Source organism: Setaria viridis, chromosome 8, assembly GCF_005286985.2.
Source record: "Setaria viridis chromosome 8, Setaria_viridis_v4.0, whole genome shotgun sequence".
In the NCBI taxonomy this organism is placed as follows: Eukaryota; Viridiplantae; Streptophyta; class Magnoliopsida; order Poales; family Poaceae; genus Setaria; species Setaria viridis.
Window position 1 is genome coordinate 13640501 of NC_048270.2, and position 144179 is coordinate 13784679.

General features: G+C 44.2%; 5 protein-coding genes and 6 pseudogenes across 8 annotated transcripts; 2 read left to right on the plus strand and 9 right to left on the minus strand.

Moving 5' to 3' along the window:
- Positions 1-2661: 2661 nt before the first annotated feature.
- On the minus strand, positions 2662-7231 carry LOC140220220 (uncharacterized; annotated as a pseudogene).
- A 4380-nt stretch (positions 7232-11611) lies between these two features.
- Positions 11612-15300, minus strand: LOC117866954 (uncharacterized). The gene is made up of 4 exons (XM_034751263.2): positions 14612-15300; positions 12648-12932; positions 12445-12536; positions 11612-12363 (listed from the first exon to the last, which is right to left on the minus strand). Exons 1-4 carry the CDS (start codon positions 15065-15067, stop codon positions 11790-11792), a joined length of 1407 nt encoding a protein of 468 aa, XP_034607154.1. The 5' UTR covers positions 15068-15300; the 3' UTR covers positions 11612-11789.
- Positions 15301-16301: 1001 nt separating this feature from the next.
- Positions 16302-31597, minus strand: LOC117834322 (uncharacterized; annotated as a pseudogene).
- A 30876-nt stretch (positions 31598-62473) lies between these two features.
- LOC140220221 (uncharacterized) lies at positions 62474-76757 on the minus strand. Its single transcript, XM_072290247.1, has 7 exons — positions 76619-76757; positions 75414-75473; positions 74470-74703; positions 74066-74189; positions 73792-74014; positions 69408-70182; positions 62474-62616 (listed from the first exon to the last, which is right to left on the minus strand). The coding sequence occupies exons 1-7, from the start codon at positions 76755-76757 to the stop codon at positions 62546-62548; spliced, it is 1626 nt and encodes a 541-aa protein (XP_072146348.1). The 3' UTR covers positions 62474-62545.
- An 885-nt stretch (positions 76758-77642) lies between these two features.
- LOC117834169 (uncharacterized) lies at positions 77643-82514 on the plus strand. Of its 2 annotated transcripts, none has more exons than XR_004635722.2 (12): positions 77643-77898; positions 78054-78109; positions 78239-78272; positions 78904-79002; positions 79102-79250; positions 79422-79460; positions 79536-79628; positions 79711-79809; positions 79920-80083; positions 80350-80433; positions 81461-81526; positions 82248-82320. XR_004635722.2 is itself a non-coding variant. In XM_034713791.2 (12 exons), the coding sequence occupies exons 1-12, from the start codon at positions 77820-77822 to the stop codon at positions 82332-82334; spliced, it is 987 nt and encodes a 328-aa protein (XP_034569682.1). In that variant the 5' UTR covers positions 77647-77819; the 3' UTR covers positions 82335-82514. The 2 variants fall into 2 exon arrangements, 1 of the variants encoding a protein (XP_034569682.1); XM_034713791.2 differs by having other exon boundaries at positions 77647-77898; positions 79920-80021; positions 82248-82514.
- A 4013-nt stretch (positions 82515-86527) lies between these two features.
- Positions 86528-87641, minus strand: LOC117866212 (L10-interacting MYB domain-containing protein-like). Its single transcript, XM_034750370.2, has 2 exons — positions 87422-87641; positions 86528-87252 (listed from the first exon to the last, which is right to left on the minus strand). Exons 1-2 carry the CDS (start codon positions 87639-87641, stop codon positions 86681-86683), a joined length of 792 nt encoding a protein of 263 aa, XP_034606261.1. The 3' UTR covers positions 86528-86680.
- A 4277-nt stretch (positions 87642-91918) lies between these two features.
- On the minus strand, positions 91919-92043 carry LOC117834884 (5S ribosomal RNA; annotated as a pseudogene).
- Positions 92044-92250: 207 nt separating this feature from the next.
- LOC117834880 (5S ribosomal RNA) lies at positions 92251-92370 on the minus strand (annotated as a pseudogene).
- A 2394-nt stretch (positions 92371-94764) lies between these two features.
- LOC117833091 (cleavage and polyadenylation specificity factor subunit 2-like) lies at positions 94765-99378 on the plus strand (annotated as a pseudogene).
- Positions 99379-101636: 2258 nt separating this feature from the next.
- LOC117833088 (uncharacterized) lies at positions 101637-106898 on the minus strand. 3 transcript variants are annotated; one of them, XM_034712471.2, is made up of 10 exons: positions 106397-106898; positions 105771-105831; positions 105560-105608; positions 104998-105052; positions 104779-104866; positions 104090-104208; positions 103447-103572; positions 103216-103309; positions 102976-103130; positions 101637-101946 (listed from the first exon to the last, which is right to left on the minus strand). In XM_034712471.2, exons 1-10 carry the CDS (start codon positions 106754-106756, stop codon positions 101887-101889), a joined length of 1167 nt encoding a protein of 388 aa, XP_034568362.1. In that variant the 5' UTR covers positions 106757-106898; the 3' UTR covers positions 101637-101886. The 3 variants fall into 3 exon arrangements, with proteins under 3 accessions (XP_034568362.1, XP_034568364.1, XP_034568363.1); XM_034712473.2 differs by lacking the exon at positions 101637-101946 and having other exon boundaries at positions 103026-103130; positions 103216-103253; XM_034712472.2 differs by lacking the exon at positions 101637-101946 and having other exon boundaries at positions 103026-103253; positions 106397-106895.
- Positions 106899-132052: 25154 nt separating this feature from the next.
- LOC140220222 (uncharacterized) lies at positions 132053-134899 on the minus strand (annotated as a pseudogene).
- Positions 134900-144179: the final 9280 nt, after the last annotated feature.

Below are 144179 nucleotides of genomic sequence, written 5' to 3' on the forward strand. Positions count from 1 at the left end.
TTTGCAAACTGAGCCGATTTACCTCTAATCCGAGAGATGATCATTGGCGTGCGCTTGAGCGAGTCATGCGCTATTTAGTTGGTACTATGGATTACAGAATTCACTACTCCGGGTATCCTACGGTACTGGAAGGCTATAATGATTCAAATTGGATATCTGATGCTAATGAATTGTATGCCACAAGTGGATACGTCTTCACTTTTGGTGCTGGTGCTATTTCATGGAGGTCATCCGAACAGACTATCTTAACGAGGTCTACCATGGAAGCAGAACACGCAGCATTAGATGCAGCCACAGTTGAGGCTGATTGGCTACGTGAACTCTTGATGGACTTGCCTATTGTCGAGAAACATATGCCGGCAATACTTATGAATTGTGACAATCAAGCGGTGATAGTCAAAGTGAACAATTCTAAGGACAATATGAAGTTATGAAGACACGTTAAGAGACGTCTAAAATCTGTCAGGAAAATGAGAAACTCTGGAGTAATATCAGTGGATTACATCTCAACTGATAAGAACTTGGCAGATCAGTTCACTAAGGGGCTCTCACATAATGTGATAGATAGTGCATTAAAGGAGATGGGTATGAGACCCATATGAGCTACACCATGGTGGTAACCCAACCTATGTGATCGGAGATCCCGTGAAGTAGGATCTGGGAAGAACAAGCCGTTGGATAGCATGAGAGTATCCTACTAACCCACTCGAGAAATGATGCAACACTCTCAAACCACTGCATGGCAGGCTGGCTATTGCCTTAATATATTTTGTTGGCTTTAATTAGCAAAGATGTTGCCCTGCCGAACATCATTGAAAAATATACCTATATGAGCCAGACTGTTGTAAGGTCGCAGTCTGTGAGACTTGGGTGATCTCTATTAAGCTCATGAAGACATCAGGGGGTACGACCTATATGCCCCACTCGCGGGGTAGGCTACAGGCAGCCAGGTACTAGTCCCAACTTTGAGTGAAACTTATCTGCACAAAACTTGCAATTCAAGGCTTAGTCCATTGTTCAAGTTGTGGATGAATGTAGCTTGAAGCTCTAGGTGAGAGTTCAACTTAACAGTCCTCGCTGAAACACTAGTATATAAATAGCAGTGAGAAACATGCAAAATCTCTGATGGGCATTTGAGATCTGGTGGGGGATTGTTGAAATAATGGGCCTAGCCCATAGTAATTTCAGAATTTCAAATAAATCTAAAAGGCCCATGTGGGCAAGAGGTGGAGTGGTGCAATTCTTTAGTCCCACATTGCTAGTGGAGGGGAGGGATGACCAGCTTAAATATGGAAGTTGTCTCCACTCCTCCAAGCTATATGTGTGGGGAGAGAAGGAGAGCTCCACACGCGCGCACTCGCTCGCCACGCCTCGCCTCGCCGGGCCGGCCGGGGGGAGGGGGGGCGGGGCGAAAGGCGCGAGCGCGCGGCACCTGCGTGAATGGTCCGCCGAAAACTGGCCCCTCACCTTGCGGGGGCGCGGCTTCCTAACCGAAAACTTGGTCTTTAAGTCAGCGAGATATATGGAATCCTAACCGGTTTAGATCACGATTGCAACGTGAGAATCGTGGGCTCTCCTATATATGCGACCTACCAGCCTCTACCAAAAACAGATGTATTCGAGCTAGGGTTTTTGCCTCCTGTTGCTGCTGCGCCGCCACCGTAGTCTACTCCATCCCGATTGTTGACGTGCGCTGGCAATTGGGAGAGCAGGTCTCCAGAACCGTCGTCTTCAGCGATCCTGCACCGGGAGAGGGCGAATAAGGTTTTTATGAAGCGCTCTGCGCGACTGCTCGATCGCTTCCTCTGCTTCGTCAAGTTCTTCGTCGACTCCTTCACCACGGTTTGTCTACCTCTTCATCACTCGGGCATCACTCACCGTCGCGAACAACGTCAGGCTGCTGATCGTCGTCGCCTGCTGTACCCAGTAGTCGTCCAGGAGATGGTCTTCATCAAGAAAGAAACGTACGATCTCTTATCTCAAATTATGTCTTCCATAGTAGCTATTATGATCTGTTGCAGCTATTATGATCTGTTGCAGTCTGATAGCACTGGATAGTATGGTAGAATGTGTGATTCTATTTGCAATGATAGACTTGTCTAGATCTTGCGTAGACATGTCTAGTTTAATCTGCTATCTGTTCATCGTATTCATGATTTATTTCTAGATTAAATTAAAACTAAAAGTGCTTATATATCCAACACCCACCACTACTACGACTACAACGCGCCGTACGACGCCAATGAGGATGGATGACACGGGCAGGTGGAGCTAATGTCCCAGCTATGCTACACCAACTCATGGACCGATGAGGCCATGGATGACGCCAACGCTACACCCACATCAACACCACATATGCATGGAGAATGTGAAGCGAAGACCGAAGATGACGACCACGGCAGCGGAATCGGAGGTGCTCTGGCAAGCAAGACTTGCGGAGGTGATTAACTAGGAGCCTTCTGAGGCCCTAGGAACCAGAAGATCATATCACCCAAGACAAGATCGCTGTCAGCAGGCTATGGAGCGTATAGGGACATGTATTTTATTTTTCTATAAAGATTAATAAAGTACTTGTTCCTGTTCTTTCTTTGTGTACTCAGTACACTGGCACGTTCGCACTATTCCCAACGGTAGAAAAATCTTCATGTGATTTTTCTCCTCTCAAACATATGCATTATCATTAATCCTTTCTAACACTTTAAACGAACCATCAGCTCTAGGCAGCAACTTAAACTTTCGCAAATCACATAACCTATCTTTTCTCAAATGGAGCCAAACTAGATCACCTTATTGAAAAATGACATGTTTCTTCCCTTTGCTGCCAGCAAGTTTGTACTTTGCATTCATACACTCTATTTTCTCTTTAGTGGTTTCATGCAATTTCAAGATCAGTTCAGCACGTTATTTGGCATCAAAGTTCACTCACTCCAAGGTTAGAAGAGGTAACAAATCAATAGGAGCACGTGGCACAAACCCATAAACAATCTCAAAAGGACTTTTCTTAGTGGTAGAATGTTGTGAACGATTATAAGAAAACTCAACACGAGGCAAGCATTCTTCCCACAATTGTATGTTCTTTTTCAAAACAGCCCTAAGCAAAGTGGATAAAGTTCTATTTACAACCTCCATTTCTCTGTCAGTTTGGGGATGACAAGTGGTGGAAAATAAAAGCTTCATCCCCAGCTTAGCCCACCAAGTTCTTCAAAAATGGCTAAGAAATTTTGCATCGTGATAAAAAATAATGGTGTTAGGCACACCGTGCAATCGAACAATCTCATGAAAGAACAAATCAACAACATGTGTAGCATCATCGCTCTTATGACATGGTATGAAATGTGCCATTTTAGAAAATTTGTCCACAACAACAAACACACTATCCCTCCCCTTCTTTGTTCTAGGCAGTCCTAAAAAAAAGTCCATTGAAATATCTTCCCACGATGCACTTGGAACAGGAAGAGGTGTGTATAAACCATGAGGATTAAGGCATGACTTAGCTTTTTGGCATGTTGTGCAGTGAGAAACGAACCTCTCCACGTCTCTCCTCATCTTGGGCCAAAAGAAATGGCCAGCAAGGATGTCCTCACTCTTTTTTACTCCAAATTATCCCATCAGCCCACCTGCATGTCCTTCCTGCAACAACAACAAACAAACGCATGGTGCTAGCTAGAATGCATAGCTTGTTAGCTCTAAAGACAAACCCATTAGCTAGGACAAATTTGTTCCAAGTTTTTCCCTTATTGCAATTCAGCAACACATCCTTGAAATCATCATCGCGAGCATATTGTGCTTTAATTGTTTCCAAGCCAAATATTTTGAAATCATGTTGGGACAGCATGGTGTAACGCCTAAAACAATGCATCAACAATGACATTTTCTTTACCCTTCTTATGTTTGATGACATAAGGGAAAGACTCAATGAATTCAACCCATTTAGCATGCCTACGATTTAGTTTTGCTTGACTTCGAATGTGTTTCAAAGACTCATGATTAGAATATATAACAAATTCTTTGGGCCATAAATAGTGCTGCCAAGTTTCCAATGTTCGAACTAAAGCAAGCAATTCCTTATCATAAGTAGAATAGTTCAAACTAGGTTCACTCATTTTTTTGCTGAAATATGCTACAAGTTTGCCTTCTTGTAGCAGGACACCACCCAAACCAATTCCGCTAGCATCACATTCAAGCTCAAAGGTTTTACTGAAATCAGGAAGTTGGAGCAAAGGTGCAGTTGTTAACTTATCTTTAAGCATGTTGAATGCATTTCTTTGGCAGCAGACCAAGTAAATGCCACTCTTTTCTTGGTGAGCTTGTGCAGCGGGCCTACATTGGTGCCAAAATCTTCTTTTACAAAACGGCGTTAGAATTCAACAAGGCCTAGAAAACTTCTGACTTGAGTGACCGTGGTGGGAACTGACCAATTGTGTATGGCCTCAACCTTGGCTTGATCAACTTCAATTCCCTGCGGTGTCACAACATAACCAAGAAAAGAAACTCGATCGGTGCAAAAGGTGCACTTCTCAAGGTTACCAAATAAGTGTGCATCACGTAGAGCATCAAAAACAGCACGCAAATAATCTAAATGTTCCTCTATTGATCTGCTATATATACGAGAATGTCATCAAAGTATACCGCCAAAAATCTGCCAATGAAAGCATGCAAAACTTCATTCATTAATCTCATGAAAATGCTAGGTGCATTAGTCAATCTAAAAGGCATGACTAACCATTCATACAAGTTAAACTTAGTTTTAAAAGTTGTTTTCCATTCATCTCCTAGCTTCATACGAATCTGGTAGTACCCACTACGCAAATCAATTTTAGAGAACACAATTGAGCCACTCAATTCATCGAGCATATCATCTAACCTAGGAATAGGATGATGATATCTGATTGTGATGTTGTTTATCGCTCTACAATCCACACACATGCGCGATGACCCATCTTAGGAACTAAAAGCACGGGAATAGCACAAGGGCTAAGGGACTCATGCATTGTCGAGTAATTCTTGTACTTGGCACTAAATCTCTTTTTTCTCTTTTGGGTTGGTCCTGTATGGCGCACGGTTAGGCAAGGAGGCTCCAGGAATGAGGTCAATTTGGTGCTCAATCCCTCGAATTGGTGGCATTCCTGGCACCACCTCCTTTGAAAAAACATCGGTGTACTCCTGCAAAAAGGTTAGTGACAGCAAGAGGCAAAGCAATAGATGTATCTTCAAGTGAGAATAAAGTTTCTTTGCAAAATAAAGCATAGCAAACAGTAGTACTAGCATCATCTAAATCAGATTTGGTAGCAATGAAACATGACCCTTTCAGTTTAATCTCATTTTTATTATCATGAACAGATTTGGTGCTTTTCTTTTTATGCTTCCCGAGTTCATTAGCCACAATCTGATTTTCACTCTTAGCATGCTCTTGGTCCTTAAGTTTGCTAGCTCTAGCAAGTTCATCTTTTAAAATAGCTTCAGGAGATATTGGATGCAAAACAAGTTTCTTACCATTATGCACAAAAGAATATTGATTAGTTCTACCATGGTGCAAACAATCAATGTCGTACTGCCATGGTCTACCTTACAACAACGAGCATGCTTGCATAGGCATAACATCACGGTTATTAGAATCATGATAGGAACCAATCGAAAAATTAACTCTCACCAACCGTGTTACCTTCACTTTACCGCTGCTATTGATCCAATGAATGTAGTAGGGCTGCAGTTGTGGCTTTGCGCACAATGCAAGCTGGTCCACCATTTTAGCACTTGCTAAGTTGTTGCAGCTTCCTCCATCCATGATCACGCGGCAAGAGCGTTCCTTGATCACACACTTGGTTTGAAACAAAATGTGGCGCTAATTTTGTTTAGCCCTCTCCATTTGTGCACTTATCACATGTTGCACCACGAGGCTCTCATAGTGTTCAGCAGCCTCGGCCCCAATGTGCTCTTCATCTTGGTGGGAGACTTCTCCTTCCCCTACATTGTTAGCAGCAAGCAAAGCATATGTTTCTTCATCTAAATAACTAGCTGAGGAGTACGCACCATCAGCTTGCACGACCATCACTCGTGTGCTTGGGAAGTCCTTGCGCACATGTCCATAGCTCCTGCAGCGTAGGCACTGAATATCCCTTGTTCTTCCCGTGGATGCCACTGAGGATGAGCTCTTGGAAGGTCCAACTGCTGCTCCTCTTGTTGGTTCACTCGGGCATGCTGCAGAATTCGTTATAGAGGGACGTGGTTTGCTGCCCGAGGAAAGCTGTGGGGTTGCTCGTGTCGGTGGTGCAGCAGCATTGGATGGTGTCCATAGGCTAGCACGACCTGCAGAAATGTTAGTTCTCATGCTAGCTCGTCATCCCTGCACTTCCCTTTCAGCTTTACAAGCAAGGTGAAATAAACGATTAACAGAATTGTATTCCTTGTAAGCTAAAATATTCTGAATTTACCAGTTCAGGCCCACCCATGAATCTAGCCATAGCACCATCCTTGCTTTCCTCTAAATCACAGTGAAGCATACCCATTTGAAGCTCTTGATAGTACTCTTCTTCAGATTTGGTACCTTACCTCAATTGTTGCAACTTATGTAAAAGATCATGCACATAATAAGAAGGAACAAATGTGCCCTGCATGATCCTTTTTAAAGCATCCCAAGTTGGTGTGTTATTTGGGTTCATACGATGGTATTCAGACCACCAAATAGAGGTAAAATCAGTAAACTCACTTGTGGCAGCCCTAACACGTTTGTCCTTGGAAAAATCATGGCAACTAAACTTTTGATCAACAGCTAGTTCCCATGTAAGGTACGCTTCAGGATTGTATTTTCCATCAAAAGAAGGCATGGTGAATTTAATCTTGCCTAGAGAATCATCAGCACGTACCTCTCCCCGCAGTGGGCGCGTACCTGTACCATGATGGTTGCGATGTGGATGGCTGCGTTGATGACCATTTACCTCACCGTCAAGCTCGGTGATAGCAGAACATTCTTCCTCATCTTGACCCACGACGCTGCCCACGGTGTTGTTGTGTTTCTGGGGGTCAGACTTGTCCATCTTCTCTAATCTATTCCAAACTGTTACAAGAGAAGTGTTCACATCCCCAATAGACCTCTCTAGTGTGGCCAACCTAGTGTTGGTGTCGACTTGGGCCATTTCTATTTGACCAATGCGCTCATTGGTGACTTGAACATCCTCATCTAGGTTGTATGCAGCCTCACTTTGCGCTCAAAGTTCTGCAACAAGGCCTTCGATCGTAGTGTTTAGGGAGGTCCTTTCATCTTCTCCTGCCATGGTTAGTATGCAGCAAGAAATTCACAAGAAAATATATGCGAGCAACAAGTGGAACTAGGTGACAGCAAACTCCATCCTCTCAACCTTGTGCAACCATGTTCTGACATTTCTTACTATGCAAAGCAGTCAGAGTTGGCACCCGGCAAGAAAAGCACAACGGTCACACAAGCACAACCCTATGATGTAGTAGACAATTTGTGAAGCTATGGTTGGCTGCAAGGAAAACAAATCAAGGTACAACTAGAACCACGTTAGTCAGTGCAATTTGAACAAGCGTTCATTGATGGTCCTATACTGGTCCTAAGGCTAAATCGTGCTAGAGATGTGAGCCACAGGCGTTGTCACAGACCAAAGTAGCAAAGGAGTGCAAGGAAAACAACAGCTTTACCCCCTTCTCTTTTTTTTCTCGTTTTCTTTCTTTCTTTCTTTCTTTTTTTATTTCTTTATTTCTTCCTTTCTCTTTTTTTAGGAGCCTAAACTCTTTTGTTCAGTATCACAACAACCAAAACAAAGGGATTACTGCACACAACCCCTTCAAAATCAGATTGACATCTCTAGTTTCACACAGCAGATCGCAAATCTCAAGCGCTACTGCGAATAACTCGAAATGAATTTGGGGGCAAGGCTGGATCCGTTGGAAAGACCACAAGATAAACTTTTCATATTGTATTTAAACTCTTGAATCGGACATCAAAAACAGAATATGTGACTATTTTCTTCTAGTGCTTAATTGGGGAGATGTAAATTGTTCGGGTGCATTTCGTGGTGACTAAAAATGTGACCATAACTCAAAACTCTAAACAATTAACCACTAAGAACTAGCAACTAGTCCAAACAATGCAACCAAAAACTCAAAATGCAAGAACTAAGCAGAACAGCAAGGCTCAAACTTATTTTTGGGATTTCAGGTCTATCCTATTTTGGGGATTTTTGGACTGTAGGTAAAATAAAGTATGGGTAGAATCTCTCACCGAAAAACCTTGCTCTGATTACCACATGATGGAACCCACTAGGGTTTGTTCCAGATCTTCGATGAGAGTTGGGGATAACTTTGATTTGGAGTGGATTCGACGTTGGCTGTCCGACTACAACACCACAAGGGCTGCACCTTAGCAATAGGTACACCGTCTTCGATTGGGATGTTCTTGCCGTGCCAAAAATACCTATGAACCTACTAGCAACCGAGAACAAGCAAAAACAAGATGAACAAGCAAATAACTCACGGATGGATGACACAAAGGTGAATCTAAATCTCAAGTTGGGGTCTTGAATCAAGCAAATGGGTTGTCTAATCAACACACGCACTCACAAGGAAGTAGTAAAAGCTAGACTTACAGTAAAAAAAAACCCAAGTTCTTCCTAGCGGCTGCTACTGCCTTTTATACATGGAAGATAGCAGGAGGTATGGGAAACCCTAGCCAAGACGCTCCCCTAATAGGCTCAACTGGATACAAGACCCAAAACACAGGATGGAAGTCCGAATGTCATTCTTTAGTTTCTACGTGGCTCCGAATGAATCTGACAGTGTTTCTAGGCCCATATGAAAATAGACATCAAGAGCTTTCCATCAAGTGCTCATGGGCCTCAAACAACATCCGGAGCTAAGAATTATGGCCAAATCAATTTGGTGTCGTCTGGTTTTCCGAACACTTTCCAAACGGACTGATTCGAGGCGTTTGTGCTGGCGGGGTGCTTGCGGACGTTCTTGGTTGCTTTGTTGCTCCTACTCCTATCTTGCTCATATCCCACGTTCCTAAGAATAAGACAATCATCACCATGATTTAGGGCGTGTTTGGATCCTCGGGCTAAAGTTTAGCCCTTGTCACATTGAATGTTCGGATGCTAATTAGAAGGACTAAACATGAGCTAATTATAAAACTAATTGCAGAAGCCCTAGGCTAATTCATGAGACAAGTCTTTTAAGCCTAATTAATCCATCATGAGCAAATAGTTACTGTAGCACCACATTGTCAAATCATGGACTAATTAGGATTAATAGATTCATCTCGTGAATTAGCCTGCAATTAGTTTTATAATTAGCTTAATTATATTTAATACTCTTAATTAGTATCCAAATATCCGATGTGACAGGGGCTAAAGTTTAGCCTCTAGTATCCAAATAGGGCCTTAGTAGCATCCAATTCTGAGATCTAGAAACGACTTTACCTGATAATTAATTTGTCGTGCTCGAGCTCTTGTCATCGGACCTTATTTGTGCAGCAGGTGTGGTTGTATCGATGGGAGAGATGTCCTCATCACTTGATCACCCCTTCTTCTTGCGTCAAAGATCTTACCGTTCATGTTCGAATGATATTTTTTTAAAAAATGGTTTTTACAAAGCTGAAATAATTTGAGTCCTAAGAACAAATACTTGAACAACATAAGTAAATGATTGTTATATGTGAAAAAAGAGTAATTATAGTGAAAAAATAATAGAAAAAAACATTGCGAATATTTGATTGTATAGAACCAATAGTATAAACTAAACATTCCCAACAAATGAGTCCATGCTCGCCAAATAATTGAATCTACAAAGTGAACGAATAATATAACATCGTGAATAAATTAGTTTACAAGTAAATAAAATGTCTTCATATCTGAACAAATTATTGGTACAGGTTAGCAATTTCGTGTGAAAAGTGAATAAAATAGCATATGCGTGAACCTGGTTGTATATAGTGAACAAAATATCAAACTCACAAACAAATAAGTTGCATTGAGAACGCATGGTTCCACACGCGAACAAATAATACTATATCACGAACAAATGTGTCCATATTATTAAAAAAATTATTGCTATAGACAAATAAAATATATATAGATGACAAACACATTAGTGTAAAAGATAAAAAAGGAAAAACATAAAAGGAAAATAATATAAAATAGGATGTAAATTATGGAAAGAAACCACAAATAAAACAAGAACCAAAAATAAAAAAATAAAGAATACAAATAGAAAAAATAAGAGGTGAAGGAAAATGGAAGAGAAAGTAAAAAAGTAAAATAATAAATAATAAAGAAAGGAATACAAATAGAAAATAAAATAGAAGGGAAGAAAAAGCAAATCAAAGCGAAAATTAAAAAGATAAAAATAGCAAACGGGTGAAAGGACCTCTAGCCTAGTGGTTAGAGCACCTGAGTAGCATCCAGTAGGTCCAGGTTCGACTCCCCATCAAAGCCAGTTAAACAAATCTGAAATAAAAAAATTATAAAAAATAGGTAGGGCTTTCCCAACTAACTTCGATAAAAAAAACAGCAAACTGTGCTAGTCCTTGTGCAGGATGCACATCATCTCCTCGCAGAGGCCAAAACTCTCCTTGGGTAGAATTCTCACCACCGCACGCATAGATGATAGCAAACCTAAATCACTAGTAGGCAAAAATCATCCTTGAGGCTTGTGAGCCGACTCCGCTCGATTGATTGGTTTTGCTATTGTTCAGCTCAACCTCTTAAAGAACCGGCCAAACCTTTATTTTAGCTAGTTTTTTTTAACGAGTTTTAACGAGCTGCTCCTGAGTTGTTAAATTGGGCCATTAGGCTCGATAAAGACCACAGCACCAAACTTTTATTTTATTAATATAATGATATTAATATTATTTGGTTAAAATAAACTTATCTTTAACTTGTAAGTGAAATATTGTACTATTAAGCCTATTTTGTATCTCCAAAGGTATATGTCATCCCGATTTATTAACTGGTGTTGGTATGAGTCGATGGCATTAGTCCAATTACTATTAGGTCCCGTTTGTTTTAAAGGAATTGGAATCTATTTAATGGAGTAGGCTAATTTATGTTGGAATGTGGTATTCCACAACTTTCCAAAGTTTAGATATAAGTCTATCTTAAATTCATGGGCTGGGAGATGGAAATTGATTCTATAGATTATGGTTATTAGAATGGAATTCAATTCTTATAGCACGCTCTTGGACTCGCTTCTCTATAGTAGAAGTGCAGCATATAAGTATCTCTCCCATATCACCAACTATAATATACAACTATATTCCACATACAATTATATTAGGCCCCGTTTGGATCATTGGAATTGAATTTCATCCTAATAATCATAATTTAGACATAAATTAATTAAGCTAATATAATTGTATGTGGAATATAGTTGTATATTATAGTTGGTGATATGGGAGAGATACTTATATGCTGTATTTCTACTATAGAGAAGCGAGTCTAAGAGCGTGCTATAAGAATTGAAGTCCATTCTAATAACCATAATCTATAGAATCAATTTCCATCTCCCACCCCATGAATTTAAGATAGGCTTATATCTAAACTTTGGAAAGTTGTGGAATGCCACATTCCAACATAAATTAGCCTACTCCATTAAATAGATTCCAATTCCTTCAAAATGAAGGGATCCAAACAGGGCCTTAGCTTAATTAATTTGTGTCTAAATTATGATTATTAGGATGGAATTCAATTCCAATGATCCAAACGGGACCTTAGATCAATCACAGGTGTGCTAGAATAGCATGAGCGCACCCATGGTACACTGGAATAGCAGAATTATTTTCTCCGGCCACCAGGTGCAACGCCGCCGTTCAACGCGACCACCGCCGACTCGACGTGGTCCAGCAGGTACCCGTAGATCTTCTTCCTCACCCGCTCGACGGCCTCCGACTCCGGCCCCGGCCCGACGGCGTCCAGCCAGTCGTTCACCCTCTTGAGCTGCCCCAGCGTCCCCGCCACGTCGCCGTCAAGCAGCCGCTCCACGTGGCCGAGGAACCACGCGCGCATCTCCTCCCCGAGCCGCCTCCTCGCCGCCTCCAGCCACGTGATCTCCTCCTCCGCGCTGGCTTCTCCGGCCGCATTCGGCCGCCTTGTTGACGGCGGTGACCGGGAGGCGGCCGGCGGCGATCCTACTGCCTGGCTGGAATTTCTCATCGGTGAATAGAGGGAGAAGGCGGCGAGGTCCGTGGAGACCGCGGCGCGCAGCCAATCCCCTGCGTGGAGGCTTTGCTTGTCGTCCCCGGGGACGGCGGCGTTGGAGCCTGTGAGCGCCGTGTGGAGCGCGAGGAACTCGTCGACGGTCTCCTGCGGCGAGTGCTTTGCCGCGGCGGACGCCAGCTCTGCAAAGGCACTGTAAAATGAAAATTCAATTGCAGTAAGTTTTTACGTCATACAGAATGGGGCTTAAGGGGTAAGATGAGGATGAGTCCACCTCAGACACCGCAGCAGAATCTCTGCAGCAGAAGCTTCCTTCAAAGCCTCAACAGCAGCTACCTCCGCATCACCCCTGTACTCCATGACTTCCTATGCACACGACAATGATCATCGGATAATGTACAACATGCTGAAACAAGTCAGCAAGCGCAGATATATGATCACATGTCAGGAATCTCAATGAACCGAATGAAGTATGACCTGCCCCAAGCTCTGGACGTCTGATGGAAGTGAATCCCAGGAAGCGCCGATCGTCGTCACCGATGTTCTTGGGGGTGGGGAAACCATGTCCATGTTCTTCAGTGACACACAGTTGGGAGCCTTCGTGTTCCTCCTTGCAATGTCAGGAGGGCTTCTGCTTCCCTCCATCTCTGTTTTCGGAGGTGTGGCTGGGTTTGTCTCCTTCCTAGAGGTGGTCATGATCTTACTGCCTCTCTTTGGCTGTGGTTTCTCTTTCTCCTCGGATGGTGGCAATCTTCTTGGAGCCTTAATGGATTGTTGAACACGGAGTGTTAAGGTTCCAGCAGTTGTTATGATCAGGAAAGCACTCAAAATGTTTGCTAATTTCAGGAAAAAAAAGAGAGATACAAATTTAGAACTAGCCTCCGTTTCAAAATAATGATCGACAAACTTTTGTCCTGGGCATCCAGAACGGTGTAGCTAAGTTAAAGGACACTGCAAAACCTCATCTTTGCTGAAAACATTTTGCCTCGGAGCCAAGGGCTGTGTAGGAGAGAGAAGTTTAATAAATGGATTATTTTGCCCCTGGTTCCTAACAGGGTGATCAAGACAAACCAGCTCCACGCATATCCTCTTTGCTTGTGCTAGTTTTGATCTTTAGAGTACTCAGCTATAAATAATATTTATTTAAGGCGGTGTCAAATGAGCAAATTGACACTGAGGCAGAGTTCCCTCCAGTAAAGACGAGTTTTTCTCGTGTCCTCCAGCAGCTGTGCACTGTTTTAGATGTCTAGGAGAAACTTTTTTCCCAAAATATTTGATAAATTTTAGTTTTACTGTTTCAAACTTTGATTAACAACGTTCGTGTAAAATTTTGTTATCAAAAGTGTTTGACAAACGGTCAAACATCGAACAGTAATGTTAAAATTGTTCAGTATTGTAAAACAGAGGATAGTAGCTCACGTTGCTAGTGCACCTGACGAGTATAACACAAAGCTCCTGAATCACATTTTCTTCCACAAGGTGTGAGGATGCAGTGCTACGTAATTTTGTTAGTGTTTACGAAGGGTAAGAACCTTCTAGTTTCATATGACTTTTTGACAGCGATATTAGGAGAGTAAAAGGTATCACTAGTGGCTGAATCCACAATCAGCAACAAAAGGTAAGGATTTGACAGAGAACCATGAAATCTAATTAGGTGCACCTAATGCCTTTTACGTTTCACTCAAAGGTAATGACCCAAACAAATAAAGGGGAATCACTCGACTACAAGAATAATTGAAAATTACTATTTCAACCTCTTTATTGCGCTGGTTGGAGAAATCGGTTCAAATGTCCTTCTCGATGAAAGCTACATGCGTCAGCTATCACCCAATGTGGTAATGCATGCTAATGAAGTCAAAAAAACAAAGCGGTTGACGTGATATTGGAAATCTTAGCGTAACAGCAGCGGTGCAAAGGCATGGATATTTTTCTTACAGAAATGATTAGTTCAATCTAAGAATCACTGAATATTAGAGACTGAAATCTTGTGATGTACACTATCAGAGAAAAATGCAAACTAAAGGATAAGAACTTGTCATGTAAGCTTTTTCTTGTGCAAACGGTACTGTTAGAGCCTAAATACAAATATCCCGTCATGCAAACGTACTGGTGTATGCATGATCTCAGCACTACTCATTTAAATGAACTACCATTCAGCAAAATGTGCAATCGATATAGGTTTGCAATAAACTCAAGTGCAGTGGACTGCATGTTCTATTCATGCCACGCTGTAACTGAAGTAAATTCTGGAGAGCAATCGTTAGTGAAACATTCCTCGTGTATATAAGCAGTCCTGCTCATATTGCAAACGAAAAACACTGGATATGTCTGATTTTAAGAATTACTCATCAACCAAACTAGACAAAGCTTCTCTATGGATGTTCAGAATTTCAGAAACACGCGCCAATACACACTGATGTTTGAAACTTTAAATGACTCACCGAGCTGCTCCTTGAGTGTGTCTTCGCCGCGACAGGATTACTGCTCCCCTTCTCCTTCGCATCCACGCCACCTGTCCACCCCCAGTTCCTCCTCATCGCCTTGGGCCCCGGCTCTCGCAACCTCCCCGCTGATGTCCTGCACCTCGGCCCTGCGGCAGAGCCCGGGCGTGCTCCACTTGCAGTCGCAGGCCTTGCCATTGCCTGCTGGGAGTGGGACACAGAACCCGAGTTTGCCTTTGCCGACATCGCCGCCGATGACGGCGGAGGAGGGGCAAACCTCACCGCGGTTGCCCTCCTGCTCGCTTGGACTGCCGCGCCGCCTTTTCTCGTCTCCTCGCCGACGCTCCTCAGAGAGGACGTCGACATGTTCAGCGAGGATGATGACTTGTTCAAGTCCAGTAGCTCGAATCGCCTCTGTGATGATAAGTTTGGTATTGGTTTCTTGGACCTATCCATGTCGATTCACAGTTGCAGGTTGTTGGTGAAAACTATGTGCTTGATGTTGTAAGGTTTTAGGAAGGTTAAGTAGGCTGTGATCCTTAGGAGTGATTGGGGATATGGATGGTGCTGGGCGTTCAGGGGTAGTGATCTGCCGTCAGAATTGAGACGTTACTGCTTTTAGCCAACCAGTGGTTACGTAGTAATAGCATTGTTTGTATCTTAGCACATCTGGCAGGTGCGTTAATCATTAATCAAATGCGACCGGTGGCTCGAGAAGCTTGCAGGATTAGTATAAGCACCTTATAATTAAGGTGATCTGGTGACTCTGTACTTAATATTCAGGTATAATAAGCTAATTAAAGTAACAAAGGTGGAAACAGTAAAGCCACAAATATTCCCTCAGTGTCTACCAACATTACCAGCAAGTTTTCGACGGTCATCTGGTGTTGTATCTTCGTCTGAACACGTGTAAGTATTTCTGTGGTAGTGACAGGCACAGAGGTGAAGAACTTGCTTGCGAGATGTTACCAATTATGAATAGTGTACACAAATATTCCTTGTTTTTCAGACAGCAAAAACGTGTTTATTCTAGATAGATTGTAATCGTAACAAGTTATCCACTACAGCACACAACCAGGCGTAGAAACAATATTTCAGTACAGAACAAGGATCGGATGTAATTTTATTCTTAGCTCCTGATTCCTGACTTCCTGAGTACAAGCCCATAGACCTCTAAAATTCTCAACTCTCATTCCACATCTCACTAAAATTCTCATCGCCACCAAACAAACAAGAGATTAGTATACTCTGATCTCAAAACTTCAGTTAATAAGGTCACAAGTATTCCCACAGTGCGTACGAATGTTGCTGGCAAGATTTCGACAATGTCTACTGGTATTATTGCTTTGTCTTGACAAAGCATATGAGACCAGAGTATCGAATTGTTTCTGTGGTACTAGAGATAATGAAGTGACGAAGCTCTTGCTTGAGAGGTGGTGCCAATGATGAATACTGTATTCAAATACTGTGAACATTTTAGAGAGCAATCAGTGTGCAGATACTCCAAATATGTTTATTCCAGATAGTAATCTTAACCAGTAATCCGGTACAGGCATACAGCATACAACCAAGCATGGGAACAAACGAAGAACTTTTATAGGAACTTAAGACTATAACAATACTTCAGTGCAGAACAAGGATCACAGGCAAGTAGAAACCCAATAGTACATACACATTGTTGTAGCTTGCTTTAAATTTCAGTCTCCTCGAGAGGTCTCCGGCTCAGGACAAAGAAGGCACTACGGGAAACCTTAAATTTGCCGAGTGTATTTTTTTTGCCGAGTGTTTTTTTGCGAGCACTCGGCAAACAAGCTCTTTGCCGAGTGCCAAGCCAAAAACACTCGGCAAAAAAAAAACACTCGGCAAATCGAGGCTTTGCCGAGTGTCAAATAAAAAACACTCGGCAAAGCCCCCTCTTTGCCGAGTGTCAAAAAAACACTCGGCAAAGAGGGTAGTTTGCCGAGTGTAAAAAAAAACACTCGGCAAATAGGGGGGTTTGCCTAGTGTTTTTTTTTTGACACTCGGCAAAAAAATAATTTTTTTTCCGCTTTTCGTCATGAAATTTTTTGTACTCCCCACATACAACATGTGGTACTCCATGTTAAAATTTGGTATATTTTTGTATTTATTTGCTATATTTGTTTAATTAATTTAATTTCAAGGAAATTTTTGGTATAAGTCAAATTTGAACCGCAAATGATTCAAATTATGGAACAAAATGAGTAGAAAAATGATATTCGTATTATTCGGCCCTATTTGAGACCTGACCCATGAAATGACAAGAAATTTCGAGCATCTTGTTCAGGAAACACGACCACGAACGTGTGGCAGTAGTATTTTTAAATTATAAAAAAAACAAGCAAAGTCTCAAAATCATGAGATTTGTCATGATGTGATGATATCATAGGTGGAGGCTGTGGAAAAAAATGAGAATATTTTGCACATTTCGTCACATACGATGTTTACAAACTGAAGCATCTCAGAAGAAGATTAATAACGTTGAGAAGGATTGCATAAGATTTGGAGTCAAAATGACGGTCGAGTTTTGATTTGACTACAAAAATTTTTGTATAGTCAATAGAGAATATATATTGGTTCGTGTGAAAATTTGGTATTTTTTTGAAATGGTTGGATATTTTTTAAATTTTTTTCAAAATAAGTTTGCCGAGTGTCCTACGTTGGACACTCGGCAAAGAAACCCTTTACCGAGTATCCACGTAGGACACTCAGCGAACGTTTGTTTTTCCCAACCCCGCACCGGCCGCATCGGCCCCGCACCTTATCCCCCGCACCTTATCCGGCGCCGCCCCCCAACTCCCGAAACTTCCTCTAGATCTCCCCCCGCCGCCGGCCCCGCCCCCCGCCGCCCCCCGGCCTGCCGCCCGCCGCCCCCCGCCCCGCCGCCCGCCACCCCCTTCGGATCTGGCCGCCGCCGCCCCCTTCTTCACCTTCCCCCGCCCCGCCGCCCGCCGCTCGACGCCCCGCCGCCTGCCGCTCGACGCCCGGCCGCCCGCCGCCCACCGCCCGACCCCGCCCGCCGCCGCCCCCTTTGGATCTGGCCGCCGCCGCCCCCTTCTTCCCCTTCCCCGGCTCCCTCCCCTCCGGCCGGATCCGCGCCCCCTTCTTCCCCTCCGGCGCGGATCCGGCGGCCCCCACCTTTCTCCCCTCCGGATCTGGCGTGTGGAGGCGGGCGGCAGCGGCGTGGCGGCAGCGGCGGGCGGCAGCGGCGTGGCGGCAGCGGGCGGCAGCGGGTGTTTTGTGCCACTCAGCACACCCTTTGCCGAGTGCCCGAGCAAAGACACTCGGCAAAGTTGACTTTGCCGAGTAAAACTTTGCCGTGTGCTCGTCGCCGAGTGTTACACTCGGCAAACACGTTGCCGAGTGCTTTCAGGGTTTCGCCGAGTGCCTGGGGCACTCGGCAATTTGTAGCTTTCCCGTAGTGAGGTCGCCGTAAAGATCTGTTCCCTGAGATCATGGCATCGTGGACCGTTAGTTCCATCAAATATGTATTTTGTTGCTCACCTGTATGATTTGTTCTACGTGATTAGGAGATTATAATTTCGGCTGCAGGCACTCACTTGTGAGTGTTGAGGCCGGAATAGTTTTCCGTAATCTAGAAAAAAAAGGAGATTATGCTTCCAAGCAAAGAAAATATGTACCGGCTGCCAGTCACCAGGCCATGGGCGGCTGTCTGCATGATGCTGAACAGTATATTCAAGCCTTTGGGGGCAATACGGAGGAACTCCAGCGTGCCATCCTGCAAAAACATGGTAAAACAGTAGAGTTAGACATCAGAAGACCAAAACCTGCAGATTATACAATTACATAGAAACATGTGGAGTCTTCTAAGATTACAATTGCATAAGTGAGGAACTGTCCGACACATGAGTGCTGAAGCTGGTCCATGAGAAAACACCAGGATCTATTTCCTGGTACCATGGGCACTCGGAATCCTCAGCAAGATCCTTCGCGATCACAACCTAGAAGAACCGAGTCATTCTGGCACCTCCAAGGTACTTCAACCTATATCTGACTCGGTGAAACCAAGGCCTGATGGTTTTAGTACAGCACCTCGAACCCTGCATGTTTCATAGCTTGGATGCACTGGCGTGTGCTTCTGATGTCTGGGAGGCCACTGCCGAGCTCAATTTCAGCCTGGATATCCCTATGTTTAGCGTTGTTTGGGTCAAATCTATCCATCAAGCACAGTTCATCTAGTGCAAAATACTGGCCAGGTTTAAGCACTCGGTATATCTCCTTGTAGGCACCTAGCTGTAATTACCGGACGGGGGAAAAATTCAGCAACACTGGAACACATCTTTTTTCGGAAACATAAATGAAATCTGGAATTTCTGATGTGAGTTATACTGCATCAGGTGCATGAATTGTGGCCTCCGTCGCATAGGCAGCATCAAAGGTGTTATCACGGAAAGGCATGTTCATGAAGTCTCCCTATAAATGTCAATTGAAGTTAAGGCCCATTTGAATAAACAAATGTAACAACCCAAAGAAAACCATTGCTGTTGGAGGTATGTCCTAGAGGCAATTATAGAGATGATGATATCTGATTGTATCCATGATTTATATATTGTGTTCATTGAATATCCATTAAAGGCTACTTGAATTGATCTGCAGTTATGTGAATTGTATGTGGAACTCTTTACTTGTATGGTTATTCTAAAAGTTATCCCTAGTCGAAGTTCATGTGTGGACACACATAAATATTAGACTAGTACATGTATTAGTTGATGACTATGTTTCACAAGTCATGGATATGGAGATGTCAAACTAATAATGTAGGCATATGTAGAGACATGTGCTAGGACTGACCCAACGCGAGAAGTAGTTCACTCTTTACACCACATGTACGCTTTATCCTTAGACCTGAGATTGTCGCATGTACTCAAGATGTGGATTGACTTACTTAGGGGCTATCAAACGCTACACCATAACAGGGTAGTTAAAAAGGTAGCTTTCGGGTTTGCCAGGAAGCATGCTGTGAGGCATGGTCAATCAAGATGGGATTTGCCCCTCTCTGATTGAGAGTGATATCTCTGGGCCTCTCGAGTGATCGGATCTGAAAATGCATGGCCATGCTACGTACGGTTAAGAGTTAACCTACAAAGGGATTCCGAATCATAGGATCGAGAAAGAGCGGTCGGCTTGAAGCTAGATCAAATATCGTGAGGCAAAGGGATTAGCATGTACATGATGTTGTGACGGTTCGTCTGATATGATCTTCGTGTGCGTATAGGAGTTGGCACGTCTTGCTAGAGGCCACTACCAACTATTGGGCCGAGTAGAAGTACTCGGGCCATGTCTATACGTATCCGAACCCATAGGGTCACACACTGCTGGAAGCCTAATTCGGATATGACCCGAGTTGGATTAGGTTTAGAAGTAGTAATGGGCCTCGGACCCAGAGGCCCGTCAGGAACCTCTATAAATAAAGGGGTGAGGCGTCCTAGGGTTTCATCCCTTTTGGCCGAAACACATCTGCCGCGCCTCCCACGCTCTCGCCCTGTTGCAACTGTGGACCTAGCAGTCCGGCTTGCGATGCTTCCTTCCTGCACGTGTGGATACCTTGGAGGTGTTGCACCTGCAGCACTTGGACGAGCCGCCGACGAGCCACGACGAGCCGACGACGAGCCGCGGCACGAGGATGATCTTGCTGCACGTGGATGAACTGCTGAGGAGCTGCTCGACGTCGACGTGATCGACTACGTGTTTGACTACGCTGATCGACTTCGCTGCCCCGACGCGATTCTACATCTTCCGCACCAGTGCGTCGAGTGGTAATCCCGTGATCCATATACAGCAATTTTTCTAGTTTACGTGGCAATACTGATTTATGACGCAGGTTAACCTTTATGAAGTTGCATTGCTCAGTCAAACCTGCCAACGAAATGATCTCCTGAAATGCAATAAACCATTTTTTAACTCATACACCAGATGCTCAAAAGTTATTTTGTTGTATTCCAGGATGATGTCATAATAATTAAACGAACCTTGCCCCTTCAAATCTGGTAAGCATTGTTGTTCAGTCCAGTTATCTGTGTTGAGCTAAAATGATAAATAGCATTGAAACATCTATATATACATTTACATGTTCCAAGGGATTTCATCACAGGTTTAACCGTTGAGAAATGGAATCTCATTTTTGGTTCATTACCTGAATCTGGCGATTTCTATTAAAGGTCCCCCAATTCCACATCCAACATCCAAGACCTGTTGGAAATATGTGCCTAAAATATAGTTCAGATTTTATTTGGAGGAAAAAACACATAAATATAAAATGATGCAAGCATATAACACATGTAAACAGGCAACATAGTGGCTAGAACAAAATTGCGTAGGGAAATTACTCAATGATTCTGCACAGAACGTAGTCGAACATATTGAAGTAGATGTTGTAGAATCACCAAGCGATCACGTATAGACGCTGCCTAAAAACCTGATTACCGTCCCGTGCAGGAGTCTCGCGGCAGTGGTTTCGGAGATCCCGCTTTCCTTGAAGTCCGGTGCATGCCAAACTCAAAGGTCGACGAGGCGCAGCAGCAAAAAGTTTAGCATAGCAAAAATGGAGTGCGCGAGTGGGGAGGCGCAACCAGGACGTCTCCTGGAGTTATAGGCCCTCATAGTGCATCAGTTCCCCTCATCAAGCAGTAGAAACTGCCCATTTGAATGACAAAAACTGCTATAATCAAATAGCAGAAACTGATGAATATTGCTGTTTAAAATGGCAATTTCAATCACATTGAAGTGCCATTAGGCTCAGCATAAAAACAATAGAAACTGCATAAATAATTGCCTGCTATACACGTACACGTCACGCTCACACACAGCTCATGTGCATTTTCACATGAAAAATCACATGACTTGTGACTCCCATATTTAAGCAAGGCAACCTCTCCTTGAAATAGCAATATGGGACTAAAGGTTGTGCATGCTTTGGAATTTTTCAGATTGGACCACACATTGGCCTAAATCCAACAATCCCCCACCAATTCCAAAGCTTTTGTACTGAACACTCTTCATATATACCAGATTTTCAGTATAAGTCCCGTACGGGTTGAACTTACACCTAGATCAATAAGGTCCATCTTCCAGCAGCTTGTGAATGGACTAAGCCTTGAATTCATAGCCTTTTGCTGTCATATTTCTTTTGAAGATCCAACTGGTACTAGGCTGCCAAAATGCCAAGTCCAAACAGAGCTTTTAAAGGTCTTACTCCCCGATTTTCTTATGAGCTTTCCAGAGAGTACCCTACTCTCATGAACTGCAACCTAACAGTTTAGCTCCTATAGGTGTATTCATTTTAGGTATCCTGTAGGACAATACCTTTTCCCTTGGTTGACACTAAAATACATTAAGGCATAATAGCTAGCCTTCAATATAGAAGAAAGTACATTTTATGGAACATGGGTAATTTTTAAATAGTTTGTACTCCCTGTTGTAACTCCTTTTTCTCATTTTCCAAATCAGGGATCTCCTATCAAAGGAAATGAGTTTCCATTACTTTGCAAATAAATGGGTCTCATCCCCATGTCCATGTTTGCAACAGAAATCAGTGTTTGTGCAAGCCCTTTTGTAAAGGGATTTGCTAGATTTTTCTCACTACAAATATAATTCACAGCAATTACTCCGGAGTTTTTCAACTTTCTAACAGATTTAAGCCTCCACTTCACATGTCTCGAGGACTTCATATTATCCTTAGTACTCATAACTTTGATCAATACCGTTTGGTTGTCACAGTACATAAGGATTGCCGAAACTGGTTTCTCTACTAGTGCTAAGTCCATGAGTAGCTCTCTTAGCCACTCAGCCTCAACAGTAGCTGTGTCAAGTGCTACAAGCTTAGCTTCCATGGTTGACCGCATCAAAATGGTATGTTTACATGACCATCATGAAACTACAGCACCTACTAGTGTAAACACATAGCCACTCGTGGCTTTAATTTCATCTACATCAGAAATCCAGTTGGAATCACTATATCCTTCCAATACAGATGGATAACCAATATAGTGAATTCCATATTCGATTGTACCTCTCAGGTAACGTAGCACTCTCTCTAGTGCCTCCCAATGATCCTTCCCTGGATTGGAAGTAAAGCGACTTAATTTGCTCACAGCAAAAGATATGTCGGGACGTGTTGCACCATTGAGATACACGAGGGACCCAATTATTTGTGAATATCTCAATTGGTCCAACCTTGACATTTATTTTTCCTTAGCTTTACACTAGCATTGTAGGGCGTACGGGATACTTTGGTATTCTCAAAGCCAAAGCGGCACAGTAATTTTTCCATATAATAAGATTGATTTAGAATAATCTCATTCTTATTTTGGTCAACTTAATATTCAGGATAATACTTGCTTCTCCCAGAACCTTCATGTCAAAGCATGAAGATAAGAATAATTTGACCTTGTCAATCACAGCAGTGTTAGTACCAAATATTAGTATATCATCCACATACAAGCACAAGATCATTGTTTGACCCCCACCATGGCGATAATATACACACTTATCTGCTTCGTTTACAACAAAACCAGCAAACGTTAAGGTTTGATCAAATTTTTAATGCCATTGTTTGGGTGCTTGTTTTAGGCCATACAATGATTTTAACAATCTGCATACTTTACCCTCCTGTCCCTTAGCCACAAAACCATCAGGTTGCTCCATATAGATTTCTTCCTCCAACTGTCCATTAAGAAAAAATGTCTTTACATCCATATGATGAATGTGTAGACCATAGGAAGCAGCTAATGCAATGAGCACCCTAATGGTTGTTAACCTGGCCACAGGTGAATAGGTGTCAAAATAATCTTCACCATCTTTCTAGATAAAGCCTTTGGTCACAAGCCTCGCTTTATATTTTTCAATCGTGCCATCTGGTCTCATCTTTTCCTTGAAAATCCACTTACATCCAATAGGTTTGCACCCAAAAGGACGTTTAGTGATTTCCCAAGTCTCATTTGCCATGATGGAGTTCATCTCGCTACGGAATGCCTCTTTCCAATACTCAGCATCTGAAGACGCATAAGCATCAGCTAGAGTCATAGGCACATCATCCACAAGGTATACAATAAAGTCATCTCCAAAATATTTCTCAACCCTTTGTCTCTTACTCCTGCACAGAGTGATGACTAAATTGTTATCCTCCTCATTATCCTCTCGTAGAGGTATGTTCTCAACCTATTTAGAGTTAGGAATGACTGCATCCATATTTTCTAAAGTACTGCTACTCGGTCTCATAGGAAAGATATCTTCAAAGAAAGTAACATCCTTAGACTCCATTATTGTATCTACTATAATCTCTAGAGCATCGGATTTAATTACCAAGAATCTATAGGCAGGACTATTCTGAGCGTATACTATAAAAATGCAATCGACTATTTTTGGCCCAAGTTTTCTTTTCTTCAACTTTGGAATGTTAACTTTTTCCAAGCATCCCCACATTCACAGAAAGTTGACATTGGGTTTTCTGCCCCTCCATGCCTCGTATGGAGTTATGTCACTTAGCTTGGTGATAACTCTATTGAGCACAAAATTTACAGTCAAGATTGCTTCCCCCTACCACATCTTAGGCATACCGGCACTCTCTAATAAGGCATTTACCAAATTTGTAAATGATCGGTTTTTCCTCTCAGCTACACCATTTGATGGTGGTGAATAGGGTGGTGTAAATTCATGGATAATCCCATGCTCAGAACAGAAATTAGAAAAATCATTAGAGATACTCTCCTCCCCGATCATCTCTAAGTCTCTTAATCTTCTTTTCTAACGGGTTCTCAACCTCTGTCTTATCTATTCTAAAATAGTTCAGCGCTTCATCCTTAGACTTCAGCAAGTAAACATAACAGTAACATGTTGCTTCATCGATAAAAGTAAGAAAATATTTTTTCCTCCTTTAGTCAAAACACCATTCATCTCACATAAATCAGAATGGTTCAAATCTAGTGGTGCCAGATTCTTCCCAAACTCTAATGCCTTAAAAGGTTTTCGAGGTTGTTTTGCTTACACACAAGTTTGGCACTTAGAATTTTTTAACTATATCACATTTAGGAATTAACTCAGATCTGGACATTCTAACAATTGTATCAAAACCAACATGACAGAACCTCGAATGCCATACATCAGCAGAATTTTTATTCAAAGCAATAGTAATATTCAAACTATAACAAGAATCCATAGTACTTAGGTGGAACAAGCCTCCGCTATCATAGCCTTTGCTATAAAAGCCGCAAATTTAGACACTACAACTTTATTCGACTCGAATACTAGCTTGTAACCACTCCTACACAGGAGAGACCCACTCAACAGGTTCTTGTTTATCGCAGGCGCGTGCTAGACATTCTTCAATTGGATGTTTTTCCCTGAAGTAAGCTTCAGATCTACCGTACCAACACCAAGAATATAAGCACGCGTTCCATTTCCCATTAGGACGCTGGAAGCCCCTGCTGCCTGATATGAAGAAAACAAGGAAGCATCAGAACACATGTGAACATTTGCACCAGTATCAACCCACCAGTCGATAGACTGAAATGCAGAATAAACAACAGGAGATTTACCGTACCCTCCTGGAGTCGAGGTGTCGCCAATGGTCACATTAGTGAACTTTTTGCTCAGTTCAGTGGTCCTGTCCTTGCGGTCATGACAATTCTTGGCAAACTGACTAGGATTACCGCACACGAAACAGGTGAGGTCCTTCAGATCCTTCTTCTCTATTTTCTTCTTTTTGAAGCTAGTAATCTTATTTGCCTTGGGACCCTTCTTCTTGTTAAATTGTTTCTTCTTTTGAACAAAATTGGCACTATACTGCACGTTCTTCACCTGCACATATTTTGCCCTTGCCTTCTCTTCCACGTCAAGAGCTGCAATGAGATCTTCAATAGAAATCTCTTCTCTTTTGTGCTTCAGAGATGTAGCAAAATCACGCCACTCTACAGGAAGTTTAGCAACCATCGCTGATGCAACAAACTTTGGAGGTAAAACACATCCCAAATGTGCAATCTCGCCAACTAGAAGCTGGAGGTCGTGTGCTTGAGTTATAATTGATTTAGCACTACCCATGCTAAAATCAAAGAACTTCTTGCACACATACAGCCAGTGACCGGCTTTGGCTTCTGCATATTTTTGCTCCAAAGTCTCCCACAGCACAGTGGCCAATGAGTAATTCATATACACATCATAGAGTTGGTCCGCCAAGATGGTGAGGATGCAACCCAAAGTGGTGTCATTTGCATTCTCAAACTGCATGGTCTGCTCTTTTGTGAAGGAAACACGGGGTATATCACCCACCACAACCCCAATGATATCAGCCAAAACATGGCCCTTGTTTGCCATCTGCAGAAGTTCTCACCTCCAAACCTCTCATGTTTCATGGCATCAGATGCATTTGCCATTGCTAGATCATAGAAATAGGCGCAATCAGGTTTTTGGATTGTTGGAAATATGCGCCTAAAATACAGTCCAGATTTTATTTGGATTAAAAACACATAGATATAAAATGATGCAAGCATATAACACATGTAAACAGGCAACATAGTGACTAGAATAGAATTGCGCAGGGAAATTACTCAATGATTCCGCGCAGAACGTAGTCGAACATGTTGAAGTAGATGTTGTAGAATCACCAAGTGATCACGTATAGACGCTGCCAAACTCAAAGGTCGACGAGGCGCGGCAGCAAGAAGTATAGCACAGTGAAAATGGAGTGCGCGAGTGGGGAGGCGAGCGTGTGACAGCGTGCCTTTCAACTAGGATGTCTCCTAGAGTTATAGGCCCTCATAGTGCATCAATTCCCCTCATCCAGCAGGAGAAACTGCCCATTTGAATGACAGAAACTGCTGCAATCAAATAGCAGAAACTGACGCACCTTATTAATGTTTAAAATGGTAGTTTTAATCACATTGAAGTGCCATTAGGCTCAGCATAAAAAAAATAGAAACTGCACAAATAATAGCCTGCTATACACATACACGTCGCACTTGCCACAAGTCAGAAGTCACACGATTTTTCACGCGAAAATGCGTGCGAGCTGCGCGTGCGTGTAGCAACAGTCTCCTTCTCTCTCATTTGCACCTATTTTACATAGAGAGGAGACTCCCATATTTAAGCAAGGTGGCTTCTCCTTGAATTAGTAATATGGGACTAAAGGTTGTGCATGCTTTTGAATTTTTCAGATTGGGCCACACATGGGCCTTAATCCAACCAGACCTACAATGCAACAAGGATGATAATATGATGAATTCAAGAAAAATTACTTTTTAATAACCAGGTCCTTTAGAATTGGGTGCAACGACATAATATGCCCCAAAATAAAAGTCACATTTGATGGAGCTTACACCAACATAAAAAGGTGGGTAAATCCAGTATTTTACAGCAAATCGCAATAGTGTGGCTAAATAGACACTACTTTTTGTTTGAAAGATCGCATGGTATTTAGGTAAACATTTATCATGGAAAAATTCTATGTTTGCAGTCAAGTTTTGTATGGATCCAAATTTTAATTTGCACAGATAACAAACTCAGTCATAGTACCACCAACTAAGAAATCCCATGGTGAGAATTTGTAAAAGAATGCTGCAATTTATTATAATGGATCTTAGATCACAAATGTTTTACATATTTAGGTTGTACCATTATAAAAAATTTTGGCAGCTCCTAGCTAGGATGATAAAAATCTTTAACATGCTATATTAATAAACCAATTTTGATTTTTCTACCAACCTTCATCCCATTCTTGAGCCCCAGTTGAAGGGCAATAAAATGCTCGAACCGCTTGATGCTTTCACGACGAGTTTCTCCATGCCATCTACAGAATATAAATGGAGTTAAAGCAATTTAATGTATTGAAGTAGAATAATTGTTTACCTAGAAATATTCAGCATCTTAACTAACACAAAATGATGCTGTTTTTCTTTTTTTCTAGAATTCCAGGGATAAGCCCCATCCATATAGATGTTCTTTAGTTACTTGTAACTGGAGTAAAGCTCAAATTTTACCTTGGGGCGAAATGGAATGATTGACCCCAGCGATATTCAGCGAAGCTGGTCACAAGGTCATAGTACTTGTTTACCTGATTTGTAGTGAGAATTGTGCACATTTAAGTACAAAACTTTACTAAAACATTTGAATACGTACTTAACTTTGGCAGAAATAGAAATAATTGCATCTACCAAGTCACTATAGTTCGACTTCCTGAATTGTTCATCACCGCCATGCAGGTCATGATACTTCGCATATCTGGAGCAAAATGAACATTCATGAAGTACAAGCGGCTAGGAGGATGATTTCAAATTAAAACAAAAACAAGAAAAATTGACTCTTCTGACATGGTGACATCCAGTGTACTTGTGCTGATGCTAACTATAATCTCAAGACACATCTTCACCATATAGATGTAATGTGTAGTCATCTATGGAATAAACTGTTCTAATGTATCACAAATGTCTCTCCTCAAATTAACATTGTTAAAATACACCTGTCTCATTTTCAGTTGTGTAAGATATTGCATTTATTACTTTTTTAAACCACTAGATCTCCATCCAACTATCCAGATCGGCCAGTTCATTTTAATACCTACTATCTCTAGACCCTCTTCTCTCCTGTTTTTTTTCATCCCAAGCGCCAGCCCTCTGGTGCTACCAAATACACCCCAGAAGCATAGTAGCTCTTGCCACCTTGTTAGAGCCTTCCAAGTGACTGGTGAGGTTCGTGGACCCTTCTCTATTTCTGATTCGCACTTCAGCCCTCCTCTTGCTGGTACGTCATGTTGTTCTTTGATTCTAGCGAGGTTTGTAACACTTCCACAGACACCCTGATAGGCTCTGTCAGTGCCATCGTCGCTGCTGTTGACTTCAGTCAGAGCACACGCTGCAACTGTGCTGCCCCCATCGAGCATCACTGCCCAAATTGGCGTTTTCCAGCCACCATGGCGGACAGGGGCGTAGCCACCCTCTGCCGACCACTAGTACTGGTTTTACCATTACATTAAACTGATTGTGGTCAGGTACTCAAACTGTAACCCTAAATCCCAAGCTTTTAGAAAAACATATAATGCTGCCATCAAATTGTTGAAAGTAATTGCACAAACAATAACCTGCTGTACACGTACGCGTCATGCTCGTAGCAAGTCACGCGATTTTTCACGCGAAAATGCACGCGAGCTGCGCGTGCGTGTAGCAACAGTCTCATTTTCTCTCATTTGTACCTATTTTGCATAGAGAGGAGACTCCCATATTTAAGGAAGGCAACCTCTCCTTGAATTAGCAATATGGGACTAAAGGTTGTGCATGCTTTGAAATTTTCAGATTGGGCCACATATGGGTCTAAATCCAACAGTCCCAATGGCAAGATCTTCCAGGCGATGACGAAGTTCCCCCTCGGCATCCAGCCTACTGCCATCATTGGCCCGGCCATTCTGTGAACGGTGATGCTCGTCCCATGCTTCTTCCAATGGATCACCAGCACCACTGCCGGTGGCCACAGTTGGAGTGCCACGATCTGAATCTGCGCCACTGATTCCATCATCATATTTGATGTAGTCAGCAAACATGTTCTTGATTCCTCTAGTTACCTTGGAGATGTTTTGTGCAGCCTTGAACGAACCAAATGCTCTGCTGAAGGCGAATTTTATGTATGTGAGCTTATATCTGGGGTCCAGCACAAGTGGTACTGACCATCCTTGGCATGCCACTTCTATCAACATCTCTAGAATGACCTTTGCATTTGTAAGAACATCTGCAACATCCTTTCCTCCTGCAGTAGTCCATGCTAGTTCGGACTGGAGAACATTTATTACCTTAAACAACTCTATAAGACAGATTTGAAGTAGGGCCACTAGAGGCAGAAATTCTTTGAATGCCATGGTACAGTTGACCCCAAACCTTGCAAAATACCTCTGCTAATTCTTTATCTGTGGCTGCAATTGAATTAGAACCATCCTTCTGAAGACTTTTCAAGGAGCAGTAAATAGAATACCAAAATTGGTCGTGTGCCTGTAGGTGTTCAAGACCCATATGTGAGAAAAGCTGATGGCGCTTTTGTCTAGTCAAATCCAAATCCTCCACACCATTGATGTGCCTCGTGCATGCTTTCCTTCTTAACACGTGCGGTTGCTACAAAGGCATCAGATCTTGGATATAATACTGACTTATATATGATTATTAATCTCAAAAAGGAAACATCATTTTTATTTTTAGTGGCAAAATAAAGAAAATTGTCCATTCCAATTATCCAAATCATGACATGGCACACGGAAATAGCCAAAATTTACGAAATAGTAGTTAAAAATGAAATTCAACAAAACACGCAGAGTATAGCCATTCACGATTGCATGTTCCATAAACAACAGTTAATACATGTATGCAATTCGGCTTGACATCCATAGACATTCCGACTACATATATACAACCTATTTACAAAGAAGATTCGAATTAATACAATATATCACAACCTTTCGAAGGTCGGCCCGGAGATTACACGGCATCATCGTAGCCAGGACCTCCACCATTCTCAATCAAGCCATCCACACGACGGCGTTTGCTTGGTGGTCCACTGTCATCGCTATCATCGCCTTCACCATCATTGCTATCATCGTCTTCACCGTAATCACTGTCATCGTCTTCGCCATCGTCGTTGTCGCTGTCATTGTCAACACCTTCGCTGATGTCTTCATCACTTTTGACGCCGTAGAATTCATTGGCCGAGGACCCACACTCACCATCAGATGACACTACGATAGAGTCCTTCTCCTCCTCGTCATCTCAGACAACCTGCAGAAGCTTGGGAGGCCACAGCCTTGAAGGATCAATCAGGGAATCAAGCAGGGTTGACATTGTTGTCGTACGTGTCAGGCTCTACACCTCCTACACTGCAAAGAACGGTGCAATTCAGGAATGGAACTATCGAGGAGGAAATGCCGTGGTTATGCATCGGCGTAGTAGTGCGATGGCATATTTATTAATCATGAAATGGTGAGACTGATCTAGAGAAGTTGCGTCATTTCATTCCAATGATTCGCCAATACTCAGTGGTACTTTCGTGGCTTCTGGCAACTACACAATACGGTTCTTTCTGAACATGTGCCACTGCCAAAAAGGCATCAAATCTTGGATATAATATTGACTTATATATGGTTACTAATCTCAAAAAGGAAACATCATTTTTAGGGGCAAAATGCAAATTGTCCATTCCAATTATCCAAATCATGACATGACACACAGAATTAGCCAAAATCGATGAAATAGTTAAAAACGAAATTCAACAAAACGCGCATAGTATAGCCAAACTAATGGAAATTCAAGAATTAATATATTATCCAACAATCCCTAATCAACTATATCTTCCGTGCCTTCAGTGTCGCTGCTCTCCTCATGGCTCTCTTCATCGGAGCTACCTGGTTTGTCCACATTGTCCTTGCTATTGGAACTTTCGTTCTCACTGTGAGGCTACTCATGCACTGCTCCAGCCATCTCTTGAACACCATCTTGATCTATACATCTTCTCTTCTTACGTGGCTTGTCCTCATCTTCCTCTTCATCATCTTCTTCGTCGTAGTCATCCTCATCCTCTTCGGCCTCATCTTCTGCTTGATAGTCCTCATGTTCTTCGGCCTCATCACTATCACAGTCATCGTCCTACCCATCCTCCTCCTCCTCCTCTTCTACTTGGTAGTCCTCATGCTCTTCTGCCTTGTCATTGTCCCAGTCCTCCTGCTCCTCCCCATCCTCCTCCTCTTCTGGTGGAGGTCGTGTGATCCTCTTCTTCTCCACACTCCTCTAGTTCAGAATCAGTTTCCTCTTCTTCATCCTCTTCTGGAACCCATTCACCATCCTCTACTTCATTTGTTGGCTCTGCCTCGGTTCTTTCTTCTTCATGATACTCTACATCAGTCGGCATGTTGCTGCCGTCCGTGGGAGACTCAAGCAGCTCTTCGATGTTCCACATAGGGGGAGAAGGTGGTTTATCAGCTGGCTCCATTGTAAGTTTTGTCTGGTGGGAAAAATATACTGCCCGTGATTAAGACGTATACAAATCTTAAATATAGTTTCCCTCATAACCATTTTTAGCTGACTATCAAAATTGATTGATTAATTTCCTTTTGCGTTGTAATATGATTGATTGATTAGTTTCCTACCATACAATTTATTGATTGATTAGGAAACTAATCAATGAATTGGTGATTTACTTTTAATCAATGAAGTAATATGCTGAATATTTGTTTCCATACAACATATAATTGGTGATTTACTTTCACTTACCTTGTTTATTACTTGACTAACACAGACTTGTGTGAATTTGATCTGTGAGCGTAAAGTTCCTTTTAAGTAGTACTTAAAATTGTATGCAATGATGTAAGAGGTATAGGCTGATTGCTGCCATGATTATTGATCAACTACATGCGATCCTGCTTAATTAGCGAAGCTTCCTAGCATGCAGGATCAGGTGATGGTGGATAAGTACTAGAACTAGTGAGCAATGAGATATGAGATATAGACTGATTGATGTCGGTGTTTTATACCGGCAACCTACTGAGGGGGTATCCTGAGGTAATATATTGGGTTGTGGGGAATCGTTGGACCTGGAATTCGAAGGTAAAAGCAAGGACACAAGACATGGATTTATACAGGTTCAGGCCACCAGAGTAGCGTAAGACCCTACGTCCTGTTTAGAGTGTTATATATTGCGCCCTATGCTTGGGTGTTGTGTAGCCTAATTGTTGGCTATTGATGATGGTTCTGAGCTTTGTTGGTCTAAGCTGCCGATCTAGGTAGCCCTACCCTTCTTTATATACTTAGGGGCAGGATTACTAGTTGGTTACAAGGAGGAGTCCTAGTAGAGTTACATGGTATGAGTCCTAGTAGGATTATTGAGGAATCCTTGTAGGAGTCCGTATTCTTCCTTCCTTGCGGGTACTGAGGATCTATCCTCGACAAGCCCCCAAGCGCTTCATAGTCGAATGCAGCAGTCTTCGGGAACTTTTTAGATCACCGCCGAGTAGTTTTGGTGCTCTTCGAGTACTTTGTCTGGCTGAATCTTCAAAGTTCCTCAAAGCTGTCATGAGGCTACGGTGTGCTCAAGCCCTTGATCGTCTTGATTTTGTAATCTTCATTTTTGGAATGTGATATGGAGGGCGACGGAAGTCGCACTCCATATGGAGTAGCCCCTAAGCCTTAGGTTGAATTAAAGAATCATGCTAAGGGTCAATAAAATCTTGAATCTTCTTCTTTCATCTTGGAAAAAAATCAACTGTTGGGTGTAGCTTATCAGCCCCCAAGCCTTGGAATGATTAATTAATCAATCCGAGGGTCTAGCGAGCTTTAGTCTTCACACCAGTTATTATTCGAGTAGTTTTGCAGCGTCCAGCCCCTAAGCTTATGCACCAGGTGAGCTGTAGGAGTCACGTCGAGTAGTTATTGGTGCTTAGCCTCCCGAGTTTGAGAGCGAGCAGAGCTACCGGAGGTATTCCGAGTAGTAAATGGTGCTTAGCCCCCGAGTTTGAGAGCGAGCAGAGCTATCCGAGGTATTTCGAGTAGTAATTGGCGCATAGCCCCCGAGTTTGGGAGATAGCTGAGCCACTGGAGGTACGCTGAATGTCCTATAGAATCGTCGCCGAAGCTTGACCTATAAAAAGAGATGCATACATTATGTAGTATATTTGTAGAATTTGGAACTACTGAATTTTTATTCAGTGATGAATGTAAATATTTTGTGTCATGCTCTTGTTTCGGTCATATTGCTCCCAAGTAGTTAGCTTGTTACGTTTAGGCTCTCAGTCCCTGTTTAGCCATTGCCATTGCGTGTGTGATATCTTTGTGTCTCGTGTACGCGTACTGGCACTGTTATTTGCATGTCTGAGATCTTTTATCTTGTGTATGCAAGCTAGCATTTAGGCTAGAAGATCTGAGGCTATCACGAATTAAGGCGTGTACTACTCAAGGATATTGGCGACCGCTAAGAGAAGACAGTCGGCATTGCGACAAAAAGAGAGCGCGATTGCGCTTAAAGTAGTCGTTGAGACTTGTCTGCCTTTTGGCGAGGAGAGTGCATGTTGTGCGCATAGGATTTGTGCCTCCTTATGGTGTAGCTGTTGTGAGCCTCCAGTATTTGGTGCATCAAATATGTGGCTATTGCCTCAAAAATTCAATGTACCAAACCCGTGGCAGAGCCTCCAAAACTCAATGCACCAAAACCCGTGGCCGTAGAGCTTACAGAACTCGATGCACCAAACCCGTGGCCGTAGTCTCCATAGTTCAATGTACCAAGCCTATGGCTGTTAGTCAATATGCCCCAGGAATAATTGGCAAAGTATAACTCTGCAAGGTAATTCCCGTTGAGAGGTGTACAGGAATAAGTAGTCGGTGCGTTGTCCTGCGTGTGGAAAACAAGCCGAAAAATAATTAAAAAAGTCACTTAGCTTGATTCGTAGATGATTGTCGATGAAGCCGTGGCGGTCATCGATGAAGTTGCGACGGTTTGTTGATGAAGCCAACTAGTCGGAGTTGATTCTGACTAGTTATTAATGGTGTGATACCTGCCTCGACTAGTTTTCTAGTTGAGATGAGTAGTCGAAATAGTCGTCCTCGACTAATTTTCTTGTCAAGACGAGTAGTCGACTATCATTGACTAGTTTTCTAGTCGAGAAGAGTACTCAAAGTAGTCGTCGGCGATTTGATTATTTGCCTCAATCTCCGCGTGACTTGATTGATGAGCCATATGCAGCAGCCTGCGGTGAAAACCGACTCGGTATTTGATTGGAACGCGGAGCGCATCAATTCTATCTCGACGTAGATTTGTCTGCTTGGAACTCTAACCCGGTGACTTGCTTCTTGTCAAGTAGATTTATTTTGATGATGAGGTCCTTCAAGCTCGTCCAATGATCTTGACAAACACCCCTACCTGGCACGCTAGATGTCGGTGTTTTATACCGGCAACCTACCAAGGGGTATCCCGAGATAGTAGATTAGTTGGTGCAAAATTGTTAGACCTAGAACTCGAAGGTAAAAGCAAGGACACAAGACACGGATTTATACAAGTTCGGGCCACCATAGTAGCATAATACCCTACGTCCTGTTTGGGATGTTGTATATTGCGCCTTGCGCTTGGGTGTTGTGTATCCTGATTGTTGGCTATTGATGATGGTTCTGAGCTTTGTTGGTCTAAGCTGCCAATCAAGTTACCCCTACCCTCCTTTATATACTCAGGGGATAGAATCGTTAGTCGGTTACAAGGAGGAGTCCTAGTAGGATTACATGGTATGAGTCCCAGTAGGATTACAGAGGAATCCTAGTAGGAGTCTGTCTCCTTCCTTCCTTGCGAGTAATCGGAATCTATCCCTGACAATTGCTGCCATGACTATTGGTCAATTACATGCATCCTGTTTATAATTAGCAAAGTTTCATTGCACGCAAGATCAGGGATTATGCATGTGTCAGAGTTACACATGGGATACCACATCCAATTATTCATAGATGGATCAACAATTATTCGAATATGTTTCGTCAATGAGGCAGTACAAAAGCTCAATTTCAAGCGAGAAAAATAATTGAATTATTGATAGATAGATGGATCAAAAAATATCCAAGTTCATGGACTGATGTTCATCTAGGAGTAATTGGCCATGCTAGGAAAATAAACAGTTACAGTTGTGCATGGCTACCCTTCCAGGCAGTAGAAACAAATAATATTACATCTAGATGTATTTCTCGACAATTGTGGCCCTTATGGAGCAAATAAAGACTCTTACATCTTCTGGTATGTTATCTGCGCTCTCATTAAAGTTGCATTTCACGACATCAATAAGAAGCCACTTCCTGAGGAGTCTTGAATCCTTTCAATGAGGAAAAAACAAAATTAGCTATCAGCACTTAGGAAATTAAGTAGAGATGGAGATTGATGGATAAGGAAATGCCAATACTAACCACATTGAGCAAACCATGAATCCATTCACCATCCCACATGTTCATTAGCTCAATTACTAAAAACCCAGACAGGCACCTGGCAAGTTAAGAGAAACATTTAAATTTAAACTTCTCTAAAAATGATTTATTCATCTTATGAGGTAAAGTTGTATTGTTACCTATCAAATGTCTTGGGAACAAGGCATGGAGATATATGGTTCCAATCGTAAATGTCGTCATTCCAAGAGGGATCTATTTCATCCATGGCACGATCATACGTTCTAGCAATCTTCTGTATTCTAGGAAGATAGTAGTAGGATGGATGATTATACGCAGGATTGTGATGAATTGGAGAAGGGTCAATTATAGCTATCATTCAAGCATGTTTGTCTAATGCAAACATGCGAAACTTCCGCATGCATAGTAAGGTAGCACAACCTACATTGGCAAATGTTAACATAAAATGTGTTCCATTCAACGTTAGCTGATACATAGGTTGAGTTCAACTTACCAGCTGACATTCAGAAAACGACTCCATTGCAAGGCCAATCATCAAAGAGCTTTGTAGGCGACTTAGGATCATGCTTGACACGATAGTAAGGATGGCGTCTATAACCACAAATGTACTGCAGATAGGCAGAATTATAAAACAAAACAATATCAAATAAATAATATGAGGATGCAAATCAATATTATTATTAGAAGAAAACTTACGAAATTAGTGATCTGAACTCCGAACCCATTCTAGGAGTATGAAAGACATAGATATTGTAGATATAGATATAATTAATTGACACTTGTACAAATTAGTGATGAATTCATTTATATACACGTGACTTACACTAAAGCATCTACATCTTTAATGGACAGGACATAGTCACAAACTGTTGCAGCTGTATCTTTGTACCTAATGCACGTCAGTTGGGACAATTGTGTTAAATTTTCAATGACAAATTCAGTGGTGTCAAATGTATAGTCATCTGTGATGCTGTCATCCGGTAATTCCTTTGCAGTGTTAAGTGTTGAATCACAAAGAATGGCAGCGAGCTTCAATCTAAAGTTTGTCATGACGCTCTGTGTGGTAGTATATATCTTGTAATTTACTTTAACTGTTGTATAAATTATATCTAGTATATATACAGCAAAATTTTTCATAATATTTACCTACGAAAAAGTGTCAGATAGCTTCTCACCCATCCAGTATTCCATAAAGTTTAATAGAAACAAACCACATGACACCCTACATGCAAAAACAGAGTACCTAAGTATAGATACAATTTGAAACGATGCACTTTTTTATTTTTTAAAAACTATAACAACGTACCCATCAGTATGCATGCTATGATAGAATTGCTCAACAACAGGCCACGAAGAAACTTGTAGGTCAGGCTACTTGTGGTCTGTAATATCCCTAACTCCTAACACTGCATCAATTTGCAACTGCAGGCTGTCCAACTGTGATTTCAAAGAAATGATCAGATATCTTATAAATGCACTTTATTAAAGTGATAGTAGAATTTAATACTTACAACATGACCTAGGTCATCACGGCTCATCAGTCCCATTGAGTCAAGGACTTGTATTTCACGTCTTTTGCGGTTAACCACGGCAAGGTACCAATGCATTTCTTCGATATTAATTGGAAGAAACACCTGATGCAATCAAATAGCTCACATGACATGTCACATGTAAAAAGTATACAAGTACCAAACACGCCTTTGAAAAAAATTACAGCAACAAATTACCAAGTCATGTGCCACGTATTTCATCACCCTATCAACGATGGAGTCCTCTTTAATATTTGGTTTAATTTTTTCCTTGTTCTTACCATCACGTTGGAGAAGGCCAACAATCAAAGTATTCTCTAGGTAAATCGTTGATTCAGCCCTGCACAGAAGATGTTTTTCAGCCCTGATTAGATTTATGTAGGCATTTATAACCTGCAATATAAATACATCTATTATTTATAAGTACTGTATATTATATAGTAGATAAAAGTGTGCATCAAAGAAATTATACATGTATAAATTACTCATGTCTCCATTCACATAAGCATTACGTCTTAGAAGGCATTTGAAGGTTTTGTAATCAACGAAAATGTCATCCGCCATCACTACAACATGCTCTTCTCAGCAGCCACCAATTGATTTAATAATGGATTCATCCTTCTCATCACATGTATAATCTATATTAGATGGAAAAGGAAACACGCAATAGTGACAACGGAGGTGAAATACAAAAGTAATTTTTATTTAAAATAGTCACTTAACAAGTACGTTGGGGTTGCACTTCCCTCAGGTGGAACTTGTTTGGTTTGTTATGACGGGATACTTTGGGATCTTCCAATTCCAGGTCAATAGCATTCTCCAATGCATCAATGCTATTAATGAGGTCCATAAGGTTATTACCATCTTCGGACTCCAGCACGTCATCTTCAGACTTTGATCTTTTGGTTGGTAGCGATGGCATCTAATGCATCCATGTGCATGCTGGTCTCTAGATTTTCATGGGTAACAATGTCTTTCGCATCAACTGTGTCGTCTCTGCAGGGCACCACATCATCATCTAATGTCTCAATCTCTCCCTACAATGTGGCAAAAAAATCACATCCATCATAAAGTATAACAACCACTGAACAATCACATTAAAGACTAAAACTAAAATAGCAATGTACCTGGCTTTGGATGATAGCGGATCCATCTGATGGGACCACGTAGAGTATAGTTTCATGTTTTTCTTCATCGACAACAATGTAATTACCATCTACTGCGACAAGGTCGAGAGTGTTTTCTTGCTTTTCTTCATCGGGAACAATACCAACACTTGAGTCACTGCCCTGCAAGCAAGGAACATTGCTAGCATGTGATTTCACCATCTCTACCTACATCCATGGGAGTAGAAATCAAGATGAAATACGTATAAAACCTACCGAGTAATCACAACAGCATATAAGTATAGATATAGATGAAATACATATGTACCAGAAATTAGGTGATAGTAGACCCATCTGACTTGAACATGTCGATGGTGGTTTCTTCCATATCCCCATTGGCAAGCCCTCCTTCACCTAACCCCGTGTCCTGCTCAGAAGGAACATCGATATCATCTGATGCAGCAACGTATCCCTGCATTATATTATAATAGCAAAAATCAGGAAAGCCTATAACATAAAGAGAATCACAAGCACAAGAAGTTTTCATCATCAACTTAAAGTGATACAATTGTGCGGCATTTGGAGAGTAAAGGAACATGAACCTCTATTTGTGAGATGCGCTAATAGGAGAAGTCAAAGAGGAAACTACAAGTACACATCTGGGTGGCTTGCGCGAGGAAAAAGAGAGAACGATTGCAAAGTGGTACGTGGAGGGAATATATAGGCAAGTCGTGTCTACTTTATAGAAGGAAAGGAATAACAAAATTGGATATACCAAAGGTCAGGTGGAGCGATTAATGGAGATAAATTACCATGCACGAATTAAAGACTATACAAGGAAATGTGAAGTATAGAAAATTGATAATCATAATCAAGGGAAAAAATCATGGGCTAGAAGAGAATAATCGCCGATACCTATTACTGAAACTTTTCCATATATCAGGACTGGCCACCACATTCTTTGCCATATATCAAGGACGCGCACCTTGAATTAGGAAACGATGATTGAATCTCACACCCGACAAATCAGCCTCATGTTTCCTTTTTTTTTTCAAGGTGCGTACACACATTTATTTGAGTACTTGTCAGTGCTATTTGCTTGTGTATTGACCTAGTTCTCCGCCATCTTTGCCTTGGCAGCACCTTCGAGAACTCTATCATGTCGTCCTCCATTGCGCTTGCAATGCCAACTGTCCAATGGTGCGACCAGCCTACCGTGATATGGGGCAAGATCATCAGTCGCATTGATGTGTTGGACGTCATGAGCTTCTCTTCAACCTGCAAGTCGTTGGAGTTGGTTTGCAAGACCCTCAAAGCTACTATTCTGAAGTCAGGGAGTGCAATACTAGTCACATCTAAACTAGATCAAGATGGCAAGTTTGGTTTACACGATGTCTCCAATGCATTGTCCTTTTGCTGTGTGATTGAGGGGTTGCAACGTAGGATCTAGTTAGGTGGCAAGGGTGATTGACTAGTTACTACAAATACAAGCCTTGACTTGGAGCTCCTAAACCCAATAACCAGAACTAAGGTTCCACTACTGTCCTTTGGTAATAATCTGTCCAGTATAGAACTTCCATCATACAGGTAACTTAGTGTAATATTTCCTCCATTTTCACGTGATGTCTGGCGTGTCATCCTTTCCCGGACGCCATCCCATGCGGATGGCTATGAGGCCATCACATTTTTCTCTGATGGATTATTGACATACATAGCACAAGGTGAAAATGTTTGGAGGGTGTTGAAGAATCCAACTGACCATGATGACAACGCCTACAATTATTATCCAGAGGTTTTCTTGGATGTCATAGCTTACCATGGATGGGTGATTGTTGTTGAAGAGGATGGTGACATATTTGCTTGGGACATGAGCGGTTCGGGCTTGACACCAGTGTAGGTGCCAATGCTGAAAACTACTCCAAGTGAGGAGGAAGTTAAACGTGTGTTCTACCTTGCCATCTCCCCTTCTGATCAGCTAATCCTAGCATGCCTGTATGGTCATGGTTTTGGACACAATAGCAATAGGAGCAGAATGGTGTGGAATGAACATGACAGGTTTGAGCAACTGGATAGCATTTCCATGTTTGAATTTGACGATGCAAATGTGACATGGAGAAGGATTTCATCCATTGGGAAGGACCAGTCATTATTCCTTGGGCTAAACTACCCCTTTTTTGTCACTTCAACTGACTTGAAGGGTAATAGCATCTATGTGGCTGATGTGGGGAACTATGATGTTGGCATATGCAGCTTGGGTAAAGAAGGGCAAGTCTCCATTAATAATCAAGATTTTCTAGTTGATGAGAAAGCACATTTGCTCAAAGGATGGACCATTCGCACCCCAATGTGGTTCCGTCCTACTACTCATGCGAAAGGAAACAAATAGTTTATATTTATAGTATAGATTTTCTTGTTACTTTGCTTGTTCTTCACTCCATTGTAATGCTTGATGATTGATTTAAAAGATAATTTAAGTTCAAAGGTGATTTTGAATGATTGATTCATCACTATATATATAATACTGGTCTACACGTTAATTTAAAACACAATTTACATCCATAATTAATTAGATCTTAATAAATATAATAAATAAAACTGCCACTGCAATGTTGACTATGTGATCTTATCTAAACAATCAATCAACCTTTTACCCTCCCTACTATAATTATTGTATGTTTCCAAACACATCTCCATGAATTAGGCTTGTCATCCGTGTGATCAGGGTATTGGGTTGTAAATACGAAACTAAAGATAGTATGAAAGGAAAAAGGAAGGTGTGAACACAATCAGCAGGAGGCGCCGTACAAGAAGATGAATCGATGTCGATTCATTTCACCACACGCACCGTGATCTATTCCATGTATATAATAACTATCTTACAATGAACCATGGGCTAGCATTTAACCCACAGACTTAGACACATAAATGACAGCCGATTATAACCATTAGAAACTCGAAAGGTCAAATATTATTACGGCCCAAGTCGAAGGCCTGGGCCATTATATGTCCTAGATTGTTCAACAATCTTCTACCCCAGTATAGAAGGGGGCCGACCATTCATCTTCTAGAAGCCAGTGTGTGGCGGAACCACCTCGGATTAGCTTGATTAAGCAGGGTTAAGCTGTGCGACACCCCTGCCTAAACCGAGTTAATACGAAGTGCCGTCGGATTTCGTCCGATTTAACCACTTAAATAGGATCGAGTTCAGCAACCCACGCGAAGGTGAGCGGTTACAGAGAATACAATGAGTCCACGGATTTTGAACAAGTTTTACTCATTTTGGTCCCACCATAAAGAAAAAAATCCAACATTAGGGTTTTACAAATTTTCAAGAAACAACAGAGAAAACACTAGCGGAAGACTTCGTCGGGGTCGGACGTCCGGGCGAGGCCAGCCAGAACATCACTGAGTCCTCTCCTCGCCGTCCGAGGAGGGGTCCCACTCGACCGTCCAGCCTGGCGGGAGCTGGGACGGCGAAGCGCCAACAAGGGAGGGGTCGGGAACTGTAACTTCACCTGAAAAACAGGAGCCACAACAAGGCTGAGCTACTAAGCTCAACAAGACTTATCCGGGGAGGAGCCAACTACTCTTCCAACTAGACATGCAAGGCTTCTTGGCTGAGGGGTTCGATTTGCCAAAAGCACTAAGTAACCTGTTTTCAAGTTTTAGCTCCGGTTCTATATTTACTTACCAGTCTAGGTTGTGCAACCTATTCTAAGCAAACATCGAGCCAATCAAGTGTGTAGATCAAAACAACAACATTGCCATTATCAGATTCCTCATTTACTCAGGGTGACATAGCGATCAAGAAATCTCAAACTGTGAGAGGTAGACGAATCGATTCGAGTTCTTTAACCATGCATGGTGAACCTAGCCCCACGACATCCGCGCACCCGGAGGTCGCTTCTTGTGTCGGCCTTCCCCATCAATCCCCTAACCCGTGTCGGGCCCATTTCCTTTGGTGCAAGGTTCCACAGACCCGGTCTCTGCCGTTCTGTGACCACGCTTTGCCACCACGTGCGACAACCAGCAGGGGAAACTCCATTCCAAGAACAATGGGGTGACCGCTCACGTTTAGGTTCAATCAGGTACTAGGCTTCCTCATCCCATACTAAGTATGAGGCTAGTACTTTCAAACACTTGATCACGAACACCACCACTGTCGGGCCTTAGCAAGTTTTCATAGACAGACGGAGCAACCATCCGACCACCAAAGTGTTACCCAACCCTGCCCCGTCCACCGTCCTTATAGTTGTAGCAGATAGTAAACATGCAACTCCTACAACTCGCGAGTGACGGGAGATCACTCGGCTTTTACCGTCTCCTATTTAAGCAATGCAGCTACTCAGTCCAACAGCTAGTGCTCATATCAAGGGTTACTAAGTCATGCATCTAGGGTTTCACACAACTCCTAAACGTAAATGCACAAACATGCTATTCGGAAGGCATGTGCAAGTTTAGCAAGAACATGTAGGATTTTCATGCAACCGGGGCTTGCCTGCAAACAAGGAAGGCTGGAACTGCTCGACTTCGGGGGCGGCTTCGACTTCCGCGGGCAGGATCTCGGCTACAGCTTCTTCTTCGGGCGTCGGGTGCAGCTCGTAGAAGCCGTCAGCGAGATGCAGCTCTACACGAATGCAATGCAAGGGTTAGCTTAAACGTTTTGATTTGACAGCAACACTGGCTCTCCTGAGCCCAGAAACTTGCAACAAAGAGCAGGAGGTGGAGGCGGTTTGAGAGAGCTGATGATGATCAACAGGTAAGGGTAGGAAGGAAACTAGTGGTCTGATTCTTGAACTAGAGGACGTGATAACTGGGATCCTCAGACGTAGGCGCTAAAGGGTTCCCACATTTTACACATACACCCTCGAGTTGAAGAAAAAGATCACAGCCAAACCCTCGGGCGAGGCGGACAAGGGTCGGCGAACAGACAGGGTCGGACGAGACGGAACTGGGGTCGGCCGGATAGGAGGGGTCGGGCGAGGTGGACTTAGGGCCGGCACTCACCTTCTTCCTGAAAGGAAAGCTTGGGGTCGGGAAGAGGCAGACTTGGGCGCGGAACTAAGGCTTCAAGCAGGGACTAAGACCGGCGATGCTCCAGCGGCGGCGCTTCTTGCGAATCACAAGAGAGCTCTACGCAGCACAAGGGAGCAAGCTGCGGGGTGACTTGGAGGAACTGAGAAGGAACTGGGAGAAGAACTTTTCAAGAACTGGGTGGGTGGCGCTAGGAGCTTGAGCAGGGAGCTAGAGGAAACTAAGGGCAACAAAGGCGGAGGGAACTCCGGCGACGGGGGCATTCCTTTTATAGCTGCTGGAGCAGAGGAACGGAAACATCGCGGAGAGAGAGGAGGGGGCGGCGCGAAGGCCGGGGAGAAGCAATGGAGTGCTCTGCCGTGGCGGCGATTGAGCAAACCGGGCGGTGCTGCAGAACTCCGGGGGTGACGCCAGCGATCATTGCGCTACTCCGTCAGGGCGGCGTAGGCGCGGGTAGACCGGTGGTTGAGATTTGGCGGAGAGCGGGCGTTGTCGTGCGGGAGAGGTGATAGAAGCGACCGGTTAAACGGCGCTAGGATCGAGGGCGCACAGGTGGGAGAACAAGCGGACGCGGCGCGGGGGAGAGCGCGGAACAACAGATTGTCGGGCGGCTTCTGACAGAGCGGGGAAAGGAACTGTCGCGGTCGCGGTCGGGGTTGGCGGTGGGGGAATCGTCGTGTAGCGACGACCGGGCGGCGCAACTGTTGCTGGAAAGGACGGAAAAGACGGGCGACATCGGTCTCCGGGACCGGGATCTGGTATCGCGATGATGGGCGTGGGGGACGAGGGTCTGCAGAAAGGGTGCAGAGGGCTTCCGCTGCCATTGGGGAAAAGGGCGCGGGACCCAACTCTGTTCCTCGCTAGAGACAAAACTGGGCGATGGCGTCGAAGAAGACGAGACACGCGGCAGGAAAACTCTGAGGCGGCCATGCAACTCGAGTGCGGCTGATGCGGGGATCTGGAAAAAGGATCTCACGGGTCCACCGGGGAAAAGATCGGACGGGTGAGGAAGATTAGCAGGATCCGACGGAGGGCTGAACTCGCCAGGGTCGGGAAAGGAATGAAGCGGTAGGGGTCGGATCTCAGGGGTCGGGACTGGCGGAAGACTGAGCACTTAGGTGCGGTCAACAGAACAACCGACTGAGGTTAAGGGCTGAGATCAAACCTAACTGGGAAAGGTTAGGGGTCGGTCGCTACAGCCTACCCCTCTTAAAAAGAATCTCGTCCCGAGATTCAAGATCAAGGGTGTGCTGTTCTTACCTCCTTGATGGGATAGAAAACCTGGAAAACGCTTGTTGAGATATTCTTCCGTCTCCCATGTTGCTTCATCTTCGGTGTGGTTTCTCCAGAGGATCTTGTACATCTTTACCATTTGGCGTCGGGTGTGCCTTTCCTTCTGGTCAAGAACTCGATCTGGGTACTCGGCGTAGGTCAGGTCGGGTTCTACTTGAAGCTGTTCTTGTTCTAGGATCTCTGCTGGAACTCGGACACATTTCTTCAGTTGAGACACGTGGAAAACATCATGTATGGCCGACAGCTGCTCTGGGAGTTGGATCCTGTAAGCGACGGGTCCACATATCTCCACAATCTCATAAGGGCCAATGTAACGGGGAGCTAACTTGCCTTTTATTCCAAACCGTTGCACTCCTTTGGTTGGGGAGACTCGAAGGTACACATGATCACCAAGGTTGAACTGCAGAGGTCTCCTCCGCTGGTCAGAGTAACTCTTCTGTCGAGATTGGGTAGCCTTGAGATTAGCTTGAATTACCTTTACTTGCTCTTCGGCTTCTGCCACTAAGTCAGGGCCATACACCTGTCTTTCTCCTGGTTGGGACCAGTTCAAGGGTGTTCGGCATCTTCGGCCGTACAGGGCCTCAAACGGTGCCATCTTCAAACTGGCCTGGTAGCTGTTATTGTAGGAGAACTCTGCTAAGGGCAGGCGCTTGTCCCAGTTTTTGTCATAGTGGATAACACATGCTCTTAACATGTCTTCAAGGATCTGGTTGACTCTCTCGGTTTGGCCATCGGTTTGGGGATGATATGTTGAGCTTCGGATGAGCTGGGTGCCCATGGATGTTTGTAATTGCTCCCAAAAACGTGCCACAAACTGAACTCCTCGATCAGAGACGATAGTCTTGGGTACACCGTGTAGAGAAACGATACGGTCGAGGTACAACTCTGCATATTGCTTGACTGTGTAGGTGGTACGAACAGGAAAGAAATGTGCTGTCTTGGTCAGACGGTCCACTATAACCCAGATAGAATCATACCGTTGAGTTGTAAGGGGTAACCCAACTATGAAGTCCATGCTGATGTCTTCCCATTTCCAAGAGGGAATAGGTAGCGGCTGCAAGGTCCCTGCTACCTTCAAGTGACTGGCCTTGACACGTTGACAAGTGTCGCATTCTGCAACATAACGAGCTATCTCCGGTTTCATCCCACTCCACCAAAAGGTCTGACGGAGATCGTGGTACATCTTGTTGCTGCCAGGGTGGATTGAGAACTTGGAAAGATGAGCTTCATCTAGGATCTGTCTCCTCAACTTAGGGTCGGCGGGCACTACTAGTCGGTTTCCATAGTACACACCTCCCGTTTGGTCCTGCCGAAAAAGTTTATATCCCTCGTCCTTTACCGAGATCTTACTGATGATCCGTTTCACTTCTTCATCCTTAGCTTGTGCGGACCGAATCTGGTCCTCCAAAACTGAGTCAAGGATGATGTGATCAAGGGTTCCATGGGGAACAAGCTCTAGACTTAGTTTTCCCATCTCGTGACACAAAGTGTTGGAGAAGGCTGTTGACAACAAGCAGTTGCAATGGGGTTTGCGACTGAGGGCATCGGCCACCACATTGGCCTTGCCAGGATGATAGTGCACTTCCAAGTCATAATCCTTTATCAACTCCAGCCATCTTCTCTGACGCATGTTGAGATCGGCTTGCGTGAAGATGTACTTGAGGCTCTTGTGGTCGGTATAGATGTTGCAGTGAGCTCCCATTAAGTAGTGCCTCCATATCTTCAAGACATGTATCACTGCTGCCAACTCAAGGTCATGGGTCGGGTAGTTCAGCTCATGAGGTCGCAACGCACGTGAGGCATAGGCAATGACTCGGCTGTCTTGCATAAGAACACATCCGAGCCCAGTGCTAGAGGCGTCACAGTATACGTCATACGGCCTAGAGGGGTCGGGTTGAGCCAAAACTGGGGCGGTGGTTAACAAGTGCTTCAGGGTTTTGAAAGCTTCTTCGCACTTGGTGTCCCACACAAACTTGACCTCTTTCTTTAACAACTCGGTCATCGGCTTAGCTATTTTGGAGAAATCCGGTATAAAACGCCGATAGTAACCTGCCAGTCCGAGGAAACTCCGGATCTGGTGTACCGAGATAGGAGACTTTCATTCCATGACCTCTTGCACCTTACTGGGATCCACGGCAATACCGTCCTTGGAGATAGTGTGTCCCAAAAACTTGACACTGTCCAACCAAAACTCACACTTGGAGAACTTTGCATAAAGCTGGTGATCTCTCAGTCGCTGGAGAACTATATGAAGATGGTTGGCATGCTCTTCCTTGTCCTTTGAGTACACTAGGATATCATCAATGAACACCACTACAAACTTGTCCAGCTCGGGCATAAACACCGAGTTCATAAGGTACATGAAGTAAGCGGGTGCATTGGTGAGTCCAAAGGACATGACTAGGTACTCATACAGTCCATATCTGGTAGAGAAAGCTGTCTTGGGTACGTCGCAAGGTCGAATCTTGATTTGGTGATAACCAGAACGAAGATCGATCTTGGAGAACACTTTTGCTCCGGCTAACTGGTCGAACAAGACATCAATGCGGGGCAGTGGGTACTTATTCTTGACTGTTACTGCATTGAGGGATCGGTAATCCACACACATCCGTAAACTGCCGTCTTTCTTCTTCACAAACAGGGCGGGGCAACCCCAAGATGACGTACTGGGTCGAATGAAGCCCTTTTCCAACAGATCATGCAACTGGGTCTTCAACACTGCTAACTCAGCGGGTGGCATCCGATAGGGTCTCTTAGATATCGGGGCTGTGCCAGGAACCAACTCTATAGAAAACTCCACTTCTCTGTCAGGTGGCATGCCTGGCAAGTCTTCTGGAAACACATCTGGGTTCTCACAGATAACAGGGAGGTCTTCTAAACGGGTTCCCAAGAGAGAAAAGGCACAAGGAGTCAAAGACTCAGGATGGGTCAAGGATAGGGTAGCACTGCCATGAGAGGGCGAGCGGAGGAAAAGAGATCGGGCTGAGGTATCTAAAACAACACGATGTCGGGCCATCCAATCCATGCCAAGGATGACGTCTAGGCCTTCGAGGTCAAGGATGATAAGGTTTTCCTTGAAGAGGGTGGGGCCTAGCTGGAGAGGTACAAGAATAACGACCTGATCCGACGTTATCCTTCCTCCAGGAGTGGCGATCACATAGGGTTCCTTAGTGTGACCTACACTTAGCCCACACCTTTCCCTTGCCTTACTCCCGATAAAGCTATGAGAGGCTCCTGAATCAAACAACACCACAACAGCTTGATTTAAAATAAGAAAAGTACCCGTCATTACTGACGCACCTTCGGGAAGTTCGGTCAAGCTGGTGTAGTTGAGTCGGCCTTGTCGGACTTGCACCTTGGGCCTTCTTCCTCTGGCTGCCATGGGGTTCTGGCCTTGCTGCTGAGTCCTGCTCCTGGGGCAGTCCCTTGCAAAATGTCCCTCATTGCCACAGGTAAAACATCTGTTACTGGCTGCCGGACGAGGTGGCGTTGGCAAGGTCGGCCGGGGTACTTGCGGTTGGGGGCCTGGGAAACTAGGCATTGTTGCCGGCGGGGGTCGGGCGATCCATTTCCCTGACTGTTGGGGTCGGCCAGGGACTTGTGGAGGGATCATCCGAAACCTTCGGGCTGGCGGGCTCGAAAGAGCCACAGAGGCTTTCCTCTTCTGGTCGGCCTTGAGAGCTTGCATGCAATCCTCCTAGGAGATGGCCAGATTGACCAACTGGTTATAGGTGTCCACCCGGATGGGGTTCAGCCTTTCCCTGAGCTCCAAGCTCAGTCCTCGGCGGAATCTGTCCCGCTTCTTCTCATCGGTGTCCGCGTGATATTCCGCATAACGGCATAGGTCATTGAACGCCTGGGCGTAGTGCAGCACATCCCGAGTTCCCTGGGTGAGGGCCAGAAACTCGTTGAGCTTTCGCTCCAGGAGACCTTCAGGAATGTGATGCGCCTTGAACGCCGTCTTAAACTTGTTCCAACTGACCACGTGGCCAGCAGGTAGCATGGCATGGTAGTGGTCCCACCAAAGCCTTGCGGAACCACGCAGCTGCTGAGCTGCGAACCGCGCCTTGTTGTTGTCAGGGCATGGAGCGGTAAGGAGCTCGAACTTGCATTCGGTCGTACGAACCCATGCATCAGCGTCGAGCGGTTCTTGGGTCTTTTGGAACAGCGGGGGCTGCGTCCCCAGAAAGTCCTCATATCTTGCGATATGTTGCTGCTGCTGTGCTCTACCACCATGGGGCTGCTGTTGTCCTTGCACCAGATGCCTGAGCAGCTCGGTTTGAGTTGCTAGGATTGCCTCCAATGGCGATGGTGGCAGGGGCGGGGGAAGATCCTGGCGCTGGTCACTGCCGCTGGGCATAGTTCCAGACCTCGTGCGGTGCGCCATCTGCAAGAGTTAACGCCCCATCAATCTCATAACCTTAGGTGTACTCCGACGAATGGGAACGTATGGATTAAGTCCTTTAACGCGACTCTTGCCAATGGTGCATCACACGTCCTCATAGAGGAAGCACATTCCTCCCATTTTCATCATAGATAGCCCTTACTTGCCCTGGTACTCCACCTTAGGCACCCACACCACATACAGACTCCTAGGGTCTGATCCACTCGAACCAAGGGGTCGGATACGGTCCGTACTCAAAGAGGGTCGGACAAGGTGGTAACTGCCTTAAGGGTCGGCGCACTCTAGCTCGCAAACTAGGGTCGGCCAACTGAACAGGCTCCCCGAAAACAACACAGGTTCTGGCACCACTCACTCAACCTTAGCATCCACACCATACGAAAAGGATAAAACTATGCACTAGGTTGACTTTATACACAACGACGTTTCAACACAGGGAGTACTCAACTCAAGGCTAACCTATTACAACTTTCCAAAACTAGGCTGCCGAGGAGTACAACAAAAGAAAGAAGGTTCCCTGAGAACCCTTAAGCTACCACTGGACACTATGAGTCGGAGAAGGGGCGCCATCTTCTTCTATGTCCATGCTGGACGCTCCCTCGTCTTCCTCAGGGTCCTCCTGAGCTTCAAGCTGCATGTTGAGGGCATGCATATCTTCAAGCTCAGCTTGGTGCTCCTCTAGGTGGGCATTGGCAACGGCCAACTCCATTTCCACCTCCATTTTCTCCTTCGAGAGCTCGATCATGCCGTCCACGAGGTCGGCAACTTCTCCTTCCAGCTCGGAGATCCGGTCTTGCATGTCGTGGATCTGGATTCCACGTTGGATCAGCTGGTAGGTTTGGCCTACCAGGTCTCTTCTAGCTGTTTGGAGGTACCCGTGGGTGTCTGCAGCCGTCCGGGCAAAGAGAGTCATGGCTCTTCCTTGGAGCTCTATCAGCCGGTAGAAAGCAGCCATGCAACGGACGTTGGTGGAGATGGTGATCGTAGCACAGGTAGTGGCCAACACCTCGAGGTTTCCGACGCGGTCCAGCCAGGCCGGGTCCAACCGACTCCTGACGGGAAAAAGACCGATCGGGTCCAGGGTGATCTCCACAGGATGGAACTGACAGAACTGCGTGAGCAACTGGAGAGCGGCGGATTCCCACGTATCTTCCGGAGAAAGACCGTAGGCTATGATGCCCAGAGAGGGCCAGTCGGGCCGCGAAAAAGGGGGTGGCACCAGTGCTTGCACCTGGCACGTCTGGATGCCCTGCTCCACATACAGCCGCCCAGAATACAGGGGTGGGGACTGATACCCAAACCATCTCAACGTATCCCACAAGATCGCGGGAAACCCCTCAAAATGTAGGCATGTTGATTGGAAGGTACCGTCCGCTCCAAACACCACATGCCCGGGAGCAGCCATCTGTAACCAAGAAAACCGAAGCCACGTGAGATAACTCCGAGGATCAGGGATCGGATAGAGAAGCAGAAGGGCTTAACCGAGAGCAACTAAGAGGAGCTAGAAATCCTTAGATCCAAAAGAACTCTGTCGGACAGGGTTGCTGTTGAGAAGAGAACATTACAGATTTTTGTATGACGCATGCACGGCCTACCGTACTCTTAACCAAAAACAACTGCCCGAACCTTGGGTCTTACGCGGTCAGCGCCGGTGACGAGGCAACAATACGTCTCTCCCTATATTAACTAGTCGGTTCTAGCAACATCTTAACGAGCGCGGTTAGCAACCTGCAGAAAACACACACACGAACCTTTCGTGCCAGCACCCACGAAAGCGCTCCGAAACATTACCGTTCACTATAGGAACGGCACCCATGCGTTTAATGCTGCATGGACAGCACTCAACCGTGGAAATAGGTTCCTTCCGAATAGAACCACATAACCCTTCGCATACTCGTGATGCGGCATCGGCACACGTATGATAGACGTGGCGAAACAACCGTGCCAATAGGTTCGTTGGAATCGAACCATATCAACCTTCGTATGGATCACATACGGAACCTGCGCACGTATAATAGACGTGGGCGAAAACAACCGCGAAGATAGGGTCCCTTGAATGGAACTCCCTATCAACCCTCGCATGCTCGTGATGCGGAACTCGGCACACGTATGATAGACGTGGCGAAACGCTGGAGGAGTTAGCAACATAACCAGATACTTATTTAGTCACCTAAAACAACCCCAAAATCCCCTAGGGCCTGTCGCACTAAGTCATCCTTAACGTTTGTACGAGATTTTCGAAACGCTCTTGCACTTTTATATTTTCAAAGAAGTGTTTAGGGCTCATTGGGTTCTCTGATATGCCGAACCTGGCTCTGATACCAGCTGTGGCGGAACCACCTCGGATTAGCTTGATTAAGCAGGGTTAAGCCGCCTAACAAGCGACACCCCTGCCTAAACCGAGTTAATACGAAGTGCCGTCGGATTTTGTCCGATTTAACCACTTAAACAGGATCGAGTTCAGCAACCCACGCGAAGGTGAGTGGTTACAAAGAATACAACGAGTCCACGGATTTTGAACAAGTTTTACTCGTTTTGGTCCCACCATAAAGAAAAAAATCCAACATTAGGGTTTTACAAATTTTCAAGAAACAACAGAGAAAACACTAGCGGAAGACTTCGTCGGGGTCGGACGTCCGGGCGAGGCCAGCCAGAACATCACTGAGTCCTCTCCTCGCCGTCCGAGGAGGGGTCCCACTCGACTGTCCAGCCTGGCGGGAGCTGGGGCGGCGAAGCGCCAACAAGGGAGGGGTCGGGAACTGTAACTTCACCTGAAAAACAGGAGCCACAACAAGGCTGAGCTACTAAGCTCAACAAGACTTATCCGGGGAGGAGCCAACTACTCTTCCAACTAGACATGCAAGGCTTCTTGGCTGAGGGGTTCGATTTGCCAAAAGCACTAAGTAACCTGTTTTCAAGTTTTAGCTCCGGTTCTATATTTACTTACCAGTCTAGGTTGTGCAACCTATTCTAAGCAAACATCGAGCCAATCAAGTGTGTAGATAAAAACAACAACAATGCTATTATCAGATTCCTCATTTACTCAGGGTGACATAGCGATCAAGAAATCTCAAACTGTGAGAGGCAGACGAATCGATTCGAGTTCTTTAACCATGCATGGTGAACCTAGCCCCACGACATCCGCGCACCCGGAGGTCGCTTCCTGTGTCGGCCTTCCCCATCAATCCCCTAACCCGTGTTGGGCCCATTTCCTTTAGTGCAAGGTTCCACAGACCCGGTCTCTGCCGTTCTGTGACCACGCTTTGCCACCACGTGCGACAACCAGCAGGGGAAACTCCGTTCCAAGAACAATGGGGCGACCGCTCACGTTTAGGTTCAATCAGGTACTAGGCTTCCTCATCCCATACTAAGTATGAGGCTAGTACTTTCAAACACTTGATCACGAACACCACCACTGTCGGGCCTTAGCAAGTTTTCATAGACAGACGGAGCAACCATCCGACCACCAAAGTGTTACCCAACCCTACCCCGTCCACCATCCTTATAGTTGTAGCAGATAGTAAACATGCAACTCCTACAACTCGCGAGTGACGGGAGATCACTCGGCTTTTACCGTCTCCTATTTAAGCAATGCAGCTACTCGGTCCAACAACTAGTGCTCATATCAAGGGTTACTAAGTCATGCATCTAGGGTTTCACACAACTCCTAAACGTAAATGCACAAACATGCTATTCGGAAGGCATGTGCAAGTTTAGCAAGAACATGTAGGATTTTCATGCAACCGGGGCTTGCCTGCAAATAAGGAAGGCTGGAACTGCTCGACTTCGGGGGCGGCTTCGACTTCCGCGGGCAGGATCTCAGCTACAGCTTCTTCTTCGGGCGTCGGGTGCAGCTCGTAGAAGCCGTCAGCGAGATGCAGCTCTACACGAATGCAATGCAAGGGTTAGCTTAAACGTTTTGATTTGACAGCAACACTGGCTCTCCTGAGCCCAGAAACTTGCGACAAAGAGCAGGAGGTGGAGGCGGTTTGAGAGAGCTGATGATGATCAATAGGTAAGGGTAGGAAGGAAACTAGTGGTCTGATTCTTGAACTAGAGGACGTGATAACTGGGATCCTCAGACGTAGGCGCTGAAGGGTTCCCACGTTTTACACATACACCCTAGAGGAAACTAAGGGCAACAAAGGCGGAGGGAACTCCGGCGACGGGGGCATTCCTTTTATAGCTGCTGGAGCAGAGGAACAGAAACGTCGCGGAGAGAGAGGAGGGGGCGGCGCGAAGGCCGGGGAGAAGCAATGGAGTGCTCTGCCGTGGCGGCGATTGAGCAAACCGGGCGGTGCTGCAGAACTCCGGGGGTGACGCCAGCGATCATTGCGCTACTCTGTCAGGGCGGCGTAGGCGCGGGTAGACCGGTGGTTGAGATTTGGCGGAGAGCGGGCGTCGTCGTGCGGGAGAGGTGATAGAAGCGACCGGTTAAACGGCGCTAGGATCGAGGGCGCACAGGTGGGAGAACAAGCGGACGCGGCGCGGGGGAGAGCGCGGAACAACAGATTGTCGGGCGGCTTCTGACAGAGCGGGGAAAGGAACTGTCGCGGCCGCGGTCGGGGTTGGCGGTGGGGGAATCGTCGTGTAGCGACGACCGGGCGGCGCAACTGTTGCTGGAAAGGATGGAAATGACGGGCGACATCGGTCTCCGGGACCGGGATCTGGTATCGTGATGATGGGCGCGGGGGACGAGGGTCTGCAGAAAGGGTGCAGAGGGCTTTCGCTGCCATTGGGGAAAAAGGCGCGGGACCCAACTCTGTTCCTCGCCAGAGACAAAACTGGGCGATGGCGTCGGAGAAGACGAGACACGCGGCAGGAAAACTCTGAGGCGGCCATGCAACTCGAGTGTGGCTGATGCGGGGATCTAGAAAAAGGATCTCACTGGTCCACCGGGGAAAAGATCGGACGGGTGAGGAAGATTAGCAGGATCCGACGGAGGGCTGAACTCGCCAGGGTCGGGAAAGGAACGAAGCGGTAGGGGTCGGATCTCAGGGGTCGGGACTGGCGGAAGACTGAGCACTTAGGTGCGGTCAACAGAACAACCGACTGAGGTTAAGGGCTGAGATCAAACCTAACTGGGAAAGGTTAGGGGTCGGTCGCTACACGGTGTCAATTCCCCTTTCCACATTGTAGCATTCTTGCAGATCTACCGAGGATATGCACAAGCAGCGCTATCTGGCAAGGACGCCTTCGATCGAGGTAACTCAGCAACTTCACAATGCACTTCATCCCTTTCTGTGCTCTCCATTAGCTAGGATCTGAATCTTTCAACCTTTGTTTGTCCATAGAATCAACGCACAACACCACAACCGCCATGCTGAACAACTTCCGCTAGCCATCGGAACCATCTTTCGAGGAGGAAGAACATTTGCTTCCGGGCGAACAGGTCAGCACCAATAAGAACCCGAGCGACTCTATTCCACCATTGTCACCTCTATGGATTGATGATGAATGGGAAGAGAAGCCCCCATCAGAGACCGGCGGTGACATCAGCATGGCTCTTGCCCTGATGGAGATGGACCCCTCCATCACACTAGATGAAGAAGGGCAAACGGATATAGATGAAGGGAAAGGCGAGGGATATGAAACTGACATCGAGGACTATGAGCACTGACTGCGCAAAAGAATCAAGACTTGCTCAATTCCATCTGTTTGGGACACCGCCGGCCCATCAACTTGTTGGAGGTATGCCCTAGAGGCAATCATATAGATGATGATATTCCATTTGTATCCATGATTTGTATATTGTGTTCATTGAATATCCATTAAAGGCTACTTGAATTGATTTGCAATTATGTGAATTGTATGTGAAACTCTTTACTTGTATGGTTATTCTAAAGTTGTCCCTAGTCGGAGTTCATGTGAGGACACACATGAATATTAGACTAGCACATGTATTAGTTGATGACTATGTTTCACAAGTCATGGACATGGAGATGTTGAACTAATAATGTGGACACATGTGGAGACATGTGTTAGGACTGACCCAACACGAGAAGTAGTTCTCTCTTTAAACAACATATACGCTTCTTCCTTAGACCTGAGATTGTCGCATGTATTCTAGATGTGGATCGACCTACTTAGGGGCTATCAAACGCTACGCCGTAACAGGGTAGTTATAAAGGTAGCTTTCGGGTTTGTCAAGAAGCATGCTATGAGACATGGTCAATCAAGATGGGATTTGCCCCTCTCTGATTGAGAGTGATATCTCTGGGCCCCTCGAGTGGTCGGATCCGAAAATGCATGGCCATGCTACGTACGGTTAAGAGTTAACCTACAAAGGGATTCCGAATCACAGGATCGAGAAAGAGCGGTCGGCTTGAAGCTAGACCAAATATCGTGAGGCAAAGGGAATAGCATGTATATTATGTTGTGATGGTTCGTCTGATATGATCTTCGTGTGCATATAGGAGTTGGCACGTCTTGCTAGAGGCCGCTACCGACTATTGGGCCGAGTAGGAGTACTCGGGCCATGTCTATACGTATCCGAACCCATAGGGTCACACACTTAAGGGGCTGGAAGCCCAATTCGGATCTGATCCGAGTTGGATTAGGTTTAGGAGTACTAATGGGCCTCGGATCCAGAGGCCCATCAGGAACCTCTATAAATAGAGGGGTGGGGGTGCCCTAGGGTTTACACCTTTTTGGCGAAACACACCTGCCGCGCCTCCCACGCCCTCGCCTGTTGCAACTCGCGGATCTAGCAGTCCGGCTTGCGACGCTTCCTCCCTGCACGTGTGGATACCTTGGAGGTGTTGCGCCTGCAGCACTTGGACGAGCCATCGACGAGCCGCCGACGAGCCACGACGAGCCGACGACGAGCTGCGGCACCGGAGGCGATCTTGCTGCACGTGGACGATCTGCTGAGGAGCTGCTGGACGTGACGTGATCGACTACGTACGACTACGTTGATCGACTACGTACGACTACGTGATCGTCTTCACTGCATCGACGCATATCTACATCTTCCGCACCAGTAGTGCGTCGAGTGGTAATCCCGTGATCCTTATACGGCAATTCTTCCTGGTTATACGCGGTAGAAATTTTGTTTTACGCTAGTGTAGCCTACCTCGTATCCCAACACAACTAACAATGACAGCGTCCCCGACACTTCTCCTGGCTTCTCCAGATGCGATTGTGTGTTTGGTGCAAGAGAGGAACCGCGCAACAAGCCTGGAGACACTGCTAAGTCTCCAATCAACCTCGACAAATCTGATGATGAAAAATAAGACGCATAGTGTGCGCGTCATGTCTATTTCAATTCCTTACATGCAATGTTATCAAATACTATATCCATATTTTCCTTGGCGTGTGTAAATTATCATATCATGAATTGATGAACTCACCATATGTAAATTATCTTGGTGTGCTTCTATGATTATTTAATGTGGGGATATAAACCATTAAAACAGTATGCAAAGCAGCCCTCAAAAAAATTAAAAAAATTCCTTCCTTATTTCATACTCGTCAACTTAACACTACGGACCTAATCAAGGTCTACTCCACAACTGCAGACATTTTCATACTCGTCAATGACATGTTCCATATGATTGCCATTTATCATGTACTTGTACACATCAGCTATGGAACGTGGAACGCACACTCTCCCTAAGCCTGCATCTAGTGCCCTGATCTCAACAGCGCGTACGGCAGTAGCAATTTTGATGCTATCGTGAGCCATGACGTCCGTACGCAGTCTAGCTCTAACATCTATACAATAAGTCGCAAGATTAGTAAACCTACGATGCCCAAAAATATATATATACATATATATATATATATACTATAAAGAAATAATAATTATGCAGCACCTTCCAGGCTGGGAATGCATGGGTATGCGCCATTATCAATCAGGGTAATTCATGTGTTGTGGCACTCTTCGAAGGAAGCTGCAAAATCTCAGATTTGAAAATGGATCACAAATCTACACATGAGCTCCTGCATTTTACACAAACTCTTGATGAGTTCATGTATTTGCATACGCACCTCTATCTCAGTTTACACGAACTCTTGTTGCAACCAAAAAATCATTGCTTAGTTCGGCACCAATGAGTTTTCTACAGGCCATCTGATCGTAGTCAGATATGATGCTTAGAAATCCAATGTGACTGCAACACACACAAGGGTTTGAAATGACATAGAAATGCATAATTTAACTATCAATTAAGCACAATGGAATAAACAAACCTCGTATCTTTCAAGCAGATCTCCAATGTGCAGTATGGTTCAAAGGAGCAACTTGGTGTCACCGGGCCAACAGAAGCAACTACCATGAACAAACTTACCTTGGATCCATGCTCCATTGCAAGGGCTTCCTACATAGTCAAGAAACTGGTGCGTGAAACCATCGTGTTCTTCATAAAATTTGTCTCCATCTCAACTATTAGTGTGTACTCCTACGCATGGAGATGGAGACAAATTCAGTGCCACGCGTCATGCAGTAGCAATTCGGTGTATATATACGTGACGCCACTTACCACCAACTACCTCATATTGAAAGGTGATTGACTGGCCAATTTGTTTCCAAAAGTTAATGGATCCAATATTAGGGGATTAATATTGAATTAGGAAAGCTAGAATCAGAGAGGCTAAAAAGGAATACTGAATTACCTGGTGTATAATACATTTCATAAATAATCAATAATCAATATATTGATTTCCAATTACATACTATAATCATACCTAAATAGTTAGTACACTCGCATGGAAAGGACAGTGTTGGGCGTAGAAAATCTTGTGCAACCAGTACAACCAATAGATACCAACACCATGATTGGTGCGCCCACATCGCACGGGATGACAGGTCCTGGGCCAGCATTTTTTTTTTGATAAACCATGGGCCAACATTTAACCGCTAGACTTAGACACATAAACGGCAACCCATTATAACCATTACAAACTCGAAAGGTAAAACATTATTACGGCCTATGTCAATGGTCAGGCCGTTATATGTCCTAGATTGTTCAACAATCTTCTACCCCAGTATAGAAGCTGATATAGCTCCATAGGCTTCTTAAGCCTATAATCTACTCATACTGCTCATGGGAGTGCATTCTGCTGGTCTATTTTGGTCACACTGAACCCGTGTTTAGAAACTAAAGTTATGTAATGTGATGCAGTGAAAGACTATGTCATGTTAACTTGCCAATGTCTGCATAGTGTAGTTTAATCTGGGAATGTTTGTATGTGTGACAAGTTACGTGATTGGAGGTTCTTATTATGTCATTGAGAAAATTGACTAACTAAATATTTCACAACGATTGCAAACAGCTTAATCGATATATCTCCTCGAACTACAATATGATGAAGTGTCGTCCATGATCTTTTGATTTTTTTCCCGATTTCTCTATATTTTTCCTAATGGAGTGTCGTTCGTGACGTTCTCTAAAAACGTCTTAGAAAATCTGCCACAAATCTATAGGAGTTTGCACTGCTACCCTTTCTATAGGAGATTGATCTTCATTAATCACATATATATTTACATTGGCAATATTGACTACAAGGTCAGCCAACCAATCCTAGACCTCATAAAGCAAAAGCAACAGAAAAGCAAAAGCTACACTAATTGACAGTTGCATGTAAAGAGTGAATTAGTTATATATTTGTAACATCCGAAAAAATCACCGGCTTAAATCACCCGCTAAAAAATTGTTATCAAAATTATTTTACCGTAGAGCTCCCGAAAAATCCCATCTTCCCGGCGATTTCGCCATCCCGGCACCCAAAGCCGATGACCATCATTTTATCCTCTCCGCAAATTCCACCGCGTGTCTGACAAAAGACCATCACACGTGCTCCGACCATTTTCCACAATCACCGCGGACTCTCCCTTTCTTTTTCTCTTTTTCCCCTATTCCTTTTTCTCTTTTCTTTTTCTTCCTTCTTTTTCTTCCTTCCTTTCTTCTTCCTTCCTTCTCCTTTCTTCTTCCTAGCTACGCCTGCTGCTTGGCATGCACCGTTGGCCCCCTCCCCTAGCACCTAGCGCCTGCTCCCCCTGGCGCCTGCACGCCCAGGCCCCTCACCTACAGCGCCCAGTGTCGGGCCCCCCTCTTGCACACCTCGCCATCCCAGCGCTCGGCCCCTACTCGACCCCCACCCCCCCCCCCCCCGGCTCCCTGCCGCACACCGGCGCCGGCCCCATCGCCGTGCCCGGCGCTTGGCCCCTGCGCGCCCCCTCCTCCACCACATAGCACCACACCAACCGCCGGCCTACCTCCGTTGCTTGCCTCCCGGTCGTGGCTCGCCGGCTCCCCCGCCGCCAACCCCTACCGCACCAGAAACACCACCCGTTGCCCCCGCCCTGGCCCCTACCCGCGTTGCGATGCGCCACTACACCGCCGCCAGCTCCAGGCCCTCCACTGTCAGCCACTCCCCACCTCCACCACCGGCTATAGAAGGGCCGACGCCCCGGCCTCCCTCGCCACTCCTTCGCCACCCAACTCGCAGCCCCCGCGTCCCGTGCGTCGCCCCTCGCCAAACACCGCCGCCACCATAGCGCTGTGTGCCGCCACCTCCAAGCCGCCTGGGTGCCCCCTCCCCGCTGCCGCTCGCCCAAGATGACATGTACGATGATACTCAATGAAGAAAGTGATGACGAAACTGATGGACCGGTTATGTCTTCTAGTCTGGTGATGTTACTACCCTTACTGTAATCATCATAATGTTCCTTCCCTTTTAGTTATATGGAGCACTAAATGTGTAGGATTGGATCCATGTTGCGAGCTAATTTTGGTTGACCTAGTAGGTAGTAAATGTACTTGTATGTTGTGTCATGTGGGAAATTCCTGAAAATTCAGTTTTGAATTTGCAAAGATCAATGTACCGAGTGATAATAACTTCCTGGTTACCAGCACCTTTATGTACCGCAATTGGTTTGAATGCATGTTATCTTATCCACATGCTAACTGACCCCCTTGTAAAATTTCAGATTCGAGCAAAGGCGGAGGAGCTTCGCGTTGCTATCAAGCAAAAACTGAAGAAGGGTGACTACCGCAATGTGGAAGAAGATTGAGTTGGCTGTCGTTAAGAAGAAGAAATGGAGTGGCTTATTGTCACGTATATATGTGTCCACCAATATATATATGTATGTATGTATGTATGTATGTATGTATGTATGTATGTATGTATGTATGTATGTATGTATGTATGTATGTATGTATGTATGTATGTATGTATGTATGTATGTATGTATGTATGTATGTATGTATGTATGTATGGAATCACTTTGGGTCCTGTTTGGATGCTATGAATTGGGATGTGCTATATATCTTAAGTGCTATGAGTTGGGCCCAGTTTGGATCATAGCAGGGACAAAGGAAAGGGAGCGACATTATACATAGCTGGTACCCTGAAACCAAAAATATGACCTAGCACACAATAGTAATTAAAATAGATATAACAAAGTAATATTTGTAGGGAGTATCATGAAAAGGAAACAAATACAAAATCGAATAACGATGGGGTTGAAGTTTGGTAGATGGAAAAGTTTTGGCAACATGGAATTTCTCGTGTTATCTTTCCAACATTTAAATTTCACATAAAAATATTTCCAAAAGTTTTGGCTGTCTAATTGTCTTTGCGATACTCTTCCTCTGATCATAATTCTTCCCATCATATACACAACTGCTAGTGGCACGGTGATGGCCCATGCAGGTGAACCCGAATCTTGTGCAGTTGTGACAAGTCCTTTACATCACGTCCTGGGCCAGTGTTTTTTTTTTTTGATAAACCATGGGCCAACAATTAACCGACGGACTTAAACATATAAACAATAGCCCATTACAAACTCAAAAGGAAAAATATTATTATGGCCCATGTCGATGGCATAGCCCGTTATATGTCCTAGATTGTTCAACAATCTTGTTCAACATAGCCCATTATATGACCCAGAGGCAGTTCTTATTATGTCATTGAGAAAATTGACTTTGCATGTTAACTAAATATTTCACAACGATTGCAAACAACTGAATTGATATAAGCGTGAACAAATAATTCCTGTATACACAGCTGGTACCCTGAAACCAGAAATAATCAATCATACATGAGGCGAAGCTTCACAAATCACAAAGACACACAAGGTAGTTGTTTCCTGCATTGACAGAGAAACTGCCTGTAGCATAATAAGCTGATCATCAAGTAGACGGAAGCATGCAAACCTGCATGAACAATACCTACAGCTACAACAATGCACATTGGAATTGGAACATAAATAATTTTTAATTTTTAAAAATAACACACCTTAAGTCTCCAAGACATCACTATAGACAATGTTCTTTGTGCCTTTTCTAGTGGGGGTCCATATCCTTGTTCTTTCTAGCAAGAACCCACGTCGTCTCATGAGAAACACCTCTAGATAGTGCAATGTACAGCTGTCCATGTGCAAAGACAGGCTCGGGGAGGTATATACCAACATTGGTTATTGTCTGGACCTGTGCTTTGTTAATGGTCATGGCGAAGCTCAAGCAGATCGGATGGGAAACTGCTTACGCTTGAACTTGAAGGGAAGAGATAGATCTTTTGAAGGTGACATTGGTATCCTTGGTATAAATACCCTCTTTCCTGCATGCTGTCCATTGACAATCTCAACATCAATAGAATTTTTCTAAAATCCTCTAATGATCAGTCGAGTGCCATTACAGAGGCCATTGTGAGCATCTAGATTACGTAGTAGGATAACAGGATAATTCTTCTTTATCGTCAGCTCATGTGGAGGCAACCCGTTTGGTGTTATTGAATTCAAAAAATCAACGGGATAATTATTCCGTGTGTCATCCTCTACCAAATCAAAGCTGTAATACACCTACTTAGTACCTAGAAACCTATAAATCATTAGTGCATTGACCGCATCAACGTGCTCATTCCTAGTTGAAAGGATAGCACGCTCGCGCATGTAGGGTGCTGATCTACGATTATTGGGCAGGTCCAGGAATACATGGTCAATGAGCGTATCTATACAAATATCTTTAGAAGGGCTATCAATAAAAATGTCATCAGGCAATAGCACATATTCATCGCCAAATGTTCCCTCAGTGCCGTTACTGATCCTCAACAGATAATCTGCAAACCACATGTTGGACTGTGCTCTCATGTTTTGGGTCAGTCGAATGCGCCGAACACTTTCCCATATGTATGACTTGAGCAAAGTAGCATCAGTTATCTGTGCTCTTGTACCACGGGCCATGATAGGAAGAACCTGTCTGAAATCGCCTCCAAACAACATGACCTTACCGCCAAATGGTCACGTGCAATCCATTATATCTTGCAATGACCTATCTAGTGCCTCAACGCACTGTCTCTTGGTCATCGCGACCTCATCCCAAATAATGAGAGATGCTCTCCTAAGTAATTCGGATGTACCACTCTGTTTTGTAAAACTACACATAGTGCTATCGTCCAACTTGATTGGAATCTTGAACCTAGAGTGGGCAGTGCGTCCACCAGGCATGATGGATGTTGTTATACCAGAGGTTGCCATAGCAACAGCGATAAGGTCCATAGAGAGGACCTTTGCAAGCAATGCTTTATATAGATATGTCTTACCGGTGCCGCTAGGACCATCCAAAAAAAAAACTGACCCTTGCCCATCATAACATGGTCAAATAACTCCTCGAAACCTGCCCTCTGCTCTGCATTTAGTGTATCTATGATCGCCAGGTGTTCCGCTTCGTAACCAAGATTCTGCTCTTCAGTGAGTTCTCTGTAGTGGTCTCTAGTACGTAGGTCATCTGCACACAAGGAAAATATGGAGTGTTACAGGAAAATTTTAACCAATAGCCAATTATAACCATATTTAGACAAATGACTTGCGTGGAATTATAATAATCTAAACTGACTCATGCAGCTCTGGAAGACCATAGTGTCTGATATCTTTTCCCATGGATTTTAGATGAAATGATATATCACGTAGTACTAACTGCACTAAGATAGTGTTGTTGTCATTAGTACGATGGAAATCCTCAGCCAATGATTCATAATGCTTGTCCCAAAGATGGCGTATGTTTGCACACTTGCAGAAAACCATAATAGTGGCAAAAAGCCTATGGAGAGAGGAAGGAAACTCCATGGCACATTCAGTCATCTAATGACTTATTAGTGTCTACAAACCCCATCACTTCTGCGGCTGCCCTAAAAGTGTCATATGTAATACCACGTCATGTTTTCAAGCTATCAAAGGAGGTTGCACCCCTAACATGGATCAGCAGAACCTGAAGGTAGTATCTATCACCTTCATTTGGATTTATGTACACCAATCTACCAATCTGTAGCCTTTTTTTTGCAACTCTAGGTTTCCAGTATTCCCAGACTTGTTCCACGTGAACTACTCTGGAAACTCTTTGTATAGGTATTTGCAGGCCTTAGCACTTCGTTCGTTCATCTTGAAGTACTTAGCTAGCATTGACCTTTGGCACTTAGCATGGTCCACAACATCTTGAAGGTTATTTGTTGCCTTGTAGGCGACCATGTACATACCGAGAAGGTGTACCTGCATCTGTAGGATAGCCGGTCACATTGAATACAAGTTGAAACCAAACAACCAGTAAACCGCTTCTCAAGTTGTAATCATTCTTGCATCACGGTACTGCTTGATCTCATTTATTACCCTGTGCTCATTTCCTTTTGCATCAACAGAGAACGAAGTTTGATCATGGCCTTTATATATGTATTTGTAAAGATATTTAACTGACTTGATGATATTGCAAATCTCAACATTGATATGGCAGTTATACCTCATAAGAAGCACTGGATTATAAGGTACCACCCACCTGTTATCCAATTCCTCTCCTCTAACCTTGACTTTCTACCCATCTTCCCTTCTTCTATATATTGGGTACGTGTCCTTGTCTTGTTCGGTCGTTTCACTAAATTGCTGAGGATACCGGAAATGACACTAACCATCAACCATGCAAGGGAAATTTTTATTGAGGGTACCACAAGGACCATGCATCATGTGCTTAACAACAAGCTCATGCAATCGCGGGTATTTGTTCAGATCAGGAATCTCCGCTGATATATACTTATCATAATCATCAGGGCTCTTTAACTTGCTTCCAAACTCCATAACCAAAAGAAAGTGCTCATGTGGAAGACCCCTCTTCTGGAACTCTGTCCCGTGTGCCCATGCAGCAACAATACCAAGATGACCCTTTTTTATCAAGAAATCATGGAGATCCAGGAGCTTAGCATAGTAAACCCGTGCAACAACATCAGGACGATACTGTGGCATCTGTCTAGGCAACAACTCTACCACAATTTCATCCCAATATGGATTGCATGTCATAGTCACAAAATAATCAGGCTCACCATAGCATGTTACCAAAGTCATAGCATCGATGAACCGGGACTGAACATCACGATCACTCCGAAACTATTTACTGAGGACAATCCTAAGCCTTGCCTTGGAAGCATTAGCCTCCCCAGTGGCGAGAGTTTCAAGAAGTCCCTGTCCATCATGAATGAGAATATGTTATCTACACACACACAACACAAATCATCATAATGGTGATATTGCTATGTGGACATTCACATAGAAATTCAAATAAAGCAATCAATTCTCATTCTCACCTGATAGAGATCAGCACTAATCAAAGCATGGTGCGCAGACTTTGAGTACTAGTCTAGACGCATTTACTCCACCTTAACATACCAATTAACCAATAATTGCTGAAAGAGACGACCAGCATGAAAGAATACTTTGAATTGGCCTTCGCAAATCTAAAGCTTGTAACACTTGTATTCCCTCGCACTGACCCAACAGCATGATCCTCCAGATTCTAAAGCCATTATGCATATTAGACCAACTTAGAAAAAAAAATGGACAACACTTGTGTAATTAGAAAATAAAATTAAAAGATGGAAATAAAACTGTGTGGAAAGTTCGTACCTAGCCCCTCCACGTCACCATAATCGATTTCCTCATGATCACTTTCATTATCAGCCCCTTCATCAGCCTGATCCTCAGCTCCTGGAAATTTAGTGGAAATTCAGTATAAATAAAACTGACATGATAACCGTCATCTGATCCGAACAGTCCATATCCACCCTCATGTGCTTCATATTCTACGAATGGGATAAATGTAAAAAGTAGATAATTCAATTAATAATTGATTATTATAATCAATTATTAATTAAGCATGAAAGAACTGTGAAAACAAGTTAATACCACGAGTGCTCCATTTTTTACGTTCCTCCATGCCATTGTGATTATCATTTGCACGCTCACCCCCTTCAGCTCCATCTATGTTACCATGCATATTATCAAAATAACTTTGTATATTAGCATAACGTAGAAATAAATTTGTATACGATAGAGTTATATATTTTCAAACGCATGTAAAGAAACAAACCTGTCCTTTTACACTTTGTATACTTCCGCTTTGGTTTTGACGGTGGGGGTATGCGAAACTCTATCTTCTTATCCTCCCAACCAGTCTCACCACCCAGAAAAAACAGTGGATATGCTAATGGGGTGTAGCAGCCGTGGTACACCCTAAAATAGTGTGGGTCATTTTCTTTGCCATATATGACTATGCTCCTTGAGAATCTATATTGTGGATCATTTCCATCTACACATATAGCTGCAACCTACTCCATTGCAGGTGCATTGTACCTCCTCTGATCAACTAAAATACTGATGTTCAGCTCAATTGTGTACTCTTGAATATTAGTTACGGTACCCAAGCTTGTGAACCATTGGACGTACGGGTTATACCTCCATAGAACACCTTGGATCAAGTGAATCAAATTTTTATCAAGATTAGGTGACCTCTTAACACGATGATCAATACTATCATCCGTGTCATAAAAGTAGAGCTGCATATGACGCTCCTTTACCACTTGGAGTTAGTGGATCCAGCTTATGGTAAATCTGCCATGCGCCTTAAAACAGTACACACCACTACCTTTTGCGATTGCTAAACGCTGATCAGTAGAAACCCCAAAGATAGTGAAAGAGAAATGTGAGTTGAAGTACCGGATGTGCTTTCTGAAGTACTTTGCATCTCTATCCATTAGACTTGCAAACAAACGACGAAGTTCATATGGCACTTCTGGGATATATATGTGCACCTTATCAATTTTGCAGCAGAATGCAGGACCTTCACCGGGAACCTCTTAGCATTGTAAAACTAATAATTTTGTACCTTCCTCAACACGTGATGGTTCTTAGGTAGGTTATGGTACACTACATCAAAAGGGTCAGGTCCCCCTGCAACATACTCTGAATCTCTAGAATACTCATACAAAAAATATGTATATGATAAAAAACCAGTAGTAAGATAACATAAAGCCCAAATATGTATGATGCATTACGGAAACTCACCCTTCTCGTGAAACACCCTTGCTTCCTCATCTAGCAGGATATCAGGTCCATCATCGTCTAGAGCCACATCTGGAGCCATTTGGTCCAGATCGTTCTCTGTTGCATGGGAAAATATAATCATTGTATATAGCTAGAAATATTTAACAAAACCATGACGACCTGAACACATATAGTATAAAAATACCTTCTACTCCATGCTTTGGATCCTGTGGTTCCCATATGCCGCTGTTATACTCTTCTCCTACAACTATTTTATTAGTAGAACATCGTATTCTTCGACCAGTGTTCAGTTGTGTTATTTCAGAACGCAGAGTTCCATTCGGAGGTGTATGTAACACTTCCGCTGCAAAAATAAAAAATGGAACAACATAATTATATATAGTATTAAACAATTAATGGAATTTGAGAAAATAGCTCAAATATAGTACCTTGTTTAGAAATTTTATCTGTTGTCTTTCAAAGTTAGATAGTTCAGCATATCTTTTCCTTTCTCTTAACCTCTTCAGTTCCTCCGGAGACACCTCTACTCCAATATGTTGGTCACCTTATTAAAAAAAACTTATATACACATCCATGTTGATAGAGTCGGAGTGCCCGATCTTTCGGTGAGTGGAGATAAATTCGACTTGGTGGAAGTAGACCCTCACGATCCGACTACGACGAGCGAACCCGAAGCGCCAATGCAATCGCTGAACCAACTTCCTGTGGTTACCAACCTTGCCAGCGCAAGATCGGCCTGATCACGAAGATCGATTCCTGTCCGCAATCGAAGAACCAACAAGAAAAAGAGGCGAGCAATCTAAATATCACTCGAAGGTGGAGTTCTGAATCACACAAGGACAGCGCGTATTTGCGCGTGTTCAAGAGTAGCTAAAGCTAGATGTAAAACAAAACTCAAGTCGTAAACAAAAAGGACTCCGACTAAATAAAGGGGGCGCAGCCCCTAGAGTCCGGAGGGGTCACACGCGCCCAACCCTAGGCGCCCCACCTGGGCTGCCCTGTTGGGCCATCTTCTTATTCCGATGGACCTTCGTTCCTTAACACCATGATGAAGTTTAATTCTCTCGCACGGGCCCGAGTGATTGGCCCAACTGAATGATCAAGTGTAGGTGCCTGAGGTGGAGGAGCAACTGGAGGCGCCTGAGGTGCTGCTGGTGTAGATGTACTCGTGGTGTCCTCATCATCCTCCCCTTCTTGAACTGAAGTCGTCCTCGATGGCAACTCCTCATCTTCGCCCACATACGGTTTCAAATCTGTAACATTAAAACTTGTGGAAACACCAAACTCCGCAGGCAGGTCAAGGATATAAGCATTATCATTAATCTTGGTTAGCACTTTAAAAGGACCAGCAGCACGTGGCATCAATTTAGAACGACGTAAAGTAGGAAAACGATCCTTTCTCAAATGCAACCAAACCAGATCACCCGGTGCAAAAGTAACATGTTTTCTCCCTTTACTACCCGCAACCTGATATTTAGCATTAGCAGCAGCAATGTTTTGTTGAGTTTGCTCATGCAAGCTAAGCATTTGATCAACATGTGCAGCGGCATCTATGTGTGGGGCGTCCTCGGCATCAAGTGCAAACAAATCAATAGGCGCCCGAGGAATATAACCATAAACAACCTGAAAAGGACACATCTATGTAGAAGAATGCGTTGCATGATTATAAGCAAACTCAACATGAGGCAAGCAATCTTCCCAACGTTTCAAGTGTTTATCTAAAACAGCCCTAAGCATAGTGGACAAGGTTCGATTAACCACCTCAGTTTGTCCATCAGTCTGAGGGTGACAAGTGGTGCTAAACAGCAATTTAGTTCCCATTTTATTCCACAGTGATCTCCAAAAATGACTGAGAAACTTAGCATCACGATCAGAGACTATTGTATTTGGAATACCATGCAAACGAATAATCTCGCGAAAGAACAATTCAGCAACATTGCTAGCATCATCAGTCTTATGACAAGGTATAAAATGAGCCATTTTGGAGAAACGATCAACAACCACAAAAATATTGTCCCTCCCCTTCTTAGTTCTAGGCAATCCCAAAACAAAGTCCATAGAAATATCAAACCAAGGGGAAGTAGGAATAGGCAAAGGCATGTACAAACCATGGTTGTTCAATCGTGACTTAGCTTTCTGGCATGTAGTGCAACGTGCAACAAGGCGCTCAACATCAGCGCGCATCCAGGGCCAAAAGAAGTGGGCAGCCAGCACTTCATGCATCTTGTAGACGCCAAAGTGCCCCATGAGACCGCCTCCATGCGCTTCCTGTAACAACAAACGACGAACCGAGCTAGCTGGAACACACAGCTTGTTAGCGTGAAATAGGAACCAGCCCTGTATGTGAAATTTGCCCCATGATTTGCCATGAATACAGTGGGCGAAAGCTTCTTTAAAATCAGCATCATCCACATATTGATCCTTCACAGTTTGCAAGCCAAAGATTTTGAAATTTAACTGTGACAGCATGGTATAGCGACGAGACAAAGCATCAGCAATGACATTTTCCTTCCCGCTCTTGTGTTTAATAATGTAAGGGAAAGACTCAATGAATTCTACCCATTTAGCATGACGACGGTTCAGGTTTGTTTGGGTACGAATATGTTTTAAAGCCTCATGATCAGAGTGAATTATAAACTCGCGATGCCAAAGGTAGTGCTGCCAAGTATGCAAAGTGCGCACTAAAGCATAAAGCTCCTTATCATAAGTAGAATAATTCAAGCTAGCACCACTTAATTTCTCGCTAAAGTAAGCAACCGGTTTTCCTTCTTGTAACAAAACAGCACCTAGCCCAATACCGCTAGCATTGCATTCAAGCTCAAACACTTTAGTAAAATCAGGCAACTGCAAGAGAGGAGCATTGGTTAACTTATCTTTAAAGGTGTTGAATGCAACCTCTTGCGAATCACTCCAAGCAAAGGGAACATCCTTCTTTGTAAGCTCATGTAGAGGCGCTGCAATGGAGCTAAAATCATGAACAAACCGGCGGTAGAAACCTGCAAGGCCAAGAAAGCTTCGAATTTGTGTGACCGTCGTCGGTGTAGGCCACTCCCGAATGGCATCAATCTTGTTGCTATCCACCTCAATGCCCTGTGGAGTAACAACATAGCCAAGAAACGAGACACGTTGTGTGCAAAACATGCATTTTTCGAGGTTAGCAAATAAATGGGCCGCACGCAATGCATCAAAAATAGCACGCAAATGTTCTAAATGCTCTTCCATAGACTTGCTGTAAATGAGGATATCATCAAAATAGACAACTACAAACAATCGTATGAAGGGCCTCAGAACTTCATTCATCAAACGCATAAATGTGCTAGGAGCATTTGTCAAACCAAACGGCATAACCAACCATTCATATAACCCAAATTTCATTTTAAAAGCCGTTTTCCATTCATCACCTAATTTCATGCGAATCTGATGGTAGCCACTACGCAAATCAATCTTAGTGAAAATAATGGCACCACTAAGCTCATCTAGCATATCATCAAGGCGTGGTATAGGGTATCGGTAGCGAATGGTAATGTTATTAATAGCACGACAGTCTACACACATACGCCATGAGCCATCTTTCTTTGGAACAAGTAACACGGGAACAGAGCAAGGGCTAAGAGACTCACGAATATAACCCTTGTCAAGCAACGTCTGTACCTGGCGCTGGATTTCCTTCGTCTCATCCGAATTTGTACGGTACGGTGCGCGGTTCGGAAGCTGTGCGCCGGGAATGAGGTCGATCTGGTGCTCAATGCCACGAAGTGGTGGGAGTCCCGGTGGCAAATCTTTTGGAAAGACATCAGCGTACTCCTGCAAAATGTTAGCAACCACAGGGGGAATATCCAAAGATGGTGCATCATCAAGTGAAACGAGCACACTAGAGCATATAAGGGCATAGCATGGTAAAGGAGCATCGCGTAACTCATCAAAATCAGCACGTGTGGCAAGCAAAACAGGAGCATTCAACTTGATTTCAGAATTAACAGATGGCGATGCGTCAAGTTGTTTAGCAGTTTTAGCAGCTCTAGCAAGATCATCTTTAAGAATTTGTTCAGGTGTCATTGGATGTATAATTATTTTCTGACCCTTAAACATGAAAGAATAGTGATTTGAACGACCATGATGCAAGCTATCAGTATCATATTACCAAGGTCGCCCAAGTAACAGAGAGCATGCTTCCATGGGAATAACATCACAATCGACAAAATCAGAATAAGCACCCATGGAGACAGGAACACGGACTGATCGAGTAATTCTAATTTTTCCACCATCATTAAGCCATTGAATGTGATATGGATGTGGATGCTTACGAGTGGGTAAAGACAACTTTTCAACCAGCGTGGTACTTGCCAAATTGTTGCAGCTGCCGCTGTCGATGATGATGCGAATCGACCGCTCCTGCACAACGCCCTTGGTATGGAAAAGAGTGTGTCGCTGATTCTTCTCGGACGGGGCGACCTGTGTACTAAGAACACGCTGCACAACAAGACTTTCATACCTATCGGTGTCGCCCGGGTTGACATGTACCTCCATAGCTGCATGGTCAGTGGCAAGCATCGCATGTCGAGTATCTTCAGAATCACTAGCGGAAGAGTACTCACCATCGTCACGAAGAAGCAAAGTGCGCTTGTTCGGATAGTCCCGAATCACGTGGCCAAATCCTTTGCAACGATGACACTGAATATCCCGTGTACAGCCTGTGGGAGGGGCGGCGCCTGTGGAAGGGGCAGCGCTTGCAGGTTTGGCCGTTCGCTCGCGCGGTATAGTGGTGGACGTGGGTGGCGCAGGGAGGGCGGGTGCGGAGTTGGATGTCAAGCTTCTTCCTGCAAAAGAGTTAGAATATGTCTTCGAGCGACGTCCCTGCACTTCACGTTCAGCTTTGCAAGCATATTCAAATAATGTTGTCATATCTGTGTAGTCCTTATAATCAAGTATATCCTGAATTTCGCGGTTCAAACCACCACGAAAACGTGCCATAGCAGCATCATTTTCCTCCAATAGCCCACAACGAATCATGCCTATTTGTAATTCCTGGAAATATTCCTCAACAGATTTGGAACCTTGCTGAAAACGTTGCATTTTATTAAGCAAATCTCGGGCATAATAAGAAGGCACAAATCTGTGGCGCATAGCAGTTTTTAATTGCTCCCAAGTGGTTGGAATGGTATTGGGATGTTTGTGTTTATATTCACGCCACCAAATTAAAGCAAAATGAGTAAATTCACTAATAGCAGCTTTAACTTGAGAATTAGCAAGAATATCATGGCATGAACATTTCTGTTCAACTTCTAATTCCCAATCAAGATATGCAGCAGGATCATATTTGCCATTAAAAGGTGAAATTTTAAATTTAATCTTGGAAAAGGAATCATTACCGGGACGGCATGGCACGCGGCGGGCACGGCCTCGGCGGTCGCCATCGTCCTGGTCCGAGTCACCACCATAACCCTGCTGCAACTCTACGACTGTTGTGTGCAATGCATCGAGTCTTGCCACAACGGAGTCGAGTGTGGCCTTAGCGGCCGTCTGTGCAAGGTCGAGCTGATCACACCGCTCGGTCGTCGAGGAGATCGTCGAGTCCAGCCGTTCATGAATCGTCGGAATGTCGGTGACAAGCCCTTCAACTTGTGCCCGTATGCCCTGCAGCTAGTTAGCCCCCGCGTCGACATCATCTGTCATGGTTAGCGCAAATACAAGAACAAAAGCGACGACAAAACAGGGGTGTAATAGCTCACAAGGCGCTCACACTAGTGCTGTTATCAAATTCTTATCCGTTCTTACCACGCACACAGGGGCGAACTGCAACCAACCGGTGGAACTCGCGAAAGATTGGAGGAGCGATTGCCTGGAGAAACAAAATATGCTCGTCGTAGAACTAATGAAGGATTAGCACAAGCAAACAATAATGCAAAATTGAAATATAGTGCCAAACACGTAACAAGAGTTGCTGGTAACAAGGGAAATCGAAAGAACAGAGGCAAAGGTGGAGAGGGCGCACCGCTTTTGTTTTTTTTCTATTTTTTTCACAGAGGGTGCCCCAAAACTGCTAATATGAACACAGAGGATCACAAGGAGCAAATTGTGGCACACACTTTTTCCGAAAGTATAGGGGTATTCCGGTAAAAAAAGATACTCTCTCTCTCTCTCTAGAGTAAGGCGGACCTCAGAAAAAAGTACCAAGAAAGAGAGATATGGATATGAAAAACTGGCATGGTATGCGTGGGGAAGGGCGCGGTCGGTATGCGTGGGGGGGGTTAAGGAGTTGCCCCGGAGGGTCGTGACCCAGGGGGTTTCACGGCGCGCGCAAGGAGTTTCCACCGAAACAAAACCGGATCACCTTCCTTCGCCCTGTTGGATTCTTTTTTGCTTCTTTCCTTTTCTTTTTTGCACTTTCCTTTTTTTTTGATTGCTTTCTATCTTTCTTTTTTTTTGGAAAGGGGAGGGGGCGATCGGAGGGGTGGGATGGTGCGGCGCGGTTGTCGCGAAGGGGAGCGGTGGGCGCGGCGTGGTAGGGTTGACGAGCAGCGGAACGGCGGCGGCGGGGAAAACTAGGTTTAGAGGAAAAACGAGAAACAAGAGATTAAACACAAGTAACCAGCAACAATTGAACGAGTAGGCACACAAATTCAACAAAGACACTTATTGAAAGAATGTGCGAGGCTAAACGGTTGCTGGGACAAAGGATCTAACCTGAAAAAAATTTGTTTTGGTTTTTGTGGACTGTAGGAAGGGGAAAATACTCGGTAAAACTCACCGATCAACCTGGAAAGCTGATACCACTTGATAGAGTCGGAGTGCCCGATCTTTCGGTGAGTGGAGATAAATTCGACTTGGTGGAAGTAGACCCTCACGATCCGACTACGACGAGCGAACCCGAAGCGCCAATGCAATCGCTGAACCAACTTCCTGTGGTTACCAACCTTGCCAGCGCAAGATCAGCCTGATCACGAAGATCGATTCCTGTCCGCAATCGAAGAACAAACAAGAAAAAGAGGCGAGCAATCTAAATATCACTCGAAGGTGGAGTTCTGAATCACACAAGGACAGCGCGTATTTGCGCGTGTTCAAGAGTAGCTAAAGCTAGATGTAAAACAAAACTCAAGTCGTAAACAAAAAGGACTCCGACTAAATAAAGGGGGCGCAGCCCCTGGAGTCCGGAGGGGTCACGCGCGCCCAACCCTAGGCGCCCCACCTGGGCTGCCTTGTTGGGCCATCTTCTTATTCCGATGGGCCTTCGTTCCTTAACACCATGATGAAGTTTAATTCTCTCGTACAGGCCCGAGTGATTGGCCCAACTGGATGATCAACTGTAGGCGCCTGAGGTGGAGGAGCAACTGGAGGCGCCTGAGGTGCTGCTGGTGTAGATGTACTCGTGGTGTCCTCATCACATGTGCTTAAATAAAATTTTAAACATAGATAGTACAATTTCAAACCTGCATCTGGAGTTGCAAAGTTTGCTGTTACCACAAATTGTCTAGTTACAATTTCTCCTGCTTGTAACACAAAATTAGCATAATTGCAAATCACCGAAACTCCATCAAATTAAATTCATTAAATTTATAAGCATAAATTAACGTGCAAACCAGTGAAGGTGAGATTAGGTGTTTCTACATCGAGGCAGATTGCCTCTTCCTGGCAGTTCAAGCGATGGTAATTTGCTCTTCTTTTGGCATTCCTCTCATTTTCCATGCTTTCCTCCACTCTCAGATCTTGTAGTGACAGATCATTAGGGATAGTGTTGATCAGTGGTACATCTTCAAATATCAAAATATACATGCCTATTGTTAGAGGCGATATCCTGCATGTATGATCATACGCTAGGGCTACATGGTTTTCATATAAGCCATACCAGTCAGATGTTTGTACACCCACGTTGCTTGCTTCTTCTTGACAATTCAATATTTGCCTTCTCTCGTCATCTATTTCCTTGACTCCATCCAATCCTAGAACATCCAGAGGCACCTCATCAAGATCTGGGATGCAAATTGTAAATGCTTAAAGACATCGATTAAAAAAAGTATTAAACATCATCTCAAGGTACTACTATCAAACCTGATACAAAGATGTTAGCTGGTAGTATATGATAAGTTCTCAGTCATCTTGTATAGCTTGGATTCCTACTAAGCCAATCCCCACCAACATCACCCGATCCAATATCATGGGATATCCCTGTGAAAGTAAAAAAAACTATATCATAACTTAAGGATCCTACTATACTGACTTATATTTTTTAACGAATGTATAAGATATTGCCTGATTGTCCTAGAGGTGGTTCATCACAAGATGGTTCTCCCATAGGTTCATGCATCACACTACCTAATTGTCCGAGAGGTCCCAGCATGCCATTGCTTGATTGTTTATCCGCCTTTTCACGCTGATAATCTTCCCTTCTCTTTGCATTCCGCTCAGCCTTCTTTTCGAATGGCATATTTGCATATCGTCCCCTTGCTTTCTGCCGCTTACATTTTGCATCATCAACATTTTCACCTGTGCTCAAAAGGATACATGGATAAGTCTCCTTAATATGTTATGTGCAACCAGAACATTGGGATTCAACCAAATATTAGATACCTTCTGTAGGTCTCTTAACACCATGGATCGATGCTCTGCTTACGTGCGTGTTCGTCACATCTCCAAGAATGGCGCGACGACCCATCTTGATGAGATATCATGTAATGAAAGATCCAAAGGATGAATATACTGTTAGCAAGTTAAAAAAAGAATTTATCATTGTTTGTATGGCAACACATGTAACATGATACAATGTTATTGGAATAACAAGTAATGGCAAAAAGTTTGTAGCATAAACACAAGATATAGGGCATTGACGGATTCATGTATAATGCAGACAATGTCAGATACCTAGGCATTTTGGAGTTGTACACAAACATAATGAATTATCAATCTGACAATGTTTTGTTGCGATCTAGGGCGGCGAACATATGGAATCATCACGTCGCGAAATTACATGATCAAACATGCAGTACTACCTTATACAGTAGGAAGAATATGAATGTTTAGGGTCTTACCTGATCGTGAAATTATATGGAATCTGATTCACTTGATCCGAGGTGTTCTATGGAGGTATAACCCGTACGTCCACTTGTTCACGAGCTTGGGTATTGTAACTAATATTCAAGAGTACACAATTGAGCTGAACACAAGTATTTCAGTTCATCAGAGGAGGTACAATGCACCTGCAATGGAGCAGGTTGCAGGTATCTGGGTAGATGGGAATGATTTAGGGCGGAGAACATCTGGATTCAAGAAATAGCGAAATTACATTATCAAATATGCAGTACTACCTTATACAGTATGAAGAAGATGAAGGTTTAGGGTCTTACCTGATTGCCGTGGTGATCTTGCGATAGTGGCCTTCCTTCACCGGGCGGTTGCAAAATTGATCAAAAGGGGCTAGCAGCCAATTGAGTTCCACCGTGTAGTTCCTCATGATGGACGTGGAAGTCCGCCATTAGTCCTCGGTGGAAGGAGCGGTAGCCCTTTGATCTCGATTGAGTTCCGGCGTGAGGGCGCGGAGGTCCGACGATACCCCCTCGGTGGAAGGAGGATGTGAAGCAAGAAGGAGACCTGGACGTAGGAAAGAACTTGCCATCGTCGTGCCTATAAATTAAAGGCTCTCAAAAGGAAGGCTCCCAATACGAAGGCTACCAATAAATCAAGAGCATGTAAAAGAAGAAAACCGCAGAGAAAAGCATGGTGTCGTGGGACGGCATAGCGTGGAAAAGGAAGGAGACCTCGGCCAAAAAATTAGAAACATGATTGGCGCGCAGGAGGGTATGCGCGGGCGGTAAAGGAGAAAAGAAAGGTGAGAAAAAATAGAGGTTTTTGGCGGAATCAATTTCTATTATCCAGTTTTTTTGTCCTCCCACCCTTCGTCACACCTTTTCATCACCCTCCTAGCATCTGGCAGGTGGGTTCTCTATGAGGGGTACGGGGGATATTTAATTATTTGCTATCCTTAGAATGGGCACTCCTTGAGATGCCAGCTTTAGAATGGCACCTACATATTTGCTACTGGAGAGAAGTTTTACCAACACATTTGCCATTTTTGCTGACGTGTCAAGCCACGTCCACGCTAGGGTGGATTGAGCATGGAAAATGACCATAATACCCCTGCATTCCTCAGGTTAGCCATCTCTTTCCCTTTCTCCTGCCACTGGCGTGTGGGACTCGGACTCGAGTTAACAGCAGGTAAAAATGGCAGTTTGTGTCATGCCGTGTCTCTGGCTCAGTACGCGGGGGCCCTCGTCATGAAGCCGTCAAACACGATGACCTCGTCGGCGGCGGCCATGTCATGCCACTTGAATGACCGCGCCTCGTCGATCACACTCTGCCGGTGGATGAAGAAGTAGGCACTGCCCCCCGACAACAGGAACTCAGCCCCGCGCGCGCTCCAGCTCTGCCCGTAGCGCCGACACCGCGGCGTGCGCGGCCACGACCACCTCCATGCGACCTGCGCCGCACCGCGACACCACGGTGACACGTAGTGGCGGCGTGTCAGTGCGCGACCATGGCGCCATCCCTTCAGGGAGTGGGTTCTTGCGCGGGCGCGGGATCTTGGGCAGCGCGTGCGGGTCCTGTGGCTTGGGCAGGCGACAGCGCCGGCGGGGTGCACGACGCCAGCTCTAGGCGCGCCGTCAAGGCTGGGGCCGGTGGTGGGGAAGCCCACGGGCGCACCTTCGGGTGCTTTTCGCGCCCGCCGAGATATTGCGGTAATCCGGCACCTGGGACCTGCCATTGGAGGTCATCATTGCACGTGCTCTTGATCTTGTTGAGCTTCATTGAGGTGGAAGAAGAGGGTGGATCCCACTGGTCAGAGATAGAGAGGGAGGAAGAGAGGAAAAGCACCATCACTTGGAGAAGAAATGCAAGGGTATTATGGTCATTTACCATGCTCAATCCACCCTGGCGCGCGGACATGGCTTAACACGTCAGCAAAAATAGCAAATGTGTTGGTAAAACTTCTCTCCGATGGCAAATATATAGGTGTCATTCTAAAACTAGTGCCAATTCTAAGGATGCCAAATAATTAAGGGGGTGTTTGGATACGAGGTGCTAAACTTTAGTAGGGTCACATCGGATGTTTGGATGCTAATTAGGAGGACTAAACATTAGCTAATTACAAAACTAATTGCACAGATGCAATCTAATTCGCGAGACGAATCTATTAAACCTAACTAATCCATCATTAGCAAATGGTTACTGTAGCACCACATTGTTAAATCATGAACTATTAGGGTTAATAGATTCGTCTCGCGAATTAGACTCCATATGTGCAATTAATTTTATAATTAGACTATGTTTAATACTCCTAATTAGTATTTAAATATCCAATGTGATAGGTGCTCAAGTTTAGGGAGCGGTATCAAACATATCCCATGTACGGGGTGTAATCCTCGCGTGCCTCCGGTGCTTGTGACGCACGCACGGGCGAAGCATCAGCCTAGCAGTCGCAGCCTGAAATTCTCCACCCATTCACTCGTCAGCACAGATACAGCACTCTCCGCCTTCTCGATCCCAAATTCCCCAGAACCTCAGAAGAACCCAAGAGAATCGGCCAGCGCCACGCAGGGGCCAAGAAAATGCTCCTCCTCTTCCTCCTCGCCCTCCTCGCCGGCGCCGCTGCCTTCCTCCTCTTCAAGTTCGCCACCGTTGTCGATGGTATCCCCCGCCCCCGTCTCGTTCCTCAGTCCAACCATACCCTCCCACCGCCCTTTCTCCCGACGATTCGTGTTGCTCTGTTTCCATCTGATTTTCCTTTTTGACCCTGTTGGGTTGTGGGCCTGAACCCCCTTGTTCTTGGTGGATGGCTGCAGGGGACTTGACGCTCGTGTCGCGCGGCCCGCCGCGGCGGGAGAGGGTGGACGGCAAGGTGAGTTCTTGGAGGGTCCAGCTAATTTGTGTGGCGCGGTTGTGAATGTGCTCGATCTCGTCAGATTTTCTCTGCATATTGATTCCGCTGTTTTGGTTCTGTTTTTTTTTTTTTTTTGTTGCCCTGCAGGTCGTGTGGATTACTGGAGCGAGTCGCGGGATTGGTGAGTTTGACTCATCGATTCTTTAATTTGGTCAATTTTAGTACCAGATTGTTAGGTTTAGTTACGATATGCTTGGTTGCTGGCATACTGGTAGTTGCTGGCATACCATGGAATTTTTTTTTTTGTGTAAGAGCTGGTGCCTGGTGGTGATTACTTCACTTCCCTAGGTGTATTGATAATGTTTTGGGTAGATTTTCTGAATCCAAAATGCACATCTTTTGTGGAACGATGACCATAAATCCCTAATTTGCAATTCTATGCTATATCAACTGCATTATTCTGGTATTAGATTAGACAAATCTAATAAGCTGGGCTTTTTTTTTTGAGTAATTGTGGAAGTTCAGCTATGCTTGCTGTAGTTTTGTATCAATAGAACGTTCGAACCTTATACCTTCGTTAGTTCATTGACGAATGATATTGCGAAGATTTTGTGCCTAATTATAGGCTTCCTGCACTATGATATTGTATAATCAGTTAGCCTAAACCTTCTGTGATACTGAGAAGGTTTTTACTGTCAATTTTGATGAGTTAACATGTCTGTTTTCTTGATTGATGTTCCTTTTCCTTCTACCAATTTTAGCATAGTATTTCATCATAAACCAGCTATAATTTTTTCTTCTTGTAATTTCAGGAGAGGTTCTTTCAATGCAATTTGCAAATTTAGGAGCAAAGCTGATACTATCTGCTCGCAACAAGGATGAGCTTGAGAGAGTGAAACAGAACATCCTCAGTAAGTTTGCAGGACATTTCTTGTGTTGCTAAAACTTTTTCTTTTAGTGGGAAAGTGGAAATCTCATGATCTGAACCAAGTTTGATTTACTTTTCAAAGGCAAGAATCCAGATAGCAGGATTGAAGTGTTACCCATGGATTTATCAGCTGGTGAAGAATCTCTGAAACAAGTTGTACATGCAGCAGAATCACTATTTTCTAATGCAGGCATTGACTATATGATCCATAATGCAGCCTTCGAGCGTCCTGTAAATATCACCCTTACTTTGTGTTACCATTTCAACACCCTTCCCTATAAACATTCAATATTTATTGTTACTAGTTTTTCATGAATATTATCTGCTAGGTATTGCTCCTTTCAATCTATGTTACTATAATCAGTCAGCTCCTAAATGCATTAATTTTCAATCAAATTGCAGAAACGGGGGGCACTGGAAGAAAGTGAGGGAGGTCTCAAGGTACATGAACATTGTCTATTTGTTCTGCTTGTCCTTATCTGCTACCTAACATCCTCCAATATTTTTTGCTAGCAGGCTACTTTTGATGTCAATGTCATTGGAACTATTAATCTAACTCGCCTTCTTGCACCTTACATGCTGGATAGAGGGATGGGTCATTTTGTTGTGGTATGTACAAACCAACTGTCAAAAGGAACTTGTGGTTAATACCACTTCACTTCAGCTATTGGTGTGGCTAACAAATCCACAGATGAGCAGTGCGGCTGGGAAGGTTCCTGCTCCTGGTCAGGCTGTTTATTCTGCATCCAAACATGCTCTCAATGGATACTTCACTTCTCTGCGTTCTGAGGTACCAAAATTTCGCCTGGTAGCTTGCGCTGTTACCGCTCTAATCTTAAATTGTATCAGCATGGTCTCTTTCTTTCCTTGTTGTTATGCCATGTTTGTTTTATGTTGCAGTTGTGTACAAAAGGCATTAAAGTGACTGTAGTCTGCCCCGGACCAATTGAAACACCACAATCTTCTGCTGCAGCCTCTTCAGTACAAAGGCATTCTTCTGAGGTTTTCCCTAGTTTCACTTATTTAATCTTGCAGACAACAAAAAGGTTGATCACTAAAGTAAGGCATGTAAACTTCACCATCTCAGTTATAACTTATAAGTACTATTGTTTTTGAGTCTTCCATGCAAGTAACTGCACAGTTATTCTTTTTGTATCCAAATAAAAGTGGTAATGCCCAATATTTTTTGTTCCTACCTATGATAACAGAATCTACTCAGGTCCTAAAATCTTGGAACCATCTGCTGTGCCAACCATCTGCTGGCACAGCAGTTCAAACTTAAAATTTTGTACTTGGTTCCCTTTACTCACCATTGTCTTCCTCACTGCAGAAACGTGTTTCGGTGGAAAGATGTGCTGAACTGACCATTGTTGCAGCAACTCATGGCCTGAAAGAAGCATGGATATCATATCAGGTATATTCATTCTCAACATGATTGGTTGCATTACAGTGGGAAGTTAATTTTCTTATCCTTTTATATTCTGCGTATAAATATGCTACAAAGTTCCGATGTGTTGACATAATAGTTTTCTATGCTACGCCCATTTTATAAAATAGCAAATGTATGCACACATTTTTTCTCAAATATGCAGGAGAGCTGCATATCATTGCATTAATAGAAGGGGAGTTAGGCCAAAATAGCCACACAACACACACACGCTTGCGCGCGCGCGGCACACCCCCAGTCACTGGGGATTTAAATAAACACTTTTTGTGCCAAAAAAAATGTCTAACACCTAGTCAGGGAGCCCAGAAGCGACCAAGCCACTTAGACCTCTTGCGCCTGCAAGCATCCAGAGTTCAGCTTCCTCCTGATCAAGTAAGAGGGCTCAATCCACCTTGGGAGCGACCCCATTGAACACAGCATCATTCCTTGCCTTCCAAATGGTCCATGCTCCTAGCACAACCATGGTATTGAAACCACGTCGTGCACCAGTGCTTATTCTATCGCATCCATGCTGCCACCCCATGCTGACACCAACAGATGTGTTGCCACTATAATCTAATCACGTGATAGTGAAATCCTTATACTTCAGTAAACTTCATTGCAATATGTATTGCATCATTTAATTGCAATTAGTATTCCCTTCAAAACAACCTGGGGTTCACTGAAAACTGAGTATCAGCCCAGATTATTTTTTTTTATAACCCTGGTTTTTGTTCATAGCCCAAAACCCCTCTTTTAAACTAAATGTTTATGCCAATGCATCAATTTCATTACGCCTAATGAAAATACCAGCATTTGTGCAATAGAAATTTAATATTTACCAGTATTTCCAACCCTTATTCCAGCAACTCATTGTTATTGCATCTGCTCTACCACTGACATGGGCATATTGCTAAAACAGAGTGCATCTATCATATTGACTTTCTATTTTATGTCAAGGTGTCTGTTATTTTAGTCATAGTTTTAAATACAGAAGTTTGTGACTTGCTTGCAGCCTGTGCTGACTGTTATGTACTTGGTGCAATACATGCCAACAATTGGTTACTGGCTTATGGATAAGGTATTTCTTCTATTTTGAATTACTTACCATGGTTAGCTAAGTGAATGATGCTGTCTGTTACTTTCTTTCTTTCACTGCTCTAACTCGTACATAGGCTTGAGTCACAATTACACATCAGGTCATAGAAACTTATAAGAGTAGGAATCCTGCAGCCAAATTTAATCTTTAGCCAATATCTTGAATTCGTTTGTCACATCCAAACAATATAAGCAAATTAACAATGAAAATACATCGATAGGTTGTTGGAATTCTGTTCCTTGCACAGATGTGCCATGCTAGAAACAAATGGCAGTGTTGTATCTAGGAGGCAGGAAACCTAAAATGAAAACACCATCTTCTAGATGCAATTGCAAAGACCAGTTTACAAAGGCCTTTAGAAAATAATCAAAAAAAGAAACAACTCTTGATATTAGGAATAAGCTGATATTAGGAATAAGTTATCCTATTCTCTTAACTATGCTGTTCCAGAAATGCCTAACATACCCTCTTTTTTTTTTTTTTTGAAGAGTGGCCTAACATACCGCCCACTTTGCATTTTTTACAAACACCATAAGCATAAGTCTGTAATCTGAACAACTGAATTGTTTACTTGGTTAGCAATAGTAACAGCTGACAGCAGGGTAGCATAAACATCCTCGCAAGCTCTCTATTCGGATCCAACGATAACATTTCTGCTTATCGTCATCACTATTGCACTTCATTGATTAGTCTATTTGTCCAGATTGGTGCAAAACGGCTGGACGCGGCCGCAAAGAAAGGCAACACCTATAGTTGGAATCTCATTTTCGGTGGCAAGAAGTCAGCATAACCAAGTTGCGCATGGCTCCCGCTCAGGGATGAGCGCCACAAGTCACTGTATGCTCATATGCAAAAAGGTCAAATTGAAAGGAACATAGCATCTATAGCAGCTTTATAGTTTAGTGAAAAAATGGTCTCATTGTTATGACGCACTGAGGTATGATTAAAGTTGAAGCATGTTGAACCGATAGGGTCTGTTTGGTTTCCTTTGCTTATCCATAAGCAACTTAAAAATAAGCAAATAAGTTGCTTATAACCCAAACACTCTTGCTTATAGAGTTGCTTATAAGTTGCTTGTGCATAAGCAAATAAGCAAGTTTTGAGTTGCTTATGGTTGCTTATGGAGCACTTTACTCCTACCCTCATTCTCTCTCCTCTCTCCCCTTTCTCTCTCCTCTCTCCCGGAACAGAGTCGCCGCTTCCGCCCGCCGCCGCCGCTGCGCCGGCCGCCTCCGCGCCGCCACTCACGCTCGTGGCCGCCGTCGCCGCTCCCTCCGCCGCTCGCGCCCGCCGCCGCTCCCGCTCGCTGCCGCTCGCACCCCGCCACCGCCGCCTCTGTACTAGGAGCTGGTAATGGTTGGGGGTAGTGGGAAATGGGATGGCAGGGGCAAATATGTCATATACAATCAGATAAGCAACCCAAACCAAACACCTAGATTTATAAATAAGCAACTACAAATAAGCAAATAAGACCCTATGGAATGCTGGGTGTTTGATGTAAGTGCCGGAAGTTGTGAGAGCTCTCTCAGTCAGGGGCCAATTTCTGTGGCAGGGGATTTCATCTTTCGGGTTTAGACTTTAGAGGCAATAGGGAGGCCTACTAGTAGAAGAGGGGTGGGTGGTCCGCGCAAAAAACGCTAAAATGGGCCGAGCTAATTATTTTTTAGCGCAAAAAAAAAAGAAAAAAGTCCTATTCTCATCCCTGAAGTATTAGCTGAGTCTGCGTTTTCTCCCTCAAGTTCAAAACCAGACATTTCGAGTCCTCCAACTTGCAAAACCAGTTATGTGACACCATCTATTCAAATCCAAAGCAGTTTTGTGGACGTGGTGCCACGTCAACCTTCGACGCTGGTGTGGGTCTCATATGTTGGTCTCGTGTCGTCTTCACACATCTTCCCTCTTCGTTCTCTCCATTTTAAATTACTATTCATTCTATCTTTTTCAGATACGTATGCATCTAAATATATACTTATGTTTAAATACATAGTAAAAATAGTGTATTAAAAAAACTTAAATGAATTGTAAGTTTTAATTGTAATTTAGGGCGGAGGAAGTATTTCTCTCTCCTGCTGGAAGCACGCTCGATGCCGTGGGTCGGCCATCCACGCCGCGGCCACCTCTCGGAAGCCCACCTTGCCGGCCATCCATGCTGAGCAGCACCTTTGCCACCACCATCTCCATCTTGGAGAGCTCCGGTGAGCCGGCAAATGGAGCAGCCACGACCTCTTCCTTCCCATGCTCTGCTCACCCGTGGGCCCTGCCCGCCGGAGCGACCGTGAGATCGCGTAGCACTGCAAGGCTGCAGACCTTCGATTGATTAAAGGCTGAGTTGTAGACAGATGCTGCCGTTCCTTGACCAATCGTGCCCAGCCGGCTCGGTCCATTATTAGAGGAAGAGGAACTACACGATTTGCAACTTTTGCCGAGAGAATTTAAGCAGGTGGCCGACGGTGCCGTAGTATTATAATCTATACTAGTCTTTAAATGTTGGTCGGTGATTCTCAGTCCCAAATTCACTGTTACTCTCAGCAAAGTGTTGAATTATACTGTAACACTGTCAGCCATTACACAAAAGAATAATAAACAAATCAATCCCCCCGTCGCCACCTGTGAAGCGCTCGGCCATGGCTGCAAATCCTGTAGTGAATCGACATTTGCGTTTGGCAGCGCTCCCTCCGCTCCGCGCCAGATTCTGCGGAGCGCTGCCAAACGGGAAAACCGGCGTCAGCTCCTCCATAAAATCGGGGCGAATCAATTCGCCCATTCGCCCGATTTCACATCTACTGAGAAGCGGAAAAAACCTGCTCCCCACCGATTCCCTTCGTCTTTCTTCCTCCATTGTCGTGTCGAGCCCGCCGCCGCTCGTCTATCTCTGCTTGGGCGCCGATCCCCTCCCGCCGGTCGTCTCCCCTCCCGCTGCTCGTCTCCGCCCATGTACCGGCCGCTGGTCCCCTCTTGCCGCTCGTCTCTGCCCGCGCCATCTCTCCAGCGCGCCGAGCTCCGCCCATGCCGCCTCCCTACGCCATCTTCCCTTGCCCTCTCCGCCGCCTACTCGTCGCCAATCTTTGCCGGCGCCACCCCTCCTTGACGCTGCCTGCCCCTCTCTCTGGTTCCACTCGCCGCGTCTTACCTCCCTCGCCGAAGCTCGATTCGCCAGCGCCGGCCTCGATTCATGGAAAGGAGAGCTCAATTGGTGAGCGGACGGGCTCAATTCACGAGAGGAGAACTCGATTCGTCGGTGGCTGAGCTCGAATCACCGGCGGCCGTCGTCGCCCGGAACTGGAGCTTCCGCAGAGCTCTGCCAAACGCATTTTTTGGGGAGCGGGAGTGGCTGGGAGTAGAAGCAGCGTGAAGCGAGGAGCGGAGCTGGTTTGGAAAACGCACCCTTAAGGTCCTGTTTGGCATGACTCCAACTCTAGGTGGAGCTGCTCCACTCCAGAACTCCAGGTGGAGCCAGCTCTGGGTGGAGTTGGAGCTGTCTGGTGAGGGTGTTTGGCTGGGAGGGTGTCCCTAGCTCCAGAAAAGAGGAGTTTGAGGGTAGATTGCCTTTCTTGCCCCTGGTTCGACTTGAACTACTTATCACAAATATAAAATGAAACTACATGCATTGAAGTCCAAAATAATAATAAAAATTACATGTTCCAAAAATTTAAAATTTCGAAATAAATTCATAGTTCCAAAATAAGGTCGTTACAATAATCATTGCACTAATTCCATGCTAGGGCAATTGATGTAGCCATACTATCACGAAAGGTGTCCAGTCACAAAGCTTGATTCCGAAGTTGATCCATCGGAGGCATGTTGAGACACAGCATACTTGTTGTATCTTTCCGGAATAGTAGGCATGTAGGTAGGATCTCTATCAAAATTAGCAAAGTCCACATCAATGCCAGCATGTTCACGTATGAAATTGTGTAGAACCATAGTAGCAGCAACAATCTTCTTTTGTGTGACCATTGAATAACCGGGCATCTTGTAAAAGATTTGCCATTTCATTTTTAACACTCCAAACGACCGCTCAATAACATTACGAACAGATGAGTGTATACGGTTGAACTTCTCTTTTGGAGTATTTGGTTCCATACCTCGATGCCACTCGGGTAAGTGGTACCTTTCACCCTTGTATGGAGCCAAATACCCCGGACGATTAGGATAGCCCGCATCTACAACATAGTACTTGCCTACACATATGTAAAATAAAATAAGTTTGTGCATACAAATATGAAAAGGAACATAAGGAAAAATATTTACCTTGAGGAGGATGTGGGAAGACATTTACATCTGCTTCCAATGCATGGTACAATACACTAGTGTCATGCAAAGAACCCGGTTGACCCGCAGCCACATAGGTGAAGCGCATATCAAAATCACAAACAGCAAGCACATTTTGAGTTGCAATTCTAGTCTTACCAATATATCTCACTTGTTCTTCCGGTGATAAATACACACGAATATGGGTTCCATCAAGTGCACCAATGCAATCCTTAAAGTATGGGTATGCTCTCTTGTCATTCCTAATCCTCTTTTGCACATTGCGAAAATTAGGATCTGTTGGTCTCAAGAAATCTTGTGCCATGGCAACCACACAATTTAGAACTTCATGAAATTTTCTACTAATGGTTTCACCTGAGTGTTTGAACTTATTCTGTCCTCTTCTATTTGACTCACACCCACCACATGTGAATAGGAAAATGGCCAACATTTCAAGAGTATTCATGTGCTTCGATGGTTTTAATCCGTACCTCTCAACCAACACATCATGAAGATCCTGAAAAATAACCTCATTCATCCGAAGCATTCGATGGCACTCCCCTGGAGTGTTTACCGTCTCCATCAGCCATCCCATTCCACTCTGTTGTGAAAACATAAATCTCGGCGGTGCCTTATCCATATATGAGTCATGATAACTTTGTGCTAGCTTACCACAGCTCTCAACCATTTTAAAAAAAATATTCACCATCAGAATCACTAGATTCATCAGACTCACTTGAAGACATCTGTGAACATTGACATAAATGAAATGTAAGATACAACTGTCATACATAAATAAAATGCAATAAAATAAAATGTACCACACATGCGACAAAAATAAAATAGTAGCATACACAAATGACATCACTCTCACTAAGCCAATTTCTATTTTTCATATTTATCATTGTACTTCCTCCTAAGCCAATTGAACCTAATCTCATTAGTAGGCAAGGTCATGAACATCTCCCTTTGCTCCTTCTTCACAAACAGTTCAGACGCCATGTAATGTTCATTGCTATCATAGCCGGCCCCACAAGCAATCACAACCTCCATCACTTCCTCAATAGAATATTTTCCATGTCTCTTCGAAACATATTCATTAGCTGAACTTGCCATACTTGTTACTGCTTCTTGAATTAGGAATGCATTTCCAGACTTCGCTTTTTTACCACTCCTGTCAACAGGCCTTGCCAGTCTCTTGCCACTGGCAGGTGAAGGAGAAATACAAATATCCTCCTCTTGTGTTTCAGGAATGAAATCATCACCTTCTGGCTCAAAATTGGTTGCCTCATCTTGTGTCACATCAACATTTTCGGTTGCTTCAACATTCACAACATGAGGAGACCAATGATCAATACCAATAGTAGTAATGTCAGCAAAACACTTGGCTAATTCATCTTCATTCTCAAGGCCCTTCTTTTTGAACTTGCCACAACCCGGAATGTCCAGAAATAAGCACATAATAATAATATTATTATATGTATTATCAACAGGTTTGACATATGCAAAAAAATATAGCAAAATTTTTTAACCAACTTACAGCTCTAGCTTTTTTCCACCATTCATCATCCATAGCAATAGTCTTCTTTATAGGATCCCAACCAGTCCCTGTTTGCCTTAGCATTAGTTTCTTCCATGCTTTGAAATCTTCCTTCAACTTGTCCCATTTGTTCTTGATCTGACCCTTGGTAGCCACAATTCCAGTCCTTTCCTTGAACCCCTTCTCAACCTCAGCATAACCAAGTGCATTCAAGTGTGTGTTTGGCCGATTTCCTTTTTCAACTTGTTCGGCAAACAACACACACAGCACTCGAGTGTTCTCCGAATTCCAACCAATTTCTAGCATCTATCGAACTCACAAATTTCATATTAGAAGGCCTCGAGTATATCAATTTTATACACACACAGCACTAGAGTATATAAATTTCATACACACACAACAACCTCAAAGGCACAATCAAAGGTGTACTCCTGATGCATTTCAGTTAATGAAAAAAAAGTTTTTGCCATACCTTGTGGCCGGCGGAACTCCTCGAGATGCCAGGGACGGTGGGGGATCTCCTCCTGATGTGTTTTTGATATGTGCTCTCTGTAATAATTGACAATGATTAGAAACATATCATAAATTTTGTTATGAATTTCCTCCAGGAAATAGGCGGGGCTTCTGACGGAGCGGAGGCCCGTCGCCGGAGGCTTGGGCCGGAGCGTTCGCGGCCGGCGACGGGGCGCTCGGCCGGCGGCGGGCTTCGGGGGCGGGCTCGTCCAGATGCGGCGGGAGGCGAAGCAAGGTGGCCGGGCGGGGGTAGGAAAACGGCGGCGGGCCTACGGCGGCTGGCGGCGGGGCTCGGCCGGCCGCTGGCGGGGGTGGACGACCGCCGGCAGGGGCGGCAGCGCGGCTAGGGTTGCGCCAGCACAGTACACGCGGCGCGGACGGGACTACTCACGCGAGGGAGAAAAACAGAGGCGCGAGGGAGAAGAATGAAACGTTATTTTTGTGTAATCAGTGGCAATGGTGGGTAATTACCCACCAACTCCACGAGGAGGTTCAAAAGAGGGGGTTTTGGAGCAGCAAAAGAGGTGCTCCAAAACTCCACCCCCATTTGTACTACATCTCCATGGAGTTGGCAGCTCCATGGAGTTTTGAAGTTGGGGTGTTTGGCTACTTTTTTTGTTGGAGTCGCTGGAGTTGTGGAGTGGAGTTATGCCAAACAGGGCCTAAGTACCGGCGAGGAAACCTAGTACCGATTTCTCGACAGGTACAGATGTTAAAAGATTTTATGCTAAAAAATAAAACGTTAGTGCTAGCGCCCGGACGTCCGATAATTTTATTTTATCGGACGCTCCGTCGCAACATTGAAAACTAACTATCGAAACATAAAAAATCAACACTTGCAACACCGTGGATTGCAACACCTTTACGTGCATGAAACATCCCGAATTGCTTCGTGCAACATTCAAAACAGACACATTGCAACAACAAAAAATATCTCTTACAACATTGCAACAACGAAAGAAGAGACGAAACAAAGAAAACAACTATATGCAACATCATGAACAAGTTGGTGCAACACCCGATTGCTGGCAAGTCAGACTGTTGCAAAAAAGATGAAACATCAAAAGCCACCGTTGCAACATCCAAAAATAACTATTGCAACACTATGAAACATCAAAAGCCACCGTTGCAACATTAAAATGACTATTGCAACACCATGAGGTACCTATTGCAACACTCAGATCCACGACAACCAGCCTGCCCGTTGTCGGCCGAAGGAGAGGAGATGCCGCCGGATCTAAGGAGGCTGCCGCTGGTCGGGGTAGGGGAGGGTCAGGGGCTTGCTCGGATCTCGCCACGATCGGGGAGAGGACCACTGGATCCGAAGGCGTTGGGCGCTCCCGGTGGGTTGAGGACGCTGGAGTGGGGGGAGCGACGCCGCCTGGGTGGGGGACAAGGCAGCCGGGGTGGAAGAGCGCGACGCCGTCGAGGTGGGGAGGAGGATGCCAGTGTGGAGCGCGGGTGGGGGACGAGGCCATCAGTGAGCACGGAGTAGGAGCGGCCGGCCAAATCCTCCACATCCGCTCCACCGTTTCCAAATCGCCAGTACCCGAAGCTCCCTCATCCTCTGAGCTCCGCCCCTAACCCCTCCATTGACAGCCCCGAGCATCGGCTGGCCCAGGATTCGAGTTTTCCCATGATCGCTGTTGCCGCCAGCTGCCAAGCTCGACCCCACTGGCGAACTCCGCCCTCCAGTCCCCTTCGTCACCAACAAACCCTTCAAATCGAGTCCCGGTGAGCCTGCAATGCGCCACGAACACGACGAGGGGCGGCGCGGGTGCAGAGCAGCTCCTCCGGTGGGCGCACGACAAGTGGCGGCACGAGAGGAGCAGCTCCCCCCATCCGTCCGGAAGAGGAGCAGGCTAGGGAGGAGCACCGCGACAGCGAGGTGCCATGGCCTCCGTCTCTCCTGTGTCGGGGACGAGAGCACTTGGAGCTTAGAGAAGAGAACGAGTGGAGAAGACAACGAGGGGATAAGAATTCATGGAGGTTGTGGCTGGGTCCCACATCCGATATTTTTATCCAGCGTTGGACGCAAGGATCCTAGCATTACCGAAAATAAAAATGTTAACAGATTTTATGCTAAAAAATAAAGATGTCGGTACTAAAAGTGTTAAAATGTTTTCTGCTAAAAAATAAAGAAAAAATAATTTGAACCATCGGGAGGCTCACACAAAATAAGCAAGTGCACAATGTGTGGAATTCAAACGACTTTTAGCCTTGCGCGAGCCTTCCTCGAAGTAACCCATAGAGGATCTTTTAATACCGAGTGATGTTACCCAGTCGTTTTTTCTTCTTTCAAAATACGTTTTGTGGTCTTTCTCTTTATTTCCGTGTGATTTTTTAGTGAAAATTGTTTTTTCCATTATGAAAATGGCCCAGGCCATAAAAATTTTGATGATTAATGAAAATCTAGTGTTTGCTAGATATACTTTTGTAGGGGTTTTGTAGCTCCCAAGAATTAATTCTAAAATCATCAAATTGAGAAGAAAAATAAAGATTTAGAAGAATGTTGATGCTCGTTATTTACACACTTTTAGTGTTATTTAACTAGTGTTTTCATGCTTATTCTTACACTAACCCGCCACTTGGCACGTGAAATAACCCCATTATTGCATATGCGTTGCATTTTGGAGCATGTTGTGTTTTGGCAGGAAATGCGACATAATCAAGGGGTTTTTACGAGGGGCTAAATGAATATTTGGACATGGGTCGTCGTGGGGAGTCAGTACGAGGAAGGAGAGGACCAGGAGAGCCAAAAAAGGGCCCAGGCCAATTGGCCTGGGACCCTCTGGGCCAATTGGCTTGGCCCATTTTGGAGCCTGGTCGAGCCACCGTTTCTTCGGTGTGACGTCCACGACATTCTCTAGGTTTTTTCACCGACATTGACCCAGAACCGCCACCAAAAAGAGACTATAAATACAACCTCATTAGATCAAGGAGGAAAGAGAAGCAAGAGAGAGTAGAACACCACGCAAACATCATCCACCGCCACCACAAGAAGGAAAAATGGAGATAAGATTGGATCCAGAGGAGGCCACATGAAGAGGAGCACCAGAGGAGGTAGAAACCTCCCAAGCCGATCGCCTTGGAGGTACTCAGGCCAATCGGCCTGCGGCTTTCCTGCCCTCGTTCGTCATCATTTTTGGTCCAGTTGATCTACAGGGTGTACTTTACCCCAAAATTCATCAACATGTGTAAGATCATGGGGTAATACCTTTGTTTATCCTTGGTGTTGCATGGAGATCTTGATTTGTAATCGTTGAACCTTGTGTTTAGGATACATTTGTTGTTATTCATATCTTGATGATGCTTTTCATGAAAGGCTGGTCAGCACTTTGGGTTGCTATGTTGCTACGTAGAACGATCAGCATGCCTTGTTCTTATCGTCCAATAATTGAGTACCCTCATGTAGTGACAGTAGAAAGTGTTGGGCATAGTTCACATCTACCCACAATGGCACTTAGATCCAGTTCTCTCATTATATGGCGATTGCATCTACAAGTGATCATAGATCCTTAGGACAAGCGTTTTATCTATCTTGTTCGCATCATCTACTCTCTCTACTCAATTTGATCTAGATTGCTTAGATTGGTTAGATTAATGTCATTATACATCAAGTTCTTTTGGTTAATTAGATTAATACCTAGTTAAGCGTGCAAATCCATTTGTTCCACAGATTGATAAACCTTGGGAGAATACTCTGAGGGAAAAGCTACAACTGATCTGTGCGCCTGCAGTTTAGAAACATCCAAATGATAGAAAAAAATTAAGATGGTAATGAAGGTCACCCATCCTAGTACTACTCTCACCCTAGCATGCTTAACTTCGGAGTTCTCATGGGATCCGATGCTTTTAGTGCCGGTATGATTGCATCTGACATACTTGCCACTCTCCTACCTCTTATACCCGTACCACAATACGCCACCCAAGCTGCGCGGCCCTGCATCATAAGTTCTCCACGTGGGGTCACCTCACCATTTTATTTTCCCATCGCATTACCGTCGACCAGAGATGCATCAAACAAATATATGTAAGAGAAGTGAACGTGAAAATTCGAGGGAAAAAAAGGAATGCAACACGATGACTTTCCAAGAGGTCACCCACCCATCCTAGTACTACTACTCATCCAAGCACTCTTAACTTTAAAGTTCTAATGGGATCCGGTGGTTTTAGTGCTGATACGATCGCATCCAATATATTAGCCACTCTCCTGCCTCTTATGCTCATACCACAACGCGCCACCCAAATCACATAGGCTCGCATCCGAAGTTCTCCATGTGGGCCACCTCACCGATTTATTTTCCATGCCTCAGATGTTCCCACCGCATTATCTATCCAACCAAAGATGCATAATAAATGTACGTAAGAGAAATGAATGTGAAAATTCGAGGGGAAAAAAGGAATGCAACATGAGAACCTTCCCAGGAAGTCACCCATCCTAGTACTATTATCATCCAAATATTCTTAACTTCGAAGTTCTGATAGGATCTGGTGCTTTAGTACTGCTATGATCACATCCACGTACTTAGATAGCTTCATCAAGCTGTGGTTGGGGGAAAAGACTCTACTAAGAAGGCTGGCCAATACATTGAAGAACTGGCGGATTCTGTGCACCGATGGGCAATTGACAAAGCTGGACCATGTGGCGGAGGAGTTGGCGAGCAGGTTGAGGCAACCTCTGCGCCTAAATGGTGGAAAATAGGAGGTGAACATAGCGTCATCAACCTTCCGGGAGCAGGGACCGTCAGGTTTGGGAGCGCCCAATGGAAGAGCGGACTCCACCAGTGCAAGTCCTTTGGAGGTCGTCGAAAATCGCATCGCTGAAGTTGGGCTAAACCAAAATGATGCAGCTACTTGCTCTGTAAGAGCAGGTATAATAAGGTCCGGTCAGCAGGCTGTAACATTTTCCACGTCATTGAAATCCTAGGTGGAGGAGTGAGAAGGGAAGAGAGAGAATGGAGCGGGCGTTTCGTTCGTCGCCCGGCTGAAGCGCGTGCATTGAGAGAAAAACGCGTGCTTTCAATTTCAGCCCGACGCGAGCAAAAACAGTCGCCGCTTGTTTCTCAACCGGATCCCCTGCGTCTCTCCCGCGACCCCTCGTAGATTGCCTCGTTCGGCCGCCGCGCACCTGATCGATCTTGCCTCCCACCAAGTCGAGTTCTCCTATGCCAAATCGTACAATAAATCCCCCAATTTCACTCCATGGTTACCAAATCCGTCCCCAAATCGCCATCTCCAAACCACAGACACCAATTCGACCTCAAGCCGCAGGCTGCAGCAAGATGCGCCGGCGCCTCGCGTGGCGCGGGAGCCATGCCCGCGGCGGCATCCGGCGGGTAGCGAGCGTGGCACGGGTGGGCTACTTGCTCAAGCCGGGCAAGGGCGAGCGACACGCTTCGGCGAGGGCTAGCGGCGCGGCTAGCTCGTGCCGAGCCATGGCGGGCTGCGACCGGCACTCAAGCAGGCCCCGCGCGTGGCAGCGGTCTGCGGGAGCAGGCGGTGGGCTGCAGGAGGAGGTCGAATTGGAGCAGGAGCCGAACATAGCTGACATCCAGTTTTTGGAATTTCCTGCACATATGTTCTTCGTCTTCGAATATCTTGTCTTGCATGGGCATCGGTCCTTCCTCTGATCTACTTTTTTGCTCCGTGATTTGCTTAACTATTTCTCTGCGCTCAACAACTGTGCAGCCGCAGCCCAACACATGCTAAACATCAACTCAAGATTTCGGTGCATGAGCTTTGTTTGATTGCTTGAAGTTGTGTCACAATACTCCTAAAATACCGTCGAAATTTACCTCCACGGCCACAAAGATGCAGAGCACAGTGGATGGAATACACATGCAATCATTAAATATTGCTTCTTTATTGAAATCCTCAGCTTAGCCAATCTATTAGCCAAGCCACTATACAAGCTAGCTATATTGTTAGCTTTATATGACATGGCACTAGTATTTAGCCAGCAGCAGGCTAAATTATTAGCCTTGCTCTGATGGGCGCGTGAGCGGGTTCATTGCCTTGCCGCTGATGGCGCTGAACAAGCGCGCCGCGTGTCGATGGCGACCTGACGGAGTCGGGAGCGTTGGTCATGAACTGGCCCGTCGACCATGCAAAGTCAACATTTTGGGGCCCACTTTTCTCAGGATTTCATGTTTCTATCTACACCTATAAAGAACGAAAACTCTTATGTTCACCAAAAAGTTTGGTGTTTAGAAAATTTCTTTTTGAGCCAAATATTGATAAATGTAGCACTTAATATTTTCATTCAAACTTGTGTCCACATATAAAATTTGAATTTGTTTTAGAAATCAAACATGACATCATACAAATATATCAATAATTTGAGACATACTATGTGTAATTATTTCCATATATACAAATATTTAATGTTGTACGAATATTAAGATTAATTGAAATGTCACCTTGTTCTACTATACTAACATTTATTGTAGATACAATTACAAAAAAGCTACAGTCTCATGCCACATTTGATTGTAACATCATGCAAGACTTAAATGCTACAATTTGTATATGAAATTGTGCAGTGAAACTGCACACTGAGAGTGATAGTTTCATTTTATTCAAAAACTGATACAGTAGTTTTGGTAACAGTGCAATGAAATTACGTACTAAGACTGGATTAATATGTTCTAAAAATTCTAAAATAGCATTCTTTGTGGTAGGAGTAGATAGTAAGCTAAATGCTGAGTTTAACACAAGAAATGTTGGTCGTCAATGGATCAAATTTTCTGCACGGCCTCCTAAGCTATCATTGCCCACTGGGCCAGTCCCGGCCGCCGATCCTTTTTCGTTGGTTCTTGGACTTAGTGGGCTTCGTGGGCCGCACTACTGGGCTCTATGAGCTGGAGGATGACGTGGGATGGTAAGTTTCGTACAGTAACCAATAAAAAAGAAGCTACCTGACTCGCGGGTTTAACAGGCGAGGTTCGCTGCTTCCGACTCGACACAAACAACCCGAAGGCGGGCTCCTCCGCTTCCGCTCGCCGTCGAGTCCCCGCCGTCGAAGGGGGCGTATCAGTTCAGATGGGAGCGTCGGTGCAGGTGACGCCTCTTAGCGGGGCGTACGGCGAGGGCCCCCTGTGCTACCTGCTCGCCGTCGACGGCTTCCGCTTCCTCCTCGACTGCGGATGGACCGACCTCTGCGACACCTCCCAGCTGGAACCCCTCGCCAAGTACGGGCCATGTATCCTCTTCTCTCGAGCTTTAGCCTGTCGTCGATTGAGTTGCCATTGCCCCCTGACGAGTTGGTTCGCGCAATGCCGCACGTAGTGCACCTGTTCGACGAATTGTCTCAGTAATAGTGTGGCCGGAAGGTGGCCCCGATCGGGTTGTCAGATGCAATTCCCATCACTGATTCATTCAATTGCATAGATCGGGGGAGTTTCATAGATCGGGGGAGTAGTTTAAGCTCTGATTGATGATTGTTGCCTCTGGGGGCCCAGGAATAGATGGAGGGTAGCGGGTGGTTTGGCAAGTCCTAGGGTTTTGTGCACTGCATGTCTGCAACCAGTGTCATCTCCAGCTTGGTTGGAAAAATTTGCTGACGAGCCTCTGATATGCTTCTTCGTTGGAGGTCGTAGGGTGAATGTTCAATGTTCAAGCACCGTGTCATGAACATATATGTATGAGCACGAAGAGCCTTGGATGCATATGCATATATTGCTGAACAGCCTGCTGTTTATTTAGCATCTTGTACGCCTATGGTGTAGTCTAGTTTAATTGTCATGTACGTGTTTGGTCATACCGATTGGTTTGTTGTAAAAGGACAAGTGTTTGTTTGATGTTGTAAAAATCTGTAGCATCTCTTGTGCAAATTTTGGCCATGTCCCGCCGTGCCAATCATGCCAATCATTCATTTTCGTATCATTTGTTTTACCATTGCACATCTTGCCCATGCAAGAACGCACTCCATGTTTCTTTCAGAAATCCTGACTCAATAGTTGAGTAAAGGAAATACTTTCCCAACTGCGTATAATGCATTAGGCCATTGCTTCCAGTATGCTATTACCATCGTAGCAAATTGAATGTTAGTTTTCACTAACACTTGTGAGAGCACCCTATATTTTCAGGGTTGCACCAACTGTAGATGCTGTTCTTTTGTCACATCCTGACATCATGCATCTAGGAGCTTTGCCCTATGCCATGAAAAACTTGGACTGTCTCCACCAGTATATGCAACAGAACCTGTGTTTAGACATGGTCTTTTGACCACGTACGATTATTTTCTATCTCGATGGGTAAGCTTCTTGGTGCTCAATATTTTCCTAAAACATATAATTTTTTTAATACAAATACACTTGTATCCAATAGCACACAATCCCTCCTCCTGTTTCCTAATTCAAATTAAAAAAATGGACTTCATGTGTAGTTTATATGTTCACAGTGGAGCCATACTGATCCCAATTTTTCTTTTGCAGAAAGTTTCAGACTTTGATTTGTTTACATTGGATGATGTCGATGCTTCATTCAAAAATGTTGTGAGATTGAAATACTTACAAAATTACCTTCTGACTGATCAGTACGATCATATTCAGATGCATCATTTTAGCATGCTATACTGCATTTGCTCACATAGTATCTCTTGTTAGATAAAGGTGAAGGAATAGTTATTGTTCCACATGTGGCTGGGCACCATTTGGGGGGCACAGTATGGAAGATAACAAAAGATGGGGAGGATGTAGTGTATGCTGTTGACTTCAACCATCGGAAAGAGAGGTAGATCCTCTCTTGTGTTTATCCAGTACAAATTTAGAGTTTTCTTAAGTAGAAATCACTCATTTCATTTTATTTCTGCAGGCATTTGAATGGTACTGCTCTTGGATCTTTTGCGCGGCCAGCTGTCCTGATAACTGATGCTTACAATGCTTTGAACAATCAGTGCTACAAAAAAACTCAGGATGAAGATTTCGTTGGTACAGCTTTCAGCACTGGCATTTTCTTATTATGTTTCTTTAGTTTTTTATAATCTCAGTATTATTTGTTAGTGGTACCTTCTCCTTTTTGCAATCTCATGATGAAGTTTCTTCGTTAGATGTGCTATCCACTAACTTGATATTATTAGAGCTCCATAATGATGTGTCTCTATTTCTTTTTCTATATGATGCATCCCAGCCACTAATGCCATCGTATTTCATGAAGATTCATTAGTTAACGTTCTAGCTCATGGTGGAAGTGTGCTACTTCCTGTTGATACAGCTGGTAGAGTGTTGGAACTTCTTTTGATATTGGATAAGGTGAAATCTCCTATTTTTTAGTTGGATTGACTCCTATTATTTCAATAACGTGCTAACTTTTTTACTTGATATGTTGTAGTACTGGGTTGAAAGGGATTTGGTGTGCCCTATCTACTTTCTAACGAATGTTTCTACAAGTACTATCGACTATGTCAGGAGTCTTTTTGAATGGATGGGTGGTGAGGTAGCAAAATCTTTTGAAGACAGTGTAGAGGCCTTCTTGTTAAGGTACACCTTAAACAGCAATAAACTAAAATATCTGTTTGGTAACTTTTTGTTCTGAGTTCACTATTTAAGTTCAAAGATTAATCCTTTCTATTACTTTCTATTTATCATGTCTCATCTGAGTTGTTCTTTTATTAAATATTCATCATTTGAGCCATTATGTCTCATCTAAGTTGTTCAGCTATTAGAATTTCATCATTTGAGCCATACTTAAGTATCTTTTTACCCAACACGGCACTTCAGATTTCAGCTATTCATTTTTAATAAACAAGTTGATGTCCATCTGATTCTATCACTGTTCACTAACAACTCTTGATGTTTTTATGTCGCAGAAAGGTCACAGTGATAATTAACAAAGAAGAGCTTGACAATTTAGGGGATAATCCAAAGGTTAGGTAACATATTTATCTGTTCTCTACCATGCTGTTGGAACCTTGAAGTTAAAACTTGTTTAGAGCAGGTGGTTCTGGCATCCATGGCAAGTTTGGAGGTTGGCTTTTCTCATGACATATTTGTTGATATGGCAAATGAAGAAAAGAATTGTGCTCTTTACTGAAAAGGGACAGGTACATTCCTTTGTGCAGTCAACTCTATATAGATGAATTACTCTTGTCATCAATCTTCACATGTTTTCAGTAGCTAGCAATCCAAAATGACTTGTCAAAGGAACTATTTAGGCTTCTAATTTTGACTGCTGACAGTGCTTGCCCACACTTATTTAAAATTTCTGATATTAATTAAAAAATGTATAATTTGCTCTTAAAGTGAAGAGAACATGAACTGAAGGGGCCAAGGGCAGGGGGTTTTGGTTAACAAGATGCTAAATAGAACTGTCGTAACTTTTGGAGAAAAATGTAAATTGATTATGAAGCATTGAAGCCTCACTTCCATAAAGCTGCCAGTCTTTTTATCTTAATGTTCTTTTCTCTTACAAGCATAACTGTTCAGTCATGTATCTTTGAACAACTATCTGACTACATAATATTTGCTCTCCAGCTTGGGGTACTTGCACACATGCTTCAAGTGGACCCACCCCCTAAAGCTGTAAAGGTCACTATGAGCAAGCGAATTCGTATGGTGGATGATGAGCTAAAAGCTTACAAAGAGGAACATGTACCGATAAAAAAGGAAGAAATGCTAAAGGCTAGACTTGTCAAAGAAGGGGAACTAAAGGCTTCTCAGGGATCAAACGCAAATGCTTTTGATCCAGTGGTCATTGATGCAAGCTCATCTCATGGATTCTCCAATGGTATAATGTGGTTAGACATTATTGTAAAATTTTGTTGTCATTCTCCCTCCGAATGTACCACACATTTAGTCTTAAACATGACACATCTTTTGATAAAAAGTTGTGGCGTATACCTGTTGTTTCTTTAACTCTGCTTTACTTTTATCTGCCTGCTTTATGCTTTGACCTGATCAGGTTCAATATCCACTTTCATGACTGGTAACTATATTTATGTGTCCAGAATGATTCTTATGCTAACATATCTGCTGTTCCATTTAGTTTCCCCAAACTTGTTTTATATTCTGTAAGGTTTTTACTATTTGATATGATATGTTATTAATAATTGACTCCTTTACTTTTTGGTACTACCAGCTGGTTCACATTTTGGTGATAACATGGATATTCGCATTCATGGATTTATACCTCCATCAACCAGTGTTGCTCCAAGGTTTCCCTTCTTTGAAAATACTGCTGAATGGGATGACTTCGGTGAGATCATTAATCCTGATGATTATATGATGAAGCAAGAGGAAATGGATAATACTCTAATGGTCGCGGTGATGCTTCAAGCAGTGACAAATGAGTGTGCCCTATGGTGTTCGGCTAGAGAAGTAGGGCTCCGTGATTTGCTCTTAAGGTTGCTGCCCTAGACATGTAAATATGTGTTTAGGTTGCTGGTTCGTTTGCAATTTTGTGTGTGACGAGCTGTTTTTAGTTTCTTTCAAGGTGTGTGTTCAGGTGTGCTCTTGAGTTTGAGTTGGGTGTGCTGGATCGTTGTAATTATTCCTTTCGTTTTAATGAAATGATACACAGCTCTCTTGCATGTTTGAGAGGAAAAAAAAAAGTTATGTGCCTACAATGTTCTCATTTTAACTGCAAAACTCCTATGAAGCTCTGGCAATCTGGCAACCAATAATTGTGCTGCATATCTGATGGCTGAAACAAGTCCAGGCAAATCCAAGCTCTGCTGTTTACCAATTACTCAAATTTTCACTTAATTTATGCACCATCATGATCTTTTTGTGGGCAGCAATAAGAACCTTTTGTACAATTTTTGGAGCCTGTGTTCTCAACATTACTATATCATCTGCCATTTGTATATTGTATATTCCCTCAACCTTTCACTTCTATACTTTGTGATATTTTTGCTATGATGTTATATTAGGTACTACTTTCGGAGAAGTTAATGAGTAACATCATGCCTAAGAATGTACGAGCTATATTTCATTCGTTGTCCTGTTTCTGTTAACAAAATCCATAGAACCTTGTTGCCTGTAATCGTCCAAGTTTTTTCTTTATGTATGTTGTCCCCGAGACTAAGCTAGACGTTCACAGCCCATTCATGTTCCTTTAAAAGTCAGGTAATGCCACTGTGTGGTAAGTTGCTAGCTGCAAATAATATTGAGCTAGTTGAATGCATTAGTGAACTTTAAAATCCTTGCATGCCAAAAGTTTCCAGTTCTGTATATTATTAATTTTTTGACAAGTAACCATGTTTCCATACTCAAAACAGTTGGTTGTTTTTTAGACACTTACTTCATTATGAGGGGCCACTTTGAAATCACTAATGCTAGCATGGTCTTCAGATGGGTGAGCTTGAAATTGCTTGGGTGGATGCAGAAGTTGGAAAAGAAGATGAGAAGCTTATTTTGAATCCCCCATCGTCAACACCACCACCCCACAGGCCAATTCTTGTGGGTGACCTAAAATTAGCTGATTTTAAACAATTGCTGGAAAATAATGGTTTGCAGGTAGTTTGTTCCCCTTCTATGCTGTCATTCCTGAGTTTCAATTGTTCATTGTACTTAAAAGGACATTATCTGAATTTAGTTTCAAGAGGTGGACATGGGGTGTATTTTATTTAGGATTACTAAGTTGAATATGAGCGGACCAAATGTGTTGAGATTCAGGTGGTATTAGTATATTAGTGTGTTCAGACAATTAGAGGCAGCAACTTCAACTATCACTAGCATACTTTTGGATGGCCCTTCATAGGAGCATACGCTGTTTATTTCAGATGTTTAGTACCAGAATAGATTGATGAAGCTGCTTCATAAAATTTGTGGGTGGCTAATGTTGAGTGAGAACAGGGCAGGGCTAACTAATCTCTGTTGATTTATACTGAAGCCATTGTTATTCGGCACTAAGGAAACCTTGTTTCAGGTTGAATTTGGTGGTGGTGCTTTACGGTGTGGTGAATACATCTCGTTGCGCAAGATGGGTGATTCTAGCCAAAAGGTAACTAGAGGAACTAGCATTCATCTAGGAGCAATGTAGCAAGTCACTCGTGTATATGTTTTTTCAAACTTGAGACCAAGCATGGCATACTGATACTTCAATTTCTCACCAAGTATGCTGACAAGGTTGTAAAAGCGTATATAGCTCCATCACTTGGTTGGTTGGCGGCTTGGCGCATGACTTAGATGGCTAATGGGGATATTCCATTGCAGGGCAGCGCGGGGTCACAGCAGATCATGATCGAGGGTCCCCTTTGCGAGGACTATTACAAGATTAGGAAGCTTCTTTATTCCCAGTTCTACTTGCTATGAGGTCAACGGTTGCTCCATTTCTCTTAGTATATTGCTACTGTGCAATGGTACTGCACAACTGATGAATGTGAATATAGACAGATAAACTACTGCGTGGGAGCCGGGGAGCTATTTTAGATTTTTTAGTAGGATCAATGGAAGCGTTCACATGAAGGATGTAGAATACCAATTCCTGTGTCGATGTATAATTGTATACGGTGATAACTGGGTTGTATATTATCGCAAACTTTTTAGTCTTGTCGTGTGACTGATATCAGGCGCAGGTTTTTCCTCATTGCACATGCGTCTGGGCTATGACCGTTTGCTACCATCAGAACAACAGAAATCACATCTCAAAATCATAAAGATCAGAAATGGCAATCCATGTACAGAAACAATATGACATAACAACGGCAGAATATTCATAAAATGTTCGTAAAATCACAACCTGATTACTCAGATTTACGGCAACATAGAAAATATTTGTTGACTCGCTGCCGCGATTCATATGAAGCGAGCAAATGTAATAAACCATGCCTACTCATCGTAAGTCTGAATCTGAAAATGCAGTTTCCAAATTACTTCAGCGAAAAATGAACACACTGTTCCAAGATAAACTTCAGAACTACAAAATTTGTAACTTTACAAGGCAGCTGACGTAACTCAATAACACATGATCATTTCTTCTACATGGAACAAGACAACTACATCTTCAGTAATTGGCCATTCAACAAAACAAACATGCATACAGGCGATACAAATGAACGGCGCTGCTGGCCTGTTATAAACAGATAATGATCTAGTTAGTGTTTCCATCCTTTAGAAAAGCCTTCCGGGGTGTAGGGCTCCAAGAATCCGATGAACTGCAAATGTGGCAATAAAGCAGTTACGTGGTTGAACTATGATTTAGAAATTTTACAAGCTAAAGCTTTGCAAGGCATGATAGCTGTTGATTAAAGAAATCTTGTTGGCATCAAGTATACTCATGGGCTGTCCATTAGCTCATCAGCTGTCCATTAGTATTTACCAAGACAGAAGGAATACAGCTCAACAGAAAATCTGCTGAGGTCGTCAGGATTATGCGAGGACATTACATTATTAGTCAATCTGTGTTAATTTAAATAGGGTGTGGTCTCTCGATTGGATCCCTTTTGGAATATTCCAAAACCAGATATCAAGGTGAACGACCTAACTGCTATCTACACTCTTAACACTCCTACACCAACTAATCTTCTTAATAAACATTTGTTCATCAGAAAATTTACTTCAGTACTTATTTCAAAAAATAAGCACATTAACATTGTGACAAGGTTCACATGGGCAATAACAATCATTGTGAAATTTTTGGGTATTATTTTGAACTTCTTGGTGGTGTCATAATTTTGAGATGCCATTTGTCATGCTTATTTGAAGTACAGAAGTCCCTTAAAGAAAAACTTAACCTGAGTAATAACCTCAAAATGTTAACTGACTTTATTACATATGAACCAAAAGGTATTTTGAAGTCTGCAACTGGCAAAATAGAAAATTTTTTTTTATACATACTATAATCTAAGGATTTGTGGAAATGAAAAGGACATGGTAAATTATTGGGTGCCTGGACACTTCATCGATGAATAGTGATGTCAGCTACAAATTTGTGTTGTTGAAACTCCTCCATGCTTTTTCATTCCAGAAGTCAGTACTGTGATGGTTTCATATATTAGCAGTTTAGCAAACTAACTTCCATTTCTGTTTTGTTAGCACAGCATAGTACACAAAAGGGAAAATTGATTTTACTTTACAGCACGGAACCTGGAAACCACAATTAGGGGTTTGAGGTACACCATTTATTTACATCAGCATCTAAGAAACATCTATCATCTCACGAAATAGGAAACAACTACTTGTACCTTTGAACCATCTTGAGACCATCTGGCGCCATAACCTTCATGCACACGGATTTCGAAAACAGGACCGTATGGTTGAGTCAGATGAACATTCATCCAACAACAATCACGTAACAAAGAGCCAATGGCTTCAGATGTGAGTTTGTTCTTGTTCGAATCTGAAGACAAATGATGCAACAATGAAATAGACCATAACAGTAACCTCCAACAGGGGATGAGTACCAAGCTGGACCATATCTTTACCACTTCCATTAAAGTCGCCCCACCATCCTTTCGTACTCCTGTAAACATGTTTGGCCAATGCCCTTGCAGCATCAGTTAAAGAACAACCTTTCACCTCCAGTAGAATAAGACAACCCATCTTAGGTGCAAGAGAAATTTTAATTGCCGGAAGTTTTGTAAGATACAAGAACAAGATGTTTGGATGGGACAATATTGAAATAAAAATGGTAAAGTAATAAGAGTTGAACTTACATTTGGTTGATGTAGTCTCATACAAGATGATATCAGTGCAGATCTTGGGGGAGGTAATCCATCTGGAACTGTTCCAGCTGTTTTGGCCATACCAAGGAGTCGACCCAATCCATCATAACCCAATCCCTGAAGAAACATAGGAAGTGAAGCAGAGTAGAAACCTCTTAAAATATCGTCGAATTGCAAGTACCACCCATATAATGATTATTCAAGATGATGACAACAAAAAGGTCCCTACTGTGCCTTTACCCACATGTGGACAAACTTCAACCAACAACCTTTTTTAAATGATATGCAAAGAGAAAAGTGAACTGGCTTAAGTTGAGTGCATTCATCATGATGGTCACTGTTAAATCATCAATTTTATCATAAGAAAGTACATCCATAATTATTCTTAAATTTTTTATTTTTCATTTTTTGTTACTTTTTTCCTTCTTCCTCTTTTGTTGTTTGTGGCATTTTTCAATTCTTTGTTGTACTTCTATGTTATGCTTGCCCTTTTTTCTCCTTTGGAAAAAAAGTACATCCATAATGACAAGAATAAGGTAGGGCAGCTGTTTTGTTGCAAACACTATGAATAAAAGTTCTGGCAACATGATATCTGGAAGAAATTTTGGACAAAATTCTAAAGAGTGGCACTCACGGCAAGAATATCAGTCATAATTATGTAGGGCTGAGCTGATGGCTTCGAAACAGATATTGCTAAGACTCCATAAGAGTTTTCCCTTTCCTCTGTATAGAATTTCCTATATACTTTGACACCTGCATAGAGAGAGTTAATCCTACTGTTAGGAATCTTTTAGATGTTTGAATACCATTTTCTTAGGAAAAAGAGTGGATATTCTTATCACAACTAATTATCATTAGCTCGTTGTTTCTTTCTTGAATTGTTTAATAAATGAGTACATCAACACTGTACTTTGTTTCGGATCTCGAGGAACAAAGGCACTGTACCGATGGGAAAGTCAAGGCATGAGAAGTGCAGATTAAGCTATTCACTGTAACAAGCAAGGATATCATTTCCTCAAAGCATTGGCTATGAAAGATTGAAGATGCAGACTACATGAGTGTTAACCAAGTTTCAGAATGTGCTTGGATTATTATTTAATAAATGAGACACTGTACTTTGTTCTGGATCTCTAGGAACAAACACACTGTACAAATGGGAAAGTTAAGGCATGAGAAGTGCAGATTATGCTATTCACCATAATAAGCAAGGTAGCATTTCCTAAAAGCATTGGCTATGAAAGATCAAAGATGCAGACTACATGAGAGTTGACCAAGTTTCAGAAGACAATGCACGGACCACTTAAATAATATTAAACTAACTACCTTCTTCTATTGATGAAATACCAGGAAGGACATTTGAGATTGTCTCTGCTTGCAGCATCTCAGAGAATGAACTGTATTTCCTAACAGCCTGAAAAGAAAATAAGCAGACTGGAAACTTCATAAAAAAAAGAATAGAATGGAGGTCTGTATTGGTTAAGAAATTAATAGCACATATGTAAATATATTAAGAACACTAAGTTATGTAGAAAATAATGCTACCTCAACGTTAAGCATGAGGCATTTATTGAATAGCAGCAAAGAACCTTGTGTAATCCTGGGACAAAGAGATGTACATGAATAGCTGTGCACATTTGAATACCACGTAATGGCTAACCATAAAAAAAAGTACAGAATCCACATTAAGCGTCAGTAAGTTTAGCAGAGCTTCTTATATAGTAAGGACTATATAAACCTCAAAGTAGTAGGTTTTGTTGGATATTTGTTTGAGCTTTACAGACTTATCAGTAAACAATTATTGAGTTAACAAACTATCGAAACATGCAATTTTCCTGTAAAGTTTTGTATGTGCACAATGCTAGATTAGCAGACCAGAACAACCTGAATTTACACTATCCAAGACCCTTAAGTATAAGGAACTATAACATTAAACTTAGATTTGTTTCTGTTTCATATATATTTATATACTTCTGGTTCATCAACTTTATTGTGAGATTTTGATGGCTATAGCCAGTAGCCACTACGAGTCTATTATTGTTAACTTGTTACACCATATATCCACTTTGAACATCCATAACCAACCATTAAAACCAAATTTGAATACCTGTTGTAGTTACCGGTTGCTAACCTCCCTTCAACTGTCTTGGCTTCAGCTGCAGCAATACATGCATCAAGTTAGAAAAGGTGGTCCTAAAGGAGGTCAAAGGAAAGTGTTATTAAAATACACGATTCACTCAAATAAATGAATTTGATGTTTGGAAGTGAAAGAAGAAATGCAGGCCCCATTTGACAAGTACATAAGGATTTAGAGTTACCTCTGAGTTGAGTGAAGTATGGTTCCTGAACATGCAGCTCAAAATCGACGGCATTGTACATCTGATGCATAGAAAGTGACAAATGATCAGTCACAAACAAAACGAAAAAGGGATCCATCCCAGGGTCCCAGCCAACAAAAAGGCATCTATATTGCAGGAAGATAGGGACCATTACTATCCTTGCAGTATTGCGTTTTCACTGTATTGGTACGTTGATACTGCCCCCAAGGAGATATTATGTGCAATTTGCAAGATTCAGTTCCATCCCTACACAGAAATCATGTACACTGGAAGCAGCAGGTTACCCTGCGGCCTGCGCGTCCTGTCTGGTCATAAACAACTGACGCTACTGCTAGTGTGCCCAAAGTTTTAGTCTTAAACATTGCAGCAAATGCATGGCACCCTCCTCGGAAATTGATCCATGGTTCGCATGATTCGTGACATACTATAGAACAAATTCGCCTAAGATTTTCTAGCCTTTCATCTAGCAACTAGCACACCAAATCAACCGAATAAAGTCACGTACATCTCATTTCCAATTGTTTTTCCTAAAAAATCCATGGCTCATGCCCCAAAAAGCAGCTGGAACTGAAGCAACGAAAAGAGACACAGCGAATAAGCTTTACCAGCTTCAGCTCGGCACCTTTCTCCAGCAGCACCGCCTCCCACTCCCTCTCCTCAGGCCCCTCCTCGGCAACCGGGATCCCGACCGCCACGGGCGGCCCCGGGAGCCGTTCCTCCTCGAGGCACTGCACAATACCGGCCGCAAGCTTCCCGCACAGGTCACCGCCGTCGTCGAGGAGGCGGGCGCAGTAGGAGGGCGAGAGGGGGAAGCCGGCCGGCTCGTCGCTCGGGGTGGCGGCGGCGTTGGAGGAGAGGACGAAGTGGAGGAGGTCGCCGATGGCCGACGAGAGGGGCACGCCGCCGACCCCTGGGGACTGCGGGCGCGGCGGCGCCGGCGAGGTGGCGGGGTGGGAGGTCGCCATTCCAGGTGATATGTGTGGGGGCACTTGCCGGCGGCGAAGAAATTGTCTGACCCGTCTGATAGCGGCTGCGTTATCTTGGGGATCTGAGAAGTTTTCTTTACGATATCGATGTGGAAGATAGTACCAGGTTCCATGTTTCGATCTGGATTGTCTGACTTGCTGAACTAAAGTCACCCGCCTGAGTCTCGGGCCTTGTTTAGTGCCCACTTTTTTTCAACTTTAGCACTGTACAAAAAGAAGATTCCCCGTCATATTAAACTTGCAGTACGTGCATGAAGATACTAAATTTTTAGTAAATAAAATCAAAAACTAATCGCACAATTTTGTTGTACTTTGCGAGACGAATCTTTTGAGCTTAATTAGTTAATATTTGACAATAATTCACAAATACAAACGAAATGCTACAGTTGCGTATTTATGGCAAAATGCAAATTTGCCACTCTATTACTGTGCCGATTTCACTGTTCACAAAACAACACTGTAGCTACGCACTATAGCTGCAGGATCTGATCCGCCCATCTGCGAATGGACGACCTAAAATCATCCGAAGTCACGCTACAGTGATTCTCTGACTCCACGGCGCCCATGTTCTTGGTTGGATTTGTTTAAATGTTCATCGATCGCCGCGCATTTGCTTTCTTGTTGCCAGCCCTCCCAGGTCCCACCATAGCTCGATTGCAACGTAAATTGCAAAGAGTAAGTTGCATTGTCTTTAGCATAACGGTAATGCAACGTCATAGTTAGTGGTTTATACTATCGACTAATATAATTATACCCATTATATCATTTGGCATTAATTTAAATGATATGTTCTCCCGATGAAGCCATGCGAGGTTAGAATCTGCTCATTTCTCTCTCTTCTTCTATTTAGAAAAAATCATTTCTCATCAACTTTCTTTTAAGATAGAAAGTTATTGATTTAGTTCAAAAGTGTGTTATGCTCATCAGATAAGTGAACCTATATGTAATGTATTCCATGACAAAAGAGATAGATCTACTAATAGCCAAATGTTTTTCTAATTATTAGCACGGGCTCATTCATTCCTCCTGCTATTGATCGATTAATAGTAACGATGGTTGTTTTCCAGGGGGCGGGGATGTCAACATTGCTAGGCACGGTTTGGATTTCACGGCTAAAATTTAGCCGTCTTTAATCACATGTAAAAAAAAACTCGACCTATGAGGGTAAGTGATGAGGACGCACATAACACTTCGGTTATGCAAGGGTCAATCACTGGAGCTCGACTAGACGATTGAATTAACGTGTGAGCTCATTCCTAAATACTTCTTTTAATATTTTTGAGAATTGTTTGCTATTTTTTAAGAAGAGAATTGATTGCTATCTAATAGTATGTACTTAGGAACAATGTAGAGAATCAGGGAGTACTTGAGAATACGTACGGAGGCGGAGAGAACCAGCAAGGGATGTCCACGCCACGCGGAGGCCCAATGCACATCAAGTTCGAGACCATCTCAGAGTTTAGGAGCAGTCTGCCTTAGAATCGACACCCTATCCACATATGCATGCAAAGATGAAAAGACACACTTTTCAATAGCACCAATCTCATGTACAAAATCCTCCTGAATCAACCGGAATCGTCGAAACAAGTGGACATCTGTTAGGGTGCTGCTTAAACCGTCTTTTGGGGCTTTGGCCCGTGTATCATGTTGGAGTCCATTAGGCAAGCGTCCGGGGGTCTTGCATACCCCTAAACACTTTATATTCAGTAGAGTCGCCCAAGTTAGAGTTTGAGTTCCGTGTAGATTCAATCTGTCATTGCATAGTCACCGTTCATCAGTTGGTGATTGTGTGCTAATTAATTCAAGATTTTCTGCAATTAAGTTGCGTTCTTCCTTACTCTCGATTGTGTTCTTAATTTGCATGCAGGAGGTAGCCTTCATGGCGAGGTCAACCGGGCAGCGCACAGTTGATAACCAGAGAAGTGGTGCTTCCATTGTAGGATTCGAATCTTGCTGATCAAAAATGGGATCGAGTGTGTTGCTACTGCACCAAATGCATGAATGAATTTTTTTCGATAGTTATCCTTATCTAACGGAAGATCGGGCACCCTAGTTCCTAGTTCCCATCAGTAAGATAGCCCGATCATTTTGCTAAGACAAGACATTCTCATGCAGATTGAGAAAATCCTCGAACCCTCGAACCCCTGCCCCACCCTTACACAGCGGCATCGTTGTCCGTGTGAGACGACCAACGACCTGGGCGAGGTCTTAGACCTGTGCTTTGGCATGGGACAGATGAGGGGATTTTCTAACCTCAGCCTGAAATTCACTCATACGAGGAGTCAAACCCAGAACATGAGAAGTGCTACTAAAACCTAGGACCTGAGAAGTGCTACTAAAGCCACCTAACAATTTAGCTAGTGCTACATGTCAAAGAGCATGATTAAATACGGGCTAATTGTTAGGTTAATTGCACAGATAATGATCAATTGGTGATTAAAGCACATTAGCCATAATTAATCAATTTTAATCTTGATTAGTCCATGTTTAGTTCATTAGCACACCTAGAGCTAAATCTTAATACCCTGCTTTAGCTCATTGTTAAAGATGAAGGAAAAGAGAGGAGTAAGCTCAAGAAGCGAAATGACGAGACTAAAATGTAGGGGTCCTAAACTTGCTTCAGGATGCCATCTAGATCCTTCAAATTTTAAAATAAATTATTAGATCTTCAAACTTGTTCTTTGGTGTCATATGAGTCCCCAATCTGTCAACATACATTTTTAAGTATCATAACTTATCTCGTAGTGTTATCAAGGTCCCTAACTCTCAAAATATCAGTGATGACTTTAGAATTTAGGGACCTAGGAGAGTAGATGACATGTCGGACTCGGACATGCTCGGAGACCGAAAATGTATTTTAATAGTTTAGGATCCGAATGATGTTCTGGGATGAGCTTAGGTCCTCAAAATGCGTTTTAAGATTTTAGCAACCTTAACAACACCTCTAGATAAGTTCGAGAACCACCCATGTATTTATTCATTTCTTAAATTATGGTTCCTCTATTTTTTAATATATAATGTTTAGGATGATAATCTAATTAGTTTGTCACGAGTGTAACATATTCATAAATTAAGGTAGGAAAAAATATTACGAAGTTAACCCTTCAAAAAAAATGTGGGAGTAAGTTGGGTTTTGCATTTTTTTTCTATTGTAAAAATCTCCCCGATGATGAACCTCTATGGCCTATCGATCCGGGGCCAGTTTTTCGATGCAACGGTGCAGCAAGATGCCAACCCACAAGCCCAGCCAAAACCCGGAAGCAGCAGTCTTTGCCCGTGCCTACACCAGGGTCGCCCTCCAGGTAACCAAGCCCAGTCCATTTCTCTTCAAATTTGTTGCTCCCTTCTTTTTTTAACCAATGGGCACGAGATTGTGCCTATTTCATTGATAGAGAGAATACAGCCAGCTAGCCGATATGGTTACAAGTAATTACTCGCGAGCTAATAGACACGCTAGGTCCTTTGCCCCGCTGCTATCCAGCGCCAGCTTCTTCCTTGATTCTTGCAAGTAGGGAATTGGGTGCCATTTCCTCTCGATTGAAGATGCGCCTGATTCTTTCCTTCCAAATTTCCCATATGATGAGTAGAGCAATCGAACACATTGCTCTGCTGGGCACTTCGGTTCTGGTGGTCATGTTTATCCACCATTCGATTGTGTTGCCGCTCTGTCTCCATGCAGAGGGATGCACGCTTGGTTGAGCCGTCCAAGCCACCACCAGGCTCTAGATCTTTTTGGTGAATCTTCATCCGGCTAGTAGGTGATGGGCTGACTCCATTGTCCGCCTGCATAAGGATCACGAGGGGAGTGGGGCCATCCACTGCGCGCGAGCTGATCCAAAGAACAGATACGGTTTTGCAGTATGATCCATGAAAAAAATTTGCAGTTCGGCGGTGCCCAGGAGTGCCAAAGTGTTTTGCTATGCGGTACTTTAGTGGATCCAAGGAACTGAGCCTTGTACGCGGAGGCCACCGAGTACTTGCTGTTCTCTGTAAACTTCCAGCGAATGAGGTCCTCTTGTTGTGGTTGCAGCTGAATATCGCTAATGAGACCCCAAAGTGTTGTGAATTCTTGAAGGTGCATGGTGGTAATGTCACCGTGAATTTCGAGATCCCTGACCCATCTATTCCCCTGCAAGGCCTCTGCGACACTTCTCTTTTTCTTCATGGAGATCATGAAGATTTTGGGTGCAATGTCCTTTGGCCTGCGATCATGTAACCAGCCGGAGTGCCAAAAGCTCGTCTTCTGACCATTCCCTGAGGTGATGTTCGTGCAGGCTGCGAACAACAGTCTATTAGTGTCATCGCATGGTGTCTCCGTTCCGACCCACGTTTTTTGTGGTAACTCCCATTCCTGCCACAACCATCGTAATCTGAGAGTTCTTGCGAACTTGTGAAGGTTTAGGACCCCCACCCCCCTATTTTATTTTGGCATGCAGCTTCTGGTCCAATTAACCTTGCATTTGCCACTGGTCAATGCATTGTCTCCTGCCCAGAGGAAGCGTTTCCTTATTTTGTCTAATTCCTCAAGTACTTCATGTGTTGCCATTAGTACCATCATGAGGTAGACCAATTGTGATGTGAGCACGGTTTTGGTGAGGCAGGTGCGGCCGGCTTGGTTGAGGTTGCGCCCATTGCACCCCGAGAGCTTGCCCACCACTTTGTCGACCAAGGGTTGGAAGTCAATTTTGCGTAGTCGTCTGATTGCAAGAGGAAGCCCGAGATACCTTATCAGAAACCCCGTTCTAGTTACTGGCAGTCCCAATAGGATATCATCGAGAATGATGCTCGCACATCTATTGGTATCCACACTTGTTTTTTGCAAGTTTGTTCTCAGTCCTGTGGCCTCACCGAAGAGGCTCAAGAGTTGCATGGTGTTTGCAATGTCTGTTACTGTCGGTTTGATGAAGATCACTGTGTCGTCTACATACATCGAGATACGAGCACGTGCCACTCTTCCCCCTAGCTTGTTTAGGAGGCCCATGTCTATGGCTTTGTGTATTAACTGGTAGAGGGGATCAATTGCGAGAATGACGAGGAAGGGGGACAACGGGTCTCCATGGTGTAGGCCTCTACCATGCGTGATTGGGTTGGATGAGAGGCCATTAAGTAGAATCTTGGACATGGATGTTGTGAGCATCACCGCAATCCAGTCCTGCCATCGTGGGGGGAAGCCTCTGTTGCTGTAGCAGTGAGAGTAAGTAATCCCAGCGCACCGAATCAAAAGCGTTTGAGATGTCCAGCTTCATTAGTAGTGCAGGTGTTTGGTTCCGGTGGAATCGATGGGCCATGTTCTGGACATACAAGAAGTTATCGTAAATACTTCTTCCTTTGATGAAAGCACTCTAACTTGGTGATATTAGGGCTTCCATGAATGGCGCTAGGCGGAGCGCTAGGATTTTACTTATTATCTTGGCGATGGTGTGTATGAGGCTAATGGGTCTAAAATCTTGGATGCTTTTCGCGCCCTCCTTCTTGGGGATCAGAACCGCATTAGCTATGTTGACAAGGTTGATGTCTTGGCATCGGATGCTATGGAAGGAATTGATAGCCACTGTGACATCACCCTTGATTATGCGCCAGCACAATTTGAAGAAGGCCGGTGAAGCCGTCCGGTCCCGGTGCCTTGCTCTTAGGAAGTTCAGAGATTGCACAGAGTATTTCATCCTCTGAAAAGGGGTTGTCTAGCGCACACAAATCAATCTTTGGGAAATCCATAAGTTCCCAGTGGAGGTCTCTAGTTCGATGCTGGGGTTGGCTCATAATGTTGTCAAAGTGGCCTTGAATTATCGTCTGTTTATCTTGGTAAGGTAGCGCCTAGTCACTATCCTTCCTTCACCTCTCGACAAAGTTTTTCCTTCTTCTAGAATTTGCCTTTAGATGGAAAAACTTATTGTTGGTGTCACCCTTGCGCAGGTAGGTGATTCCTGAGCACTGCTTCTTTCTTGCTTTTTCCATTGCCACCCATACCAAAAGTCTCCTTTTTTTTGCATCTGATAGCGCCCTTGTCTCTTCTGCCATATCTAGGCGGAGGATGACCTCTTGGGCCATGTGTAGCTTTAGTCGGGCAATCGAGATTAAGGATTCAGAGTGCCTGAGCAGTGACGTGCAGTTTGTGCCCCAATCTATGGAAAGGCTTTGTGTGACTCGTTGGCTTGGACCACGCCTGGTTGACCACATCTTGGAAGCAGGGGAGGCATGTCCAGAAATTCTCAAACTTGAAAGGTGTTGAGCATCTGGGTCCGGATTGTTGCGCCAGTAGTAGTGGGCAGTGGTCAGAGTGTGAGGAGGAGACCGTGTGTAGGACATGATCATCGTAGTATGTATCCCAACTCTCATTGCAAAAGACATGGTTGAGCCGTACTAACATTGGCCGGCACCTTGCGTTGCTCCAGGTGAACTTCCTATTCTGTAGGTGCATTTCTTTTAGCCTGTAGAAATTTAGTCCTCTGAAGCGTCTCATTAGTCGCTGGTTAAGGTTTCTATTGTTCTTGTCCCTCGCCCTATAAATCAGGTTGAAATCCCCCAAAATGAGCCACCGCGTTTTGTCTGCGGGTTTCTTCGCACAGAGGTGTTGGAGGAAGGATGGTTTTTCAATGCATCGCAATGGCCCGTACACTGTCGTTAGCTGGAAGGAGCAGGCGTTGTGCTTCATTACCACAGTGGCCGAGACGGAGAATTGGCCGATGTGGACATCCTCTAGGTCGGTCACCCCATCGTTCCAGAGGATGAGGATCCCTCCCTTTGTGCCTTAAGCCGGTTTGTAAACAAATTTGCTGAGTCGATGTCCTCCCAAGAAAGCAGCTAGAGAAGTGTCAATGTTTTACAGTTTTGTTTCTTGCAATCATGCTATGTGGCACGTTGTTGTTGATAGCGTTTCGTGAACCGTCAGGCATCTAGCCACAGCGTTTAGGCCTTGCATATTCCAGCACATAATGTCAAAGTTGCCAATCATCTAGGAATCGCTTTGATTGCTGGTGAAGGTGTCACTAGTGGATGGACGAAGTGTAGCGATGTAGCAGTGTTCACCGCGCAGATCGCTCGAAGGTCATCGCCGCAGGGCAGCGTATGGGGTTCGCAAGTTTTGCCTGAAGGTCGATGCCAACAGGGCTAGTCAACTTTCCTCCCCGAAGGTTGCAGCCAGCAGGGTAAGGTTGATAGGAAACGACGCAGGTCTTGCTATTGAAAGAAGATACATTGCGTGTAGATTGCACGCATAGGCGATGGGCTTTGTTTGGAGCATCATGTCGTGGCATTCTACTCTGTTGCAGGTCATCAACCGCCTCTCCCACCATCTGGAGTAGCACTTCATTCATCTGATCGACACCATTGTCGTTGAGGTCGAAGGGCGTTGTCATGGCTGCTATGACGAACTACAGAAGGGCTCCCTCGAACATGTTGATGAAGTCCTGAAGAACCTGCTCGATGGGAGCAAATTCATCATCGCCGACGCCAAGCTTCTTCCACAAGTTCCTCTGAGCGCGTTCCAGGGCTGCCATCGCTGACTTCCTAGCAAGTCACGTGCTTCACCGCACCTCGGTCATGTCGAAGATAAGGCTCTAGCACTGGCGTCGTGCTGGCTGCTATTGCTGAAGCATCACTGGCGCAGGGGTGGTGAAGAGGTCCTGAACAGACAGGGCCAGCAAGGAGTCCTCACCGGCCGTCACTGTCTCGCTGCAAGGAGGCGCCGGAGGGTTGTCGTGGCGCTCTTGCACCGCCGTGTCGTCGAGGCCAGTAGCTTCCCCATCCAAGCCAAGCAGACCAGGCCTAGAGCTAGCTTGGAAGGCCTACTTGCAGTGGCTACCATTGGGCCTAGAGAGGCATCATGGCCCAAGCTCATTTGGGCCTCCAAGCCCAATAGCTGAGCCATCTCCAAAGCTCTAGGAGCGGCTGCCAGGACCTCCTTTCCCAGCCTTGTCATCGCGGCCGCAGCAGTAGCAGCTGTCGGGACCTCCATACCCGGCGTCATAGCCATGGCCGCAGCAGCAATGGCCGCCTAGACCTCCGCTCCTAGCATCGAATCCACAGCCATAGTAGCAACAGTCGTGATCTTCATGCAGTCAAGGGCGCGCTCGACCTCAGCAGCCATTGGTGCCGTCACCGCATTGATCCTGTTAAAAACCCACTCAACATGAATTAGGGGCTCACTAGGTGCGAACTAGGCTCCATTCTTGGGGACGAAGTTGGAGCGTGCAGGGGCAGGAGCGTCGTTGATGATGAGTCGGTCAACGAGGCAGCACGCTTTGGCAATGTAATCCATGGCCTCGTGGAGCCATGCTCTTGACTTGCCACTGAGCAGGGCTTGCATCCCATTCTTGAGTGCTGTGGCCAGCGCACAGAACAGTGCTTGTATCACCGTATGTGCCATGGACTTGAGCTCCTTCGTATCAGGTAAGGCAGGGGAGAAGGCACTCAGGTTGGAGTGGAAGTCCTTGGGCCAGACGTGCAGTGGTGCACCTCCCTCGTTCCTACGGTGCCCCCTATGGAACACGCCGTAGCGGTGTCATGATGACCGCGTCCTCTCCCAGCGTACGACGCCGTGCCGTTTGAGGTTGCGACAAGTACCGCCGATCCCATGGCCATGGTGCGTGTAGTCACCGTCACTGTCGTCGTCGTCTCTATCGTTGAGTCAAGGCTAGATGAAGCCACCTTTCTTGCAGGTGCGCCCATCAGCGCGACACTTGCTATCTTCATGCTTGTAGTCGCACCTGCTGTCGCGGCTCTGCTTGCCACGCTCATGCTTGCCAGCCACTTGTCTCATGTCATGCGCACTGCCATCTGCACGCTCTTGGTCACGTCCATCCAATTCACGGGGAGGATGTGGAAGGTGCACCAGGAATTTGAACTTGGTCTCCACCGGGGCCCCATCGATGACGTCGTAGCACCAGACGTAGGGGTGCTGGATCGGAGCGAAGGCAGCATGGTTGGCCACCGCGCCATGTAGGTCGTGAGCTGTCACCGAGTAGTCTTCTACAAGGCTGATGTGAAGGAAGACCTCAAAGTGTATTCCCTACTGCTAGCGTTCTAGCAGCTCTTTCCTAACGAATACCGCCATGGATTTGTCGAATGGTTTGTGGGTGAAGACGAGCCATATGTGCTTGGGAATCTTGCTCGGGTTGGCGGTCCACGTGCATAGGTTGATGTGCCTCATGTCCGTCGGTTGGACGAGGTTGGTGTTGATGCACTGGAGGATGCACTTGCTACTGATGATGAGCTCAATGATGTCCGACGTCCAAGCATGGCTGGGGATGCCATCGAGGTAGATGCTGATGCGGTAGAAGATGTGCATGCCTAGCGCATGCACGAGGCTGTGCAGCGCTGCAGGCAAATGTCGATGCCATTGCCCTGGAACTTGCCGCGGCGGCGTGCCTCGTCGCATTGGGTGCTGTGGTTTAACAACATGAGGAACAATTCTGGTTGGTGGATGGTGATGGTGATGTCGCGTGTCGCAGCTGCAGCTTGTCAAGGAAGAGGGCTTCGATGTCCTAAGCCTCGGCGCCCCGTGGGAGATGCATCACCCACGGGACCAACATGCAGCCCTCCCAATCATGGACATCCCGCTCGAGGTTGAAGGAGTTGGGGATGAAGACCGTCTCCACATCAGGGCACATGTTGGGGTCGCCTATCGCCATTGGCACAACTCCTAGGCACAGCGGTGGTGGTGGTGGCGGGGCGGAGGAGGTGGACGCGGCGGTGGGGGTGGAGGAGGTGGAGGCGGCAGTGGGGGAGGTGTGGCTGGGTGCTTTGGAGATTTGCTTTACTGGCCTTGGGAATCCGATGTTGGAGTTGGGTGTTGCTGGTGGCAGTAGGAGTGGCAGTGGCGTTCCTAGTGTCCCGATCGGTGACAGTAGAAGCACCGAATGGGATCTCTACAAGAAGATGAACGATGGTCCTGGGCGAGGCAGTTGAAAAACCTCCCCACGGTGGCCCGATTGAAGGCTTGGAGAGCCTTGGTGGGTGGCTGCCTTGAAGATGGCCTTGAAGAAGGGTCTTGTCGGCCGTTGCGTTAGCATGGGCGAGCCTACTCACGACGCATTGAACACCATCCATGACCTCTCGCCGCTGTCCAGCCCGGCTCCACGCCGTTGCTTGTACTGCCCCTGGCATGAGCAGTCCCCTCAGCTTCGGTGGAGTTGATGTGCTTCCGTAGAGGAGGATGGCATGGTGGAGTAAATGCCATGGCAGGAGGATCCTGATGTGTAGAGGAGCGGTGGGCAGGCGGATCTTCTCGAGCCACTGGGCGTTGCGGCGGAGTAAATACAGGGGAGGAAGGTGGCCTGTCGCGGCAGACAACCTCCGCATAGGTGGAGGGTGGATTTGGTGCTGTGAAGGCTAGATCCAGCAGAGAGGGGCATGGATCCGGATTGGATGGTACCCATTCGACCTCATTGACTGGCGGCCGGCCATGGCGGGGCAGCGGTGGTGGGGAGTCGAGGAAGAAACCCTCCCATGAGCTTCTCGTCACCGGGGTGGGGATGTGTGGATCTGCTGCAGTGTGGTTTGAGGAGGTGGCTGGCGTCGAAGGATTTTTGGTGGAATGGATGGGCTGGGCTCTGCCACCTGCCAGCGGCATGGGGACGGCGGCGGGGAAGGATGCGGGTCGGGGGGCATGACTTCTTTGATTCATCGAGTGGTTATTGGTGCCCCAATCTGATTCTCTGGCTCAGTTTCTTTGTGCCCTAGTTCCCCGACGAGATGCTCAAGGAAGCCGTCGCGGTGGAAATGGCGCTGCAGCGAGAGCTCAACTCTGGCGGTGGTGGGGTCAGGGTGTTTGTGATGGCCGACACAGTGTACAACTCTTGGCTCCTGCTATGTCGAAGAGGTGGGCACGTCCCACATCGACGCATAGTCATCCACTACGGCCACGGCTATATGAGCCCGTGAGCAACCCTGCACGTCGTGCTTCCTCTCGAAAGATTGGACCTCCTTTTTCTCTTCCAAAGAGAAGAAAGATTATTCCTTTTTATCAGTGGTGGATGGGGGGTTACTTATCTGTGATTTTAGGGGGAGTTTTAGTGCCTGTAGTTGGCTAATTTCTATCAACAAGTTTGGTGGTTTTTTTGGGGGACAAACAATCCATGTTTGTCTCTATGAGGTTCATCAAATTTGTCATATGCAACTGACTGAATAAAGCAGAGACATTGAGGTTGTGGATTGAACTCTATCAGGCAATATGCCGATATCGATGAATCAGCGTTTCTTGTTATTTCAATCAGTGGCATGGGCATGGCATCATTCTTTTTTTTTCTTAAACACGTAGGAGAGCTGTGTATTTTTGTATTAAGAGAGGAAAAGGCCCAAATTATAAACAACATCACCCCACCTTGGGCCAGAGTAGGGGATGTTGGGATTACAAAACCAGACTCTTACCAAGGAACGATACTAAGGACCTAACCTAAAGGAACCCCTTCCAACTCTAAGCAGTCACTCTACCAAAGTCAAGCGCTGAGAGCCCTTTGGCTCCAGCAATCTGCCAAAGGTGGGACTCGTCCTTGAAGGCCTGCAGGGCTTCCTGGACATTAGGAGTAGAGCCATCGAACACACAAGCATTGCGATATTTCCATAAAATCCATGCACCAAGAATGACCAGAGAATTAAACCCCTTTCTGTGATGCTTTGAACATTTCCTCCATGACCTTCTCCACCACTCCACAAAGGAGCAGACCCTGCGGTTAGGGACCAAGCTAGACAGGTTCAAAGGTTGCAAAATGCTGAACCAGAACTGCCGTGCAAAAACACATGTGGTGAGAATGTGCTGGACTGTTTCATCTTCCTGGTCGCAAAGAGGACAATACGCTGGGTGAGGAAGTCCTCTCTTTTGCAGGCGATCAGCTGTCTAGCAATGGTTTCGAATGGCCAACCAAATGAACATCTTGCATTTGCCTGGAGCCCATGATTTTTAAATCTTCTTCCAGGGATCGAAGGAGGTGGAGCCAACAAAAAAAAGCTCTGTGTGCTGATTTAGTGGAGAAAAGACCTGAGGCTTCAAACTTCCATTGATGTTGATCCTTAGAATTGTTCAGGACTACCTCTGAAAGAGCATCCCAAAGCTGCAGGTATTCCACTAGACCATTTAGACTGAGCGCACCTCTTATGTCAGAAACCCAAGAATGATCCTCGAGGGCTTGGGCCACAGTTCTTGTCTTTCTCACTCTTAAAGGTACACATTTGTGAACTTCAGGTGCCAAATTTTCGAAGGAGCAACCGTGCAGCCAGTGATTAGACCAAAACAAAGTATTGTCTCCATTGCCAATGGAAGTCACCATTGATATGGCAAACATAGCATGGATATTTGGATGGACTAGTATTTCAAGACCAGCCCATGGCCGATTAGGTCTGGTCTTTTCAAACCAAAGCCAACGCATTTGTAATGCCCATCCCATGACCTCGAGGTTGTGTATACCCAGACCACCAAGATCAATGGGTCTCATGACCTTTTCCCAAGCCACCAAGCAACAGCCCCCATTTACCTCCCTTCTTCCCTTCCACAAGAATCTCTTCCTGATTTTGTCAATTGTTCTGATGAACCACTTAGGCACCCTGATGGCGATTAGTAAGTATAGGGGGATGGCAGTAAGCACAAAGCAAACTAACACAGCGCGACAGGACATGTTCATTAATGCAACCTTCCATCCTGGAAGTTTATCCACTATTTTCTCAATCTAAACCAACAGATCACCTCTTCTGAGTTTCTTATCAGAAATAGGTAATCCCAAGTAAGTGCAGGGAAAAGTTGTCGTTTGGCACTGTAAAGTTTGTTCACCACATCAACAATTTCACTGTTGCATTGGATGGGGATCACACAGCTCTTGTTCAGGTTGGTTTGTAGTCCAGAAGCCTCACCAAAAATATGCAGTAGGTTTTTTGTGAGTTGCATATCACTCTCCTCAGGGCGAATGAAGAGTGCCATGTCATCTGCATAAAGTGACAGGCGCTGTCCAGTAGAATGGAGAGGTAAGAGTAGTCCCTCTGATTCAGCTTTGGCAAGTGAGCTATTCAGAATGTCCATGACCAAAATAAAGAGCATGGGAGACAACGGATCTCCCTGTCGTAAACCCTGCTGGTGAAATATATGCTCCCCAGGTTCTTCATTCAGAATAACTTAGGTAGAGGCTGAGTAAAGGAGGTTGGAAATGAGGTTGCACCCGGAAGCTCCAAATCCCAAGTGTGAAAGTATCTCCATCAGGAAGGCCCAGGCTACTGAATCAAAGGCTTTAGAGATGTCAAGCTTCAGGAAGAGACTCGAGACCTTGCGCCGGTGTAGGACTTCGATAGTTTGCTGTACCAACATGAAATTATCTTGTATGCATCTTCTCCGAATGAACGCACTCTGATTAGTAGCTACCATCTTATCAAGGTGAGGGGATAAGCGATTTGCCATCATCTTGGTGAACAGTTTAGCAAAACTGTGTACAAGACTAATTGGACGAAAATCTTTAGCTGTAACTACCTCAACTTTTTGGGGATCAGAGTTAGATATGCTGAGTTCAAGAGCTCAAGCTTTCTTGCATCTCCTTGCTGCAAGGTAATGATCGCTGGCATGAAATCCACCTTAATAATTGGCCAACAAGACTTGTAGAACCTTCCAGTAAAGCCATCTGGATCTGGTGCTCTATCAGATGGGAGAGACTTGATTCTTGCCCATGTCTCCTCTTCTGAAAAAGGTGCATCAAGAACCAAGAGATCAATTCCTGCTCTATGGAAGAATTCTAAGTCCAGTGAGGTAGTTCTAGACATAGTAGTTCCCAACAAACCATCAAAGTATTTGAAAAGAACCTGATGGGATCAGGGTGGCACTCCCAATGTGAGGAAAGAACACAAGACCATAGAGATGGCATCGCGCAAATCCCGTTGTGGACTGGGCACCACATGCTTTGATCCCAACCGTTGAAATTTGTAAATGCTAAATACACTGTTACATGCACATGGAGCCAAGTACAAGTTCATTTACAACCATAAGGTCAAACGGCTCAAATTTAAAAATTAGGTGCTTAGTCCAAATGGTTTTTAAATTTACATATATTTTAATTTTTTGCATGGTGAAGTGGAAGGAGATGAACTGGCGATCCTTGGGATGGATCTGCCTCAACTCGTGCATAGGGTACAAACCAACGCTCAAATTCAGTTATAATCTTTTACTAATTTCTTCCTCTGCATATGGTCATGGAAATACATAGAATGCCATGTGATGTGACTTGGGAGCTAGAAAACGGACCTTCCATCCAACCCCTTTTGTCCTGGTTAACATTGGGCTCGTGACAAAAGTATCTTTAGTCCCAGGTCAAAAATGAGGGACCGAAATGACACCGATAGAAGGGGCTTTAGTCCCAGTTGAAAAGATTTGGCAGCAACGTACCCTCTTTTGTCCTAGTTGGAATTACCAACTGAGAGAAAAGGGGGACTTTTATCCCGGTTGGTGGCTCCAACCGGGACAAAACGTCCCCCGCGCCCGCCTTCCCTCTCTCCACGTTAAATCCTCACGGGCACAGGGTCCTTAGCACAAGCGCACAGGAACTCTCTCCTCCTCTCCTCCCTCTCCTTCATTCCTTATCCTCTCCTTCCTTATCCTCTCTTCTTCCCACGTAGGCGGGCGGCTGGGCGCGCAGAGCCGAGGTGGCTGCGCGGCAGGTCGGGGCGGCGGGCGGGGGAGGCGGGTCGGGGTGGTGGTGGGCCGGAGGCAGCGCACGGGGGAGCTGAGGCGGAGGCAGCACGCGGGAGAGGCAGCGGCGGAGGTGAAGGTGGCGTGCGGGGAAAGCGGAGCGGGACGGGCGGAGGATGGGCTGACAGCGGCCAGGCGGTGCGCGCCACTACCGGTGGGTGGCCGGTCGGCAGGCGTGCGGTTTTTTTTATATTTTTTCAAAAATCTTTAGTCCCGGTTGGACTAAAGTACCCCTTTATCTCGAACAATTACTCCCGGATGGCTTTTCGGAAGATTTGATCCCTACCAACCAGGACTAAAGGTCAATTTTCTACCAGTGTGTACTCAACCAAAGTGCCATGTGATTAAATAAGCACACGCGAGCTTGCTTTGTGTCCACAAATCTGTCAACGATTTCACGGAGAACTTAGAAAACACTTTAGTCTACGTATGCGGTCGGTGCATCCATCGTAAAAGGGTGGTTGAGTTAGGATACTTGAAAACCTAAAGCCTATATGAGAGCAATGCTCAAGATAAACCTACACAAGTCTATCTAGATACGCTCTAAGGTTTATCCACTATGTATGCTCCCTACGTAGGTTGGCCCTATGCAGGTATACCAATGTAGACTTTTGAAACTTAGAGCCAACTCTATCGAGTACTCTTAGAAATGTAAAAGTGCACAAAATTCAAAAGATCGACGTTAGAAGATAAAAAAAAGAGGAGGGGTGCAAACTCGGTACAAGAATTTTCCCATGGTTTTAATTGGTTGACAAACAACACCTCTATTTCATATTGTAGCTTCCCGATTTTTAGAGCATTTTAAACATACCAAAGTGTTTTGGCTGCTCCCACGGGAAGTCGAACCCGGGTCTACTGGGTGCTAATCAGGTACTCTGACTATTAGGCTAGAGGTCCTTTCGCTAAGCATACCAAAGTTTTGAGGTTTTTTATTTTTTTCTACAAACTAACTGATGATCTTTATTTTATGAACTAGGAAATATTAAAACCATATTATAATTTAAAAACTTGCAAGAAAATCTCACATTTGTGTTGCATTTGTTTGCCTCCTTTCTAAACCCTAGATTCCATGTAATCTTTTCCTTAGCTTAAATTTGGATTCTATTCGAATTTAAATCTTCCAAGCAAACAACAAAAACTATCTCTAAATCCCATTTCTGGCACTGGGCCAAAAATCCATCCACTTTCATTTGATCCACAATATTTTCTTCTTTTCTCTTTTTCCCGGCCCAGCTCCAATCCACCAGCCTGCTCATCCATCTGGTCCAACTGTGTCTTGTCTTCACCAGTCCTTTGCATCTCCTTTGGTTCAACACCCCCCCCCCCAACCACACACACATGCAGTAAGAATGGCGTTGTCACCAAGTTATACCGACGCACTACATCCTCCCTCTCATCTTCCTCGATAGTCCGCACCAGGTTGTCATGAACTTGACTTGCACTGCTCCCCTCCAACGCTTCGCACCATAAATATGCCCGGACGGCACCATGAAGAACAATCGGTGGGTCCCCTCACCCTCACTTTTCCTTTCGCTAGCTACAAGAAAAACCTCCTCTAGATACGTTTTCTTTGCTACGTTTTTGAAAGCATGTCTACATGTTAAGCGGTTCCAGTACTAGAAACGTTTGTTGACACGTTATCAAGAAAACGTATACATCTTCAGAGGTTTCACTACTAGATATGGTTGTTGACACATTTTAATCAAAACGTATCTACAAAGTGCTTAACACGGTTCTTTAACACGTTTTAGAATGCATAAAAATTTTCATCGAGGCCTAAAGCGAGACCTTACATGGGCTGGATCGTGCAAAGTCTCAGCCCATTAAAATAACCCTACAGATTAGTCTCTCACATTGTCTCTCGTGTAAAAAAAAAACTGCACGATCTCTCTCCCATCCTCCTCAAGATCACTGCCTATTTCCGAGATCCGGAGAGGGGCACCGTCCGGCTGGCTGCCGCTTCTTCAGGCCCGCTGACAGATCCGTTGATGGCAAAAGGACGGTCGCCATCGGCCGCCGCCGCCGCCCACCGTCCAGGTCGTCAGCGCTGATCCCTCCCTTATTCCCCTCGCCGGCAGGCTCTTGCGAGGTGCCATTGCAGCCATCTTCACCACTGACTCATCCACCATTGACCCAGCACCTGTGTTCAGCTCCTCATGGACACAAGGATGGCTCCCTTCTATATGTCGCAGCATTCATCTCAGGCGCCATGGCCCCGCGTCGACTCCAGCGTCTCTCAGTACAGATCCCCTCGGTGAGCTTCCAAAGCAGAAGTAGAACTAGTAGTTGCTTGCTCTTGGATCTTTTTCAGGAATGCCACATTTTTCTTTTGCATTGTGTCAGACTGTTAAAGATGATTTATCTGCCAATATCATTGGCTGTGAATTAAGTGTCATATATATTGAGTCAATAAATTTGCAGATTTCATACTTCACTGCCGCTGATACCATTGCTTTGAAAAGTTATCATATATGCTTATAAAAAATCAGTGCATGGTACTAACTATTTTCAAAAGTTTAGATTGCTGCATGTTTACATAAGCATAGCTGTTGTTCTGGCAGTATTTGATCATCTACGAATCACTGTCTTTGTGTTTTTATTCATTTTTCTTTTGATGTACATATGACCTAATTTAGTGTAGATTACAGATTGGCTTCTTACTCTCATGCTATAATATATATTCTAGATTTCTAGTCATATGTCATTACACGTTATTAGTAGGTGTTGCACCCTGATTTGTTTTTTGTTCTTGCAACTAGGAATCCAATAAAATGGGGGCAACTAATCATGGTTTTTTCTATGTTCGTTTCATTTGTGCATAGTGAATTTTTCTACAAGCACAAATTGAGATCTTGGCCTTTTTTATTTGTTACAATTTTTGTTTATTAAAGAGCACTGGAACTAGATAGGACAGCACCTTTCATTCAGTTGCATATATATGGATTTGGTAGCTGCTGTTTTCTTTTTTTCGAGTTCAGTTGCATATATATTGATTAATGTTGCTTCATGTATTAATTGGTATTGGGACTGCAGAGTAGCCAAGCTTAACACAATTATTCAAATGATTGACGTCCACAGAAAACTATCCACAATGACAGGTGGAGTGTGCCTTGAGACACAACTTTTTCTTTCAGTGAGCTGGAGGTCACTGTACTACTAAATACTAAGTATATTTAGTATAGGCTTTTGGTACCTTCTTTTGTTTTATGCATGAACATTTTTGCATCTTCTCCAGTATTAGTGATGCTTGATTTAATTTGTTCTTGCAAAATAATTTGATATTACCTTAGAAACAATGGTGTTTTTTCTTCTAAATATATAATGCTATAACTGCCTTCATGTATCTTTCATGAGAAATCGAATTTGACATGTCAACTTGTGTGGCTTGAAGATTATTAAGAAAAAATAAGTTGGCAAAGCAGCAGTCTAACTTCAATGGATGGGTTTTTGGTACTCTATCACAACTTCATAACCTCCCAATTCACCTATTGTAATTGTTGCATGGTAATACATCTATAGATACAACAACAGCTGCCCACAAGTTTGAGGGTGCGCCTGCCCACAAGTTGCAACTACAGATGCAACTACAGCTGCCCACAAGTCTTGTTTTTCTAGTTTTATGTTACATGTTAAATACTATGATGTGATCAATAATTTAGCTCCAATTTACTGATTATGGTCTTCAAAGTAGTTGGCACAGATCTTGTTTACTACCTCATGTTACCAATCCTTTTTTGTTACAGCATGCTGCATCTTTGTTTGACAATTCACTTGTTCTCTAGGGGTGTGAGATCTGCATATACACAATTAGTAGCTATATTACTGCTAGCTCCGAGCTACTGTGGTTTAGGAGAACATCAAGTGTGAAATCTTTTACAATCCAAGATAGGATCCAATGGCAGCGAAAGAAACTAGAGAGGTGAAAGGCAGCTTTTGCAAAGTCATGTTCTACAGACTTAGCTGGTAGCTTACGTTCTGTATTTGTTTATCATACCATTTGTTTACCTTTTACAATTTCCCGGTGTGCTATATTTGTAATGATACCTTAATGTTTCGTACTGACAAGGAAATTTTGCTTTCCAGTAGTGAGCATATATCAAATTATTTTAGTCATGAGTTCTTCATGCTGAATGTCTTTGTCCCTGGTGCAGTATACTTTTAATATATTCCTACACAATACACTAATTATTGAGAATGGGTATAACAAAGAAGAAATGAAAATGACAAAGGAGACCAACAAATTTGGGTTAGTCCTTATGGTCCTATTGGTCTAAATAACTTCCTATGAAGTCTGCATTACTCTGTCAAACTTTTCTCTCATTGTGATAATTTGAGAAAATATAATTTCCTTCTAACTGTCTGGTCCATTGCTACAATGACATGGATGTGAAAGTAACTGCGACTTGCATACAAGTTCCTGTGATGTACTAATGTGTCTGCACATGCTGAAAGTGCCAATCTACAGTTTGAAAAGCTACTCGATGAGGTTGGTATCTCCATATGTGCTAACTAGCATTAAAACTTATTCTCTTTTGTCTCTGTTTGCGCTAAGTGGATTGATCCTTGGAATCTGCCACTTTGTCATTTGGATATGTGATTTTATCTGAACTTGGCTATTTGTGAATATGGCAGAAAAATAAATTGGTTATATTTGTGTTGTGGTATAATATTGCAACTTCTAAGCTTGTGTGGCTGTGTGTAGAATAAGTTAGGACTTATGAGTATAATATTGCAATCATTAAAAAATAAACTTCACTTCTATCGCTAGCTAAGTCTTTTTTTCTAAATTCAACACAGAAATATGTGTGGTGTTGTATTTTCTAGAACTTTTATAGAATTTAATTATTTATTCATTTTGCAGGATCATAGAAGCATGTCAATAAACATAGGTAAAGATTGAGAATTGAAGAGAAGTGTCTGTCTGCTTGCGCAAAGCTTTTTAAATAGAATTAGAACACAACGTGTAAGTTTTAAGGGAATATGTAATATCTAGATGTATGGGGATGATTAATTTTGTTGCTGACTCTATTGCTCTAATATTAAATGAATACATTTCATGTACTTTTTTATCCGTACTATGGTGTCCAAAGTAAATATGGTTACACATGTATTATATTAGAAAATAGTTCTAGAAACTATATTAGGATTGAGAAAGAAAAATACAAAGAGCGCATCAACTTTGCTTAATTTAAAATGTCTCTATAAGATGTAGATACGTAATTCACCGTCTCTGCAAAGCGTTTCATGTCTTCTACGAGACACGCTTAGCACTGTATTTAGAAAATGTCTCATGTCGGGTAGACACGCTTGTCACCGTTTCTAGAAAGCGTCTCTTATCTTGTAGACACGTTTGACAAAACTTGTTTACAGTTCTTGACACGGTCCATGGAGAGACGCTCCAGACACGCTTTAGTGAAGCGTATCTATAATTCACTAGAGATGAAATAAAGCGTATCTAACCTAAAAATAAAACGTATCTAAGGGGAGTGTTTCTTGTAGGGGCTCTCTGCTTCCTTCGATAGTCCGCGTTGAACACAACACGACTTGCACCACGCCTTCCTTCATCATAAAGCAACACAGATGCCATGAACCAAGCTGATCTCGCCCCACATGCCATGCCATCACCATGCAGCAGCATCATGGAAACACCCTGTTGGACCTCGCCACCAGTAAGGCATTCGACCCCTCCCTCAATCATCTCCCTACAACACCTCTGTTCCTGTTTATTCTTCACGGGCACTGAACCGATTAGAGAGCTCGAGGAGGTTGAGGTTGAGCTCCTTTTCTCCCAAGGAAAGCTGGAGCACTAGCCTTGACGCCCGTGTAGGATGCGCTGCTTTCCCTCCCCTCCATTCAACACTGCCTCGAGAACCTCACCTCACGAATGATTGGCCATGCCAAGCATGCCATAGCCCTGTGGCCTGCAGGCAGTACCTATCCCTTGCCTCGACTACAGATGAGCCAGACTCCCCGCCCTCTCCTTCTTTGCCTAGAAACCGAGCTCCTAGAAACTTCAAAACCCTAGCCCTACGGCCACCCAAGGCCAACCCCATCCGCGTCCTATCTCACTTGGACAACACCAACACAGAACACCCTAGATCTTCTCTCCCTGCTGGAGCCCTTCTCATCAGTGGCAGTGCGCTCCAGCTGAACATCGGCCAACGGCATGACGCAAGGCAAAGCTGGTGCGGTGTCGCTGTCAATGTGTGGGTCTAACCCATGACACCATTGGCCCATTGTCATACTCCTCATTGACATGACAAACTAGACCACCGACTCAGCACACCCCATGGTCCATGTCCCCTGGACCCAGTACACTGAAGAGTTTGCACGCATAGCGACCCCAAGCGTCAAGCCGCCAACCCAATAAGATTTGCTAGTACACCAAGTAAAACACATACACGAGTTTACCCAGATCCTTTTACTTATATCCAAAAATTTCCATACTACAATATTAGAATCTTATCCATGTAGTAAGTCCATTCAATGCCCAATAAATCATAAACCCAATTTCTTAGTTCCGAGGTATTCGGAAATAATTTTCTTGTGTACACAAGAAATTTATACAATCCTTTCTAATTCCAAATATCCTAGGAAAATTTTAAAAATACCCATCTAAGCCTATTCATACTATACTATCCCGCCTTTCACACCATCTGAGCCCTTATTACAATATGATATCTAGAAAATTATATTAGATACATCTTAATTCCATGTCATCTGTGCTCGATCCACACAGTGATGCCTACTTGATCCTCAGCATCATGCCGCAGCTCATGCCAGCTGCCGTTGCTCACAAACGGTGCATATAGCTTGGCCAAGGCCTTGAGCACAATCCCTATCACTCCTCCTACTCTTAACCCAACCACCACCCCGGGTCTATGAATAGAGCACCCACTAGTAGAGAACTCACCTTCCATGCGCCCCATTTTGTCCCGGTTTAAAGTTGGTCCGGGACAAAAGGTTCACCAACCGGGACTAAAGCTCGGTCACTGGTGGGGGGCTCACCAACCGGGACCTTTTATCCCGGTTGCAAAGGCTAGTGGAAAAAAAAGACCCTGAGAGGCCTTTTATCCCGGTTTGAAACACCAACCGGGATAAAAGACCCCCTTTTATCCCGGTTGGTATTACAACCCTTTTATCTCGATTTGTAATACCAACCGGGATAAAAGGGGGGTCTTTTATCCCGGTTGGTGTTTCAAACCGGGATAAAAGGGTCCCCAACGGGATGGCTGAAAGAGGATGAAATCCGTCGAACCCTTTTATCCCGGTTTGTAATACCAACCGGGATAAAAGGGGGTCTTTTATCCTGGTTGGTGTTTCCAACCGGGATAAAAGGGTCCCCCACGAGTTAATACAAAATGATTGCATCCCCTATATAGTTAGATGTGTTGTGTAGGTGGGATGGCAAGGAAGCTACACGCGAGGCTGGAGGTGTTGTGGGTTCGAATCCCACGTAGCGCGCACGCGCATATTTCGCGTGAAAAATCGCGTGACTTGTGGCTTGCGATGTGCGCGTGTGGGGGGCCCTCCTAGGATTTTTTTTTGCAGCGCCTGGCATGGTGACCTATTTTATCCCGGTTGGTATTACCAGCCAGGATAAAAGGGGGTCTTTAGTCCCAGTTGAGTGACCCGGGACAAAAAAACCCCCCCTTTTGTCCCGGTTGGTTTATCCCGGTGGATTTTCAGGAGATTTGCATCCTACCAATCGGGACTAATACCGAGTTCTCTACCAGTGACCGCGACCCTGCTTCCACCTCGTACTTCCACTCCATTCTGCCTTACTCCTTGAACTGAGCTTCCAAGCCATACCCCATTGAGCCAAGTCTTGCTAGCTCAAGACCCTGATTGAACCTCATAAACAAGGCAAGCACCCCCAAGAACAACCCATAACACTCCTCCCCTCTCTCACTTCTTAAGCCCACCTAGCCCCTCCTCCAGTCGAACATCCGCTAATGAGCCAATCTCCACTGGCTCAAAGCCAAAGTTGATGTCGGTGAGGAATAGGTGAGATTCACAACATGCCAGATCCACCGCTCTGATTCGAGCCCCATGACCATATCCATTTGCTGCTCTTGTGCATGATCGTCAGCCTCTGACGGCACATCGTCAGCCTCTGACGGCACATCTTAATCTTCTGAAGTTCCCTAAAAATCTTATAAATCAGTAGGATCGTGTCTAAACCATTCTTAGATCTATCAGTCATGTATCATGTAGTTCCTAGATCTAATCATCATAAAAGCCCCATCATCACATAGTCAATCTGAAAGATTGCTAAAATTATCCTAACCATGCTCGCCTTTCCTTTTTAATATCCCAAGAAACCTATGAGTGATTGTTTGCTTATTTGGCTACTTCTTTCGATGATAGGCTAGAAATACATCCAAAGAATATGACAAGGTGAAGCGTCCAAGTAAAATTACGAATAGAGCAAGGCATAATTACATGCAAGTCATAAGCATCCCCTTGATCATATTTATATCCTATTGAGTGAGAGTAATTAAATATGCCGACATCAATTACTATGTCATATTATTGCATATTATTTTCAAAAGTATTATCATACACAAGTGATAGTTAATCTTATTTTCTTGACTAAAATGTTCCCTTGATTGTTTGAATATCTAGTCCCTTGTAATCCCAGGAGACTGTTGACGCGAAAAATCGACCGGTGATCCCTCGCGCGCCGCCCACGAAGGCCTGGAGATCTGCTTCACTCTAGTGCAGGTCCTACGCTTCTTGAGGTTCGAGGCGTGCCAGTTAATTTGACCATTCAACTAACAAGGTCTGTGACGACGTTGTATCAGCCAGTTAATAGAACCACGATGCTGAGCCGATACAACGCTCGGTCAAATAAGATGTATGACGGCCTGTCGGCTACATGATAGAATCGAAGTGCAATGAGCCCACGGCCGATGGCCGATGCAAGAATTAAACAACAGCCATTAAAGATTCCTCATTTATCGTGCATAGGCTAATTAGACTAATCAGATCTAGTTAATGTCATGAGACGTATATTGAACTTGACAAGGGAATACGGCTGAGAGGGCACCAACTATGATCCATTAATCTAAAAGCCTATCACATAACAACAAGGACCGCTTACAAGCCGTTTAAACCAATCAGATCTGATTAATCGTCATGAGATGTATATTGAACTTAGACAAGGTAATACATCTGAGAGGACATTAATTTCAATCCATTAATAAAAACAAACTAGTATGCAGTCGATGACGTCATCCTGCTATCGAGAGAAACGGATAAGACCTGACCGAAGCATCGGCTCTCAATGATAGCATTTTGATGTTAAGGATCTGAGGGCTAGCAATACGAGGGGCCGAGAATAAGAAACTACCGACTATTGAAGCATGTTCTGTTAATCTCTTAATAATATGGCAATTAAAGCAATGTAACAGATCTAGAAGCACTAGTGGAAATTGTAGCAACAATTTTTGTCACCGTGAAGGCGAAATTTGTCACAAAGAATGTTTTGTGATGAATTTGTGATGAATTTCAGTTTGTCAAAAATCGAGCATCAAGTTTGTACATCCGTGATGAACTGACCAAAAATGTGACATAACTTGTTTTTTCTATGGCGATAAAACTTTCGTCATGGAACCATTTTTCCGTTCTATGATGTGTCGCAAAAATGTCACTAAACTTCTGGATCCATGTGTCCCCATCCACGCGGGCAGGTGATGTGGCGCCATCCACGCTAGCACGTGATGTGGTCCGGACACGCTAGCACATGACATGGCTTCGTCCAAGCTGGCATGTGACGTATCGGCTAGCACGTGCGAAAAAAGGACAGCCACGTGGCTAGCTAGCGTAAGGCCACATGTCGAGACGACGCAAGTCCACGTGTCATTATTATATTCAGCCACGTGTCGCACACTCGTATGGACACGTGTGGTCTTTTCATTGGTCCATGTGTCATTTTCTTACGTGACCACGTGTCATTTTCCCATTTGTCCACGTGTCATTTTCCAGTTTGCCCAAGTGTCCTTGCCCGAGTTGTCCACGTGTCATTTTCCTATTGGTCCACATATCTTTTTTCTACAGTTCCACGTGTCAATTCCTTAGTGTTCCACATGTCATTTTACTATTGGTCCACGTATCATTTCACGGCTGCTATGATACACGGCTGCTCCGCATGTCATTTTCTTATTGGTCCACGTGTCAATTTCTGATCAGTCCACGTTTCCATTTCTGTTTATGACACGTGGTCTTTTCTGATTGGTCCACATGTCAGTTCCCCATTAGTACACGTGTCAGTTTCTTATTGAACCATGTGTCATTTCTGTATGTTACACGTGTCCTTTTCTGTTCATATAGATCCATTTCATCATAGAACACCAAATGATACAGCATAATTCACAGAAAGTTCACTATAATTAAGTTACAACCAGTTCAAGGCACCACCATTAGTTAACTGACAGTTCAGAGCCACATAAGTTCATAACAGAAGCACCAGAGGTCATGAAGGAATTCCAAGTAGTGCTGACAATAGTTCCACACAGATAGGATCAGGGCTGAGAAGAGGTACCAGGGATGTTCAAGTTCAAGATCTTCATAAGGATGACATTGCTCTCATCTTGTTGCTTCTTAAGCTCCTCATACTACCATTGACTTCTCGCCAGCGGTTCCTCTGCTGCTTCAATCTTCTTCTTTAGTTCTTCCACTTATTGATGTAGAACAGCTGAACCTTGTTTTTCAGAAGCAAGTTCTTGACGAAGTGCTTTTTTACCAGCTGACTGATACTTGGAGGAGGTTGTAGGTATTCCAGCATTCTTCAAGAATGTGGTGTTGGAGTTGTTCTGCGAGAGAACCTTGGAAACCATATCAGCACTAAGCAATGGTGGCTACCCATCAGCAACAAGTTCTGCCCTCATAGTTTCCATTTGACACCTATAAAATGTAAATATGAACTGTTAATATACTGATTATAGTAAAAAAGGTTTATATTAAACAAACTAGGAAAAAAGCAGATTGGATAACTACTACTAAATAGTGTTAATATAACACACCACTAAAAGATAGGGGCGACCATGAATGTTACAACTATATGATGCAGCATGTACAGAGAAGTGTTGGAGAAAGAAGGACACAAGTCTGGAAGAAGGATTTGATAAATGGTTTAAGAATCATGTAAGTTAATGGCATATTATCATTTATGGAAGTAATTGATGTAACAATACACTCAACTTTATATTTTTGGTTGTAGATTGTGAAGCTGCATATATAAAGAGAAACCTAATAAAGACGGACATAATTGTAGGAAAATATGTGTATTATAGGGATGTAGGTAAAATGACCATATAGAGATTCAATGTCGGTACTAACTTGTTCAGCATGGCAAGCAATAGAAATTAAAATTCTAAATGTCCAGCAAATTAGCTAATTCTTGGAAAAGAAAATAAGCATGTACAGGGACTTACAACAGCTTCTCTAGCCGTATCACTCATACCCTTCTTGCGGCTGGTATGGCAGACCTTGAAGTCTTTGACTGCATTGATTTATTTGTCAGCTTCATCAACTTGTTCCTGGGGTTCATCCTCGTTGACTTCAGCGGGTACTTCATCCTTGTTCTTCTTGTACTGATGTACCAAAATGGAGGTTAGGCAAACAGCAAAACCACTTAACTCATTCAAGAAAGCAAAACAATGAAAAGGGAGCATTAGAAAACTATTGACACTTACATATGAATGTAATTGTGCAATGTAGCAGCGAGATCCTGTTGCTTGAGGCCACCTGACTCTAGCCCGGTTTCACTTGTTCTGATCAGAAATTGCCTGCAAGACATGTATGAGTTAGTCTCCATCACAAGTATATACTTGAAAGCACACCAAGAGAAATTACCTTATTGTGTGCAGTTGACCACTTGTCAACAAGTTTACACCACTGTGCATTAGTCATGTAGGAGACAAGAGAGGTTGTGGGTATCTCATTAGCAGGGACGCCAACAAAGTGTTCTTGCTTCAACTTATACCGCCTCTGCCGTGTCCCAGACTTGAATACACTGACACAAGCATTCGTTGTTGCCTTGTCCCTTCTGTCAATTGCTAACCTCCCCTAGTGATTAGAATTGAAATCCAGTTACACAAGGGCCATACAGAGTTGAATGTAAAATAGGGAGTAGTATATAGGCACTCATAGATAGGCTTCCCACGAAGCCCTCAAAATGTTTAGTCTCTTCCTTGTAGTCTTTCCAATGGGGAAAGATAGGAACTTGGGACCTAACAATAACACCAGCCTCTGATGCAAACTTGGTTGCTTGCACCGATTCATACGGCCTAGTGTTCCCCTCAACAACAGAGATGGGTATCCTTCTCCCTATAGCTTTGGTCATCTTGTCAAGCAAAATTCCCCTGATTGGTGGCCTCGCGTTCCTCGAGCCAACTCTTTGTGTAGGTGCTGCAGAGATTTTATTCAATTTCTCATTATTCATCAAATATAAAACCATTAGTGCGAAAAAGCTTGAGGGTCAACGAACCAACCTTCAGTTCTGGACTCCGACTGCCCTGAGTCGTTATTCCAACCGGTCTCAACTTTGTTGAGGTCAGGAGCATCATCACGATCTTCATCATATTCATATGACCAGTCCCTCAGAGGACGTGAATGATTGTTCACATTGTCATCACCGCTAGTGTTTTCTACAACTACTAGCAATTCTTGCTGCACAACATTGTCATCACCACTAGTGTATTCTGCAACTTGTGGTAATTCTTCCTGCACAGGCTTTTCACATGGTGCTGATGTTTGCAGCCTTTTCAGTAACCTTGTTGAAGCTCCAGGAGTAACCTCTGTTGGTGGGATTGACCTCACCCTCTTGGAATGTCTACCTCCAGGAGCCATGGCACCACTTGTTTTCCTCTTGTTCACACAGACCTTCCTACGCCCAGTCCGCACAGGGCCCTGCAGATTTCAAAAAGTAGAAGTTGTAAGCATGTGAACAAATTAGAAGCACTTCTAAGCTTTGGAAATATCAAGTGCTCCTTCTATGCATTGTAAATATCTAGTGCTCCTTCTAAGCATCCCCAACCCACCTCAATTGCTAGGGGTATCGGCATCTCTTCTAAGTTTGTATTATCAGGCTCTTCAAGTTCAGGGATGGAATCTGATAAATCAAAACCTTCACCACGACAAGCATGCCTGCCAGACCTTTCCCTCTTCCTGCCTAAACTTCCCCCTTTGAAGTTGTTTTCTCTTAACAATGAATTAAGAGCTAATGATAAACCACTATTGCCAAATTCTTCGATTCTTCTTAAATTCTTCCTGATAGTTTCTTCATGTTCTCTTTCATATTCATTTTGTGAAGGTTCTAACATATTCGTGACTAGAATTAGAATACGGATACCACTACATCCTCCAACCTCGAACCATGGATGAATGTGCCACTACCTAGAACCACAGAAGGTAGATGAATTTTGCATACCTCTTGCTACAGGGCATCGGCATCTAACCATTTTCAATCATCGGGTAGCTGCTCATCGAAGATGGTGAGGCTGCTATGATGCGGCAATCGTCATCAACATTGTAGCAAATCTGGTGTGACGAGCGTTGTCGAAGGGGTAGCAGATCCGGTACGGTAGTTGTCGTCGATGGGGTAGTAGAGTTGAAGGGGTAGTAGATCCGGTGCGACGGTTGTCGTCGACGGGGTAGCAGATCCGGTGCGGCGGTAATCATCGACGGGGAAGCAGATCTAGTGCGGTGGTGACGGGGATGCAGCTCTGGTGCGCTCAGCGTCGTCGACGAGGTTGAAGCTCTGGCGTGGTGGCCTTCGGTGCATTGGAGGGGTCGAGTGTCGGCGCGTTGGAGCCTATCGGCGTAGAGGTGAATGGCGAGAAGTGGCCGGGAAAGGCGAGAGGTGGAGGTAGATCTGAGTGAAGGGATAGAGAAGGGGCAAGGGATATGGGGTGCTGGGGAAGATTGTCACAAGTATCCCTGATGGACGGGTTAGTGGTGTGGCAATTGCTTGAGAGTACAAGGGACATTTCACGAGAAATGTTTTTGACCATTGTATTGAACTCTCCTTGGCCGAAATGAAAAGGAATGAATCCTTTTTAGCTGCTGCTGCATACTTTTGGTCCGATGCCCTCAATGCCTTTATGTTTGGAAATGGTCCGATGGCGCCAAGTCTTCTCGATGTATATATGCTGACAGGCCTTGACATTACTTCTCCAGTCTGCCCTTTTGATCCAAAAACCACCACCAAGCAGAAACTGGAAACCAAGAACATTGGTGGCTGGGCCAAATACGTATCCATTTATATCAAGATATCAGAACATGTTGATGATAGAGAACACACAACCTTTCTTAATCTTTGGTTGCAGAAATTTGTTTTCTGCGGATCAACTCTCAGCCCAACAACAAACTTGCAATCCATAGCAGAATTGTTGGTGACTCATCATGCTATCCCCTTGGGAAAGTACTTGTTAGGTGTTGTATACCTTCTGATGCATCAGGTCACCATGAAATTTCTGGCGGGCTAGCCCGTCGGCCGTATAGGCCATCCTTGGTGGTTTGTCCAATTATGGCTTGACATCTACACTTCATTGGCTCTGGAGAGGGATCTCACCAAGAGCACTTTCCCAAGTAATTATGTTGAAGATGCTCAAGCTATCCATCACCGCTGCACTTCTCTGGTGAAGCAGCATCAACTTTCCCTAGGGGTCCTCTGTTAGCGTCAACCACGGCTTAGCTCTTCAAGGACTTCTACCATGGATTCTCATCAGAGAAAACCATCTGGTTTGCATACAAAGATAAAACAGCCAGCTTCGAGTTCCCAACCAATATGGATTTTGACCAAGTAGGCACTGACGAGCGTAGCACAGTCCTGCTCTTGTCATCAATTTCTCCTTGCATACTCCTTGTTGGCTTTACTCATGGTCGGGTTCAAAGCCCTTCATATGAATTTTACCATTCGTCGGTATTTGCCCGCCAACTTGGATTTGATCAGGTCCCAATCGGCCTATTCTTCATGGAAAAAGTGAAAGCGAGAGATCCCATAAATAATCGTACTGAGTTTGATATGCTGAGGAATCTAACTTCTATATTGCCTTCTGTTGTCTTATTGGAATGGAAATGCATCAACGGCTATGCCTTTAGACTCTTTGTCCGATGGTGGAAAGAATGGAAAGAACATTTGTCTAACCGATCTGCTAAGCATTACTGGAAAAGGCTTGATCCTAAATATGGATCGGACAAGGTGGTAATATTTTTTCCATAGTGTTTTAATCTTCATTCACTCTTTAAAAATCCTTAACCCTATTGCTTTGCACCAGGAATCAGACGATGAAATAGAAACGCCTGCTGAAAGTGATAGCAGCCTGCCGATTGCTTATGGTCCGCCTGCTCCCTATCCCATCATAGGAGCTGATACCCCCAAGTCTCTAACATGCTTAAGGGCCCAATCACTGGTAAACGCAAGCCGGTGCAGAAGCAATCAAGCCGGAAGCAAAGAAAAACATCGGAACCTCTGTTACAAATTGAAGCTCCATCGGTATCAGCATTATAGATCAAGCTTCTTTACATTGCCTCTTCCTTTCTTTGTTTACATAACATTTTCCACCTTACTCAGGCATTGCAAATAGACTCCCTAGCTCCAGAAATCCCATCGGTAGAAGAAACTCCAGTAGACTGGATCACGCCGACAGGATTAGAACTGGAATTAGATGAAGAAGTGATGAAGGAACCATCGATGGTATGCCTTCACTATCTTGATATCCTTCTGTAGTTATATTCTCAACAATCTGTTCCTACAAGCTGCTCCATTGACTTCAGCCACGGCATCAGCATCGATATCGGCATCACCATTGGCTTTAGCAGCTGGTGAGGAACACTTTGAGGATATCCAGGAACCAACTCATCAGCTGACACGACCACCGTCACCGATCCAGGTCATTAACTTGACATTATTTGAACTCAAATCCAAGAATTATAAATTTATATATCAACTCTTATTCTTTTTGCAGGACTTACCATCAGCTGATGAGGGTCCAGTCAATGAAACACAGGTCACCTCATCGGCCATGGAGATACCAGAAGATCCTATTGGCTCATCTCAAAGGACACCAGCTGATGAGAACAATCCACAAGTTGAAGTCCACCAACAAAGACAGATTCCAATACATGTATAAAAATTTTCATTGAACAACATACCCAGTTAACTACTCCATCAATATTTTGACCGGACTTACTTTGCACAGTCTAAAGAATCATCAGCGTCGGCCTTGTTCTTATTCGATGTTCAAGAATATGCTTATGAAGAAGAAATCAGGTCGGCCTGTCAAGCACCATCAGCTCCATCAGATATTAAAGGTCAATTGGCAGCCATTATACGTTTTCTTCAATAAGACACATCTGTGATCCTGGAGGATGCTGAGCCAATTTAGAAGTTATACAAGCAAATCAGAACCCAACTGTCTTCAGAATTGGCATCAGCCCTAAGTCCTACAACATTTATTGAATCACACTTCTTCCAGGTCCTGGCAGCGCGACAACGCATCGCTGATCGGCAAGCCAACCAACAAGCTATGACTTAGCTAGAAGTCGATCGGCTAAAAACCAAGGAATTGAAGTAGCAAGTCAATGAGTTAGCTACCTCTGCTTCTGCTGCAGAGCAAAATCTAAACGAGCTGGAGGCCAAGCGGGATCGGCTAATGCGTGAGCTGGAGCAGGTAAACCAAGACATCAAAGTGGCCAAGGGCCAAATCGCCAAATACCCTGCTGCACTCCAAGAAAAGAAGAAGGAACTAGCTAAGTCAACAAACCAGAGCCGCCATCATCATCGAACCATCAACAAGATTCCAGGGTTTGATGAAGAAGACCTTCAATTGATAGCTGATGTCGATCAGATCCGCCTGCACGCGGTACATGCCATTGAAAAGGCCTTGCAAGAAAATAATTAATTCACCATCGGCTTGTATATAACCTTTGCACACTTTTCTTATTCCTAGCCAAAATTAATACTTTAATATCATCCGTACTTTATATATTTTCTCTATTTTTTGTTCTAAAGGCGATATCAATTGATATTGGCTATCTCAAGGTGAAGATTACAAATCATCAGCTTTTACTACCAATTAGCTCTGATCCATGTTTACAAGATCAGCCGACGCTATACTCTTGTTTCAAGACTCATCTTTCGATGAGAGGTGTGGGATAACTCAATTCGTCGATTGGTCACTAGGGTTCATATCAGTTGGTATCAGAGCTGCAGTCTGAATCCAGCCCCAAAACGTGTTGGATTGGAACTCTTTCTTTTCTTGGGCCAAAAGTGACGTGGTGGCCTGGTGGATGTTGGGAATACTTGGACTTGGTCCCCAATCTACTTCTTTGGTCCTCCATGCCTTACATGTGCGTTTAACACTATTTTTGATCCACGTATGTATTTCTGAAATTTACAACGAACACACATCATGGTGCATTATCAATTCATCAAATGTATCAAATACAATCATGGTAAAGAATTGTTTCACCTGTGAATCAAAAATTACTAATGTGGTTGTATCCGAGCAGGTGATGTCCTCATCAGCCAGCGAGGATCAAACCAATGATACTTCGGATTGGAGGAGTTGACCATGGACAAGCTGTCCGATGTGCGCAAGCAAGAAGTGGAACAAGCCATTGAACGATATAGAGCAGAATGCCTCAAGACATATGGGTGGAAGCGATCAGGCACATACAAAAAGGCAGAACTGTTGTTGCCGCTGGCACCATCCAAGGGCAAGCAAGATACAACTGAAGAGGAAGAGGCTGAGTTCCAGTCCAGGGTCAACACTGCAGTCAACAATACTTTTGTAAGCCAGATTTGAGTATTGGGGTATGAAATTCAAAGATGATCATGCAGCTCGTAGAGCATCACATCTCCCGTGAGCCGTGGAGGAATTATGTGGCAAATACGTCTGGCAACAGGGTGGCGCATCAGGATCAGCTCCAAGACAGCCGACAGGCCAATTTGTGGCAAGTTAGGTTATTGGGCAGCCGATAGGATAGTTCAATACAAGGCCACACTCTGGGCAGCCGACAAGACAATTTGCGGCAGGTCCATCTTCTGGCCAGCCGATGAATCAGTTTGGGGGAGGTCCTGTTCCTGTTCATACGGCGAATTAATATTCGACACCACCAAACCACAGTACACACAGGAACGTGGATTTCACAGTTCAACGTTGTATGAAAAGAAAAAAGAGTTGACAGCACACGATTCGACTGAACTTGCTGTTTAATTGAGAACAACACATTCAATTTTTTCTCTAGACTTGCTGCTTTCAGTGAAAGCATTCAATTCAAGTCTGGGAAAAAAAATGACGAGCACGGGAATCATTAAAGGACAGATCACATCACCTCAACTTAAGAGTAGCAAAGCTCGTAATCGCTCTTGCAAGTTCATCTTCGTGCTCGTTGACCAGCCAGGACTACGCCTCTTGAGGTAGCCAGCGTTATTGGAGAGAGGCCACCACCTGTCTAAGCCCCTTCCTCGCCCCCACAGTGCCTACCACCGCACCCACGCTGCGGTGAACAGGAGGTAGAAGCCGCTTCATGCTAGGGATGGAGCTCGACGCCGGGATGGAGGTAGATGTCGTAGCCAGGGATGTGAGCCGTCGCTGGATTGGATCCAGTCGCCGCCACCACGCTCGTTGGGGTCTGCCGCCGCAGATCTGCCACGGCAGCGCGGCATGAGCTCCACCGCCCGGGAGGATGGGCGAGATGCCGCAAGGGGGAGGTGGTCCCACGAGGAAGGAGGAGGGGGGTGATGAGGATATCACCTGCTCGGATACAACCACATTAGTAACTTTTGATTCACAGGTGAAATAATTCTTTACCATGATTGTATTTGATACATTTGATGAATTGATGTTGCACCATGATGTGTGTTCGTTGTCAATTTCAGAAATACATACGTGGATAAAAAAATAGTGTTAAACACATATGGAAGGCATGGAGGACTAAAGAAGTAGATTGGGGACCAAGTTCAAGTATTCCCAACGTCCTCCACCAGGCCACCACATCACTTTTGGCCCAAGGAAAGAAAGAATTCCCGTCCAACATGTTTTGGGGCTGGATTCGGACTGCAGCTCTGTGCCAACTTGCAATAGCTGCCACAACCTCATCCGGACTCCATTTTAGGCGTTCAAGTACTCCTTGGAATCCTTATGAAGTCTATTTTCAGATAGATCTAGACTCATATACATATGTATTCTGAGTCAGCTGCAATCACCGAAATACTACCGAGAGGTTTTCTGTCCAGAGGTGCTGCGTCGCCTTATTTTGGCCCAATGGGCCGTGTATCAAGTGAGGTCCATTAGGAACATGTTCTAGGGTTGGAGCATGACCCCAACACCCCCTGGTCATTCTCCTAGCTATTAATAAGGATTAGAGCTGCCACAAACAGATTGGGTTTTGTTTAGATCAAGTTTAGCTCTCGCTACTTGCTTGTAAGCGCGCATGCTGGATCAGCCGCTCGTCTTCCTATCTTCGGAACCCCACCTTATTGAGATTGAGTTGGAAACCTTCATCTTCATCTAGTAAATTCAGTACTTGTTATATTTGTTCTTGCTAGTTCTTCGATTGCTTGCAGGACGAGTGCCCTAGTGGCCGGGTGACGCGCTTCACAAGATCGTGGCAGCCATTGGAGGTGGTGTATCGGTTGCTAAGGCGCAGCTTGGAAGGCTATAGCCGGGCCGTGAACGTCATCTCCATTGACCTATCGAGTTATCCCACACCTCTCATCGAAAGATCGGGAATCAACCCTAGCGGGTTCATATCACTAGCCATTTGATTAAAATCCAAGCAATGACGAGCGCTAATGATGTTGTTGTTGTGGTCCCACTGGACGTGTCAAAAATGTGTTGATGCAAAATCTGGACTTCAGACCCTACATTGGCAACACATGAGGAACCGCAAGATTTGCTTCACTCTAATATAGGCTCTAAATCAGCTTGAAAAGGTATACGATGTGCCAGTCAATTTAACCTGCAATTGACAAGGGAAAGCTTGATGAACGTTCCTAAGCCGATCAGCTGTGAAGCCTATGAGCTTGAGCATGGTGTTACTTTGAATAATGTTATAAACATGCATTTAATGTGATCATAAAATTCAGCATGTAAAAATAAATTCAATGGCATGTGCCATCGGCTATAAGAGCTGACGGGCTAAGATAGATCTAATGTGAATATAACAGCCATTTAAAGATAACTTGTTTATTACAGTCAAGCTGATTAAACCATTAATTTAATTAATGTCACGAGCCAATGGATCAGATTTGATTGAGACACCATGGCATCGTAGGGCATTAACTCACTCCTTTAGTTTAAAAGACTAGAAAGTAATAACAAGACCTCATGGACATAGCCATCAGCTCAATGGCATCGGCGTGCCAAAAATGTGTTGATGCAAAATCTGGACTTCAAACCCTATGTCAGCAACACGTGAGGACCTGAGTGATTTGCTTTACTCCAGTGCAGGCTCCAAATCAGCTTGCAAAGGTGTACGGCGTGCCAATCAATTTAACATGCAATTGACAAGGGAAAGCTTGATGAACATTAAATTTCTAAGCCGATCATCTGTGAAGCCTACGAGCTCGAGCATGGTGTTACTTTGAATAAACACCGCTATAAACATGCATTTAATGTGATCATAAAATTCAATATGTAAAGATAAATTCAATGGCGCGTGCCATCGGCTATAAGAGCCGACGGGCTAAGATAGATCTAATGTGAAATATAATAGCCATTAAAAGATAACTTGTCTATTTCATTCAAGCCGATTGAACCATTAAAGTTAATTAATGTCACGAGTCGATGGATCAGACTGAACCGAGAGAGTATGGCATCACAGGGCATTAACTCAGTCCTTTAGCTTAAAAGACTAGAAAGTAATAACAAGACCTTGTGCACATAGCCATTGGCTCAATGGCATTGGACTACTACCGCGATGGATGGATCAGACCGAACCAAGATATCATCTGCTCGCAAGTAGTAGGCTGATACTAAAGATCTGAAAACTAGTAACACAAGGGGAGAGGTTAACCATCAATCCGATGATGTCATCCTACTCATGAGATAGACGGATCGAACCTAATCGAGACAACATCGGCTCCACAACAATAGTTTAACTTTAAAGATTTGAAAGCTAACAACACGAAGGCAAGGGTAAAGATCTATCGGATCTAGTAAAGATGAAGCAATTAAAGCATGCAAGAACAAACTAGCCAATACGATCGGATAAATTGTGAGGCTTAAAACAATTAAGAGATCGATCAGATGACTAACTTAATTAAATCAAGAAAACTCGATAACTAGTGAGCGTCTAATTAAGAGATTGATACAATGCAGCCTTAGTTAGATCATACAACTCGATAACTAGCCTTACGATAAAAGGATCAAAATATAAGACTTAGCTGAGAAAGTTTTGATACAGATAACGTAATGACCGATAGTGACAGAACTTACAAGCTCGCCAGAGTTCGATGTTGATGCAGCCCTGCTCGCTAGAAGAATCTCGCCGGATTCTACTCTACTCCTACACCTAGGGTTTGGCGGTGTGGCGTCGAAAAAGAAGAACTGTTGAATTGATTTGATTGTGTTTTCAATTACAATGCCCTAGTTTATATTTATACCCTAGAGCAAGCTAAAGTCCTAGTCGATTACGACATAAGTTGTTACAATAATTCTAAAATCTATCTAAGATACACCTCCACGCTTTTCCTTATTTGGCGGAGTCATTTCTGTCTCAGACTTTGCTAGCTCCATCGGCTCTAAGACTCTATTTTCCGTGGTTGACCCTGATCAAAAATGGGTGTCAACACTCCTGTACCTAAAAGCTGCCTCAGAACAGATAATAACTGGGCATTGAAGACCTACAGATCAAAAGAACTTGCTTGGTCTTTGTCTTCTGTGTAACTGTGTTCAACACGCCAAGTGCATTTGATGGTAATAGTTCAACATTATTATTGCAAAATTCTGCATTTAGAATAATAAAGCGGAAATAACTAAAATAAGGCAAAGAATATTTGACCAAATTGAAAAGGAATCCCTGAGCAATGGCAGCAACTCTTGAATGCTTTCTTCTGATCATGTGACCCTGCTCCGGCGCCTTTCAGTGACAAGGCCATGTTTTCAATCCATAGCTTCGTAGTCCTACTGCCATGTATGAAGTTGAACTGTTGGTTGATTGGGATGTATATTGGTTGCGTTCCTGATGGCGGTCTCCGCAACCAATATGTCCACGTTTGTAGCGCAAGTAGTAACAATAACCACAACGACATGTTGGAGGCTTGCAATGTGCTTGAGACCAAACCTATAAATTTGGACATATCATGGATAACTTTCCGATATGATTTCAATTTGGATATCTAGTGCATGTCATTTCTTTAAAAACCACGACTGCTTGAATATTTCATAACTCTTTTCTCCATATTTAGTGTTTGAGGCAGGAGGATAGAAACAACTTATGTGGATACTACTGTTGTGAGTTCATCCACGGCATTGTAGGTCCCAAGAAAGGCAAGGACCGTCAACACCAAGTACGTAAACACAATTCATATCAATTTCAATATTTTTCAATCTGCACATATATTGGTTTAAAATGATGATGTTAATTTGCACATGACAGATTGCTAAAATGAGAAAAGATCTCATCACCCCAGAACGACTCATGGCAATTCAAGAATAACTATGTGGATTCCTTTTGGAAGAGGTCGTAAATCTAAAGGGAGAATTGTGTTACGATGGAACAAGTGTGAGT

Bases quoted from the DNA above. Each gene is read 5' to 3' on its own strand.
- LOC117866954 (XM_034751263.2), bottom strand. From the start codon at position 15,067: ATGGATAGGTCCAAGAAACCAATACCAAACTTATCATCACAGAGGCGA. The intron at 12,933-14,611 runs GTGAGTCATTTA...CAATCCATTAAG, and splicing joins CACACTCAAGGAGCAGCTCG to GCTCCAAGAAGATTGCCACC. The intron at 12,537-12,647 runs GTCATACTTCAT...TCGTGTGCATAG, and splicing joins ACGTCCAGAGCTTGGGGCAG to GAAGTCATGGAGTACAGGGG.
- LOC140220221 (XM_072290247.1), bottom strand. From the start codon at position 76,757: ATGGCGCCATGGTCGCGCACTGACACGCCGCCACTACGTGTCACCGTG. The intron at 74,704-75,413 runs GTGCATTGTACC...TTTTGAGCACAG, and splicing joins TGCAACCTGCTCCATTGCAG to GTGAAAATGTTGATGATGCA. The intron at 62,617-69,407 runs ATGCATTGCGTG...TGACCTACGTAC, and splicing joins ACATTTGCGTGCTATTTTTG to TAGAGACCACTACAGAGAAC.
- LOC117834169 (XM_034713791.2), top strand. From the start codon at position 77,820: ATGCTCCTCCTCTTCCTCCTCGCCCTCCTCGCCGGCGCCGCTGCCTTC. The intron at 78,110-78,238 runs GTGAGTTCTTGG...GTTGCCCTGCAG, and splicing joins GGGAGAGGGTGGACGGCAAG to GTCGTGTGGATTACTGGAGC. The intron at 78,273-78,903 runs GTGAGTTTGACT...TTGTAATTTCAG, and splicing joins TGGAGCGAGTCGCGGGATTG to GAGAGGTTCTTTCAATGCAA.
- LOC117866212 (XM_034750370.2), bottom strand. From the start codon at position 87,641: ATGCTAGAAATTGGTTGGAATTCGGAGAACACTCGAGTGCTGTGTGTG. The intron at 87,253-87,421 runs TAATGCTAAGGC...TTATTATTATGT, and splicing joins TTTCAAAGCATGGAAGAAAC to GCTTATTTCTGGACATTCCG.
- LOC117833088 (XM_034712471.2), bottom strand. From the start codon at position 106,756: ATGGCGACCTCCCACCCCGCCACCTCGCCGGCGCCGCCGCGCCCGCAG. The intron at 103,573-104,089 runs GTGAGTGCCACT...ATGTTTCTTCAG, and splicing joins TTATGACTGATATTCTTGCC to GGATTGGGTTATGATGGATT. The intron at 103,310-103,446 runs GTAAGTTCAACT...ATTCTACTGGAG, and splicing joins TGAGACTACATCAACCAAAT to GTGAAAGGTTGTTCTTTAAC.